At 42.7% G+C, this 144,179-nt stretch overlaps 2 protein-coding genes and 1 pseudogene across 2 annotated transcripts in view; 2 read left to right on the top strand and 1 right to left on the bottom strand.

Annotated features, from left to right (window-relative positions):
* Positions 54,280 to 106,766, top strand: CTTNBP2NL (CTTNBP2 N-terminal like). The gene is made up of 5 exons (XM_018045918.1): positions 54,280 to 54,356; positions 70,943 to 71,050; positions 97,378 to 97,608; positions 101,150 to 101,257; positions 102,470 to 106,766. Exons 2-5 carry the CDS (start codon positions 70,952 to 70,954, stop codon positions 103,949 to 103,951), a joined length of 1,920 nt encoding a protein of 639 aa, XP_017901407.1. The 5' UTR covers positions 54,280 to 54,356; positions 70,943 to 70,951; the 3' UTR covers positions 103,952 to 106,766.
* On the bottom strand, positions 79,411 to 84,736 carry LOC102176485 (annotated as a pseudogene).
* Positions 133,187 to 144,179, top strand: part of WNT2B (Wnt family member 2B) — a 15,109-nt gene continuing 4,116 nt past the window's right edge. Inside the window, exons 1-4 of the mRNA XM_013962539.2 lie at positions 133,187 to 133,765; positions 139,658 to 139,878; positions 140,917 to 141,194; positions 141,858 to 142,122. Coding sequence (XP_013817993.1) covers positions 133,575 to 133,765; positions 139,658 to 139,878; positions 140,917 to 141,194; positions 141,858 to 142,122 — 955 coding nt within the window. The 5' untranslated portion in view covers positions 133,187 to 133,574. The remainder of the gene's footprint in view (positions 133,766 to 139,657; positions 139,879 to 140,916; positions 141,195 to 141,857; positions 142,123 to 144,179) is intronic.

Genomic DNA, 144,179 nt, shown 5'->3' on the forward strand with positions numbered 1-144,179 from the left:
TGGGAAGTCTGTAATCCCGAGGAGAAAGATATGGTAAGAATGTTAGGAGCTGGGGCCCCAGACAGCAAGGGTGACCTCCATGTCAGTTGCTCAGTTGTGTCGCCATGGACTGTAGCCTGCCAGGCTCCTCCGTCCATGGAGTTTTCCAGGCAAGAGTACTGGAGTGGGTTTCCATTTCCTTCTCCCAGGGATCCTCTGACCCAGGGATCAAATGCAGGTCTCCTGCATTGCAGGCAGATTCTCTACCGCTTGAGCCACAAAGAAAGCCCATAAGCACAGATTAAAAATCAGGAAACCAAGATGGCAATCAGGTCTTATATAGACTGGCAAATAACACAGGGGAAAGAGAAGGTAGGGAAGGAAAAGGGGGAAGCGGGAACTTGAAAAACATAGACAACATGTACTGCACTCACTATGTGCCAGGCATGGTTTTAAACATGCCACGAATGTTAACTCACTTAAGCAATGATCCTATAAGATATGTGTTATTATTATTCCCATCTTACGAGTGAGGAAACCAAGCTATAGAGAGGCTGTTAGTTGGCTAAGTCTCTATAGGTAGAAGCTGTCAGTCAGGTTTGAACCCAGGAAAGCTGCTTCCAGTGCTCTGATCTTTACCACTCTATTCGTATGCCTGTCCAGGTGCATACACCACTTAATTTTAAGTGCATGCATATTCAGGCGTGTCCAACTCTTTGTTGGACCCCATGGACTGTAGCCCACCAGGCTTCTCTGTCCATGGAATTTTCCAGGCAAGAATTCTGAAGTGGGTTTCCATTTCCTAATCCAGGGGATCTTCCTGATCCAGGAATTGAACCCAATTCTTTTGTGGCTCCTGCATTGCAGGCAGATTTTTTCTGCTGTGCCACCCTTAATTTTAAAGGTAATGATTATTACCTCTATTTTCAGAGGAGGAAAACAGAAGCTCAGAGGAACAGAGAAGCTTCCTCCATATCAAACAGCAAGAAGAGAACTGAGGTAGGATATTAACACAGGTCTGTCAGCTCCTGCAATTACACATGATCTTGTGTTTAACAGGCACAAGTACTTAGGACCTGCCAGAGGATTAACAGCAGAAACAACTGATCCACTTCCTACAACCAGGCGACGGTCCAAAGGCTTCCTGGCCTGCTGTGGGCTGAATGGGTCAAATTTCAGGGGTGTGGGCCTCAGTGACCTTACAGGGACAATGTCCCCAAGGTTCCTTCCTCCAACCTGCCACTTCTCCCCCACAAATGCAGGCATGCCTGGGTTTGGTGTCACAGTGATAAATTCCAGTCTCTGATGGCAAAACTCCCAGGCCCCATTCCTGTCTGCCTATTAAGTGGCAAGACCTTTTCCTGACTCACCAGGGAAAACCTCAGAGGAAAAAGAAAAAAGACTGGGTTTCCAGAACATTAAACTTCCACTGCCACTGCCGCTTGCCAATCTCCCTGCTAATCACTTGGAGCGAAGAAAGCCAATGCTCACTAGCGGGAGCAGGAGGTGGGGGATGTTCACTGCATCACTGCCTGCCGACCGTCCTTGTCTCACCAGCAGGCAGGGACCTTGGAAGGTCAGTTCATCCCTCTTCCCAACCTGGCCCAGACTCGCTTCATGCAGAGAAAGAAATCTGGCCCAGCCAAAGGGACAGTTTTCCCTCCATATTAGGTAACAAAAATATCAACCAGGGCTTATCTGAGAGCCAACTAATATTTAGTAAATATTGTTCATGTGCCAGACACTGGTCTGATTAAACTGGGCTCCAACCCTCTGTCTCCAAAGTTTATCATCAGGGTCTTAAGGACCAGGAAAGGGAGTAATGCTTAGATTTGAGGGTATAAATACTGAAAACTTTTCCTGTCACCCCTACCTACTCCACCAGATCCCCCAGCACCTTACAAAACACACATTCCTCCTGCCTTCTTTGCTGGCTTTCTTTTTCTGGGAGAGATTTTCTTGTGCAGCAACAGACTGCTCCAAAACAAAGGTTCAGTGGAGTTTGGCCAGCAGTGGGTACAGTGAAAAGTTCACTGAGCTGGGTCACAGGGTGAACCTGGAACAGTCACTCAGCCTTGGTGATTTTTAGTAGTGTTATCTGTATAATGGGATTACTTAAATCACCTATTTCTTAAATTATTCATGCCTTCCAATTTCTTTAAAGAAGTCTAGCTCACCACACTGGCATATATGGTAAGAGCACATTTTAGAAAAAAATGCACAAAAAAAGGTATTCCTAGGGTGTGGGAAATGGGCCCTTTTGTGCACTGCTGGTAGGAGTACAAGCTGGTACATCTTTTTTAGTGTGGGTGGGAGGGTAGCAATAGTGTGAAAGAAAAAGCATTATACTCATCCTTTTCCTCAAAATCTTCACTACAGGAATTTTCTGCGCCTTGCTGGAGCAGCCGTGAAGAGATACCCCACGCCCAAGGTAAGAGAAACCCAAGTAAGATGGTAGGTGTTGCAAAAGGGCATCAGAGGGCAGACACACTGAAACCATACGCACAGAAAACTAGTCAATCTAATCACACTAGGACCTCAGCCTTGTCTAACTCAATGAAACCAAGCCATGCCTGCGGGGCAACCCAAGATGGGCGGGTCATGGTGGAGAGGTCTGACAGAATGTGGTCCACTGGAGAAGGAATGGCAAACCACTTCAGTATTCTTGCCTTGAGAACCACATGAACAGTATGAAAAGGCAAAATGATAGGATACTGAAAGAGGAACTCCCCAGGTCAGTAGGTGCCCAATATACTACTGGAGATCAGTGGGAAAATAACTCTAGAAAGAATGAAGGGATGGAGCCAAAGCAAAAACAATACCCAGCTGTGGATGTGACTGGTGATAGAAGCAAGGTCCGATGCTGTAAAGAGCAATATTGCATAGGAACCTGGAATGTCAGGTCCATGAATCAAGGCAAATTGGAAGTGGTAAAACAGGAGATGGCAAGAGTGAACGTCAACATTCTAGGAATTGGTGAACTAAAATGGACTGGAATGGGTGAATTTAACTCAGATGACCATTATATCTACTACTGCAGGCAGGAATCCCTCAGAAGAAATGGAGCAGCCATCATGGTCAACAAAAGAGTCTGAAATGCAGCACTTGGATGCAATCTCAAAAACGACAGAATGATCTCTGTTCATCTCCAAGGCAAACCATTCAATATCACAGGAATCCAAGTCTATGCCCCAACCAGTAACGCTGAAGAAGCTGAAGTTGAACGGTTCTATGAAGACCTACAAGACCTTTTAGAACTAACACTCAAAAAAGATGTCCTTTTCATTATAGGGGACTGGAATGCAAAAGTAGGACGTCAAGAAACACCTGGAGTAACAGACAAATTTGGCCTTGGAATACGGAATGAAGCAGGGCAAAGACTAATAGAGTTTTGCCAAGAAAATGCACTGGTCATAGCAAACACCCTCTTCTAACAACACAAGAGAAGACTCTACACATGGACATCACCACATGGTCAACACCAAAATCAGATTGATTGTATTTGCGGCAGCCAAAGATGGAGAAGCTCTATACAGTCAACAAAAACAAGACCAGGAGCTAACTGTGGCTCAGATCATGAACTCCTTATTACCAAATTCAGACTTAAATTGAAGAAAGCTGGGAAAACCGCTAGACCATTCAGGTATGACCTAAATCAAATCCCTTATGATTACATAGTAGAAGTGAGAAATAGATTTAAGGGCCTAGATCTGATAGATAGAGTGCCTGATGAACTATGGACTGAGGTTTGTGACATTGTACAGGAGACAGGGATCAAGACCATCCCCATGGAAAAGAAATGCAAAAAAGCAAAACGGCTGTCTGGGGAAGCCTTACAAATAGCTGAGAAAAGAAGAGAAGTGAAAAGCAAAGGAGAAAAGGAAAAATATAAGCATCTGAATGCAGAGTTCCAAAGAATAGCAAGGAGAGATAAGAAAGCCTTTCTCAGTGATCAATGCAAAGAAATAGAGGAAAAGAACAGAATGAGAAAGACTAGGGATCTCTACAAGAAAATTAGAGATACCAAGGGAACATTTCATGCAAAGATGGGCTCGATAAAGGACAGAAATGGTATGGACCTAACAGAAGCAGAAGATATTAAGAAGAGGTGGCAAGAATACACAGAAGAACTGTACAAAAAAGATCTTCACGACCTGGATAATCACAATGGTGTGATCACTCATCTAGAGTCAGACATCCTGGAATGTGAAGTCAAGTGGGCCTTAGAAAGCATCACTATGAACAAAGCTAGTGGAGGTGATGGAATTCCAGTTGAGCTATTTCAAATCCTGAAAGATGATGTTGTCAAAGTGCTGCACTCAATATGCCAGCAAATTGGGAAAACTCAGCAGTAGCCATAGGACTGGAAAAGGTCGGTTTTCATTCCAATCCCAAAGAAAGGCAATGCCAAAGAATGCTCAAACTACTGCACAGTTGCACTCATCTCACATGCTAGTAAAGTAATGCTCAAAATTCTCCAAGCCAGGCTTCAGCAATACATGAACCGTGAACTTCCTGATGTTCAAGCTGGTTTTAGAAAAGGCAGAGGAACCAGAGATCAAATTGCCAACATCTGCTGGATCATGGAAAAAGCAAGAGAGTTCCAGAAAAACATCTGTTTCTGCTTTATTGACTATGCCAAAGCCTTTGACTGTGTGGATCACAATAAACTGTGGAAAATTCTGAAAGAGATGGGAATACCAGACCACCTGACCTGCCTCTTGAGAAACCTGTATGCAGGTCAGGAAGCAACAGTTAGAACCGGACATGGAACAACAGATTGGTTCCAAAAAGGAAAAGGAGTACGTCAAGGCTGTATATTGTCACCCTGCTTATTTAACTTATATGCAGAGTACATCATGAGAAATGCTGGCCTGGAAGACACACAAGCTGGAATCAAGATTGCTGGGAGAAATATCAATAACCTCAGATATGCAGATGACACCACCCTTATGGCAGAAAGTGAAGAGGAACTAAAAAGCCTCTTGATGAAAGTGAAAGAGGAGAGTGAAAAAGTTGGCTTAAAGCTCAACATTCAGAAAACAAAGATCATGGCATCTGGTCCCATCACTTCATGGGAAATAGATGGGGAAACAGTGGAAATAGGGTCAGACTTTATTTTTGGGGGCTCCAAAATCACTGCAGATTGTGACTGCAGCCATGAAATTAAAAGACGCTGACTCCTTAGAAGAAAAGTTATGACCAACGTAGATAGCATATTCAAAAGCAGAGACATTACTTTGCCGACTAAGGTCCATCTAGTCAAGGCTATGGTTTTTCCAGTAGTCATGTATGGATGTGAGAGTTGGACTGTGAAGAAGGCTGAGTGCCAAAGAATTGATGCTTTTGAACTGTGGTGTTGGAGAAGACTCTTAGTTCCTTGGACTGCAAGGAGATCCAACCAGTCCATTCTGAAGCAGATCAGCCCTGGGATTTCTTTGGAGGGAATGATGCTAAAGCTGAAACTCCAGTACTTTGGCCACCTCATGTGAAGAGTTGACTCATTGGAAAAGACTTTGATGTTCGGAGGGATTGGGGGCAGGAGGAGAAGGGGACAACAGAGGATGAGATGGCTGGATGGCATCACTGACTCGATGGATGTGCATCTGAGTGAACTCCGGGAGTTTGATGGACAGGGAGGCCTGGCGTGCTGCGATTCATGGGGTCGCAAAGAGTCAGACATGACTGAGCAACTGAACTGAACTGAACTGAACTGAACCTTAAGGTGTGTGAAAAGATACACAACATAACAATGGTCATTACAACATCATTTTATCACTTCATACCTACAAAAAGTATGTACAATAGATGTTTACAGGGGGCCCTCCTACACAATTCATGAGAACGTAAATTGGTATAGCCACTATGGAAAACAATATGGAGGTTTCTTAAAAAACTAGAAGTAGAGTTACCACATGATCCAGCCATCCCATTCTTGGGCATATACTCAGAGAAAACTGTAATTCAGATAGAAACATGCACTTCTATGTTCATAGCAGCATTATTCACAATAGGCAAGACATGCAAGCAACCTAAATGTCCATCAGAAGATGAATAAAAAAGATGCGGTATATATGTGTATGTGTGCGCGTGTATGTATATGTGTGTGTGTGTGTGTGTGTGTGTGTGTATACACACACGCAATGGAATGGGCTTCCCAGCTGGCTCAGTGGGTAAAAAATCTGCCTGTGATGCAGGAGACACAGGAGATAGCAGTTTGATCCCTGGCTTGGGAAGATCCCCTGGAAGAGGGCACGGCAACGCACTCCAGTATTCTTGCCTGGGGAATCCCGTGGACAGAGGAGCCTGGTGGGCTACAGTCAATAGGGTTGCAAAGAGCTGGACACGACTGAGGCGACTGAGCATGCACAATGGAATATTGCTCAGCCCTAGAAAAGAATGAAATATGGATGGACCTAGAGATTATTATACTAAGTGAGGTAACTCAGAAAGAGAAAGGCAAATACCGTATGATATAACTTACACATGGAGTATAAAATATGACACAAATAAACCTACAGACACAGACTCACAGGCTACGGTTGCCAAGGGGCGAGATGTAGGAGAGGGATGGATATGGAGCTTGGGATTAGCAGACGGAAACTATTATATACGGGATGGATAAACAAGGTCCCACTGATAGCACAGGGAACTATATTCAATATCCTGTGATAAACCATAATGAAAAAGAATATAAAAAGGAATATATATAACTGAATCACTTTACTGTTCAACAGAAATTATACATTACAAATCAACTATACTTCAGTAAAAAAAAAAAAAGAATAGATATTTACATTTTAAAGAACTGCCGTAATAAAAAATATATAGTCAGTACCCATGCATGCATGCTTAGTGACTAAGTCATGTCCAACTCTTTGCAACCCCATGAACTATAGCCCGCCAGGCTCCTTGGTCCATGGGATATTCCAGGCAAGAATTCTGGAGTGGGTTGCCATTTCCTTTTCCAGGGGATCTTCCCAACCCAGGGATCGAACCCACAGCTCCTGCAGCATCTCCTGCATTGCGGGTGAATTCTTTACTGCTAAACCACCTGGGAAGCCAAGTACCAAACACCTATCTTAACATTCACCATACCTTTAAGCCTCATACATGCGGTGTCCCACCTCATTCATCTCTCTCCTCCCACTTCAGTAACCCACTACCCCAAATTTTGTGCTATTCCCTTTCTTTCCTTCTCTTTATAGTTTTGCCATACATCTACGTATCTCTTAAGAAAAGTTTCATTTTTCCTATTTTGATCTCTGTTCAAACATAGTCAATTTGTATACATTGGTCTGTGATCCTAGTTTTAACTTGATTTTTAACTCCACAAATTAGATGATGATGACAGTGATTATGATGTTTAGCATTGTTTTATACAATCAGTATTCATTTATACATCTTCCACTTTCTTTCTTCACCATTCATTCTTGCACTTCAAATCTTCTCCTGGGATCATTCTTCTTCCATGTGTCTATCTTTATAAGTTCTTTTAGCAAGTCTCTCTGGGTAATCAACTGTATCATTTTTTTCTTTCTAAAACATTTCTAATTGGCTTTTATTTTACTCTCATGTTTAAGGGAAAATTTAGTGGTGGTAGAATTTTAGCATAATATTTCCACTTAGCACTTTAGTCTTCTGGCTTCTGTTGTTGCTATTGATAAATAACCTGTGGGTGGAATTCCCATTGCTCTGTAGGTAATCTATCTTTTCTCTCTGACTTACTTTTAGGATGCTCTCTTTTTCTTTTAGTATTCTGATTTTCTACAAAATGTGAGTTTCTTTTTCTTTATCCTGTTTTGGAGTCACTGGACTTGCTAAGCTGAGAAATAATGTCTTTTATCAGGACTGGAAATTGTTCCGTCATTATCTTTCTTAATACTTCTCTCTCCTTTCCTCTGCCATCCTTCAATGTTCCAATTCTATCTATGTTGTATCTCCCCACTCAGTTCTTTATATCTCTTTATTCTTCCATCTCTTTGTCTTCCTACTATATTCTAGGTCATTCTTCAGAGAAACTTCCAGGTCACTAATTCTTTCTTCTTAATTCAATTGAGTCTAGTTTATTATCACATACATTGAGTGGTTCATTTGTATGATTATACTTTTTTATTTTCCAAGATTGAAGGAACACCTACTTTAATATATTTAATGAAAAGATAAGTGTAATTATACTTACTGGCAAGGGAAAATGTCAGCCTAAGGACTGAGTATAAAAATTAAGTTATATAATAGTGTTCTCTTTGGATCATAGGTTGTTGGGTGATCCTTGCTTTGTCTTTCTATACTGTTTCAATTTTTTGCAATGGGAATTTATTATATTAACAAAACAATTGTCTCAATGTTACTCACACTATTATGCAGATATGCGAAACATTTGTGGCTTCTTTATTTCTCTGTAACATGCTTAATTGTGCTTCTAGAAACTCCATCCTAGTGGGAATTAGAGGACTAGGAGTCTGATGAACCAGACCCAGTATATGGGTCTCCCCAGATTTGCCTGGCCCTATTTGCCTCTCCCCTCTACCATGCATTCAGTAGATAGCTCTAACCACCACTGTCTCATATCCTAAAACTGCCTGCTGTCTCAGCCTTCTCCAAAGTGAGGGCTTTAGCAGATACTCTTTCATACCTGCCATGGCAGAAACCACAGCAGCTCTGGTGCCGAGGTCTGACTCAACAAGATCCATGAAGATTCTGATTCTTCTCATCTCTTCCAGACTCAGATAAATGGTGTGTTTTGACTTAGTGCTTAGTAACAAATTACTCAGAAGCTTGGGGCTTAAAGCAGCTTATTATCATACATTTTTCTGTAGGTCAAGAATCTTCAAGTGGCTTAGCTAAGTGGTTCTGGCCAAGGGTCTGTCATGAGACAGTAGTCAAGATGATGACAGGAACTGCAGTTATTGAAGGCTTGACTGGACTTCAATGAAGTTGGAAACTGGAGGTCCGCTTCCAAGATGGCTTACTCTCACAGATACTGGCAGGAGGCTTTGGATCCTCACCATGTAGGTCTTTTCATACACTGCTTGATTATCCTCACAACATGGAAGCTGGATCCTCCAAGAACAAGTAACAGCAAGGAGGAAGACACAATGACCTACTCTCTGAAACCACACACTGTCATCTTCCCTTTATTCTCTTTGTTAGCAGAAAGTCACTAAGACTAGCGCACACTGGGAGAGGAATTGGGTGTATCACTTGAGGAGAGTATGAAAGCATTTGCGAACACATTTTTAAACTACAACAAAGGACCACAGCACAGACCCATGATCTCCTACCTCCTCAGAATCTTCCCAGGAGGACTAGTTAACACAACATCATAGTCCAGTGAGACAAATGTTGACCACTAAATACAGGAAAGAGTTAAAAACAGTAAACAAACAAACCAACCATCCACTGACTCTTTTGAGATGCGGTGGTTCCTCGCAGCTCCTCTGAAAGAAGTCCCATGTGTCTCCACAACAAAATTAGTTTTCTTGTGAAGCTCAGTAATGCCTTCTCTCCTTCCCAGCCTCATTTTCCTTTTCTCCTTTATCTTTGCTACCCTAGGACAGCACTATTGAGTAACGCTTGAACATATAAGCTTTGTCTCAAGTTCTATGTTCTAGAAACTTCAGTCAAGTCAAGATCTCAACATAAGCATTTCTTTGAATGGTTCAGTCTCTGCAGAGTAAATGTTCAGACTTCCAGATCTCCTCCTGCAATGCTCCACCACCACCCTGACTCTTCCTTAATGACGACTAAGTAGACGGTGACATGTACATAATTTGTAGTAATGGGAAAGGTGAACTAACCTTCGCTCAACACTGACCTCTGCCACTGGGTTGTTTATCTAATCTGGTTTCTATACTTCTCTGACTGACTTGTCAGGATGACACACTAGCACCCACAGCCAAAAACCACGATTCCGGTCCTTTTTCTCCAATTACAAAGTTCTCTGCACTGTGAACTCCTTGTTCCAATCCCAGACCTCTACTCAACTACAAACTCTCAGCATCCCAACAAATAAGAATGATTTCCATCACACCAATAGCCTGAATTATCTCTACCCCACTGTTTGTAAGAAAATTCCACCATCATATTATTGGGGGAAAGGCAGTAGTGAATTTAGAAATTTTTTTCTTTCCATAAAAAACCTTACTTTCAAGACTATTCTGTCCTGATGGACTCAAAAACAGGAAGTTGCCTTTGGACGTAAAGCTAAAAATGACCTCTTTGTTTTGGATGATTCCTGCCTTTCCTGAAGAACTAAAACTCATCGCTTTCATGGGTGGAGAACTCCAGGAAAACAAATTTACAATATACGGATATTCACTCAAAACACACGTTAAACGTATTATCTATCCCTTTTAAGCAATTAAAGTATTTTTTCAAAAAGTACTGTCATCGACTCATTATTGAGCCTGTCTCTAGCTTGCCTATTAAGGATACCCCTCTTTATTGCTTCTCAAACAAATTGAATCTAATCAAACTTATAAGCCTTTGCATAGCAAAGGAAACCATAAACAGAACAAAAACCTACAGGCTGGGAGAAAATATTTGCAAATGCAACTGACAAGGGCTGAATTTCCAAAATATACAAACAGCTCATACAACTCAATAACAAAAAAATAAACAACCCAATCAAAAAATGGACCGAAGACCTAAATAGACATTTCTCCAAAGAAGACATACAGATAACGGACAGGCACATGAAAAGATGCTCAACATCACTAATTATTAAACGTAAATCAAAACTACAATGAGGGGTCTTCCTTGGTGGCTCAGTGATAAAGAATCTGCCCGCCAACGCAGGAGACACAGTTCAGTCCCTGGTCCAGGAAGATCCCACTTGCCGCAGAGCAACCAAGCCCATGCATCACAACTATTGAACCTGTGCTCTAGAGCCTGGGAACCGCAGCTACTGCAGCCCACACTGAGAAGCCACTGCAATGGGAAGCCCATGCACCGCAACTCGAGAAAGCCCCCAGCAACGAAGACCCAGCATGGCCAAAATAAATGAAATTATGAAAGAAAAAACTATGAAATATCACCTCATACAGTCAGTATGGCCATCGTTTTCTACAAATAATAAATGCTGGAGAGAAAAGGGAACCTTCCTACACTGTTGGTGGAAATGTAAATTGGTGCAGCTGCTCTGGAAAATAGTATGGAGGTCCCTCAAAAAAAATAAAAAAATAAATATAGAGCTATATATGATCCTGCAACTCCAATTCTGCGCCTATATCCAGAGAAAACCATAGCTTTCAAAGACATATTCACCTCAGTGTTCACAGCAGCACTATTTACAATAGCCATGCCATGGAAGCAACTTAAAAGTCTACTGATGGATGAACGGGTAAAGCAAATACGGTACACATACACAAAAGAATCCTACTCAGGCAAGACCAGGGCGGAATAACGCCATCTGAAGCAACATGGATGGACCTAGAGACTGTCATACTAAGCGAAGTCAGACAGAGAAAGATAAATAGCATATGCTCTCACTTACATGCGGAATCTAAAAAATTATACAGATGAACCGATTTACAGAACAGAAACAGATTCACAAACATAGAAAACAATATTATGGTTACCAAAGGGGAAGGGGGCAGGGATAAATTAGGAGTTTGGAATTAGCAGATACAAACTACTATATGTGAAATAGATAAATAATAAAGATCTACTTATAGTACACAGAACTGTATTCAAAATCCTGTAATAAATTATAATGGAAAAGAATTTTTTTAAAAAGACACTCCTCTTCTTCCTCTACCTCCCAGTCCAAACACTCAATCTTCTCCCCTTATAAAGGGCAGCTCAGTTTGGACTCATTTCCCTGGTTTTGAACTCAGCAGTCCTTCCAGGATGTGAGCTCCTATACTTACTCCTTTGACCCAGAATAAGAAAGAGCTCTCGCAAATGCCATTGTCTTACCTCACAGTCAGGAAAGAGAGATCAAACACAAGGATTTTTAAGACATGAAAAGAAAAGATGGATGTGAAGTCACTTTGTCAACTGTAAAGCACTGTAAAAATATCAAAATATCTCATGAAGGAAGACTTCTTAAATAGCTGCGAAGAGTACTTCTTCTAATGTTGCCTCTAGATAGTCTTTTGAATGATGACACTTGTCCCAGGGGCCAGGAAGGATAAAGTCAGTATTAGGAGTGAGGCTTCTTTAAATCACTGATTAGAAAGGATGGCGCAGGAGGGGGCACCTGTGGAGAGTCATTTCCAGATGCATCTCATCTGGCTGGACACACTGGCTTCAGGCGTCCGCTGGTGCAGCAGTATTGGAGAGGCCTAGGGAAGGCATCCAGGGAGGTCCAAGTCTCAATACTGAGATGGTGGCAGAACCCCAAAACCTTCAGGCAGACCACTTCTGCAGTCGTGGGCAGAGATCCACCCAGGCCACTGTCCAACTCCACTCGGCTGGGCAGAAGAGGAACTGATTTATGTCTCCAGCAGGTATGCCAGAGAAAATTCAAATTGATCAAAAATTAAATATTCATAGGACATTATTCATTAAGATTCATCTCACCGAATGGATGAAATGAGGCAAGGGAAGAAATTAGCTTGCTTGAGAGTGTCAAAGTGATTATGTGATTAAATTGCAATTTATAATTTCTCCTTCAAAAAAAGCCTTACTTCTTGATTCGTATTTTTTCCTCCTTACTGTGCCCCGCTGTTTTCTAGGCCTGAGCCAAGGGCACTCAGGGTTAATCGGTGATGGGAAGGCTCCAAACACAGTGCCTGGTCTCCATCCTTCACTCCTTCCCACTGCTGACTTCAGGAGAGGGCCTTCACCCAACATTGCTCTTAATGCTGAGAACAGGGTCTCCGGAACAAGAGGCCCTCTGACAGCCCCCACAGAGAAAACCAGACAAATCCCTACAGGACCACTTGGTTGGATTGTTTCCAGGCTTAGGCCACTGTCTTCTTTTCCTCTATGAGGGAAAAAATAACTCTCTCTCTCTATATATATATATGCAATACAATTTTTCTGTAGATTGTCAGTGTCCCTACAGGACATACCTAGATGACCACCTCCATATTCTCCCAGAAGGAGGTGTCTTTCTTGTACTCTTGGCTCCCCCTCCTGAACTTGATGTGGAGTTACACAGAGCCTCCTTGAGGCAAAGTCAGGGTCAGGTGACGGCTTGGCAAAGCTCACCCACTGAGACTCCATCACTGAAGGCTAACAAGCCTGTTCCTCAGCGCCTACCAACAAAGGTCCTCAGGGAAGTAACCAGAATTCAAGAACCCAGCAGTCCAGGGACAAGAGAATAGGGATACCCACCTGGTGGGCTGCTGTCTATGGGGTCGCACAGAGTCGGATACGACTGAAGTGACTTAGCAGCAGCAGCAGGAAACCCACCCCCTTCAGCTAGGGGATCCTCTCTGCCACAATCCCCCATCTGGCGAGCCTGAACCCAGTGAAGAACCAGGGATGCTCCCCAAACCTTGTCACATGGAGACCAGGCAGCTTTAGTTCCCCAGCTAAAGTCTCCAGAGCCCTGAGGATGCTGAGCATGCAGCCACCTTAGGAGGTGCAGGTGGGCCCGAGAATCAGCAAGATCCAGATGGAGCCCCACTTCTATCTGCTCCTTTCATTGTGCTTCTGGGTGTGATTTCACTCCAGGAAAGGGTTTCGCTGCTAAAAATAATTTTAAATCACTGAATTAGATGACCTCTCCTAAGCCCCTTCCAGACCAGAAGCTTCTGATTCTCCGACTTTAGTGGTATAGAAACAAGATGTACTCTGAGCTAGACAAAGTCTCCATTTTCTCCCCTTACCTCTCGCTTTGAGAAAAGCTGCAATCTGTCTGTCTGTCTTCCTTTCTAGAAGCCGGAGTCTAGCCAAGATGCTCTGTATGGGTATAGAGGCAGACGGCTAACTGGGTTTATCTCACTGTCTCTGTCTTCTCCCATTTTGGCCTCTCACTGTCTCTATCGTTCTGTGTCTCGCTACTGCTACTGCCCAGAGAAGATTTAGAGGCTGGCTCCAGCAGCTGAGAAGGGTGGTATTAATTCCAAGCTTGTTTCCAAACACCACAGAGGCCTGCCCAGGTTAATTAGTTGTGCCGGCTTTTCTTCAAGTGAGCGAGCCGGCCGAGTTTTTTATAGCTCTGTCACTGTGGTTATTTGTTCATCTTCTGTTTTATTTGGAAATGCGTTCATCTGACAATAAATAACATCCGCCATGACTAAGGACGATAAACACAGTGAGCAACTCCTCCAGGGGCTTGAGGGGTCACAGTCAGAAGACGGCAAGGCCCAGTCCCCCTGCCTGGAGGTGTTTCCAGGCCTTTGGAGAGGCAGGGAGGGTACGGGTAAGGCCAATGAGAGGAGGCTAGAGGAAGAGGCGGAACCAAGAGATGCGGACATGGCTACAGGTGAAAAAGAAATACCACCAGGGAGCAGAGCCCTCAGCAAGCGAGCAGGGGCCTGAAAGTCTCAGGTAAAAGACACTGAGCATGGGCATGCCTCATGGCAGAGTGAAGGAAGACGATTGGGTTCCAGGCCCCAGTTCCAGCACCTATGACCTGTGTGAACTCAGGCAAGTGTCTAGTCTCCGTGCTTCAGTTTCCTCACCCTTAAAATGAGAAGGATAATAATAACTTTCTACTCAGAGTGGTTACCTAGGAGACAATGGAAGTAAATGCGCTCCACAGACAAAAGGGATTCTCTTTTTTAGATGAAAAGAATTGCTCAGGTAGACAGTCTTGGAGTGTGTGTTCAGGACCCTAGGCCTCCCTGGGACAAAATTAATCTGAAAATGTTAGAGAAGGGGTTTGATGAGGCAGTTTCAGCCTTCTGTCCAAAGGATCTGTGCTGATGACTTCAAGATGACCACAGAGTTTGGCCCATTTACAAGTTGACTGAAATCTTACATGGCTAGTTCAGCTCTTGCACAAGCCCCAACTGGGCAAATTCTGTTAATCCAAACAAAATTACCATGGGAAATACTTCACACTGATCTACAAGTACTTACGTAGGACTTTAGCGGTGATACTGGGGGAAGGGGACAGAAGGACCACAGTATGAAACAAATTAGGCAGAACAGAATATTGGTAGAGGGTATTAGCTCGGGATTTAAATCACCTGTTTATATCACTTTAAGCCTATAAACCTTAGAGAAGCTATTTAACATTTTTACCTCCTTTTAGTTTTCTCATCTATAAAATGGGCATAATAATAGCGTCTAGCTCCTTGGATTGTGGTGTGAAGACTGAATGAGATGAAGTAGGTGGCATGCTTAGGATAGTAGATGGCATATGGCAAGGGTTCAATAAACACTAGCTATCCTTATAACACATAAAATTAGGCAAGACACAGATAACTGATCTATTCACTCACACATATATGTGCTTATTTTTATCAACTGAGAACCTGGGTGCAAATAAAAAATTTCAACCTGATGAGGTTTAATCAAGGAATGCTTCCAAGAAGAGTAACCTCAACCCAGTAAGGAGAAGAGACAGGATATTCTTGTGTACTGCAGGGCAGATCCTCATGTATTTTCCCATTAATGCTTGAATCATAGCCAAAGTTATGAGAGCCAAATCACCCACAGAGAGCCAGCAGCAGGCTGCCAGCAGATGGCGCCAGCCACCTCCACACGGAGCTGATGGAGGCACAGTGTGCATGCTAAGTCCCTTCAGCCCACCCCATGGACTGTGTCGCCCGCCAGACTTCTCTATCAGTGGAATTCTCCAGGCAAGAATACTGAAGTGGGTTGCCATTTTCGTCTCCAGATGGAGGCACCAGAAACCCTCAAATCAACCAGCACCCAGCTCACCTCCAGTCAGGATAGAAAAGGACCAAGAGACAAGGAGAGAGGGCCTGTGGGGACAGGTTAGGCCTTCCTCTCCCCTGCAGAGAAGAGATGGCTTCCCTGCCCCAGTGCAAAGGGAAAGAGGACGCACAGACCCCACCGTGCCTCACAGGCTCAGAGCATTGCCAAAGAGACGTTTGAGTCCAGGAGCCAAGCACTGCAGTCTCATGCTCTGTTTTTTTTCCTCCCCTCCACTGTAAGAAAAAGAGCAGAGCTCTTGACATTCACACCCTGAGGTCTAGGATCATACTTGAGTGTAAAGACTGGTACCTGTAGATTATGAAAGCAAGAGGCCCACTGCAGTAGCCTACCCAGCAGACTTGGTACAGCATGAATGGGAAGAAGACGGCGGGCAGCCCTCCCATCCTAGGTCCAGGTGGCCTTGAAGACAATAGCCACCCCAGCAGGCCCTGTAACTGCACACGGAAATGCACAAAAGTCAGTTCTAGGGCAGAAACCAGAGGTTTACCCAGGTTGGGCTGAATCACGAGTTGGAGATCTAAGCCAGAGGATGGAGTCACAGGGGGCCTATATTACTAGTGAGACCAAAGGAAGGGGCAGCTGAGGAGGCAGGGCTGGGAGGAGAGGATGGTCCTCAGAGATGGAGGAGACGAGGGCTGGGGTGGGATCTTCAGCATCCAGCAGAACCGGAAAGAACCCAGAGGGAGTAAAGGAAGCATGACACCTCCCCTGACCCCATGTGCTGTGCGCTCAGTCGTGTCTGACTCTTTCAGACCCCCTAGACTGTAGCCCACCAGGCTCCTCAGTCCATGGAATTTTTCAGGCAAGAATACTGGAGTGAGTTGCCATTTCCTGCTCCAGGGGATCTTCCTGACCCAAGAACTGAACCCGCATCTCTGGCGTCGCCTGCATTGGCAGGCGGATTCTTTACCATTTTGCCACCTGGGAATCTCAACCTGTCCCCATAAGTCATATCAAAAGGCTTCTTCCTCCCCATCCCTCCTCCCAGCCTCAAACAGAGTCGCTGAGGCCTTGAAAAGGGTGAGAATGGGTGCCGTCAACCCAGTCCCCACTTCCCCTCCTCTGACCAAACAATCAGGGCCCACCCAGCTCTAACTGACGCTGAAGGGGAGGAGAAAGAAGAATCAAGTTTTGAATCAAGCTTGCCATGAAACTTTTAAATATTTAAAAGACTGAATCTTAATTACCAGAATGAGACTGTTAGTAACCGAAAGTGGCTGGAAAGTTATGGAACCAGACCAAGACATCATTAAGGGAGTTGCTCCCCAGCAGGAAAGAGAGATCTGGCAGGGTATAGCCAGGGGCAGTTACTGGAAGAAATAAGATTGCTTTGTGTTTATACTCCAACAAGTTGAAATTCCCCAGTAAATCAGGCCCAATTACCTGCACAGAAGAAGTAAACGGACACTGGAGACCTGGGTCCCTGTGCCAGGACACCCTGAGGACGGATACTGACTTCCACAGAACACATCCTGCTCTTTCCCATGCAGGTGCTGTCCCACCTCCCAGGGCAGAGACCTTAAGTGAAGGAGGGGAAATTTGTCCTCAGGCTTTTGATGAGGCTCTTAGAGGAACATGATGGTTTCTTCTTAGAGGAATCACCAATGGAATGTGCTCGCAGGCAGCTGAAAAAGATGGTGCAATTTGCTTATTTCTGGTGCATTCCAGGAAGCATTACCTCTGCCTCACATTAGCATCCTCCAGTGGTCCCTGCCTGGGACAGCCAACAGCCGCAGAGGTCTTTGACTTTCCAGGCTGAGAAAGACAGAAGAGGAACAAGTCAAAGGACACAACCAGCCCTGGGACACAGAGGCAACACCTCCAGAAGGTCAGAAGACTGCCAGAGGGGGCTTGATTCCCTAGTGGAAAATGAGAGGAAACAAAGTTTATAAAGAGAGTGGGAACTGATTCATGGAACAGGATGTTCCCTTGGCTAATTTCCATCTAGGGGAAAGGGAGGAACATTACAGAATGCCTGGGCTGTATCAGGCACCATGTTCATCCTTGTCTTGTTTGATCCCCCCATATTCACAGCCATGTAAGGAAGGCCTTCTCTCCATTTTGCAGCTGGAGGCAGAGTGGTTGCCTACGGTTACATGTTGCTGGGATTTGAATGTCAGGTCTGTCTGTATAGCATACATGGAGATTTACTGCTTTTATCACCCCTTCAGTAAAGGGTATGCTGTCCTGATGCCAAGAGTGTTGGTTCTAGTGGCCCCAGTGGTTAAGCCATAGTCATGCTTTTCTCAAGTACGGCCACCAGCCAATGGATGAGCAAGATGGTGGTACACAAGCCTAGCCCTTTCTACCAATGTGGAACTCCTCTAACAAGCAATTTTGCTCCAGGGTGCCCCGCTGGGCTGACAGAAGCATTATCAGTTTTGCTTCACAGACTGAGACCTCCTCCTGGCCAAACCTGCTTTCTGTCTTTTCCTTTAAGAGGTCCTATTCCCCTTTGGTACTCTTAACTCCATTTTAGCATCTGGTTCCTAGAGAACCCAGCTGGAACTCCCAACAGTCTTGACTATTAAGCTCCTGCTCATTCTAACACCTTATCCTCACTTTCACTCACCCTTGAGGTAACATTGCTGCAGCCCAGAAAATAACTTCCTATTGGTAGCTTTGTTTCACCCATTTCAGAGGAAAGCTACTAAGGTTTAAGGATTAGAGGAGTTCCCAAACAGTTACCCTTGACTATTAGGTATTCAATCAAATCGGTGACTAAGATTCGACCATACTTTGAACTCATAAGTCCAAGTAAACAGTTGCCCTCACTTTCTTCATTTCTCCCATATCAATTCCTACCCTTTATTTGCCACAAAATGTGATTGAGATACAATTTTATTATATGTTGTGCTTAATGAGAATGCTTTATGATTCCTATCTTTCATTTAAAAGACAGGTAAGCACAAACAAAAAGAAAAAATGTACTTCATCAAATTTTATATATATATATACCAAAACAGACAAAGACATTACCCATTATATTTAATTGTGAGAAACTTGAACTCTTCCCACTAAAATCAGAAAGTAAGGAGACCCTCTCACCATTGCTTTTCAACACTGCGTAGGGAAGTACTGCTTAATGCAGTAAGACAAGAAAAGAAAAGGTATACATTTGGGGAAGGAAGAAATAAAACTGTTCTTGTTCACAGATAGCATGATCATCTATGTAGAAAAATCTGAAAGATCTGACAAAAAAAAAAACCCTTCTGGAACTAATTAGTAATTACAGCAAGGTTGCAGGATACAAAGTTCATATGTAACAGTCAGCCACCTTTCTATATACCAGGAATGAACAAGTAGAATTTGACATTAAAAACATGATGTATTTACATTAGCACCACCCAAAAATGAGATTCTTAGGTATACGAGCATTACCAAAAGGGTGTGTATGGGGTCTCACTGCTTGACACTCAAAAGTCAAAACACAGGCCAGGTTGGTGGAAAGCAAAGTTTGCTTTATTTCAGATGCTGGCAACTGGGGTGGGAGGGTAGTGGACATCTGTCCAAAGGCCAAGCAGGGGGTGAGAGCGTTTATAGACAGAGTTGGGGGCGGAGGACAGTTACATCCAGAAAAAGCACAGTCATCTCTAACAGTCATCTTCAAATTTGTCATCACCAGTCTGAGTAGCAGCACCTCGATTGTTTTAGGTGCAGTTAACCTTCAGTTGCAGGGCCTGTTTGTTCCCATTTCTTTGCGTCCAGTTCTCGGGATTGTGGCAGCTCATGTCCTGGGTACAGTTTGGTCATCGTGTAGTTAATTTCTCCACCTGGTGTTTTGGTATCTGGCAGACAGCTCACAGGATATGGCTCAGAATATTATCTTTAGCCCTTGAGAAAGAGCTACAGATTCCTGGCTGTGCTTAAGGACTACATTATTATTATTTAGTCTCCTTTGACTGTTTGCCCATTTCTCACTTCTCTGATTAAACTTATTCTTTGACTAAAGTTTTCCACAGACAAAAGGCAAGCAGAGGACATGGGGGGCGGACAGCAGGGTGCTGCTCCATTTCACAGGCGCATACAAGATCTGTAAAGGGAAACTACAAAACTCAGGTGAAAAATATCGAAGAAAATTTGAATAAATGGAGAGTTCCATTTACTTAATAAATCCCATTCTCGTGAGTAGGAAGACAATACTGTCAGGATATTAGTTCTTTCCAATTTGATCTACTGATTCAATGGAATCCCAATCATAATGCTAGCAATTATTTTGTGGTGTTGACAAACTAATCACAAAAGTTATATGGTCAGGCAAAAGGACTAATATTACCTGACTTCAAGACTTCTCAAAGCTACACTAACCAAGACAATGTGGCCCTAACCAAAAAAAAAAAAAGACAAATCCATGGAGCACAATGAAAAGCCCAGAAATACACCCACAAAAACACAGTCAACTAATCTGTCAGAAAGCAGAGGCAATACAATGGAGCAAATGAAGTCTTTTCAACAAATGATGCTGAGACAACATGTATTCATGGGCAAAAATAATAAGAATCTAGACATAGACTTTACCCCCTTCACAAAAATTAACAGAAATGGATCACAGGAATGTCCCTGGCACTCCAGTGGTTAAGACTCTGCACTTCAAATGCAGGGAGTGTGGGTTCAATCCTTGGTTGGGGAACTAGGATCCCACACACAGAGCTGTGTGGCCAAAAAGAATAGGATAATAGACCTAAATGTACAGCAAAAAACTAAAAACCTCCTAGAAGATAACATAGGAGAAAACCTATATGACCTTGGATATAGCAATGACTTTTTAGATACAGCATAAAAGGCACGATCCATGAAAGAAATAATATATACGCTGAATTTAGTTCAAAATGAAAATACCTGTCCTTTGAAAGACAATGTCAAAAAAATGAGAAGATAAGTCACAGCCTAGGAGAAAATGTCTAGAAAAAAACATATGAAGAACTGCTATCCAAACGTACAAAGAACTCTTAAAACTCAACAGGAAAACAAATAACTTGATTACAAAATGGTCCAAAGACCTGAACACACACCCTACAAAGAAGACATACAGCTGGAAGATAAGCCTATATAAAGATGCTCATGATATATCATCAGGAAAATGCAAATTAAACCAACAAAAAGGTAACAGCACACACCCAGAATGGCCAAAAACCGAACTACTGACACCACCAGATGCTGTCAAGGATGCAGGACAAGAGCAACTCTCTTTCATCGTTGGTGGGAATGCAGAATGGCCCTGCCACTTTGGAAGCCAGTTTGGTGGTCCTTACAAAGCTAAACATACTACTACCATACAATTTATCAATTGGGCTCCTTGGTATTTACTCAAAGGAGTTGAAAACTTATGTCCATACAAAAGAAAGCTTCATACAGATGCTTATAGTATCTTTATCCATAATTGCCAACACTTAGAAGTAACCAAAATGTCTTTCAGTAGGTGAACAGATAAATAAACTGTAGTACAGCCAGACAACGAAATCTTTTTCAATGCTAAAAAGAAATGAGTTATCAAACCATGAAAAAACACATGGAGAAACTTTAAATTCATATTACTAAGTGAAATAAGCCAACATGAAAAAGCTACATTCTATACAATTCCAACTATATGACATCATAGACAAGGCAGAGCTAAGTAGAGGACACCACCCTTACGGCAGAAAGTGAAGAGGAACTAAAGAGCCTCTTGATGAAAGTGAAAGAGGAGAGTGAAAAAGTTGGCTTAAAACTCAGCATTCAGAAAACGAATATCATGGCATCTGGTCCCATCACTTCATGGCAATTAGATGGGGAAACAGTGGAAACAGTGACAAACTTTTATTTTGGGGGACTCCAAAATCACTGCAGATGGTGACTACAGCCATGAAATTAAAAGACACTTACTCCTTGGAAGGCAAGCTATGACCAACCTAGATAGCATATTCAAAAGCAGAGACATTACTTTGCCAACCAAGGTCCGTCTAGTCAAGGCTATGGTTTTTCCAGTGGTCATGTATGGATGTGAGAGTTGGACTGTGAAGAAAGCTGAGGCCAAAGAACTGATGCTTTTGAACTGGGGTGTTGGAGAAGACTCTTGAGGGTCCCTTGGACTGCAAGGAGACCAACCAGTCCATCCTAAAGGAAATCAGTCCTGAATATTCATTGGAAGGACTGATGCTAAAGCTGAAACTCCAATACTTTGGCCACCTGATATGAAGAACTGACTCATTGGAAAAGACCCTGATTCTGAGAAAGATTGAGGGCAGGAGGAGAAGGGGACGACAAAGGATGAGATAGTTGGATGGCATCATCAACTCAAAGGACACGAGTTTGAGTAAACTCCGGGAGTTGGTGATGGACAGGGAGGCTCGGCATGCTGCAGTCCATGGAGTTGCAAAGAGTCGGACATGACTGAGCAACTGAACTGAACTGATGGAGACAGTAGAAAGATCAGTGGTTACCAGGGGTGAGAGGTGAGGACGGATGAATAAACGATTTTTAGGGCAGCAAAAGTACTCCATATGATATTGTCATTATATGTTTGTATAGAACAGTGAACCCTAATGTAAACTATGGACTCTGGTGATCATGACGTAACAGTATAGGTTCCTCAATTATAATAAATGTACCACTCTGGTGAGGGATGTTGATAATCGGGGCATAGTGCATTTTTGGAGGGGCAGGGAATATATGAGAACTCTGTATCTTCTTCTCAGTTTTTCTGTGAACCTGAAACTGTTCTGAATAAAAATGAAGTCTTTTTTTAAAATTTAAAACTTCTGTGCTTCAGGGACACTATCACTATGAAAGTGAAAATACAACCCACAAAATGGGAGAGATATTTGCAAGCACATATTGGATAAGATACTAGTATCCAAAATACATAAAGAACTCTAACAGCTCAACAATAAAAAGATAAACAATACAATTAAAATTGGCATAAGATCTGAATAGATATTTCCCCAACAAAATTATATGGTCAATAAATATATGAAAATGTTCAACATCATTTGTCAGTAAGAAAATGTAAACCAAACCTCCAATGGCATACTACTTCACTAGAATGGTTATAATTTAAAAAGAGAGAGAGAAAGAAATAAAGGAAGAAAGGAAGGAGGGAGTGAGGAAGAAAAGAAGGAAAGAACAGTAACAAGCGCTGAAGAGGATGTTGAGAAATTAGAACTCTTATGCATTGCTGCTAAGAGTGCAAAATAGTAGAGCCACTTTGGAAAATGTTTGTCAGTTTCTTAGAGATTTAAACATAAAATTACCAGATGACTGAACAATTAACCTCCTCAGTATATATCCAAGAGAATGGAAAACATATTTATATAAAACCTTGGGACTTCCCCCAGTGGTCCAGTGATTAAGACTTTGAGCTTCCACTGCAGAGGGTACAGGTTCCATCCCTGGTTGGGGAACTAAGATCCCATATGTTGCATAGCAAGGCAAAAAAAAAAAAAAAACAACTCATACACAAATGTTCATAGCAGCATTATAGCCAAAAAGAACCCAAATGCACATCAATTGAAAAATGAATAAACTAACTGTAGTATATCCATACAATGGAATACTATTTAGCTGTGAAAATGACTGAGGTATTGATATGAGCTACAACATGGATGAACCTTGAAAATGTGCTATGTGAAAAAGTCATAAACAGACTTATATTGTATATCAATTTATATATTCAGAATAAGCAACTTTTATAGAGACGGAAAGTAAATTAGTGTTTGCCAGGGGCTAGGGGGCTGGGGGTTGAGAAATGGTGACTGACTGCTTAACAAGTACAGGGTTTCTTTTGGGGTGATGAAAATGTTCTGGAATTAGGTAGTGGCAATGGCCTACTCCAGTGTTCTTGCCTGGAGAATCCCAGGGACGGGGGAGTCTGGTGGGCTGCCATCTATGGGGTCGCACAGTGTTGGACACGACTGAAGTGACTTAGCAGTAGCAGAGCAGCAATGGTTGCATAACTCTATATATACACTAAAAACCACTGAAATGTGTACTTTTAAAGAGTAAGCTTTACAATATGTGAATTATAACTCCAGAAGAACCCTAAAACTGTTTGAGATTAAAAACTGTAAAACCAAAACACAAAAAGAAAACAGAAAAAAACTTTTGCGAACCTGTAAAAGGTTTTTAAAAATGGCACTAAAAGCACAATCCATTTTTTTATTGATAAATTAGACTTTATCAAATTAAAATTTTCGATCTATGAAAGGTATTGTTAAGAAGATAAAATAACAAGCCATATACTTGGAGAAACTCTTTGTAGAACATGTATCTAATAAAGGACTCTGTCCAGAATATGTAACAAACTTTAAAAACTCAACAGTAAGGAAACAAACAACAGATTTTTAAAATAGACTGAATATTTGAACAGAACTTCAACAAAAACAAAAAAAAATAGGCAGATGGAAAACAAGTACATGAAAAGATGCTCAATATAATTAACCATTAGGGAAATGCAAATTTAAAAATCATAAAGGTACCACCATGTATCTATTAGAATGGCTAAAATGTAAAAGATGGCCATACAAGTGTTGGCAAGGATGCATAACAGCTGAAATTTTCATGGTTTAACCATTTTAGAAGTCTGTCTGGCAGGGTTTTGTTTTTTTAATTAAATATATTCCTACCATACTTCAAGATAGTTCCCCAAGAGAAAAGACAGAATAAGTCCATAAAAGACTTGTTTAAAAATGTTCATAGTGACTTTATTTGTAATAGCCCCAAATTGGAAACAACTCATATGCTTATCATTGGTAGAATGGAGAAATAAATGGTGTCTGTTCATACAATGGAGTATTACTTGGCAGTGAAAAAGCATGAGCTATTGGTACACAAAACAGTATGGATGAATCTCAAAATACTGAGTCCACCAAAAAGTTCATTTGGGTTTTTCTATAACATCTTAGCCAGCCCAATACTTATATTCAGTGAAAGAAGTCAGACAAAAAGGGATACATACTGTATGACTGTATTTACATAAAATTTTAGAAATTGATCTATAATATCAAACTGACCTATAATAACAGAAAGCAGATTAGTGGCTGCCAGAAGCAAGAAGAGAAGGAGGCAAGAGAGGGTGGAAAAGAGAGAACACAAAGGGCACACACAAGGAGATTTTCAGTGATTGGTGTGTCCACTATCTTGACTGTGGTGATGGTTTCATGGGCACATTAAAGCTCATAAAGGTGTGGGAGAGATAAACTAGGAGGTTGGCATTAACATGAATTAACATATATACACTCCCATATATGAAATAGATAACCAATAAGGACCTACTGTATAGCACAAGGAACTATACTCAAAATTTTATGTTAACAATAACATATAAGGGGAAAGAATCTGGAAAAATAGATATATGTGTATGTATAACAGAATTACTTTGTCATACATCTGAAACTAACACCACATTGTAAATCAACTATACTTCAAGAAAATAACTATTAGTCTTTTTAAAACCTTGCAAATTGTAAACTTTATGTGCAGTTTATCATAAGTTGATTATAACTCAGTAAAGCTAGAGAAAGAAAGAGCATTCATGAGTGAATATATAGCTTATTGTACAATATCCTACAAGTGGGAAAAGTCCCATTTAGATTCTGCCCCCAAGACTTTAAGTGCCTTAGGATGGAATGACCCCTGAAGGCCCAGAAAGCTGACCCTTTCCCAGACCCTTTATACAAAATCTTCCCTTAGAACACCCTTACCTCACCGTGAACATCAACACATTTTTCAAGCCCAGCTAAAATCTCATCTACTCCTTGAAACTTTCCTTGTCTTCTCCAGTCTGCACTCTCCTAGCACCTGAGAATCCAGTAATATATCCCTTTAGTCTAGCATGTAAGACTCGTGGTTTCAACTTTTCCCCCCAAATCTTAAATGTCCACCACTTGCACTGATTGGTCATTTTACTGAGACACAAATTTAACTTCAGCCAGTTGTGATGTCCCTACAGAGGAGGAGATAATGGCTGAGCCAAACCCCCACCCACCTCCAGGCCTTCATAGCCCAACCCAGCTTGGCTGGCCACTGCTTTTTATAAAAGCTTTTTCACCCTTTATGTAGAATGGACTGCCTGGGAAAAAAAAAAAAAAAAGCTATCAGCTTGTGATGGAAATGATGAGTGAGTGAAGCAGTCCAAGAAAGGCATGGTTCTTAGCCAGAAAATGGCTTTATAAATTACTTTAATCTTTTATTAAGAATCTGCAAGCATCACTTAAATATCTTAGTTGTACTTTACAGCATTTTATGGGAAGAAGTTACACACTACAGTGGCATTAACAGGATTGGAAATTTGAAAAGGCTTTGGGCCTTGTCCCTCAATAATGTCAAAAGCTCCCAGTAGCTCTGCTGAGTACTCATCACTCTGCATTATAATTATGAGTTTAGCTACCTCCCCTCTAGTCTGAGAAGTACAGTAGTCTGGAATTTAGACCTGGATTGTCTGGGCTCAAACCTCAGTTCACCTCATAGCTGAGTGACCTTGAACAGGTTACTTAAACTCTGTGTGCCTCGATTTCTCCATCTTTAAATGGCAAGTAAAATAGTACCTGCCTAATAGAGTTGATTTAAATGATTCAGCATGACAATATATAAAAAACACTTAAGTCAGTATCTGACCCATCAAAAAGTGCTCAATAAGTGTTAATAATTAATTTGAGGGATTCCTCTGGAGCAGTTCATTAGGGACTTTTTAAAATTTGTCTAGTTCTCCAGTGTGCACTCAACAAGAGTTAAAAGAATGAGTGGATGACTCAGCAAGTGGGTGAGTTATGGTTCTGCCCCTTTGTTCCTGAAGCCAAAATTCTGTCTGGTATAATGGAGGTGTTTGGTTGGCTTATGCAGTCTCCAGCTTGTGATGGATGTATCCAGTATCCAGCACTGATTTGGTCAGTATCCCTGTCATGTTCTCCACTGTTACCAATTTGTAACCACGAGGATCATGGTGTTATGACTGGGGAGGGGCAGGAGGAACAGAAGGGATGGTAGAGGATCCTAGCTGGCCTGTGTTCCCCATTTGACCATCATGGGAGGAAGATGAGACCTGGAATCAAACGGTCTTCGATGAGAACAGTGATACCTTGGGATTCACCTAGCACCCTTGCCCCTCTAGAGTTTATTCTCAACCCAGCACCCTGAGTGACCCTATTAAAACCTAAATTAAATCATGTCACACACCTGCGCAAAACCCTCCAATGGCTCTCGATCTGATTTGGAACAAAACCCAAAACTCCCATAATGGCCTACAAGGCCATACATACTCCAACCTGCACTCTCTCTCCCATCTCATCTTCCACCTTGCTCCTCTCTGCACACTCCACTCCAGGCTTCTTGCTGGATACTGGCTTTCTGGCAGTCCTTCAGATACATCCAAAAGACCGCTGTTTGTGGTCTTTGCGTTCTCTGTTCCCTCTGCCTGGTATGCTTTTCCTCAGAAATTCATGGTCCACTCTCACTTCATATAGGCCTCGGCTGCACCTCTTAAGGGAGGCCTTCTCTCTCCACCTATCTAAAACTCACGTGGGACTTCCCTGGTGGTGCAGCGGTTAGGATTCCACGCTACCACTGCAGAGGGTACAGGTTCGAGCCCTGGTCAGCGATGTAGGATCCTCATGCTGCATGGCACAAACACAAATAAATAAAACTCACGAAATCAGAGACTTCATCTGTTTGCAGCATTGCTCCATCCCCAACACCTTGCCCAGTGCCTACCACACAGTACTCAATAAATACTATCAGGCGAAGAAAACCCTAGGAATCCAGGTCTCTTTCTGCTTCAGTTTCCCTCCCAGAGCTTGATCCTCCCCATACAGAAGTCTCTCTGCAGGCGTGGACCATGCCCAAAGATGGTTCCTGGACCTCCTGCAGAATAAGGTGCATTAAAGTGTACTACGGGTAGAAAAGGGAGCTGTTGGTTGGTGAAGAGACTTAGTGGTCCCTGACTGGACAGGGTGATTTGCCTTTGCTAGCATTTTCAAGAGAAGGTAGAGAGCATAAGGTGTTAAAGAGACAGAAGTACTGATTACTGTGACCCATTAGCAACCAAAGAAATGGAGGGGGACAGAGACAGAAAAGAGAAAGAGAAGGAAAAACCTGAATCACTCGTGCTGTTCTTCCTGGGGTGGGACTCAAGAATATACATTTTAATAATTCCCCTGGGTGATTCATAAGTAGCCAGCTTAAGAGAGGTCCTTAGAAGGCATTTGGAGATTTAGTGAAGAACAAGGTCATACATTTATAGTGGGAAAGCCATGGGCTCTCACAGCCAAGCAGACCTGGGTTCAAGTCCTACCATCATGCTTATCATCTCTGTAACCTTCTGCTAGCATTTAACCTCTCAGATCCTAAAGTTACATGTCTAGTTAGAGTTGATAATTACATCTATTCTAACTGCACTGTTGTGATGATTAAATCACAACACATGTAATATGCTCGGAACATAGTAGATTCTTAGTAGTTTATAATAATCTTTTTTACGGCCTCTATTTTCTGAGTGCTTACAACCTCCCTACAATGTTGTGTTGACATTCTTACCCCTCTACTCCGTGGCCTCACAGAGGTGAAAACATATAGTCAAAAGGGCCAGTTCTTCGGCATATAGTAAAATCTTCAGCCCATACCTTCCCCAGAATTCCTCTTCCCTTCTCTAGAATAGATCGAGGAGCATATTTTCACTCTTAACTACCCACTCCATGCATGCTAAGTCACATCAGTCGTGTCCGACTCTTTGTGACCCTGTGGACTGTAGCCCATCAGGCTTCTCTGTCCATGGGATTCTCCAGGCAAGAATACTGGAGTGGGTCGCCATGCTCTCCTCCAGGGGATCTTCCCGACCCAGGGACTGAACCCTCATCTCTTTTGTCTCCTGCATTGGCAGGCGGATTGTTTACCACTAGCACCACCTGTTAACTAACCATTAATAATACATTTTTGTATTTTAAGTCTCTACCAAGACTGCCACATATATTTTAGGACAAAAGCTCGGGAAGGAGGTGGAACAGACCCCATGATCACTCACTTGTAGATTTCTGGCAAGTGGCCTGCGTGCATGGCTAGAATGTGGGTGTGCTGAGACTTAGGACTCCCTAATGCTGTGTACTCTCCATTAGGTTACATTCACCATCATCAAGACCTTTTGCTTTTGAGGGTAAAGAGGAAAAAAAGAGACAGGACGTTTGTATCTCCTGTTGCTTCCTGCCCCTAACCTCTGGAGTACTGGCTGGAGAGTGAGAGGGCAGCCAAAGGCTCTCCCAAGCTTGGCTGCACAGACTGCAAGGACAACCTGGAAAAGCCTCTCCCAGTCCAAGCCTCTCCAGCTCAAGGCTGGCAGCCTTCTGCAGCTCCACACCCCCACCTGCTGGACGCTGCCTTGCACAGATCCTGACCATCCACAGGATACTGTTCTCTGGGAATTCTGTATGCCAGCCCCTCCCCCCAGGTCTGCCTTGAGGGCCACAAAACAGGCTGGAATAAGGGGAAGTACCCTTATTTCTGTCCCACCTAGTATTACTCGCTCAGTCGTATCCAACTCTTTGCGACTCCATGAACTGTAGCCTGTCAGACCCCTCTCTTCACGGAATTCTCCAGGCATGAGTACTGGAGTGGGTTTGCCATTCCCTTCTCCAGGGTATCTTCCCAACCCAGGAATCGAACCCTGGTCTCCCACATTGTAGGCGGATTCTTTACCAGCTGAGCCACAAGGGAAGCTTCACTTTCCCAGTCTTACTGTAAATCTTCATCTAGGATACTGAGTGAACTCTTTCTACTCTCTAACCTTCAGTTTCTCCCAAGTTATAACCAGGAGAGGATTCACCCTGACTTTCCCGCCCTCCCAGGGTGAAATGGAATAGAGTAAGATACCCACTCTGCCAGATGGAAAGAACTGAGACTTTGGAGAGGAAACTGCTATAAATCTGAGAACTCTGAGGATAAAAGCAGCAGCATTCTCAGTAAACAAATGAAGGAACTAAGTCCCAGAAAATCAAAGTGAGCAGCTGCAGGGAACAGACTTTATTCATTCACTCATTTATTTGATTACTCACTCAGATATATTAGTTGAGCCCCTACAGTGTGCCTGGTACTGTGAAACAGGGATAAAAACCCACTCACTGCACTTTAAGTCTCTTTGCTGAGCCACTCATCACCTTCTTCCTTTCCTCCTCCCTGTCACTGTTTTCCTTCTGAATATTTTCCCCTGTGTTCTTGGTAACCCTCATTCTACTGAAAACAAATTCTACATCCATAACACCCTCCAAGAACTTTCACTATATCCTCCCCCTCATTATAACTAAAACCTGGCCTTTCCCCAAGGACATTAGTTCCCTTGCAACCCTCTTGCGTGGAGGCAGCTCCCCCACCCCCGCATGAGTTCCATTTTCCAGCCAAGAAGGGTGCACTTGGGGTCAGCAGTCTCCCAGCTGCCATCGCCTCGCCGGCAGTTTCACACTGACTCCTCTACCCTCATTTAAAGCCTTCATCAGACTGAATGGCTCATTGCCCCCTACTTCTTCCCTTGCTGTCACTGACCCTGGCCCATGCCAGCTGAGGACTCTCTCTACTTACCCCTACACATCAGCTCCCACCAAGGTCCTGAAACAAATCGCTCACACCCATGCATTCGACACGCTAACCTCCCCCTAACTTTATCCTAATCACTTCAGACAACTTTCTGTGCTGCTTTCGGCCATGCTTTTCAAGGCCACAATTGGACCATTACTAGCAGGCTCCAACTCTCAAAATTTACACTTCAGTGTCCCATTTGGACCACAATCCCTCCAACTTTATTCTGTTCCTCCCACTTCGCAACTCCCTGACCTCACTGAGTTCTAGCACTTTAACCCCTTTTTTGCATCACAGTTTAACTTCCCTCCTCCCTCAAGCCCAGGGCTCAGTACTTGGAAAACCAAGCTGAGTGATTTCTCACCAGCCTCTTAAGCCCCCTTACTCCCTTTTCCTTCTACTCCCAAAGCCTGACCCTGAGTCAGTCCCACAGCTGCCTGTTCTGCCCTTAGGCCTGGACTTCTGGGTCCTGGTGAGGAAAATTGTCTACTCTGGCACACACTGGTCTTCTGGAAGGTTCTTCAAGGACCATTACAGATCTGTCTCACTCTCCCCAAGGCCTCAGCAGATAGTCTGTCCTCCTATTTCACTGAAAAATTAGAGCCAAAAACTTCCTCAGATTCTCACCCTCCTCTCATAAATGAATTCAGATGACCTGCCATATAGCCTTCCTCAGGGTCTCCAGGTCAGAGGTTGCTCCTCTCCCTGTTCAGAGTCAGCCTTCCTACCTGGGCCTGAATTCTCTTCTGTCCCCTGCCCCCACCACGCCTCTGAAATTTCTATTCCCTTCTTTTATCAGCATTTCGGTCAGAGTCACTCAGGAGACAGAATGTTGTTGTTGTTCTTCAGTCACTCAGTCATGTCTGACTGTTTGCAACCCCATGGACTGCCCACACCAGGCTTCCCTGTCCTTCACTACCTCCCAGAGTTTGCACAAACTCACATCCATCAAGTTGGTGATGCCATCCAACCATCTCCTCCTCTGCTGTCCCCTTCTCCTCCTGCCTTCAATCTTTTCCAGCATCAGGGTCTTTTCCAATGAGTTGGCTCTTCACATCAGGTGGCCAATGTATTGGAGCTTCAGCTTTAGCATCAATCCTTCCAATGAATATTCAGGGTTGATTTCCTTTAGGATTGACTGGTTTGATCTCCTTGCTATCCAAAGGACTCTAAAGAGTCTTCTCCAACACCACAGTTCGAAAGCATCAATTCTTCAGCGCTCAGCCTTCTTCACGGTCCAACTCTCACATCCATACATGACAACAAGAGACAGAATACAAACCCTAATTTAAACAGGGAGATTTTAACTTAAAGAATTACTAGCTATAACAAGGGCTTACCTTCTACAGAGAAAGAACGAGCTCAATAAGATACATAAATACCCAGTATGGGGAACAGCCTCTACCTCTAGGACTGAGACAGAAAATCTGAAGAGGCCCTGCCCTCTCAGCTGATGTCTAACCTATGCTGGAAAGGGTGAGGCCTTGGCCCACTGGATGGCAGAGATGTTGTGCCAACAGAACTCACCAAGAAGCCACCCTCTGGGGTACCTGAGAAAGCCATCAACATAGAAGGTCTATGCTGTGGAGCTTGCAAGGCCACCCACCACACACTGCCCAGGAAGCCATCCACAGTGCCAAAGGACATCCCTAGGAAGGTGTTGCCCTGCAAAGCTTGCTAGGAAAATACCTGTAAGGATGGTGTACTAGAAAGCCACACTAGTAGACTGAGGAAGCTGCCCACAGGGAGGAGCCATGTGCTACTGGCTACCCTGCGTACGTGGCTGGAGACCACTCTCATAGCTGGTCACCCTATGCTGCTGTGCTCTGCCGCAAGAGCCTGCAAAGAGGACATAGGAACCAGGTAGAGAAGCCCTTTCTTCCAGCTATGCCCTCCGTGCCCTCTACTGACATATCTTAACCTTACGCCAGCCGACAAAGGAGAAAGGCTTATATTAATGATAAGGTCCAGCTCCATTTCCACAGAGCAGGCAATGAAGAGTGTATCTGGAGCAGAGAAGCAATAGTTGGTAAGTGACATATTAATAACTGGTCTCTTCCACTTCCCTTTCTTTACCAGCTTCTTTCACTCAGCCTATGAATATGTGCAAGTATTACCAACTAAACATACACACGCGCATCTCCAGTCACTATGCTCCCCACTAGTTATGACAATCTCTCTCACTTCCTTCTAAGCAAAGCTTCTAGAAAACACAGCCCGCACTCATTGTTTTCTCTCTTTTGTATTCCTTTCACTCCTTTTTCCACTACATGCATGCATACTGAATTGCTTCAGTAGTGTCCGACTCTTTGCAACCCTGTGGAACATAGCCCACCAGGCTCTGTCCATGGGATTCTCCAGGCAAGAATACTGACCTGGCTCCAGCTACCACTATCCACAGAAATTTCTACAGCCAAACTCATTGATGAAACTGAGAGGATATTTTTTTTCTTATCCTTTTTAATTTAACATCTAAGCACTTTACATTGGTTACAATTCTCTCTCTCCTTGCATTCTGTGACATTCTTTAGGGTAGATTATGTTATTGGCTCAAAATTTTCCCCGCTTCCAACTTTGCCATGGTTCACTGTGGGTGGAGCATACGTCCCTGCTCTGCTTTACTGTGGGCTTGGCTGTGGACTTGCACTGGCGAATGACAGGTGAATTGAACTGACAATTGGTCTGTTCCAAAGAAAGACTCTTCTATTTGCCCTCTTGCACTCCAGCCCTCAGCCATACAAAGAAAATGCCCAAGGGAGCCTCTTCTCCATCAGCTTGAGCCCAGAATGAGAAACGCATGGAGCAAACATGAACACAATCCACAGCCTGAATCTGAGCTGCAACTCACAAAGCCATAAACTTGAAATAAATGTATGCTGTTGTAAGTCGTTGAGATTGTAAAATCTGGCAACATAGCAAATGCTAGTTAATCTCTATCTAGATAAATTAAGATAAAAAGAAGCACAAATTACTAATATCAGGAATAATAGAGGAAACCACTGAAAATTTTATAGATACTAAAATGATATGAAATATCTTACAACTTTATTTGTCAATTATAACCTCAGTAAATCTGAAAACGGGGGATATGAAGTATGCAAACTATTTGAGAGACAAATTACTGAAGGTGACACAAAAGAAATAGAAAAATCTAAATAATCCTTTATCTATTAAATAAATTGAATTTTCAGTTTAAAAACTTTCCACAAAGGAAGCACCAGGTCAAACAGCTTCACAGAAGGAAGAAATTATACCAGTCATACTCATTGTAATAGAATTCCTGGGGTAGCAATAGGAGGTTGGCATAGGGGAAGAGAGAGAATACACAGTCTGCAAAGGAGGAAGGAAAATTTTCTCTATTCACAGATGATATGATTGTGTATATAGAAATTCTTCAAGAATCTACACTTCAAAATGTGAAAACTAATAAGTGAATTGAGCAAGATTACATGACACAAGGTCAAATATAAAAAATCAATAGTTTTTCTCTAGACTATAAAAAATTGAAAGAAATTTTTTTAATTTTAATGCCATTTAAATTAGCATCAAGGCTTCTAATTCTGATCAAGATGGAGTAACAAAGACAGCATTTATTCTCCTACCTGAAATAACTAAAACAGTAGACAAAATATATGAAACAACAGTTTTCAGACACTAGGGATCAGACAGCACAGGCAGTGGTCCTTAAGAGAGAGAGAAAAACAAAATGAGCCCTGTGATGGCCTCAGTGACAGGAGTGGGTTTCCAAGTTTTAGCGCTAGAAGGGGAAACCCAGACGTAGCCCAAAAGTCTCCCTCAGTTCAGGAGATTACACTAAGGATCCAAGACGATCGATCGATGCAGCTGGAATTCACAAGGAGAGCATCAGCGATGAGGGAGCTGCACTGAGAGAGACTCCCAGAGATCTGCAAAGGGCCTCCCTCAAGTCTTTGGCCTGGTGCTGGTCAGTATGCTCATACCAGAAAACTACTCAAAGCTGAAGGAAAAGAAAACACCTGAAGGGAGTGAGGGTAGGGACAATCCTCAGGCTTCATCTCCCAAAAAGAACGGAAAACTCCCTAATTTACAGGTCATCAGGTAGCATATTCACAAGAGTATTGCTTCAGTTGTGGGCAGTATTAGCTGTGGATTAAAAGCAGTTCTGGTCATGCCTAACAAAGCAAGCCTAAAAAGGACCAAATAATTTCCAAAAAACTACATCACAGAATAAAGCTCGATTATAGTTGTAGGAATACAAAAACATCCAGTACCCAACAAGGTAAAATACACAATGTCTGGAATCCAATAAAAAATTATAAGATACAAATAAGCAGGAAAATTCAATCCATAATAAAGAGAAAAATTCATCAGTGAAAACTGACATAGATGATAGAATTAGTAGACAAAGACATTACAGTTGGTAAAACTATATTCCATATGTTAAGGAAGGTAAAGGAAAGATTAAGCATATTAAGTGGAAACATGAAATATATAAAAGACTCAAATAGAACTTCTAAAGATAAAAATGAAAATGATTGATATGAATAACAGCATATTTGACACTGAAAAATTAAAGATTAGTGAACTTTAAGAGAGAGCAACAGAAAATTGTACAAAATAATCACAAAAAGAAAATAGATTTTAAAAAACCACCAGAGTATTAGTGAGACAACTTCAAATAACCTATTATATATGCAGTTTCCTTTCCCAAAGGAAAAAAGACAAGAAAAGTCAGAAAAAAAATTGAAGAAATAATAAACAAAATTTTTCAAAAATTTATGAAAATCAGTCCACAGACTCAAAAATCTCAGTGAACCTCAAGCACAAGAAACATGAATCTAAGGCACTCCATAAAATTTCATCAAAGCATAAAGTGTGAAGGGATAAATTTAACAAAATATATGTAAAATTCATATATGGAAAACTAGAAAACATTATTGAGAGAAATTAAATACCTAAAGAAATGGACTGAAAGGTACAATATCACTGTCAACTCTCCCCAAAATGATAGATTCAATATAATTCCAATAAAAATCCCAGGAGGCTCTATTTTGTAGAAATTAATAAGTGATTTTAAATTTTATATGAAGGTTCAAAGGATCTAAAATAGCCAAAACTATTCCTTAAAAAGAAGTTGGAAGACTTAAATAACTTGGCTTGAAGATTTATTATAAGTATAAAAATCAAAGTAATATGATATTGGCATTAAAATAGACAAATACACAAATGAAACAGACCAGAAGTAGACCCAAAGGATGGCCAAGAAGCACAAGGTATTCAATCATTAGTTATCCGAAAAGCGCAAATTAAAACCGCAGGTAGGTACTACTACACACTTAATAGAGTTGCTAAAAATTTAATATAGTAACAATACCAATTGTGGTAAGAGTAGGGAGCTTCTAGAAATCTCATATATTATTGATTAGAGAGTAAATGATATAACCACTTGGGAAAGAAGTAGGTAATTTCTCTTAAACATACACTAAACATTTGACAGTGAAATATATATATATATATATGCAAGTGAAAATATATATACATATATAAAATATATATACATTTTGTATATATATAGATATATATACATGCTGCTGCTGCTGCTGCTAAGTCGCTTCAGTCATGTCCGACTCTGTGCGACCCCATCGACGGCAGCCCACTAGGCTCCTCTGTCTCTGGGATTCTCCAGGCAAGAACACTGGAGTGGGCTGCCATTTCCTTCTCCAATATATATACATATTTACACACAAAAGCTTGTACACAAATGTTCATAGCACTTCATTCATAATAGTCTCAAACTAGAAATAACTCAAATTTCCACCAACAGGTTAGTGGAAAAACAAATGATGGTATATTCATACAGTGAAATTTTACTTTAGAAATAAACAGGAACAAGTTACTGCCGCAACACTGATGAAACAGGATACAAAAAAGTAGGTACTGGGACTTTCCTGGTGGTCCAGAGGCTAAGACTCCAGGCTTCCAAGGCAGGGGACTGGGGTTCAATCCCTGGTCAAGGAATGGATCCCATAGACTACAACTAAAGATCACCCACGCCATGGCAAATGAAAATTAAAGATCCCTTATGCCACAACTAAGACTCAGCATAGCTAAATAAATACAGAATTTTTAAATTAAAAAAAAAATTTTAAGTGGATACTGTGTGACTGCATTGAATGAAATTCTAAAAGAGGCAAAACTAATCTATGATAATAGAAATCAGACCAGTGGTCGCTTAGAACAGGGAGTGCAGGGGAATAACTGGGGAGGGACACAAGGGAATCTTAATATGATGGAAATATTCTATATGCTGACTGGGGTAGAGGTCCCATGAGTGTTTACATTTGTCAAAATTTCAGCAGAACTCCCTGTTCTTTGCTGACGTGGTAGCATCTGATGGTGGCGTATATCTGGGAACTGTACACTTTAAATGAGTGCATGGGCCATATGTAAATTACACCTCAGTAGGTAGTTTCTTTTTAAAAGGAAATAGAAAAACAAAATCTAACTAAATTCATCTCTCTCCTGATCCTCTGCTTACATTTCTGCATAGTCCTACTGAATCTCCTTTGTGAACTCTTCATTTGGTTTGCCTCTGAAACGCAGATTACCTCATGGTTCCATCCTCCAATCCATGCACTTGTCTCTTATATAACCCTAGTTAGTTCCCTCACTGCTAATGGTCTGCTGCTGCTGCTAAGTCGCTTCAGTCATGTCCGACTTTGTGTGACCCCATAGATGGCAGCCCACCAGGCTCCCCCGTCCCTGGGATTCTCCAGGCAAGAACACTGGAGTGGGTTGCCATTTCCTCCTCCAATGCATGAAAGTGAAAAGTGCAAGTGAAGTCGCTCAGTCGTGTCCGCTAATGGTATAACTACCACTTATTTTATGATCATTCTCAAGTCTATATTTCTTGCACAGACTTTTCCCCAGAACCCCAGATGGGTATATCCAAATACTTAATTTAAAAATCTATATCTTGAGCTCAACATGTCCAAAACTAAGATTGTTACACATAACCTCAAGACTGCCTTTTCTACTATATTCTTTTTAAATTTATTTCACTGACATATAGTTGATTTACAGTGTTGTGTTCTACTGCATGCTAATTTATTTCAGTTGTGTCCAGCTCTTTGCGAAACTACGGACTATAGCCCGCGAGGCTCCTCTGTCCACGGGGATTCTCCAGGCAAGAATACTGGAGTGGGTTGCCACGCCCTCCTCCAGGGGAATCTTCTCGACCCAGGGATTGAACCCAGGTCTCTTATGTCTCCTGCATCGGCAGGCGGGTTCTTGACCACTAGCGCCACCTGGGCAGTTCTACCATATTCTTCAAATACGGTGATACGCTGCTGGACACACAGTAAGCACTGCATATGTTAATGAATGAAAGATGGATTACTAACAGCCAAAAACTCCTTCGGATCTCCCTCTTCTATATTAATTAAGCACACAATCAACATGTTTTGCCTAATCCTGCCTTTCCCTCCCACTGGGAAGCTAGAAAGATATAACCTTCTTCTTGGCTGACTGCGAGACACTAAGCAAATTCTCATGCTCTCGGGGCCTCGTAGGCATTAAATATTAAAGGTATGCATTTGGAATCAGATAGAAGCAGATTCAAATCCCTGCCTACTGCTAATATATCTTTAGCATGTTCTTTTTATTCTTTGAATTTCACTTTCCTTATCCATGAAGGAGAAAGACTAATACCTATTCTGAGGTTGCTCTGAGTATTAAATGAAATGGAAGGTTACCTCTGCCTGGAACATAGGAAGTGTCACTAAATGTTAGTGCCTTCTCTTCCCACTCCCCACCACCACCTCCACTCTCACCTAGAGGGAGAGGGAGGGAGACGAGGTGGCACACATTTCTGAATGGCACCTCCTCAGACTGACAGGCTGTATTTCAAGATAAGGAAAGATATTCTCCCCTCCCCGCTTCCTCGAGCACCACAGTCACCAAGAGAACTGTGTGCCATTGGTATTCCAGGCAAATGCACTCATCTGCAGAGGTGCTCTTATCTCATGATGCATCTGTCAGGGAAACTAGAAAAAGGAACACTGTGTTTAGAAAATATATTTTTCCCCTCCCCAGGTAAGCAGGAGAAATAATGGAATTCAAATTGGAAGGACCATGAGATAAAACTCCTGCCCACCAGGTATTTATCCCAGTTCATAAAAACAACTACTTCAAGGTAATAAAAAAAAAAAACCTCCCTGTTGGGGAAGCAAATGGAACCACATGCTTCTGAAACAGTTTGAGAGAAAACGGCAAACTCAGGGAACAAACAGCAAATGCATGTCAAGCAGGGCCAGCACAGAGTGCCTCACTCACAGACAAGGCTCTGGGAAAGGCTGGAGCCCCTCAAATCACACCAGCCATCAGGAGAGCACATGGACCTTCTGTCAAGTCCACAGGCCTCAGTGGGATATGGGGAGGTTCTCTTTCACTCCTGCACCCCTACCCTAAGAATTTCACTTCATTTCCGTTTCTTTAATGCTGCCCTACAAACTCTGTCCCCTAGGACACTGTTCCCCTCCTTCCTTTCCCTGTTGTCCCTGAAAATAAACACACAGGCTTTTATGGTGGAAAGAGTTTGCTAATCACTAGAAGACAATGGACAGAGAGAAACAAAACCAATAAAAATGAAGACATTGTTTACTTACCTAATGAGCCCTTGTCTGCAAGGTGACTAAACGTCCCTGTTTGCACAGGACAGTCCTGTTTACTCTTGTCCTAATGTTACGATTAATAGCATCTTTTTTCACTCTCAAAATTAATTATCCATGTGTGTTCATATAGTAGAATAAGCTATTCTATTGATATGGTATTTACTCACTTTGTATCAAGCATATAAACATTAACTTATTTAACCCTGAAAGCAATTCTATGAGCTAAGAAACATTTTTAAAATAATGAAGCCAAGACATAGTGAGGTTGAGTAACTTGCCAAAGGTCGCACAGAGAGTCAGTGTCTGAGCCAGGATTTGAACTGAGGCAGTCTGGCTTCAATGTCCTTTTTCTGTTGTTGTTGTTCTAGAGATGGTTGGCTTCTCTTACTTATTTTTTAAAACAAAACATTTTATTCTGTATTGCGGTATAGCCAATTAACAATGCTGTGGTAGATCCAGTGAACAGTGAAGAGACTCAGCTACACATACATACACATCCTTTCTCCCCCAAGCCCCCTCCCACCCACCCTGTCTCTCACATTTCCGATCACTGCCTTAGTTCAAGCTGCCTTCACCTCTGCCATGGATCCTGGAAGCAGCCTTCTGTCTGGGTTTCCTGACAGAATGTCCTTGTTCTTAACCGCAATAGTAGGCAAGCTATGACAAAGCTTTAAGAAATCACTTGCTCTTTCATTTGATAAATATTATTCATGCCTACTATGTGCAGACACTATGTGACAAACTACAAATACCCATGAACCAGGAAGAGTCCCTGCTTTCAAGGAACTTTTAGAAATGGGAGACACAGATTCAAGTAAAAGGATGAGAGTGCAGAGTGTATTGAGAACAATTAGAATGGGGTAGAGGAGAAGGCAGTGGCACCCCACTCCAGTACTCTTGCCTGGAAAATCCCATGGACGGAGGAGCCTGGTAGGCTGCAATCCATGGGGTCACGAAGAGTCGGACACAACTGAGCCACTTCACTTTCACTTTTCACTCTCATGGCTTGGAGAAGGAAATGGCAACCCACTCCAGTGTTCTTGCCTGGAGAATCCCAGGGACAGGGGAGCCTGGTGGGCTGCTGTCTATGGGGTCACACAGAGTAGGATATAACTGAAGTGACTTAGCAGCGGCAGCAGCAGAATGGGGTAGGGGGTGCGTGGTACACGGCATCTAAATCTGGCCTTAAAAGATCACAGAAAGCTTCCTGGAGGAAGTGACATCTGAGAAAAGTCCTAAAGAAAGAGTAGTTAGCTGGACTGGAAGAACCAAGAAAAGGCAGTGCAGGCAGAACAACACAGCAAAAAGTCCTGAGGCCAAAGAGATCGTGATGAAGTAAGGGAATTCAAGTAGTTGAGCAGAGGTCTAATGCTGCCTGGGGCCAGGGCACCAGCAAAAGTTGGAGCTGAAGACGCAAGTAAGCAGAGGCTGGGCCAAGAAGGGATGCCATCTCACATTTACACTTTATCATGAAGGTAATGGGAAACTCATGACTTTCTAGGAACTCAAGCAGTGGTGGTTTACTCACTCAGTCATGTCCGACTCTTACGACCCCATCGACTGTAGCCCACCAGGTTCCTCTGTCCATGGGATTTCCCAGGCGAGAATACTAGAGGCACTTAAGCAGAGAAGTGACCTGTTCAAATTTTCACTTTAGAAACAAATCACTATGGTTGCCATGTAGAAACGAATTGAAGGGGGAAGAGCCAGAGTAGACACAGGAAACCCAGACAGAAGGCTGCTTCCAGGATCCATAGCAGAGGTGAAGGCAGCTGAACTAAGGTAGTGATAGGAAATGTGGAGAGACAGGGCGGATTAGGGAAGCAGAACAGCAACACTTTATGGTTAGTGGGATGAGGTGACTGGGAGGAAGCAAGGGTGAATGCCCTGGAGGTGACCTATCCTGTCCAAGTCTGGAGCTTGAGTCATGCGTTTGTTTGAGACGCATCCAAGTAGAGGTGGTGACTGAACCATCAGATTAGGTGGCTCACCCAGGGCAGTGTATAAAGTGGGAGGAGAAAGAGATGGCCATAAGAAGCATGGGAAAGAGAGGCAAGAAACCAATGAAGAAAGGATGATGCCATCACAGACACAAGGGAAGGAGAACAGTGTCTGCAGGGAGCAGCTAGGGCCCAGACACAAGCACATGGTTTGTCAACAAGATGGTCATTGGAAATCTTAGGGGAGCAGCTGCACACTGAGGCAGGAGTGAGACTATAATGATTGACGGCAGAATGGAAGGGGAGGATGGGTCTCAAAAAGCCTGGCATTAAAGGAAAGCAGAGAGTGGGGGGAGGTGGGAGTGGGGTCAGGTCCCAGATCAGACACCCAACTCCCTGCTTTCTTGCTGAGTCCTCTCCCTCTTTAATCCTGACCACCAGTTCTGCTGATAAATACTAGGGGAGAGGACTTCCCTGGTGGTCCAGTGGTTAAGAATCCGCCTGCCAATGCAGGGGACCCAGGTTCAGTCCCTGGCCTGGGAAGATTCCGCGTGCAGTGGGGCAATCAAGCCCACGCACTCCAACTACTGAAGCCCACACGCTCTAGAGCCCTTGCTCTGCAACAAGAGAAGCCGCTACAATGAGAAGCTCGCACACCGTAACTAGAGAGTATCCCTCACTCACTGCAACTAGAGAAAGCTCCTGTGCAGCAACGAAGACCCAGGGCAGCCAAAAATAAATTAATTTTTTAAATTTTTTAAATATTATAGGAAAACAGATGGCTGTAATAGAAATAGTTAAGAAATCTCACTAAGTCCATATTACCATTCCCCTGTTTTATGGTACTAAAATCACCTAAAGAAGCCCCTCATGGGCTTCATTCCTGATGGCATTTTCTGCTCGGCTGGCAGCCATCAGGGCAGAACTAGCATTCATCTTCATTAGCATCCATGTAGGAGACCATCTGTCTCAAGTGGATTATTCATATTCCTGCTGCTGCTGCTGCTAAGTCACTTCAGTCGTGTCCGACTCTGTGTGACCCCATAGACGGCAGCCCGCCAGGCTCCCCCGTCCCTGGGATTCTCCAGGCAAGGACACTGGAGTGGGTTGCCATTTCCTTCTCCAATGCATGAAAGCGAAAGTGAAATCACTCAGTTGTGTCCGACCCTCAGCGACCCCATGGACTTCAGCCTTCCAGGCTCCTGAGACCACCCAAATGGGTCAGTGAACCCCTTTTGGATATTTCCTCAACTTCAAGATCATTTATTTGATTAACTCCCAGGCCCAGGCACTGTTTCCAGGAATTGAGGACTAAAAAGTGAGTAAATCATTTTACTCACTGGGTAATCATCCTAAGTGGACTTTTCAAGAGGTTCATCTGAAGTTTCTGGGCTTTCCAGGTACCTCCAAGGGTATGAACCTAGGTTTCCCCTAAGAGGATTTGCAGTGGGTTGAAATAGGTCATAAAAGCCTTTATTTCCCACCAAGGAACTCAGGATTATTACCACAGTTGGACACTAGGAGAAACTGATTTATAGAGCACTTTTTATAAACAGTGCACTTTCATTCATTCATTCAATCAATAAACATTCATAGAACACACCTACTGTGTACCAGGTACTGTGTCGAGATATCGGAGATAAGAATCATGAGCAAAATAGAAGTGAGCTCTGTCCTCATGGAGCATACAAAAGGCTTGTAAAAAGCCACACTAATCAAAATAACTGTCAGTTCAGTTCAGTTCAGTTCAGTCGCTCAGTTGTGTCTGACTCTTTGAGACCCCATGAATCGCAGCACGCCAGGCCTCCCTGTCCATCACCAACTCCCAGAGTTCACTCAGACTCACGTCCATCGAGTCAGTGATGCCATCCAGCCACCTCATCCTCGGTCGTCCCCTTCTTCTCCTGCCCCCAATCCCTCCCAGCATCAAAGTCTTTTCCAATGAGTCAACTCTTCGCATGAGGTGGCCAAAGTATTGGAGTTTCAGCTTTAGCATCATTCCTTCCAAAGAAATCCCAGGGCTGGTCTCCTTCAGAATGGACTGGTTGGATCTCCTTGCAGTCCAACGGACTCTCAAGAGTCTTCTCCAACACCACAGTTCAAAAGCATCAATTCTTCGGCGCTCAGCCTTCTTCACAGCCCAACTCTCACATCCATACATGACCACAGGAAAAACCATAGCCTTGACTAGACGGACCTTAGTCGGCAAAGTAATGTCTCTGCTTTTGAATATGCTATCTAGGTTGGTCATAACTTTTCTTCCAAGGAGTAAGCGTCTTTTAATTTCATGGCTGCCGTCACCATCTGCAGTGACTTTGGAGCCCCCCCAAAAAAAGTCTGACACTGTTTCCACTGTTTCCCCCATCTATTTCCCATGAAGTGATGGGACTGGATGCCATGATCTTCGTTTTCTGAATGTTGAGCTTTAAGCCAGCTTTTTCACTCTCCTCTTTCACGTTCATCAAGAGGCTTTTTAGCTCCTCTTCACTTTCTGCCATAAGGGTGGTGTCATCTGCATATCTGAGGTTATTGATATTTCTCCCGGCAATCTTGATTCCAGCTTGTGTTTCTTCCTGTCCAGCGTTTCCCATGATGTACTCTGCATATAAGTTAAATAAGCAGGGTGACAATAGACAGCCTTGACCTACTCCTTTTCCTATTTGGAACCAGTCTGTTGTTCCATGTCCAGTTCTAACTGTGGCTTCCTGACCTGCATACAGATTTCTCAAGAGGCAGGTCAGGTGGTCTGGTATTTCCATCTCTTTCAGAATTTTCCACAGTTTATTGTGATCCACACAGTCAAAGGCTTTGGCATAGTCAATAAAGCAGAAATAGATGTTTTTCTGGAACTCTTGCTTTTTCCATGATCCAGCAGATGTTGGCAATTTGATCTCTAGTTCCTCTGCCTTTTCTAAAACAGCTTGAACATCAGGAACTTCACGGTTCATGTATTGCTGAAGCCTAGCTTGGAGAATTTTGAGCATTACTTTACTAGCATGTGAGATGAGTGCCATTGTGCGGTAGTTTGAACATTCTTTGGCATTGTCTTTCTTTGGGATTGGAATGAAAACTGACCTTTTCCAGTCCTGTGGCCACTGCTGAGTTTTCCAAATTTGCTGGCACATTGAGTGCAGCACTTTCACAGCATCATCTTTTAGGATTTGAAACAGCTCAACTGGAATTCCATCACCTCCACTAGCTTTGTTCGTAGTGATGCTTTCTAAGGCCCACTTGACTTCGCATTCCAAGATGTCTGGTTCTAGATGAGTGATCACACCATCGTGATTATCCGGGTCGTGAAGATCCTTTTTGTACAGTTCTTCTGTGTGTTCTTGCCATCTCTTCTTAATATCTTCTGCTTCTGTTAGGTCCATACCATTTCTGTCCTTTATTGAGCCCATCTTTGCCTGAAATGTTCCCTTGATATCTCTAATTTTCTTGAAGTGTAAGTGTATAATTATAAATCATAACACATGCTAGGAAGGCAAAACATTAGAACTTACTCACTCTGTTGGGCTAAGGAAACTTTCCTGATAAGGTGGCATTGAGAGAAGGTCTGAGGATGTATAGGCTTTAGGTAGAGGGTTGAAAGAACAGCCCAAGAACACACAGTAACATTAGTGAATACTCTGAGGAACAGAAAAGCAGCCATCATTGGAGAAAAAAATGAACTCTGACACTTGCTAAAATGGTAGAGACTTCTCTCAGGACTACTCGGAAAGTGTCAAGACTATGGCAATAGGGAAGAGAGACCAGTTTCAACTCCAAAATCAAATGGAGGAAGGGATTTATAGCCCCAAAGCAGAGTGAGCGATTCAGTGGATGGAAAATCACTAAGAGGAGACATCAAGGATGGGGGATTCTCACTAAACTGACTTGACCGGATTCCTGCTGAAGGCAGGTCAAGGACTAAAGATCAAAGGTGAAGGATAAAGTATTTCATCAGATATGAAGGATATGGACTCACTTAGTAGGATTCTTGCTAAAACTGGGCTGTGCAGGCCCAGCAAGGCCAGAGGGTGAGAGTTAGTGACCCATGTCAAGACCTAAACTAAAGCCTGACTAAAGTTTGATCAAGGAGAGTCTTTGTCCCCAGTTGTCCAGGGCAGAGACAGCAATGAGGAGAGGAGCACTAGATGATTCTGGAGAGAGAAGCAGGAGCCAAGTAATGAAGGTTTGGTGAACAGATCTGTCCTAAGACCACTGAATAGCTTTCATTGAGAGGAAGGGTTGTGACGTGATCAGATTGTGTTTTCTTAAGATCTGCACAGCATGCTGTGTGGAGAATGGACAGGAAGGGGCAAGAATGAAGGCTAGAAGACCATTCAGAAGGCTGCCACTGCCCTGAATAAATGAGGTAATGGACAGACCAAGATGGTGATGGAGGTAGGAACAGAAGTTATGAAGTTAAAGTATTCAGGAGGAAAAATTGACAGGTCTTTAAAAAAAAAAATTGACAGCTCTTGGTGATAGATAAGTGGCAAGGAAAAAAATCATCAATAAAACTCCCGTTATCTGGCTTCTTCTTTACTACAACCCTGTGAAACACAATATTATTTCTCAATTTATAATAAGGGATTTGAAACTCAAAGTAGTCAATGACATGCCCAGGTCACACAGCTAGTACGTCTGGCTCTCGAGTTACTTTCCACAGTGCTACCCAGGAGTCAAGCAGCTGTTCCTTATGGAAGGTTCTACTCTCTTTTGTGCCTTTGAAAGCTACACCTAGTTAGTACCTCGAGCACCATACTTCACTCACAACATTCCCTGTTTGCCTAAGCAGTAGGAAAATAAATGAAATTTTATCACAGAAGCTGCTGCAGTTTGAATCAGTTGACCTCCGAGGACAGTACAAATAGATTCCTCTGTTAGAGAAACTATCTTCATGGGCTTATCTGACTATGAAAATTGAGGGTCCCCTGGATAGAACTGAGATGAGAAAGGCTTGCAGTAAGTAATTAAATCACTCTGCACAACAAAGAAGAATTTTACAGCAGGTGGCTTGGCCATAACTGTAACCTTAGCACCTGGCATACCGTAGTCAGTGTATACTTTTGTTGAAACTCCGGGGTTAGGGCCCAGCAATCTGTGATTTATCAAGACCCTCAGGTATTTCTGATATACCTTCAAATCCGAGAACCTCAAATCTTTAAAAACCTTTTTAACACTGCCCATACCATACAAGGCCCCCAAATCCTCAGTGAACAGCCGCTGCACACAACAATCTGTTGTTAGTGATGCTTTGGACAACAAAGGACAGCCATTCCGAAGACTTCTGAGGACAAAGGAGATGCTCTTTCCTATTGAATATGACTAGATATGAAGCTGGAACTCCTATGTTTATTGCCAGTTGAGGAAAAAAGCACATCTGAAAACAGAACCAACTCTACAAAAGTAAAACTGAAAACTCCCGAGAGAGCAGCCTGGTTCTGGTAACGCTTTTGAGGAGCCAGATCAAGCCTCACGTGAAGGCAGTCTAATTCTGGATGTTTTTATCACATGAGCCAATAAAAACTACCTTTGCTAGTTTGGATGGAATTTCTGTCCTTTACATCTGGAGGAGTCCTGATTATGATGTAATACAGTGGGGTGAGTTATTTTATTTGGAAAGTGTAGCAACAGAAAGAAGGAGAACTTGAGTCAACTAGTTACACAAATCTACCTCCCCTCAAGACTGTGAGTACCCGGAGGTCTGGAATTGTGTGTTATTTCTTGTGGTAATGATAATAGGTACTCAAGGATAGTTTTAGAAATAAAGGGGGGACAAGAGAAAGGTAGGGTGGCAAAAAGAAAAGGAGATGAGAAATATACAGACTCCTCCCAATGGTGCAGGTGCCCTGGGTCTCCTGGTCACTTTTTCATGGCAGACTAGACCCTGCTAGGGACCAGCAGACATCATGTAGCAAGAAATAGGGGTATAGAAGCCTCTAGCATCAGGTTCCTCCAAAGGGCTCCTCTAGGAAATTGCCTAGAAATGATGGTGCAGCCATTACCAGGTCATTACTTTTCCTACACATATTTCTCCCTTTTCTAAGCAACAAGAACCTATTCAGCCAACTCTGTGGTGCCTCAGCTGAAATAACAGACGAAAGGGAATGTGTAATTGGCTTTCATCAGATTGAAACCAGAGAGAAGCCCAACTGAGCCGAAGCTCTGTTTATAGCGTAGCACAGAAATTATTTACTGCTTAATGTCAGGCCATGTGTGAGGAAGAAGGGGGAACAAGAGGGAAAGGAAAGACCAGCCTTCCAGCCAGCTTCAGTCCCTCTGGCAAGGCTACTCAGCCCAGCGCTTTGTCTGAGGAGCCAGAAGACACAGAAGGAGGTCTGGCCCCAAACGATTAGGGAAAAGTCACCTGGGGCGGAGAAGAAACAGCAAGGGAGACAGAAAAGGGAGCGGTTGAAAGAGAGGGGAAAAAGTTAACCGTTAATGAATTAAGTCAACTTACCAATAAAAAACAGTAGCCAGCTGATAGCTCCTGCCCCCGGCCCGCCATGAGTCTGCATGAACACTTGGAAATAGCAACCAAAACATGAATCCCATCATACATAACATCAACTCATCATCAGGTATGTGCTTCTCAATTATAATTTAATAATTTCAAAGATTAGAATGAAAATGAAAACTTGAGATTCATCCAAAGGGATATACAGTATTCTTCCAGGGACCTATGACTAACCTGTACTTTGGGGATGAAGGGAGAAGTTTAAATTGACTCAAATCTTTGGAAACTTTGCTGGGTGATTTGGGAACTCCATGATTTTTCTCATCTATTTCCAGGAATTTTCTATCTGAGCTAAACTGTACCCCATTTACCTTCCCTTTTTACCCCTCAGTGAGCTAGCTGTGTGTACCCCATCCAGGCCCATCAGCTTTAGGGGAACATGTGAATTCCACAGAGGATGAGGGAGACGGGACTCAGGGTCCTCTGGGTACTCTTCCCAAGGCCCCTAACAGCAATCTGTTGCGTGGTTCCCAGGGACTGCCCTGTCATGTGTCTCTCCACGCAAACCGTCCTAGGATCCAATGGCCTATGGCCTTGGATTTTTCATTGCCGTCCTATGTCAGGAGCGTATCTGTGGATCTGGAGATCCAAAAAACCCACATGGCCCTAGTTTCCTGGTCCTGGGGAAGGGCTGCGAGGCAGTGCCAGTAATGGCAAGAACAGTGAATCACAGGGTGCTGGGCCCAGTCCACCTCCACCACCCACAGCTGCATGAGGCAATGGTGGGATGGAAACAGCTGGCATTGAAGACTGGAGGACCTACTCTTTGATCTCAGGCAAGCTCCTCAGTGACCCCTTTCTTAAACTACCTAAATCTCAGTGATCTCATCAATAAGTTATTATGATTTTTTTTTTTTAAGATTTGCTGAGAGGATGAAAAGAAATAATGTGCCTGGTGTGAAGTAGGCACTAAATAACTGGTCGATGTCATTATCATCATATTGTTATGTGACCTTTGGCAAGACGCTTAACCTCCATGAACTTGCTTTCTTTCTCTTTTCTAAGATTAATTCATTTTTGGCTGTGCGGGTCTTAGCCGCAGCACGTGGGCTCTTTAGTTGTGGCGCTCAGACTCCATAGTTGTCGCATGAGCTTAGTTGCCCCACGTCATGTGTGTGGGCTCTTGGTTCCCTGACCAGGGATCAAACCTGTGTCCCGGAAGGTGGATTCTTAACCGCTGGACCGCCAAGGAAGTCCCTGAACTTGCTTTCATGTGAAACATGGGAATGATAATTATCTCCTAAGATGATCACAAAGGAATAGATGGATTATATATGTAAAGATTACAAGGATGATACACGTAATATATGTAAAGCACCGGTACAGTGCCTGGTACATAGGAGACCCACAATGTTAGATTTCTTTTTCTTTCCCAGCCTCCCTCTGTGAAGTCCAAGGTAAGAGTTTCCTGGCTCTCTCATGGTCAAGCTGGCCCCAACACTTACCTAAAAATCAGAAGAATCTGTCCCTAAAGGGGGTTTTTCCCAACCTGCTGCCCTCTCAGCTCACGCCCTTAAAAGGAAAAACCGTCCAGTGAGAGGCGCTCCGAGGAGTGCGCTGGGGCAGCCAAGAGGGAAGCCGACGACCGCAGGACTCGTCGCTCAGCACTAGGGGGCGCAATAAGATCGAGAACACAGTGAGGGCCACACCCAGAAACTTCTCAGCTTCCCCTGTGCTCTAGTCGGTCGAGTGATCCTAAGTGAAAGAACCTTAAGGACTACTCAGAAAGGCCTTTGTGGGAACAAGTAATGGGAGAAAACGTAGGGAGTCATGGAGACAGCACACCAGCCTTCCCACTTATGCCTGGTCCCAGCAGAAAGAGCTCTCTCAGGCTTCTATATTGCGACCTCAGGATCCCCTCCTGGAGAAGCCAGATGGGGGCTCGTAAGGAACCAGCAGGTAGGAAGAGCCAAGCCAGGTCACTTTTCCCAATCACTCCAACGTTCACATCTAGCTCACCCAGCATCTTAGTAAGTCTCAGTGGGTCACAGCTAGAAGGAGTCTTACAGAGCCCCAGATGGTCAACCAACCCTTAGATGTTCAGCTGCAGGGCTCAGGCCCAGAAAGGAGAAAGAGCTTGAGCAAGATCTCCAAATAGTTTATCATCCCTCATAGAATTTACCAAATGCTTTCATGCCCATCATCTCACTTGGATAGTCACAACCACTTGAAGGAACTGATTCCATTTAAGAAATGAGGAAACTGAGGCTCAGGTAAGTGCCAATAGCTCGCCTCTTCCCTGCTGTTTTCATTTGCCACCTACTGTTCTCTTCTCTCTTGCCTTCCCCAGAAGATTGCTATTCATCTCCAAGTATTCCAAAAATCAAATTTAAAAATATTCGTTGCATTCCCTGTCTTCCTAACCCATCTCGTATGATGGAGACATGATAGAGCATAGTAATTATGAGGGTGGACTTAGGAGTCAGATCTGAGTAAATATTCCATGTTCATCTCTTATGAATTCCATGACCATGGACCTCTTTGCGCCTCAATTTCCTTATCTGTAAAACAGGAATATTCACATCTCATTCCTGGAATTCTTTTAAGGGTTAAATGAGATGTACTCCGAAGCATTTTCATAGTGCCTGCCATATAGTAAAGGCTTGAGAAATGCTTCTAGCATATATAATTATCATACAATTATAGAACTGAAATGGTCTTTAGGAATTAGGTTGCTAATTTCATGCTATTACCAGTGAAGCTAAATGCAGTTAAGTTGGGGGCGTTACTTTGTGAAGTAGTTTTGCACACAGGTTTGAATGTTTCCCATCCCTGCCCCCCTCCAAATCCTCAGAATGTGAACTTTCTTTGAAATGAGATATTTGCAGATGTCATGAGCTAAGATGAGGTCATACTAGATTAGGATGAGTTCTAAATCCAGTATGACTGTTATCCTTAGAAGAAGAGGAGAAGACAGATAGAGGCATTAAGTCACAGAGGGGGAAATGCCATGTGAAGACAGAAGCAGAGAATAACACAATTCAGCTACAAGCCAAGGATTGCCAGGAACCCTCATAAGCTAGGAGAGCAGGGTGACCCTCCATAAGCCCACTCCTACCAACACCCCTCACCAAGGAACCAACCTTGTCAAAACCTTAATTTCAGACTCCTAGCCTCCTCACTGAGAGAGAATACATCTCTGTTATTTTAAATCACCCCATTTAAGGTCAGTTGTCACAGCAGCCCTAAGAAACTACAGTTTGTGACAGGGAGAACTCCAGCAGAACTCACACATTTTTCTTTTACATTTCCAGTCTAGCCCTCTTTTACTCTATCATTGCCTCCCCCAAACCAGCAATAAACATTCATGGTACACCTACCTAGGAAGTTTACTCATTTGGAGAAAAATTAACACACACTATACTCTTTAGTGCTTCTTACTAAATTGTTACCTGACATACAGTAGGCATTTAATAAATACTACTGGCATGTTGATACAATAATAGATATAAAAATAGTATGTTGTGTTAAACAACTTTAGGTAATTATTACAAACCCACTTTCTACCTCTGTACACCTGTGTGCCAGACTCTAATTTATTTAGACATTGTATACATTTGAAGAATCATTGAACTTCAAATTCACAGGCACTGGCCATGCACTAGCTCCAGGGGTGATGAATTAAAAGGATAATAATCTGAATACCCTCAGGACTCAATCCTACGAGGCAGGGATGACCTCATTCTTGCTGGGTCCTCCCACACTCACTGAGGAAAGTCAGCAAGAGCTCAGAAAATCTGGGGAGCCGCCAGTTGCTCTGAAGGAAGTAGGTGCCAGGTCAGCCTGGGAGTAGAATGGGTAATGGTGGGTTAACAAAGGGAAGGAGGGGAGGAGGGGTGAGCTGATTCACTGGGACAACTCTTACAGTGACTCAGAAGCCAGCAGAAAATAGCCTGTTCTCCTGCATCTGCCTCACTGTCGGGCAATGAGGCACTTCCTCATTGCACACCCAGAAGGCAGGGCAAAAGGGCGGAGGAGGAAATGGAATTTTTCAAATTCGTGGGCCTAGTCCAGCACTTAAACTCTGTTTTTTAACCATTCCAGACATTTTGTTTCAAGTGAAGTCAGTATTTGTTGAACACCTACTATGTCCCTGGCCCTTCATCTTGCCTTTCAGAACACAGGGAATGATGTCTTTCTGAAGTTCTGAATTTCCTATTTGTTACTTCAGAAGCATCTGAGCTGCTGTGAAGCCCTTCAGTACAGTCCTCTTGTCCTTCAAACATACATACAGAGGACATTCTCAAGCCAGCAGTCAATAGAGGGAGACATGGAGCCCATTTCTGTTTCTAATGCTAGTTGGAGGTCATCCAGACTCACTCTCTGAACCGGCCCTCCTCCTGAAAGCCAAGTGTATAGAGAGCAGAATATAGCACAGAGTTGGAATCCACATCCTTGTTGGAAGGTCTTTGTTTTCAATTTACCAGTTCTATGGCTTTACTTGATTTCTCTGAATTTCTCTCTTCTCTGTAAAATAGGCACCAATGGTCTATCTTACAGCTAAGGAAAGATATTACATTTGTGTGCGTGTGTGTGCGTGCCTGCACAGTTGTGTTCGACTCTTTGCGACCCCATGGACTGTAGCCCACCAGGCTTCTCTGTCCATGAAATTCTCCAGGCAAGAATACTGGCATGGGTAGCTGTTCCTTTTTGCAGGGGATCTTCCCGACCCAGGGATCAAATTCGTGTCTCCTGTGTGAAGATTAAATATCATTATATGAAAATAACTTGCAGGAATGGCAACCTAGACAGCATATTAAAAAGCAGAGACATTACTTTGCCAACAAAGGTCCATCTAGTCAAAGCTATGGTCTTTTCCAGTAGTCATGTATGAATGTGAGAGTTGGACTATAAAGAAAGCTGAGCACCAAAGAATTGATGCTTTTGAACTGTGGTGTTGAAGACTCTTGAGAGTCCCTTGGACTGCAAGAAGATCCAACCAGTCTATCCTAAAGGAGATCAGTCCTGAATATTCATTGGAAGGACTGATGCTGAAGCTGAAACTCCAATACTTTGTCTACCTGATGTGAACTACTGACTCATTTGAAAAGACCCTGATGCTGGGAAAGAGTGAAGGCAGGAGAAGGGGACGACAGAGGATGAGATGGTTGGATGGCATCACCAATTCGATGGACATCTGTTTGAGAAGCTCCAGGAGTTGGTGATGGACAGGGATTCCTGGCATGGGGTCGGACACAACTGAGCGACTGAACTGAATGGCATTAATAGGGCTTCCCAGGTGGCTCAGTGGTAAAGAATCCACCTGCCAATGCAAGAGACAAGGGTTTGATCTTTGGGTCGGGAAGATCCCCTGGAGGAGGAAATGGCAACACAATCCAGCATTCTTGCCAGGAAAATCCCATGGACAAAGGAGCCTGGTGGGCTACAATCCATGCAGTTACAAAAGCGTCAGACCTGACTGAGCACTTATGCAACAAAACGGCATTAATACTGGTTTGCTTCCTTCGAACTTCCCTATGTTTGCAGACTGACTACATCCCTCCACCTGACTGCAAACTGCGTGTGGACAGAGCTGGATCTGTCTTGAGACAGTCTGCCTAGGTGAGTAGGAGGCCTCGGTACTGCTTTGCTTAATAATAATTGTTAATATTAGAAATAATACATTGAAATTAATTCATATTACTTATGCATTATAAATAATTGTAAGCATGTATTATATTTAAAGCAATGTGATTATTATTCTTTTAACCAGTTGAACTGGAATCCGTGAACGGGAAAAAGAAATCCAGAAACTTTGACCTCAGGAAGGGATGCACCCTCTCGCTTCTCTGGGTTATTTGGTGCTGGAGGGCTTAGTGCGGGGCTTCCCAGGTGGCTCAGCGGTAAAGAATCCACCTGCAATGCAGGAGATGCGGGTTGGATCTCTGGATCAGAAAGATGCCCTGGAGAAGGAAATGGCAACCCACTCCAGTATTCTTGCCTGGAAAAGTCCATGGACAGAAAAGCCTGGCGGACCCATTGAGTCACAGAAGAGTCGGACGTGACTTAGCGACTAAACAAGGGCTTGCTGCCACCAGATCTGCACTCCTGTGTTCACGAGGGACAGACATTCCTTGCATCCTCTACTGTCCTTTGTCCCAGCAGGGCTGCGGCAGCCTACAGTACAATGGGGCCAAAGACACAAAAATTCTCATTTGGAAAACAGCGTAGAAAACATTGACACACAAATTTTATTCATTCGATTTCTACCTGGAAAGGAAGTCGGGTTGGAAAGCTACCCGGCGTCTCCGCTCCAGGGGTTCCAGGGGCTCCAGAAGCTACTATTCTCTTCCAAATATAATGTGAAAAGAGGGGTCTCTGGGTTTTTCGTCTTTGCTCCCTTCTCTAGCACACGCTTTGTCCCCCTCTCCCCCCTCCCCCGCCAAAAAAAAAAAAAAGTGTGTCGGGGGGTAGAACAGGCAAGCCACGTTACCAGGTTTTCAACAACAGGTTTTCTAAACACCAGAGCGCACTTCATTTATTAACATTTTGGATGAAACGTTAATGTGCCCAGTCAGGACACCCGAAACCCATTCCTGAGCTTCCCCTACAACGAGGGTACACACGAAGCACTCGCCACCATCTGGTCCCGAAAGCCCATAGAAGGTGGAAAGTTGCAAAATCCGGGCCCGGAGGGGCGCAAGCCCACCCCGAGCCGGGGCAGGAGGACTACGCTTCCTCCCGGAAGTGACGTGAGCTCAATCCCAGCTTGGCTCTCCCCAAACAAAAGGGATCTTGGGGCCCCGGGAGGAGCCTAAATGACATTGGAGAAGCCCCTCCTCCAGCCGGCGCGGATTGGTTTCGGGGCTGGAGAGGCGAGGAGGCCATTGGCTCTGCCGAATGCCAGTGCCCCCGCCTGGCTGTTGAGGGGCGGGGCTTCGAGGGGCTGTGGATGGAGAGGGTGGCGGAGGCGGCAGGGAGAGGAACCTTGAGCGCCGGGAAAAGGTAGGAGCCGTTGGCGCCGGGGCTTGGCGGCGGCTGGGAGGCCAGGTTCTCGTAAGAAAAACAGGGGTAGAACCGCCGGTGTCCTCCCGCCACCGTCCCAACTGCCACTCGCGCCCATCCCCTGAGGGGGCGGGGCCGTCTCCTCTACCTCCCGGTATTCCCTGAGGAGGCGGCTCCTCATCCTTCGAGGGTGCTTGCAGCTACTTATTGTCCCCCATCAATCCCAGCTTCCCAGAAGGGGCTGGTTTTCCTGACACCCCTCATTTAAAAGGTCCCTCACCTAGCCCCTCAACCTTGGGAGAAGGCGTACAGGTTCCCATTCTTTAGACTGCCGCCCCCGCCCCCATTTTGTACCCCTAGGAGGCCAGACATCTCTTCCAACACCTGTCCTTGCTCGCAAGGGAGGGACCAGAGGTAATTTTATCCATAAGATAAAAATCAGTGTTTTCAAAAAGAAGAGAGATGGGACGATGCAAAAATCAAAAGACCCGACCTAGACAGCCAGCTCCACGGACGAATCGGCCTTCCCCAACTTGGGTTCCTCCCATCCCCCATTCTGTATTCCTGAGCCTTCCCCCTGAATCCTCTATTCTCCTATTGAGCTGGGGCGGGGGCGGGGGGCGGTATCGAGAGTTCCTCTGCTTGGGGACTTTTTGACTCTGGAGGAGGAGAAATAGTAACCCTTCCCGACCCCGCTTTGTACCTTTACTCTATTACTTGAAAGAGAACCTAACCTCTGAGGATTGTTTTTTTTTAGGTTTGAGTTGCGTTTCGTTTTTGCTTTCTATCCTATTTCTTCCTGAAAATTTGATGAAAAATCGCCTTTTAGTATTAAACAGTGAATTGAGCGTGTTGTATATCTACAGAGTTGTCGTTGTGGGTAGGAATGCAGTGTATATTGTTGGACTGTCCGTAACAGCATGCTTTCAAGTGAAGCAGTACAGATAACTAAATAAAGAGCTTTAGATTAGGAATGAGTGACTTCCAGTCTAGGTGGGCTGGTCTGTTGCTCAGGGAGACTGCAGTTAACCTTGAAGGTGTAGTTCTTTTGAAACAAAAGGGAGGAAGTGTTTGAAGAAAATTCAGGTTCAGTGGTCTAGGTTTATGATTAATCTGGTCAGGTAGCCTTTGGTTACTCTCTAGCCCCTATTTTATGGTGGGTTTTTTCCTCTAGGAGAAACTGATGTGTAATATATATATATGATGTTGACTGGCTTTACAAGACCAGTATTATCTACCAAAATTCAGGGGATAAAAATTAAAAGCACATTTTAAATTTCAGAGATAAGGATTAATAAAAGCAAGGTAAACTCTAGCTATTCAGACACATGTGACTACCAAAGAGAGTCTCTATAGGGTGCTCATAAAGACCTTCATTTCAGCAGGTGCAAAATATTGATAATTTTGGCCTAATGTAAATGCCATTGACTCCCCATTAACCATCTGTTGCTAGCGCTTTTATACATTAAAATCCGCCATATTTTTTAGCGTTGTTTCTTTTGCTTTCAATCCAAAGTCTGTCTTACTACTGTTTTCTGAAGTCAAAGATAGTAACAATGGGATTGGAGGAGTTGGAATCATGAGGGGCAATCATAAGGGCTGTCTGTTACTTTCCTGATAAGCGTCTCTGAAGGTAGACGTCATGAAGGTAATTAATTTTGAATAGTTAGGTTGGACGTTTTCGGAGCCAGTCTCCCTCTGCATAGACCCACTCAATGACTGTTTCCAGATCTCCAATAAAAAGGCCCAGAGAAGAAACTGCGGAGGGTCTCTCCAGCACACACCAAGCATACTGCAGTGGGCTGGTAAGGGCCCCCCAGCAATAGCAGCAGAGAAAAACTAAAAGCAGAGCAGTAAATCCCCAAAAGATATATCTTCCTTTATGAACAGAGAAAAGAAAATAAACCAATGTAAAGAGACTAAGGAAAACAAAGTTGTGGTGATTGCCAGGGCCTTTATGAGCAGAAAGGAAAAAGCAAATAATGCTCTTTGATTCCTTGGCATAACAAGCAAGATTTATTCGATACACATTTGAATCGCAGAAATCTTTAACTTTTTCGACACCTGTTTAGTAGTGTTAGATGAAGAAAAGCATCGTATGCAGAGATTTTTCTAATGTATGTGTAGTCTATCTCATTATAAAGTCTTCAGGAGGTGTTAGTATGTTTTGTTTCACCTTTATACCTTTCACAGTGCCTAGTATATAGTTTGACTTAATGAGTGTTGAACTTCATTTGAAGCTGACACCTTCCGGTAGACTAGAAAGATGTACTGATAAGATATGGCATATCTTGTTGGTATAAACAGTCCATTTCTTTCTGCCTTGTTTTCCCGATCTGATGTCTTCTGGCGCTCCAGTATCTTCAATGACTCTAAAATACTGAATTTTGTAGTAGAAGATGTCTGCTGGTTAGATATATAATTTTGAAGTAATGAATTTTGAAGTTTGAAATTTGAACCAGACTTATTAATGTAATCAGTGCTAGTCTTTTAGCATTTTATTTTTCTAAAAATCTGACCTGAGAGGAATGAAGTGAATTTAGGAGAACACACTAGGAACTGTTTTTTCTTTAAAAATGGTTTCTGAGAGTTTGGTTTTGACAAATTTCTGATCTACCTTGGGATTTTTTTAAAAATGAATTTCTAATTGACTTTATACTTTTCTAAACTAGGACCAAGTACATGATCAAGGATACACACTGTATTGGGTCGCTGAATGGAATCATGCAGACTGACTGTGGTGGGCATAATGCACTCAGCCTACAGTGGATTTGTGTCTTGGTAGAATCAGGTTTCCAGTACTACTAGTTAATCTGCAGAACAAGATTAGAATTTTTGACTTTTCTGAGTGGAGCAGAATGGTGTTTCTTGGATGTTTTTAGTGAAATAGTGTTTCACTTTTTATGTGAATTAAATGTAATATTAAATATTCTTCTACACCTTTAGCATTTAAACACCAGTGAAGAATTCATGTCTGATTTTAGTTATTGGTTGGTTTAATTTTAAATATTTCAACATAGAGCTAAGATGCATAAGTAGGGGAAAACAAATCTTTTACATGTCATGATCTCAGATACCTGATACAAGGATTTTTAGGCCACTGAATTGGTGTTTAGTGGCATGATACAAGAAGCAGAGATATTTTTAGAGGAAGTTTGTCCAGTCTGGTGGTTGACCCCAGGAATAGCTCATCAGCCTGTTACCAAAGGCCATTTTTTTCTTATTTCCTGAATGTTTGCTGCTAATAGCTAAAAATTGAATCTTCCTAGTTTTAGTTCAAAGCATTTCAGTGAGAAGATAGGTTATTTATGGCGAGGCGATAAAGTGTGCTAATTTACAGCACAGACTTTAAAGGCAAACCTGAGTTCAAATCCCAACTCTGTTGCTCTTTTGCTGTATGACCCAGGAGAAGGGCAGAATTTTCTACCTTCACCATATCTCAGTTTCCTCAGCTGTGACTTAAAAATGACTTTTAGAGGCTTTTTTTAAAAAAGGATTACAGGAACGTGGCATGTAGGAAGCACTCAATAATTGGTAGGTATTATTGACATTATTATAGCACTGCACGTGAGTTAATTAATATTGAATATTCTTTTACTCCTTTATCATTTAAACAAAGGTGAAGAATTAGTATCTGATTTTAGCTATGGGTTGGTTTGGTTTTAAATGTTTGACTACATAGCTACGTTTCCTAAGTAGAAGGAAACAGCTTGTGTATGTCGTGATCTCAGACATCTGACAGAAGAATTTTTAGGACAGTGTGTGTGTCTTACAGTGTGTGTTTCATAATTTTGTCATGTGCATTATCTTCCTTAAACTTGTTGGCCCTGGAAAAAGAAAGGCAAGGGATTCAACTATCTGATGTTTTCTCTCTGAGTTGTCAGTTATTCCACTCCAAACTGTCTCAAGTGCCTTCACTCTCAGTGTCATATAAACAGTTTCATGGATAGTGTGATCATGGTACAGGGTTGTACCTTCTGTGAGATTTAAGGGATTTTCCATGGCAATTTTGATTAATAGTGATTTTTTTTCCCTTTTGAAGACAGCTCTTCTACTGCCTCCAATGTAAGGAGCAGTTCATAGGAACAATCAAAATGGATGAGAAGAAACCATGGATGGGGAGTTAAGAGTAGAGGGCAGGGGAGTCGAGGACAGGGGTTGTGGGTTGAGGGAAGCAGGACTACAAACAGGCTTTGATGTAAAGAATGTAGTAATATGGCTTCTCCCTGCCAACTATTTCCAAGCTCTGTATTTCAGGTCCAAAGCCAGAGCTTTCACTCTTAACTGTGTGCTCTGCTGCTAAATGAATCCTTTCTAAATCTTTTGGAGCCACAAAGAATGTAATCCTTAATTGTTACTGAGTTCAAATAGAAACTAGGAAGGAAAACAAAAAGAGCACAGGATGATGGGGTTTACAGACAAAAAAAGACTTCTGACCCTGAGCCTTGGGAGCGTCTGCATGGATCCCTTGTACAAAGCCGCTGGGCAAGGCGAGGCTGAAGTGTGCTCTGGGTCTGTCAGGGAGGAAGGGGTGCAGAGGGAGAAGCAAGCAGGGATGAGTTGTTTCAATGGGAGATAAGAGCTATAAATTATAATGGGGAGGAGAGTCAACTGATGGGTAAGTTAGAGAGGAAAGAAGCACTAAGTTTGGGGGTTTGGGGGAGGAAGAGGTCCCCGTTCCTTGGTTTCTGCTGAGTAGGCCTTTCTGCTACAGCAGTGGAACTAGAGTGGGAACAGAACCAGGCTGTCTCCTAGCTGGTCCAATATTTGACCGCACAGACAAGGTCTGGTCCAGCCCTGTGTCAGCTTCTTATTGCCTCTTGTTCCCAAATTGAAGGCAGAGAGGAGATTTTCTGAAAAGGCTCCATCCCTAAAGACTTCCTTGCTTCTAAACCTGTAGCCTTCACCACACTCGCTGACTTTGAACATGTTCCTCTTGGTAGGGGGGGGGGGGCTAATTACTTCTCATTCAGTGTCTGTCTCACATCACAGTCATCATTTCCCCGAAAAAACCAGTTCCTTTTCTAACATCCCTGTTTCTGTTAAAGGCATCATCATTCTAGTAACCCAGCCTTAAAACCTCAGCTGATCTGGGATTATTTCTCCTCTTATCTCCTTAAATAGAACCAATACTAAGTTACTGTACATTCTTAACAAAGTCTCTTACATCCGTTTTTTTTTTTTTTCCACTCTTAACTGCCACCATCCTCGTTCACACATTTTAATCTTATACCTGCACTGTTATTCTGCCAAGTGCTTTTTCTGCTTGCAGTTTCTCTTCAGTCAAATCAGCTCTGTACTTCAAGCTTTAGCCTTCTTAAAACTATACTTTTATTGTGAGATTCACCTTGTTAAAAATGTTTAGTGGCTTCTTATTTCCTAAAAGATAAAGTCCAGTTTTATGATACATTTCTATGCAGCCAGCCTGTTTTGAATACCCCTTTGAACCAGAGACTGCTGGGTACTAAGTTTATCAAGTAGAATAAGACAGAGTATTCATCTGGAAGAGCAGTCTTATGAGACAAAAGACAGCTATGTAAATAGATGAATTGATATAATAGAATGGGATAACTGCTGCTGGGTTATAAATATAGATACATATCCATTATGCATTTAATATTAAAAATAGCTGTAATGTTTTTAGAAGACCCATTTATCAGTATTACAAGTTAAAATTATGACTGTTAAAAGGTATAGAAATGCAGTGGAAGCAAAGTCATGCTTTTCATTTATATCCTAAAGTCACAAAAAAACTAGCCTAGACAGAAGATTGTCCTTTTTCTTTCCCAAGTAGTGTGCAAATACCATTGGCCTAAAAAAGTGTTGTGTGTTCCTAAGCCATTTTCCCCAGGAACTGGCCAGGTGATCACCTTCTCAGAACAGATCAGCCTGCCAGGTTAGAAGGAGTAAACTTGTTTTGATTTCTAAATTAGACACATGAATGGTAGAAAATGACTGCTCATTGGAAAAAGGAAAATTTCATTATCCTTGCAGATGCAACCAAATATATGCTCTCCAGAGATAACAAGTGAGAGAGCTGACCACTCACTAACCCTGTTAAACCCTTCCATATCCTGTTAGAGTATGTATAGTCATCCCCATTTTATAGAAGAAGGGAGAGCTCAAAGGTTAAGTGGATCAAGGAAGTACGAAGTTGTAGAGCCAGGATATAAACCTGGGTCTGTAGTACTCAGAAGTCCAAGCCCTTTCCACTGCAACATCCTCTTAGAAGAGTTACTTAGATACATCCTCTCAGAAGAGTTACCGTCCGCAAAGAACCTGGGAGCAAGGTCTCTTGATCATTTTCAACTGATATCAAATTGTTAAACTTTTTTTAAAAAAATCAGTGATCTGGTTTAAAAGACAAAATTTTAAAGGCAAAACAACATCATCAGTTATAATTTTCTGTTACAGTCCTATGAGAAATTTTTATACAGTTCAGAAAGAGTCAGATCATGGGCATAGCTAACACACAGATATCTGGACCGTATTAGGGTTTGTCCTGCATGCCACATGCTCTCTTTCTCCCTCGCCTGAAATCTTGATGGAGTCAACAACTTCATCCAACACTAATATTTGAAACGTTCTTGTATCCCAGCCTGCCTGTAGAATTGAGGCCCATGAATCATTTTACTGGAAATAAAATCAATCTACATATTGTTCCCTCATTGTAGTATTTTGCAAATCATGGTGACATTATTTCAAAGAAACAAAAATTTAGGGGGATGATGGACAGCTAGATGATATAGACAGATATACATATTTCAATGAAATTATAACACGATTTCACTGAAATATGTATATCTGTCTATATCATCTATCTGTCCCCTAAATTTTTACTTCTCTGAAATAATGCTAATAATTTCATTGAAATAAAGCCACTAACAAATATACCTGAAATGGTAAATACTCCTGGTAATTTCCTGATACTATCAATAGACATATTTTTAATTTTAATGAAAAAAATTATTAATGTAAAAGCTGTTATTCATTTTCATTAACGTATGTTCCAGTAGCTTAACTAATGTAGCTCTTCTGGTTTGGTCTTGTCCCAGGTAAGAATACTTGAAAAGGTATAAACAAGATTTCTAGGTAGACAGATCTGTTTTTAATAGCATTGTGCCAGACATCCCCATTTTCGGGGAGAGATGTTTGAATGTTTGTTTACAGGCATGAGGCCACTTCCTCCTTTTCTTCTGTATATGTATGAATGTTGTTGGCGACATGTAGGAGAGACAGTGGTGGAAGCAGATGTGCACACCTCGTGAGGGAGACGGACTTGCACACGCACACACACACAGAGATACGCTGGAGACGCGTGAGTCTTCAAACAGTGCTGACCAAAACAGAAACTGACATCCATCTTGCTGTCCCAGAAAGTCGATTAGACGGTATCTTAACAGTTTTACTATTTAGCTGTAATCTTCAGTAATTCACTTAACAACTCTGGTCTCAATTTTCATCTGTAAAATGAGAGTCCTAAGTTAGATTATTTCTGAGGTCCCTTCCAGTTCTGTGACTTAACATTGTAGCTGGTAAAATGAGAAAATCAGATGTAAGTTGGTACCAAGTAGCAGTAGTTACTAAGGAAGCCTCTGGAGTTAAATTACTTAGGTTCAAATTCTATTTCTGTCACATACTACATGTAAGACTTTGAACAAGTTATTTAGTCTTTGTACCTCAGTTTTCCCATCTTTAAAATGGAGGTGATGGTTATGATGAACTGGCTGGTTCATGGTTATAACACCTATCACCTAAGGTTGTAAGGACTGAGTTAATACATGTCAAGTACTTAGAACACTGCCTGGAACAGATTAATGTTTAGCTCAGTGTGTGTGTGTGTGTGTGTTTTATTACTACTATGGTTTGAATTCTAAAAAACTCTGAGGAAAAAATAAATAAAACTCTGAGAAGTGGTGATTAATATTGGTAAGCTTAATTATATTATTATTAATTTCTTCCCTAAGTATAAATCTAAAAAATCTGGCAACCTAGAATCAGCTTTGAGTAGAATTCTGAAAGCATTTTAAGTATTGACCTTAACAAGTTATTAGCATTATTACAGAGCTGGCTTCTTGAGGCCTTCTTCAAAGTACACATTGAGAGTATTGGATAAACAAGCATCTCAATCCCTTAGCACTGTTGTATATTATATTTATATTTCAGGATCCTGAAATTTGTACTCTGAAACTGTTACAAAACCATTCCTTTTTACATAATCCTATCATCAGACTGATAAGACACAGCAAGGCATTCTCTATTCAGGCACTCTCACAGTAAGGGGAAGATTTTGATCTAGTTGCAGTAATAACGTTTAAAAATACCAGTAGTAAATGATTACAATGTTGTGTTAGTTTGCTAGAGCTGCCATAACAAGTACCACAGACTGGGTTGCTGAAACAACAGAAATTTATCTTCTCACAATCCTGGAGGCTGGAAATCAGAAATCAGTGTGTCAGCAGCATTGGTTCCTTCTGAGGCCTCTCTGTCTTTGGCTTATTAAACGGGAGGCATCTTCTCCCTGTCTTCACAGGGTCTCTTCCTGGCCTGTCTTTTTATCCAAATCTCTCTTCTTACAAGGGCTCCAGCCATATTAGATAAGGGCCTACCCTAATGTCCTCGTATATTTTTTGGCTGCACCACCGTGACATGTGGGATCTTAGTTTCCTGACCAGAGATTGAACCGGTGCGCTCTGCAGTGGAAGCACAGTCTTAACCACTGCACCACCAGGGAAGTCCCGTGACCTCATTTTTAACTTAATCACTCTTTAAAGACCCTGTTTTCAAATATATCACATTCTGAGGGATTAGGGATTAGGACTTCAACATATAAATTTGGGTTAGAGGACACATTTAACCTATAACACATAAGTACAAAGAATACAAATAGTTCAGTAATATCTTTTACCTTCAACTGAAAGAAGATTGACTTGACAGTTATAGTAAAGCTTTTATTGCACAGTATTGTAGAATTTAATAAGATTTGTTTTTCTACCTTGATTTTAGAATCTTTGTAAATAATAATAGCAAAAACAACTCTCTTTAGTAAATGTACAAAAGATCTATTTACTTTTTACTTTGGGTAAAGGCCTCTTCCCTTTACCCAACCTCCACTCATTTTGGTTCTAGCTGTGCCTTTTCTGATAATATTTTGACATGTTTTTCTTTACTAGCCTAATCCTAAAATGCCAAAAGTACAATTTGGGATGCTGTCACTCTCTCACCCCCAAATGCATGAATAACCTTTATGAAAAGCCAGAAGTGCCAGAGGGTGGGGGAACTTAAATCTTGAAATAGTCAAGGTAATGTGTCAACACCTTCCACCCTCAGATAGAAGGTTGCTTTGGATACATTTTCTTCTTGAACAGCAGTGCACTTTTATTTATTTTAGACTTGGTATTTATAAAGGTGACTTTTTAAAAATTTCATATATGCTGGGTTTTTAAGGAAGTACGTTATCTAGTAGAAAGCTGTCAAAACACCCACTTTGTATGTCAGTGTTGATTTTTTGAATTTTTAGAATTCACTGGCCTTCCAAATTTTGGTTTTGCTTATATGTACTGAAAAGAGTCTTTACATAATTGGAGCAAGTTTGCATTACATCTTTGCTATTTTTCTATTACTTATATTGAAAACTTACTGAATGGCCTGAATGTCAGTCAGTTGCAGCCTAAGTGTAAATTTCTTAATTTATAAATTTGAATATATAATAATGAAATGATTTTTATCCAGTTTTGGAAGAATGATCTCCTGGGTACCATAACTGAGTGTGTGTGTGTGTGTGCGCGCGCGCTCGATCTCCTGGGCACCGTAACTGTGTGTATGTGTGCACGCGTGCGTGCATGCGTGTGCACGTGCGCTATCCAAGTGGATTTGAAAGAAAAGATTTATGTAGGGTTTTTTTTTTTTTTTGAGGTTCTTCTATATCCGGAAATATCTAAGACTCATCTTAAAAACATTTTCTCTTACATGTCCCATTTCACCCACCACTTAGAAATAAAGCCTTCAGTTCCACATAGGGACATACACACACCCAGATACTAGGTAGACAAACATCTTACTTGTACTCCACCCTGCCCTGCCTTACCGCTTACTTAGCTATAGAAGCTGTTCGGGGTGTTTCTTTTTCTGCCACCCAGTCTCTCTGGTAAAAAGGCAACAATGCCTGCTATCATCTAGAATAAGTTCAGAGCAAGAAGGAAAAGGCACAGCCACAGCCAGAACCAAAATGACTGGAGGTTGGGTAAAGGGAAAAGGCCTTAACCCAAAGTAAAATGTAAAATGAACAGAGTTCAAAGTAAAATGAACAGAGCCCAAGCCACAGCAGCATACGTCCGTGACAGAATCAGCACTGGTGCTGAGGAGGTACAGTGGAGGTGGGGGGCCAGTGTCCTTGATACCCGTAATTCTGTTCTTGTGGGTGTTGGCACATGAAAGTTTGTACAGAAGACCTTCATGCGCTCCTGGCTCTTAGCCCTGACTTGGTGAGAAGTAGCATATAAATATACCACATAGTAAGCCGGGCAAATTCAGTTTGAACTCACTTATTAATAGCTTAAAAATAAGCTTCATATTTAGTCTATAAATAGGCTTATTTTTCCAGGGTATTGTAGTATGTATAACTTTATCTTTTTACTGTATATATTTTTTTCATTGAGAAAAACTATAAAGCTTAATATAGCTATAGCTAGCTATACCACAGTGTATGATAATATATACAGACAACTTGTCCACAAGTGGTTTCTATTTCAAATTTATAGAAATTCCTTAGGCAGAAGTATCTGCATCTAAACTCTAAGGAAACTTGGGTCTTGGAAAGATTCTGCTGGAAGGAATGAGCTGAGCATCTGGTTGAAATGATCTTGTTTTTCTCTGTTACTTAACGGACAGTGACAATGACAAGTAACAACTCATTTAGAAAATAAGTGGAGAATGAGTCTGTAGACTACGATGTGACTTGCCAAAAATCTGGCAGTCATATTTCTGGTAATGAATATAGAGTTAGAAGCAGCCTTTCTCTGAAAATCTCAGACCAAATTATTTATATATTAGGCAGAAATTGGAGTCAAATGGACTTGGAAGCTTAAAATGCAAGATGGAAATTGTGTTCTATCAAATAAAATTTAGAGCCTATCTTTTTTAAAAGTTTGCTGTGTCTAATACACTATTAGAAAAGCATAAACCAAAAATTACATATAATTCAACATTTAATATTTGAACATAAGTGAGAAAAAGTAGAAGCTGGGATTAGTAATAAGCCCTTCAAAGTTGAGGTGGTGACAGATTGATTTGTTTGTTTATTGATTGGCAGATCAAGGGATCAGAATTTTCCTTACCAGAATTTGGCAGTTTGAAAAGTTAATTTGTAATCATGTTATTTTTTAAATCTAGTGCATTGTGAATAAGTCATAGTGATTCAAGCAAATAGGTTTTTGTCAGTTCAGGTAGAGAAAGTCAGTTTCTTCTAGTGACATTCATAAGATGAAATGGCAGTGGACATCTTAAAAAAGACTTTGAAAGGCCTCACCTTCCCTAATTATAATTGCAAAAGGGAAGGCAGATTCCTGGTATTTTTTCCAATGTACCCAGCTTCATCTTGAAGTGGCTGTTTTCTTCTTTCTTGTCTGTATCAACCTACAGCTGTCAGGCCTCTGCAGCTATGAGGACAGTTGACATTCTGAGGATTTACTAATTGTTTATAGAGTGTGGTCACGTAGACAATAAATCTCTTATTATTTTGCACATTGAACATTTTTCCACCATGCTGATGACATTTTAAATATATTTGTCAGTTTTCCCAAATTTTAACTGAAGAAAACCTTAAGAATTTATACTTGAGGACTAAAGTGTGACCATAAGCTATCAGGTCAGTATTACCCCACCCCATCCCCCTCCTGTACCACCCCCAGGAATATCACTAGCATGCTAAAACTCAACGCAGTTTTACTATCATGCATTTATATTTGAAACAAAAAGTTACTGCAGTATGTTGTGTATTGAAATTAGATTCAAATGTAAAGGACAGCAAAAAACCTGGAAAATTTTAATATTTACAAAGAATGGTTGTGGCAATATGCAAAAACAGATCTCTTGGGGTTGAATTACTCAGCTGGGGCCCTTCTTTCTCTCTTGTGTCATGTTTGTATTACATTCACTTTCTGTAGCTGCCGCTGCTCAGTCGCTTCAGTCGTGTCCGACTCTGTGCAACCCCATAGACGGCAGCCCATCAGGCCCCCCTGTCCCTGGGATTCTCCAAGCAAAAACACTGGAGTGGGTTGCCATTTCCTTCTCCATCACTTCCTGTAGACACCAAGCTAAATAATTGGTGAAAGTGAAGTCGCTCAGTCGTGTCCAACTCTTTGCAACCCCATGGACTGCAGCCCACCAGGCTCCTCTGTCCATGGGATTCTCCAGGCAAGAATACTGGAGTCGGTTGCCATTTCCTTCTCCAGGGGATCTTCCCGACCCAGGGATCGAACCCAGGTCTACCACACTGCAGGCAGACGCTTTAACCTCTGAGCCACCAGGATTGGTACATATTAGCAAAATGTTCCAGATATTAAAATTTGTGTGCAGAAGTTATTCCAAATGTAGATGTAACATGAATATTGTTCTTTATGCCATTGACAAAGAACAGAATTTTTTCTTGCTTAGACTAGCCTGCTTTATATCAGGTTGGCCAAAAGTTTAATCAGGTTTTTCCATAATATCTTAGAGAAAATCCTAAACGAACTTTTTGGCCAACCCAGTAATTAAAGGGACTAGAGATTGTTTCAGTTTCACTCTTTTTTGAGGCTGTATATTTATCACAACATCAAAAACTTTGATTTAGGTATAGTCTGTTTCAGTTCCTTTTGTATATTTACCTATAATTTTTACTTGACTTCTCTAACAAATAATTCTTAATTTTTACTCATGAAAGCTTCGAATGGAACCATGAAGGACTTTAGAGATTATCTAGTGTATTTGAGTTCATCTGTGAGGAAACTCAGTGCCAGAGCAGCTAGATAATTTTTTATTTTTCCTCAAAGCCATATAGCTGGTTAGTAGCAGGGCTGAGACTGAAATTCTACATTCTTCACTCATCACACTGCTTCCTTAAACCACAGTTTTAGATTTCTTTTTTTTTTTTTTTTAAAGCACAGTTTTAGATTTCTTAATGAGAATATTTAAGGAATAAAAAAATATTGAAGGAAATACATTTTGGCTCCATTCCTAGTTGATTTACTCAACTAGTGCAGTTAGTATTTATAGACTCCCTTTACCAAGTGCTCGTTATTCCTCTTAACATCAGGGGAGAGGTGAAAAAGATATAAAATGATTCCTTGCTTTATAATATCCTTGAGAGAGGTTAAAGCATGAAACCATCAGGAAATGGGGGAAGGATTTCATCTAAAAACAAAAGTGACTCAAATGGTAGTTTAAATTCCTCACAACTCTTCACTCCAGCATGCTATCTATCATCCTTCTTTACAAAAGGGTAGCCAGAGTCTCTTATTTCTAAAGTAATTGATCTTGACTGTCCCCAGTTTTGGTAATGCCTTTCTCAGAATTCTTTTGGAAAATGAGAGAGGATCAGTTCAGTTTAGTCGCTCAATCGTGTCCGACTCTTTGCGACCTCATGAATCGCAGCACACCAGGCCTCCCTGTCTATCACCAACTCCCGGAGTTCACTCAAACTCACGTCCATTGAGTCTGTGATGCCATCCAGCCATCTCATCCTCTGTTGTCCCCTTTTCCTCCTGCCCCCAATCCCTCCCAGCATCAGAGTCTTTTCCAATGAGTCAACTCTTTGCATGAGGTGGCCAGAGTACTGGAGTTTCAGCTTCAGCATCATTCCCTCCAAAGAAATCCCAGGGCTGATCTCCTTCAGAATGGACTGGTTGGATCTCCTTGCAGTCCAAGGGACTCTCAAGAGTCTTCTCCAACACCACAGTCCAAAAGCATCAATTCTTCGGCGCTCAGCTTTCTTCACAGTCCAACTCTCACATCCATACGTGACCACTGGAAAAACCATAGCCTTAACTAGACAGACCTTTGTTGACAAAGTAATGTCTCTGCTTTTGAATATGCTACTAGATTGGTCATAACTTTTCTTCCAAGAAGTAAGCGTCTTTTAATTTCACGGCTGCAGTCACCATCTGTAGTGATTTTGGAGTCCCAAAAAATAAAGTCTGACACTGTTTCTACTGTTTCCCCATCTATTTCCCATGAAGTGATGGGACCAGATGCCATGATCTTCATTTTCTGAATGTTGAGCTTTAAGCCAACTTTTCACTCTCCTCTTTCAGGATAGTAGTTCCTAATAATTAAAGCATTGATCACCTTGTATCAAGAGCTTGGCAAGATGTTTTGTATTTATTAACTCAATCTTTACAGCAATCCTATGAATTAGATATCATTTCACTTTAACAGATAGGAAAACTGGGACTCAGAACACTTGTCCAGTCACACAACGAAGATGTCAACCTAGCATCTATCTGACTGCAAAGTAATGTATTTTTTCCAACATACTATCTTTAAGTGTAGCTTTATTAGGTTTGTGGGTTTGGGGGGTTTTGTTTGTTTTGTTTGTTTTTTAGTTTTTATTTTTAAAGTAACTGTTGTGAGGTATCTCTCTAATAGTTACATGAGAATTACTTACTAGTCGCTAACCCTCACCAATTAGAAATGTAGCAGTTAGAGCTGAAGTTACATTGAACATATTTTACCATGTGGCAAAAGATTCCTACAGCATGTTCTGGAAGGATATCTAACAACACAGTGAAGTATATATTTTCTACATGCTCTCATTCGCTTAAAGGCAGTAGTTCTAAAAGGAATCAATGACTCTTTTGTGTGCTCATAGAAATTGGGAGTTACTAGAGGGTGTGTGAACTAGTCATGTTGTGATTCACTTTGGAAAAAAAAAAAAACTACACGAGTGTGGCAATTTAAAAGTAGAGCATGGGAGAGGGAAAACAGTTTTTGTTCTACTTTATAAATTATAAAATGTATCTTACCGTACACAATAGTCAGAAGAGCCTTCAAAGATTGTATCATAGTCTAACTTTTATCTATGTGTGGTTTGTGAGAAATTAATCTTATGGAAAGGGTTAAATTTGTGCCATGCAATTTGCCATTTAACGTATTTTAAAAGATGCAAGACTTCTTAGAAATATGAACTTGTTAAGTCAAATAAATTCAGTTTATAATAGCCTGGCCAATTAAGATGTTTAAACAATATATTTTAAGCACTCATTTAAAAGTACATTTGTACATGGTTGCACTTAAGTCTTATTTTACTATGAAATATAAATATTGTGATAGATGCTCTCTGTGAAAGTAGGCAATTTAAAAGAAAAATTTCTCCTGTCATCCCACCATACATTATCTTTGCTTAAATTGATTTCAGCCAATTTCAGAGGGATCCCAGAGTGTTTTATATACAGTTTTAGAGTTTGGTTATCTGAAAGTAGAATATCTTTTTATGGTATAACAGTTTTTCAGTGAAATAGTATTCATTATTACAAAATTTTACCTGAACTTCTAGTGAATAAAACTAGTGACTAATTGTTTCAGAGAATTCTGGCAAGTTGTAGTCCATGGAGTCGCAAAAGAGCTAGACACAACTTAGCAACTGAACGATAACAATTCTTTCTGAGACCTTCTAGGATGTTTGAATATATGCCAGGAGGGAAAAATAATGAAAACCTGATCTTTGTAAATGGTGATAAAGTCAATAATTTAAATGAATTTTATTTTCATTTACTGCTCAGTTTATGATTAACATCAGAAAATTCTTATTTTTACATTTAATTACAACCATTTCCTTTCTTTTTTAAATTTTATTTTTAATTGGAGGATAATTGCTTTACAGTATTGTGTTGGTTTCTGCATACATCAGCATGGATCAGCCATAGGTATACATAAGTCTCCTCCCTCTTGAACCTCCCTCCCACCTCCTACCCAGTTGCACCCATCAAGGTTGTCACTGTGTTGAGCTCCCTGCGTCAAATCCCCACCAGCTGTCTGCTGTACACACGGCAGTGCCCCACCCTCTTCATCCGCCGCTGTGTCCGCAAGTCTCTTCTCTGTGTCTGTCTCCATCACTGCCCTGCGAATAAGCTCATCAGTACCGTCTTTCTAGATTCCATGTATGTGCCTTAATTTGTGATACTTGTTTTTCTCTTTCTGATTTAGTTCTCTCTGTATAAATGGGCTCTAGGTTCATCTACCTCATTAGAACTGACTCACGTGTGTTTCTTTTTATAGCTGAGTAATATTTCATTGTATATATGTTCCACAGCTTCTTTACCCACTCATCTGTCAGTAGACATCGAGGCTGCTTCCATGTCCTAGCTATTATAAATAGTGCTGCAATGAACATTGGGTACATGTGTCATTTTCAGTTACAGTTTTCTCAGGGTATATGCCCAGTAGTGGGATTTCTGAGTCATATGGTAGTTTTATTCCTAGTTAACCATTTCCTTTCTTAAAAGTATTTTCTACTGTAATTCTTGCTCTTATCTCACTTTATTTTTTCTTAAATAGTATCGGATTACCTCTGTCTTCTGGAGATTATCTGATTATTGTCCTTGTTTCAGGCTTTCAGGATGAATCTGGAAAAACTCAGCAAGCCAGAACTCCTAACACTATTCAGTATTCTTGAAGGAGAGCTTGAAGCAAGGGACCTCGTTATAGAAGCTTTAAAGGTATGTTTTTTAAAAAAGAGAGAGAGAGTGGCCATCATATGTTTGAAAGCCATTTCTTTGCTTAACTAGGATATTTCTATAGTCCTAGTTGAAGTTTAGAGGCCTTGGTATATACACATTGATACTTGCTATAGCAGCCACCCATATGATATGATTTGGGGACTCTGATAAAGCCTTTCTGCTTCCAAATAATTCCTTTAGTCTCCCTACCTGATGTCTGGACTTGAACTTTATTCTTTACCTTAGTGCCTTTAGCTGTTTCTGAATGCCAACCCCTCGAGAACCTGATGAAACCTACTTTCTTAAAAATCTGTATACAACCATATTCCATAATTCAGGATATAATATCTGATAGATCAAGGACTCCATTAAGTCTATGAATAGATTTCCCTAGACCCCAGATTAAAAATTCTTACTTTTGTTTCAGTATTTGATATCTATTAAAATACCCGGGAATGGGGAGGAGATGATTATAGGAAATCTACTTTCTATTCAATTTTGCTGCGAACCCAAAATTAATCTAAAAAATAAAGTCTAATTTAAAAAACAATATAAGGGCATAACTTCTTTAAAGTGTCATGAATCTTCTACACCTTGGGAAGGATGTTTTCTAATCTGTCCTGAAATCAGATTTGGAGAGGAAAAGAAAAGACCTTAAGGGTATCTGTTTGAGTAATAGGAAAATGATACACCCGAAAGGAGAGAAGTGGCCAAAGATGAGACTTGGGCATGCTGAAAAAAGCATAGTCTCTGCTGAAAGCTATTGCTTTTTTCTTTTTCTTTCTTTTTTTTTTTTTTATGTAGCTTTGTAATGTGTGATGAGTGATTTCCAGTGGTTTAATTTCTCCAAAGTACATGAGGCAGTTGCCTTCTGATTGGGGGGTGGAGTCTGGCTTATTTTCCTTTCCCCGCTTACTTCAGTCTTAGTTTACATGGCATCCCTGAAGATCACATGTTTATGGCTTTGACACATGCCTAGTCAAATATAAAGTTCATTGCTAGAGTCTGCCTGTTCTGCCACTAAGCATGACTGTGTGACCTTGGTCTAAGTCATTCAGTCTGTCTGAAACAAAGCTTCCTTGTCTGTAATAAGAATAAATGATTAATAACTAGTATTTCTGTGTAACACTGTAATTTGCATGGCATTATAAGTACTCCAATGATGTAGGATTCATTTCTTCTTTTCCCTTTATTTGTATTCTCTCAGCACATATCATATACCCCATATCCAAGAAACAGTCAGTGGTTGCTAATCATCTGAATGGATGTTTCCAGTGTGCCCTCAACAGGCTAACTTTTCAGTGACTCCCCCGCCAACATATATTACAAATAAATGTTTACTCTGGCTGGTGACTCATTTCTGCCACATCCACAGGTCTTCCCCTTTTGTCACTCTTGGGGATTTCTCGTCCTTTCCCTGTACGTCCCTGAAAACTGTTTCTCATAACCCCATCCTAAACTGATTACACCCAGGACACCTTCCCGTTTATTATCACATATTTATCTGATCAATGAAGAGAAAAGAAAAAGAAGGTTGAAGAAAGTTTGAGCTCATTCCCTATCCTTACTCCTAAAGTGAGTTGTTTTTCCTGCTTCCTTCTCTTGTTCTCATCTGAGACTTCTGGCTCTCCTCTCCATAGGAATCACCAGCTTAGACCTGGAAGGGTTCCACTGCCTAGGCTGAACCAGAAAGTGCTTTGCTCATGCCCTCTTAGAACTCAGAAAGCGTTTTCCAAGAGCAGCATTATTATAAATAGCAATCAGAATTTGGAAACTACAATAGTTTGGCAACGTTTAAAAAAGGCTCACCTGAGGATCGGTGCCTGTCTGCGCTGGGATTCCAGGAAGAAGTTTCCCATACATATCGCAACGGACTTACACAAAAACTTGTGGGCCTCAGCCCTCTCCTAATTGGGATAGGGGTTGAGGAATGGCTTCCTCTAATAGAAAAATTGGAAGATGACCTCTTTGCTTTCTAGCCTTAAAAGCCTGTGGAGCTTTATGATTGTTTTGCTAATCCTTATATCCTCAGCACCTGGCATATAGATTCTCAATGGATATTCGTTGAACAGAGGAAATGTATGCCATTGTTTTAAAAGATTGCTGTAATATTTCAAAATGAATGTTGTAAATTATTAAATTTACAGCCTGCCCTATGTAACATACTGCCTTCTGGTTTTAATGTTAACAGATGCTAAGGTGCTTACTGCATATGTTTTCCTAAAATAAAATTATTTTTTTCTGTGTGAATCCAATTTTAGTTACTGTAGGCAGCTTCTGACAAGTTGAAAGCGCAGCTTGAGAAGCAAGAGCTGTAGTTAAGAGAGCATTTTGAAATAAGATACCATTCAGAATCAGGCACAAGTGTTGTATTTAGTCTGTGCATACAGCCTGTAGGTGGTAAAGTTCTCTTCTAAGATTTAAACTATATGAGGTTTAGGTGAAATGAATAGCTTCACCAGAAGTGATATATCTTTAAACAGTCTATTGTTAGACAAAGTAGCAGCAGGGGGTCAAAATTGTTTCAGCCCTTTGAGAAAAGCAACTGCCATATCAGATTCTGAAAATGAAATCTTGTTTTTATTTGTGGAGTGATTTTTTGTTTGGGCTTTTGCTGTTGTTGTTGTTGGTTCTGTAATATGTCAAGATTTTACTGCATTCTTTCTGTATAGCTCTTGCTTAGCAACAAACACTGTTGCTGTTCTTGAACTAATATGACAGCTTGCTAATTTTCTTCAATTTAGTATTCTGTCTTAATTCATGCTTAGCTGGTTGAAAAGGTTTTGGTCTTTGTTCTTAAATAGCTATGATTGGTTTTTCCTTTATGTTTTAAAGTTTTTTGTTTTGCCTTTTTTTTTTTCTCTTTACCTTTAAGAGAGATTTTTCCTGGATATAAAATCTATTCTTTAACCTTGCATGTCAGAACAAAACCATATGGTTCACTGTTGCTGTTAAATAAATAGTAAGTCCCATTGGCAAGGGTTAGATTTATATAGGGATGTATTATAAAAGTTCCTGTAGTTTGTAAGTAAATCCTACCTATAAAGTTATAATTGTAAAAGAGCTTCATTCATTTTCCAGAATTTCTGCAGTTTCAGATTGTAAATACACCCTTGTAGAGCCTTCATAGTTCTTTTTCTCCCCAAAATATAAAAGCCTCCTCACTCTTCTGTTGCAGCCAAGACATGTTTGGCATAGAACCAAGGAATTCAATAGATATAATGTAATATTCAGCTCTTCAGTATTTGAAGAATAATTGTTAGAGGCCATTTATACCATATTTGATCCTAAATGAACTTTATATAAAATGATTTTCTGTTTTAGAAGGCATTACGTCAGAGAAAAGCCTTCTTAATGAAAGTCTCTCCCTTTGATTTGACCACTTCATTTACATGAATGAGAACACTATGGGAATCCCTTCCACAGTGAAAGCAGATGACATAGCTCATTAACTGTCCAGGAGAGGTTGGATTGGAACCACACAGTTCAGCAGCAGAAGCTCAGTTCATTAATTCTAAGAAAATCGAGAAAAAGCCTCCCAACAGGGTCTGATTACTCTAGAAAAAGAAGAGGGAACACTCATTTTTAAAATTTGGAAAACAGATTTGACTGTCAATAAAAGTTAAATAGTTTGAACCTTCCATGTTGTGTATATTATATCTACGTGTCTCAGATCTGATGCAAAGACACCCTTAGCTATGTTTAAGTAGAATCTACCCTGATTAGTATCATTTTATTTTAAAGCATTCTTTAAATTGCTTTCGCAATAATAAATGGTGAAGTATTACAACTTTCACATAGAATAAGCTTAAAGAGTCTTGAATTCCTTTCCACTGATGCCTCAGTCATAAAACAGGTATAACTCTTCTAACGTCTAGGATATAGCTGTTGGTTTTGGCCAGAAGCCATTGCAGAATTCCCTAGGCAAGAAAATTTACAGACAAAAATGTTGTAGGCAGGACAAGGTTAGAAATATATTTAAGAGTTTGAGGCTGTAATATTTAACTATTGGGAGTTTTTTAAACTGCCAGAGTTAGAAATAAAAAAAATTGATGTTACATATATGTCTGTGTTAACAATAAATTACTTACTTTTTCCAAAAATATTCTTAAAATAATAATAAGGATCTTATGGCAGTGCCAAAAATATAGAACAGACACAAGCTATCATGGAAGGTGCTGTGGCCTAGGAAAATCACAAGTACACGTTCAGTGTAAGTGGAGTGTGCCATCTGCTTTTGGTCATGGCCTTGTGCTTTTTTTGGAAGCAGATTATTATGAAGGCTGGTCTGAGATGAGGAAAGTAAAATTGAATTTGGCAAAAAACAGACATTGTCCTGTACTAGTAAGCTTGTCAAGTGTGTTTGCATTGAAAACAAAATCAGATATATGCTCACATGGTAACGGATCTGTGAATATATTTAAATGTACTCAAAGTTGAAGCATTCTTTGTCACTCATAAGCCTGGACATAACAGTTCTTTGACCAAAAATGATCCCATTTTGATAAATGATTTTTAGGAAGAGATTTTAGAATTGGAGTAGGTAATTTAAATCTTTGCTGAAAGATCACATGAACATAAGCTTATAACTGAGAGACGTCCAGTTGCTGCCCATATAAGAACTGGGGTATTAAGAATCAAGCAGAACTTTATTTAGGGAATTGAATTATGAGGTTTTTAGATGTACATTCATAACCTTTACTATGAAATGTGTTTTAGAAGAGAATCAGTTGCCATCTGGGGCCATGGCGACTGGCCCCCCAAAAAACACGTTTTTTATGTGTTTTATATAGTTGGAATTTATATAGCTAATACTTCTTATTCCTACTCTCTGAATAATGTGCATATATGAAATCCTAGCTTTCAAAAAAGAGGCATAAAGGTGTAATTATTAGGCATTCTACTAAATTATCAACTAGAACCTTCAGTTAAGTGTAGCTGTTAAGAGCATGAGCTTTCATATTAGACAGACATAAGTTTGAGTTCTGCCATTTAACTGTATGATCTTAGACCATTTACTTACCCTGTTAACCTGGATCAGTAAAATGGCACAGTTATCTCAAGAATTAAGACAGCAAATGGTAATCAAGGTGCTCAGTGCTCATTTACTGTTAGTTATTATTATTAGAACATAAGTTTTAAAGTTCATCTATTTAGAAACAAAGATACATTCCATAGAGCAAGATATACTGATAGCATCCTGTCCTTCATAAGACAGCATAAGAAAGATGAACATTTTAAATTAAAATCTTTGTTATCAGAAGGGCTTGTACTGTAGCTTGTTTTTCTTATGGGAATTGATGGTTTTGAGCTGATCCACCCCCACCCTCACAACCTAACACGTGTATTTTGAGACAGTTGGCAAGGGTTAAGGGTGTACTGTGGGGCATGGAACAGATGTTACATTGCATTCCCTTCTCTCTGCCTTTATAATGAAAACAGGAAATACAGAGACAGTGTGGGAACATTTTTCAAATTGATTTTTTTCCATTGATTTCTTTGCTTATTTCTCTACTGATTGATCTGACATATTTGTTATATTTTGGCTTTTTATTTGCTTTATTGAGATAAAATTGACATGCATATATTTAATGTATATAAATTGATGTTTTCATATATGTATCCCCCATGAAACCTTTACTACCATCAAGATAGTGTACATATCCATCATCTCTCAAATTTTCCTCATGCCCCTTTGCAATCCCTTAACCTTCCCAACTCCTCCCCATACCCCCACCTCAAAAGCACCAATCCTCTAGAGGTTAGTTTACATTTTCTGGAATTTTATGGTGGAATAATCATACAGGATGTAATCTTTTATTTGGCCTGGTTCTTTGACTCAGTATAATTATCTTGAGATCTATGTTGATGTTGTATTGACAGTTCATTCCTTTCATTACCAAGTAGTGTCCATTGTGGGCTTGTGGGCTTCCCCAGTAGCTCAGCTGGTAAAGAATCCGCCTGCAATGCAGGAGACCCCAGTTCGATTCCTGGGTCAGGAAGATCCGTTGGAGAACGGATAGGCTACTCACTCCAGTATTCTTGGGCTTCCCTGGTGACTTAGACAGTAAAGAATCCACCTGCAGTGCAGGAGACCTAGGTTTGATCCCTGAGTTGAGAAGATCCGCTGGAGGAGGGCATGACAACCCACTCCAGTATTCTTGCCTGGAGAATCCCCATGGACAGAGGAGCCTGGCGAGCTACAGTCCATGGGGTCACAACTGAGCAACTAAGTACAGCACAGCATAGTGTCCATTGTGTGTATGTACCACAGTTTGTTGTGTCAGTTCATGATAGTGAACATTTATGTTGTTTGCAGTTTTGGACTATTGCAAATAAAGTTCCTATGAACATTCATACACAAGGCTTTGTATGGACATGCACTTAATATTTCTTTTGGATGAATACCTAGGAATAGAATGGTTATGTTACATGGTAGATGTATGTTTAACTTTTTAAGAAACGGTCAAATTGTCTAAAGTAGTTTTACCATTTTCATTCCCACCAGCATGTATAAGAGTTCCATTTGCTCCACATCCTCACCAGCACTTGATATGGCCAGTCCTTTTAGTTTTAGTCTTTCTGATAGGTATATAATATGACATTGCAGTTTTAATTTGAATTTCCCTGCTGACTAATGACGTTGAGCATCTTTTCATGCTTATTTGCTGTCTATGTTGTTCTTCTTCCATAAAATATTTGTTCAAATCTTTTGCCCATTTTTAAATTGAGTTGATTTTTTTCATTACTGCATTTTGAACATTCCTTCTATATCTAGATTCAAGTACTTTAATAGATATATGCCTTGCAAATATTTTCTCCCTGTCTGTGGCTTATCATTTCATACTCTTAACTGTATCTTTTGAAGAGCAGAAGTTTTTCATTTTGATGAAGTCCATTTTATCAATGTTTCTTTCATAGATTTTGCTTTTAGTATCACATAACTAATATTTAGTGTCAAATAAGAAATCTTTGCCTAAACTGATGTCAGAAACTTTTTCTCTTGTGTTTCTATAATTTTATAGTTTAAGTTTTACACTTGGATCTATGATACAGCTTCATTTTGTTATATGGTAAAATATATGGATCAAATAATAAATTTTTTTGCTGATGGATAGACAATTGTTCTAGCCTCATTTGTTAAAAAGACTATCCTTCCTTTGTAGATGGCTTTGGCCTCTTTGTCACAATCCATTTTCCATATTTTTTTTGCTTATTTCTGGATTTTCTGTTATATTCCATTGCTCCACTTGTCTGCCGTGATGCCTGTACCATATTTTCTTGATTACTGTGGCCTTTTATGTAAGTCTTAAAATTAGGTAATGTTAATTCTCCAGCTTCTGTTCTTTTTGACCATTGTTTTGCTTATGCATGGGTCTTGGCATTTCCATATGAATTTTAGAATCAGCTAATTGCTAATCCATGAACATGATATTTCTCTCCATTTACTCAGCAGTGCTTTATAGTCCTCATTGTATAGGTCTTTAATATCTTTTGTCAGATTTATCACTATTTCATTGTTTTATGATTATTATAACTGTTTTTTAATGTTAATTTCTGATTATATAGACATGAAATTGATTTTGTATATTGATCCTTTATCCTGCAACCTTAATAATCTCACATATTAGTTCTAATAGCTTTTTTATAAATTTCATTGAATTTTCTATAATCATGTTTGCAAATAAAGACAATTTTATTTATTTTGTATGGACATGCACTTAATATTTTTTTCTAATCTGATTTCCATCTATTTATTGCCTTATTGTATTGGTTAGAACCTCCAGTACAAAGTTAAATAGAAGTAGTATGGATATCTTTGTTTTGTCTCTGAACTTAGGGAGGAAACAGTCTTTCATCATTAAATATGCTAGCTGTAGGTTTTCATAGATGTTCTTTATCAAGTTGAGGAAATGTCCTTCTGTTTCTAGTTTGCTGAGACTTAGAATAGATTTTGTCATGTGCTTTCTCTGTATCTGTTTTTTGGGTTTTTGGTTGGTTGGTTTTTAGGTTAAAAGCTCCAACATGTATTATTTCATAGATATTACTATTAGACCTTCATCCCATTTATTAAGCCATTTCAGATGACTTCAAGTTCATAAATTTACAATGAGGTTATAGAGCCCAGGCCTCCCTCAGCTGGTCAGTAATCCACCTGCAATGCAGGAGAGCCCAGTTCAATTCCTGGGTTGGGAAGGTCTGCTGGAGAAGGGATAGGCTACCCACTCTAGTATTCTTGGGTTTCCCTTGTGGCTCAGTTGGTGAAGAACCCACCTGCAATGTGGGAGACCTGGGTTCAATCCCTGGGTTGGGAAGATCCCCTGGAGAAGGAAAAGGCTACCCACTCCAGTATTCTGGCCTGGAGAATTCCATGGACTATATAGTCCATGGGGTCGCAAGAGGCAGACACGACTGGGCGACTTTCGCTATAGAGCGCAACCAGGATGGGACAGAATGTATTCCAAGTTTGGAGGGGGCTGCGTAGTTCCTCAGTGGTGTCTCCTGTGGAGCACCTGTCCTCCACTGTTTGCTCCTGCACATCTGAATGTGACCTTTCTCTGGCTGTGGCCATTTCATCTCCTGATTCTAGTGCTCTGCCACTTTGTTGTCTAGAAGATTGATGCAAGCTTCCTGGCCCCATCTCTTCTTAGGCCTCAAATACATACTGTGAGGTTCAGGAGAGCTGGCCAATTTGAAGGCTAAGAACACTTGCTTGAAGGAGGAACTGCCGTGCCAGCATATACTGTCCTTAATCATACTGCAGAAACTGCTTTCATTCTGAGGATGGTGAGTCCTAAAAGATGATGGCCAAGAAGCAGATGTTCTAAGGGACTTATTCTGAAAGTTTATCCCCAAGAGAGAGCCATGTGGCCACCTGCTTTTTATCATATTTCTAATAGCTGCTCCATTTCCTCAAGCGCTGTTGTAAAATCATTTACTTGACTTATATAAGGTCTGTTGTTCTTTGAACTGGGCCCTCTCGTCTTTTTTCATCTTCAGCCTTACCTTTAAGACCTGCAACTCCTCCCATCTGTTTTCTGGCTGTTTCGTTAAAAAGCTTCAGCTCATCTTGCAAAGTTTCTAACAGCAATGTAGAGTCCATGTGATCCGTAGTGGAGTCTAGGTATGTATGATACCAAGGTCTCACTGCCTGGGTTGAGGCCCTTGCCCTCCAAAACTGCCCAACAGTTGTTCTAAAACTTCTCCATTAGCTCCACCTTCTGGGTCAGGTCCTTCAGTTCTCCCTGAGTTTCAGACAACTTCTGGTGCAACTGCTGGTTGATGGCCTTTAAGAGCTGGTTCTTATCCTTGAGCTCTTCCTCTGATTTCAGTTTACTGTGTGATTTGTGGCTCTTGCTGATGTTCCTCCTGGTGGCAGTGTCTGTAGCTTTCACCTGCCCATTCTCGTGTCTTGGTCTGATGATTTTTCTAACATCATTCTCTGAACCTCCTGATCAAGTTCTGGAAGCATCAGCTTCTTTGGACTTAACACGCAATAGGCTCTTAGAAGTGTCTTGAGTTTGTGCCTATCTGGGCAGGCCACTACTTAACACAGAGGAGGGCTGCAAGGTGTATGCCATCTTAACCATGCTGGCATTGTAACAAGGTGGCATGGCTGGGGCCCAGGCACCTGCTGCTTCCACCCACAGGCCTCATCCGAGAACTACTTCCCTGGTGGCTCAGACAGTAAAGCGTCTGCCTACAGTGCGGGAGGCCTGGGTTTGATCCCTGGGTCAGGAAGATCCTCTGGACAAGGAAATGGCATCCCACTCCAGTACTCCTGCCTGGAAAATCCCATGGATGGAGGAACGTAGTAGGCTACCGTCCATGGGGTCGCAAAGAGTCGGACACAACTGAGCAACTTCATTTCACTTTTTTTTTTTCATGTCCTTGCTATGTTTCTGAAATATTGTCTGAAAAAGAATTTCATCCCCTTTCTTACTGAGTTTCTCTTAAATCAAGTAGATTGATGTGGAGTAGCTTTTTTAGCTTTATCCTATGGCTCTTCTGGGCTTCCCTGATAGTTCAGTTGGTCAAGAATCCACCTGCAATGCAGAAGACCCTGGTTCAATTCCTGGGTCAGGAAGATCCCCTGGAGAAGGGATAGGCTACCCACTCTAGTATTCTTGGGCTTCCCTTGTGGCTCATCTGGTAAAGAATCCACCTGCAATGTGGGAAACCTGGGTTTGATCCCTGGGTTGGGAAGATCCCCTGGAGAAGGGAAAGGCTACCGACTCCAGTTTTCTGGCCTGGAGAATTCCATGGGGTTACAAAGAGTCAGACATGACTGAACAACTTTCACTCACATGGCATCTTAGAAACTAGAATTCTCTAACTTCAAATTTTATGCAGTAGAGTTTAGTAATCAAATTATTTTCCCCAATGGCAAAAGTTAATTTTAATTTAAAAATCAAATCATAAACATTTGCAAAAGAGAAACAAACCAAAAAAAAAAACCAAAACCCTCTGCTACTTTAATGAACTGCTGTCCTTTAAAGCAACTTTTATCCTTTGACTTTAATGGTTTTAATAGTTTACTGGTTTCTTATGATACTTTTATCAAACAGGAAAAAACAATATGTACATTTTTTTACCTTCTGACAATATTATTACCTCTTTCCTAGGAGTAACAAAAGCAGTTAAATCATTTAAATTGCATTTTAGTATGTCATATCACAGGAAATAGACATCAAAATGATACAAATGAACTTATTTACAAAATAGAAATAGACTCATAGACATAGAAAACAAATTTATGCTTATCAAAGAGGAAGGAGGAAATGATAAATTGGGGAATTGGGGATTATCAGATATACAATATTGTGTATGAAATAGATAAACATAAAGAATAAACAAGGACCTATTGTATAGCACTGGGAACTGTGTTCAGTATCTCATAATAACCTATCATGGAAAAGAATCTGAAAAAGCATATCTATATATATTTATCATTGTCTAATATCAACTATTTGCTATTTTCTAAGAAAAAAGTAAAAAAAAGATATAGCTTTTTAATCACGTCATCATTTATATTATACATTGTGGCATTTAGGATGTTTAAGCATAACGGTACCAGAAAAATAAGCACATTTACCATTTAACTGACATCTTCCAGTGGGCTGTTTTTCTTACATCTTTGAGGAAAGAAAGGCAGAATTCAGTTTGTAAAATGCTACCTATTTAGAGAAGACACAGTTGTCTAGTAGTTGGGGAAAGCTTCAGAAAAGATTACAGCAGTGGGGAATTTCACTGCATTTTTCAGCTTGAAACTAAAACAAATAAAAAAGGGAAACAGCTTATTCCTGTTATTTTTACTTCCTTATTGTGTCTTCCTTGCATGTGTTAGCCTTGTGATTTGTGATTAATCAGAGGTTATTTCTGGTTGTCCCCATAGGAGAAGAGAAAGAAAGATGAAGAGGTTGCTTCTAAAGTTAAAGCTTGTGGCCCATCATTTAGTATTTCAGTTCAGCCAGTTGTAGGAACAATTTGAAAGATAGACGGAAACTATCTTGTGTATTTGCTGAAAATCCTTATGGAAGAAAAGTATGTATAGAATCAAGCTGAGAATTTTATTATATAGGAAATTATTTCCTTAGAAAAGCACAGCAGTAAATCTATTCCACGAAACCATTCTTGTGTGTGCACAAGGATGTTCACTGCAGTATTGTTTAATATAGTATTGAAAAATATAATCAGCCTAAAATATCCATCAGTAAAAATATAGGTAAAAATATGGGTGCATAACTGATACATCCTTATTAAGGAATATAATCACATGTTTTTTAATGAGAAAGCAAAAGCTATGTATTTACTGTCTTCAAAAGCTCTTTAAGACACACTAAGTGAAAACAAGTTGCAGAACAGTTTCACAGAAAATAATATCTATGAAATTACACACACACACACACCCTACACACACACACACACACACACACATGTACATGCTGGCAAAATGTCTGGAAGGATGTCTATCATACTAAAAACCTTCAGAAAAGAAAGAGAAATTGGGTTATGTTTAGAAAGGACTTCAGCTTTATCTGTGGAGTTAAAATTTTATGAGAAAATAGTCATTTGCTAATGGTGAAATTAAAATAAAATTGTATTTCTAAGAAATACAGTGTGAGCAGTGGGATGGCAAGGAGTTAAGAACATTTACTTTTTAAACTTCAGGTAATTGATATTTCTCACAGAAATCTGTATTAACTCAAAAATAGAGTTAAGAGAGTAGAGAAGTATAGCATACCTGGGGCAAGCATGAGCTTACTACCTCTATATCCCTGATTTTCTCCCCCCAAAGCAGGCTAAATTTCTGACTGATTTTCAAATTCTGCCTTTGTGTAGGATACCTAAAAGTTATTCTTCAGAGGTCATGGAAGTTTCTTTCAGAGTTCATGGATTCAAATTACGTAAAGCTAACAACATATGTGTATGAAGCCAAGAAATTTTAATATCATAGCAAAAGACCTACTACCCTTCAAAGTATTTTTCCTGTCTTCAGTTCCATTATGTGTAGTTCATAATATTTCATCGTTTAATAACAACAAAAAGTATATTCTGCCTCAAAAAGTCAGCTTCGCCCAGTGAGTGCTAAGATATGCATAAGTTAAAAAAGAAAGTTTTAATCTAATTCAATACCTAATGTGTTGTCTGTTCAACAAAAGACTGAATTCTTTGGTAGACCTGATTACGAGATTATTATTTGATTCAGAAGTCTCTTGTTGATTTGAAACTTCATAAACAGAACTTCTCATATAAGTGTACCTAATAAATTTTTGTACAGTTAATGCATACTTTTTTCTGTTTTTCTTTGCACTTTATCTTGCTGCACTGCATGCCACATATCTATTGACAGATCCTAGAAAGTTCTTCAGAAATATTTGTCATCTGAGAAAATAAGTTAAAGCCCTTTAAGTTTAACTTGAATGTATTCAAGCCTCAAAAAATAGGTTGCCACTTATTCTTATTTTTGAGAAAAGAGATTTACCTAGTTTGCTATCTGAATATAGTTTGCCAACTAAAAATTGCCACTTGCCATCTGGTTCTAAAAGAATGAAGTCACTAGACACTGCAGTCACTGACCTTCGATACACCCTGAAAGGAGTTCAGGGCAGAGATCAGGATTGAGGCACTCTGTGCCCTGGGAGAAACTGGCAAAACAGGACTTCAGGTAGATATTGTCAAGAGAAGGTTTTATGAGCCAATTTCTTGCATCTTCTCATATGTAGAAAACTACTGAGATCATTAATGGAGACTTCTGCTCCTTATGACTAGCAGCACCCTCTGCCAAAATGTGTGCCTGGTTGTATGCTTTCCCATCACCAGAATCATATATACAGGACCTTCCCTCTTACCTCTTTGGAGCATTTCCTCAGGGCTATCTGAGAGGCTCTCTCCCAGTCTGCACCCAAATAAAACTTAACTCACAGCTTTCACATTGTGCATTTTGTTCAGCTGACAAATCTCATAATTTCACTACTGCTGATAATTTCCACTCAGTGACATTATTTACATCTCACCCCTGTACAAAGAAAGAACAATTTGTTCTTCAGACAGGAAATTATTGCTTTGTGTTTGTTTCCATATTTTTAGTCAAGGATACCAAATAATTAGGATATGCACCTTTGTTCACTGTGTATCTGTATTCAACTAAAAAATTGTAAAAGTGTACTGACGTTTTACCTCCATATCCTTTCCTATCAAATTGAGATCTGCATCCCTAAGTGGTTAGTAATGGGAATTTTGAGAGGATCAAGGAAAAGATTCAGTACTTTTTTAAGGGTACAGCATTGCTTGTCTTTCTTCATCTGTCTGGGTATATTTACAAAAAATAATGTTTCCTACACTTTTCAACTAAGGACCCCTGTGGGCATCTGTCTAAATTACACATGTCCTTTATCTTTTGGGATATATTTCTTTATCCCCCATTTCTCCAGTGTTTTTGTTTTTGGCTTTCACAAAATATTCATTATCCCTCCTTTAGTTGCTTTCCAAATTGATAGCTCTGAGTTCTTTTCTCTTTTAAAATCTTCCCTTCAGTCTCCTGTCCTTCCTGTCCTGACAGTATCTTTCATCCTAGAAATCATTAAAGGAAAAGAGAACTAAAACAAAGTCTTTCTAGATTTAGAATAGAAACAGTTTTCCTGTTCCTTATGGATTAAAATGGAGAAAGGGTCTAGGTTATCCCATTCTTGTCTTCAGTAACATTTAAAGTTTCCTAATGGTATCAACACTCTTTAAAATAAAAACAAAAAGGAAGGGCTTATGGATCTCCAAACAAAGATTTCCTGTTCTGATCCCAGGCATATGCTAATCCCTTTCCATGCACTTTTATCATGAAGATAAAAGTAGTCTTGGGTCAGAATCACTTGGAATTAATAGTAGCAGTGATCAACTTCCACGTGCTTGGTTTCACCATATATTCAGTGCCTTACTGTAGTGATGAACATTACCAATTCACATTTTAAATTATTATTAAACACCCCACAATGCACCAAGAGCCCACTTTTTACTTTTCATTCCTGACTTCTTTACCGCTTTCCTCATCCTTTTCTGTAAAAAACAGTCCTTTTCTGACTGGAGTCCTAAGCCAGCTGGTTGAAACTGAGTAGTAACTAGCTACCTCCCTCCGCATAAGGCTTCAGTGACAATAGAAATTGCCATCTTCCTGTCCTCTGACTTGTGATACAGAGCTTGTTAGAATGTATAATTAGCACTGTCCTTGCTTCTGTCTGCCTGCCCTGACATCTTGTTCTCACTGAGGTGTGGTTCGCAAACCATACTGGTCCCCTTTTTTCGTTCCTCCCTGTCTCTGCACTCCCTTTGACCAAACTCTTACTATTTACTTGATACACTTAATTGTGAACACTATTACTTCTCAGCCAAGCAAGAACCCCTCTCCCAAGGCCTTACATTTGAGCAGCTTGTTTCCTGTCATATTTCCCTGTAGTATTAGTCTGTGTCTGTAATTGAAGAATCTTGCTTCAAATCAGGTTGATAGTTAAGACCTCTGCCACAGTTATACATCTTCAAATCCTTCCGCCTCAGAATCCCCCAACTAGAGAAAGAAGACACCCTTACACATCTTATTTATGAGCTTTTTTTTTTTAGTATTTTACTGCTGAAGTTAATTTCTACATTGTCTGTTAATCCATAGTGAGTAAAAGAGCCAGAGCACGTCTCTAATAAAGATGCTTTCAAAGCTCATAGTTGCTTAAGGTGTCACAGTTACAGCGTGCAGCCTGGGTCTCCATATGAAATACTTTAGAGACAGTTTTTGGATAGTGTGACCCTCCCCCCAACTTCATGGTGTTTCCTGTGATTCATTAAGTTGCTGATAGTCCCATTTATCTGCCAGAACCCACCCACTTCCAGGGTTGGCCTTTTCCTTCCTACTCCTTATGAGTGTAAGGTCTGAGTCTTAGAAAGTTCTGATCAAACAAATTGCACTTGGTGTTCCTTTAAACATTAATGGTATTGTTTAGAAAGCATTCAATAAGCAGAAACAGCTTGTTTATTTCTGCTGTCAGGCCTTCAACTTGTCTGCAAATTTTAAGCTCTTGAAAGCAGGGGCTTAGTCAAATCTACACCCCCCCTAACATCACCCACATCACTTAGCATAAAAGTACCCAGCAGACATTAAACATTCAATGTAAGGATTCAAAGCATGTGTCTGTGAACCAGCCATACGTCCAGAAAATTTTCTGATTTCTCCAATGCCATTTTTTTACCTTTTTTTAAATATAAATTTATTTATTTTAATTGGAGGCTAAACTACTTTACAATATTGTATTGGTTTTCCCATACAGCAACATGAATCTGCCATGGGTATACACGTGTTCCCCATCCTAACCCCCCTCCCACCTCCCTCCCCATACCATCCCTCTGGGTCGTCCCAGTGCACCAGCCCTGAGCACCCTGTATCATGCATCAAACCTGGACTGGCGATTCATTTCACATATGATAATATACATGTTTCAATGCCACTCTCCCATATCATCCCACCCTCGCCTTCTCCCACAGAGTCCAAAAGACTGTTCTATACATCTGTGTCTCTTTTGCTGTCTCGCATACAGGGTTATCGTTACCATCTTTCTAAATTCCATACATATGTGTTAGCATACTGTATGGGTGTTTTTCTTTCTGGCTTACTTCACGCTGTATAATAGGCTCCAGTTTCATCCACCTCATTAGAACTGATTCAAATGTATTCTTTTTAATGGCTGAGTAATATTCCATTGTGTATATGTACCACAGTTTTCTTATCCATTCGTCTGGTGATGGACATCTAGGTTGCTTCCATGTCCTGGCTATTATAATCAGTGCTGCAATGAACATTGGATACATGTGTCTCTTTCAGTTCTGATTTCCTCTGTGTGTATGCCCAGCAGTGGGATTGCTGGGTCATAAGGCAGTTCTATTTCCAGTTTTTTAAGGAATCTCCACACTGTTCTCCATAGTGGCTGTACTAGTTTGCATTCCCACCAACAGTGTAAGAGGGTTCCCTTTTCTCCACACCCGCTCCAGCATTTATTGCTTGTAGACTTTTGGATAACAGCCATTCTGACTGGTGTGAAATGGCACCTCATTGTGGTTTTGATTTGCATTTCTCTGATAATGAGTGATGTTGAGCATCTTTTCATGTGTTTATTAGCCATCTGTATGTCTTCTCTGGCAAAATGTCTGTTTAGTTCTTTGGCCCATTTTTTGATTGGGTCATTATTTTTCTGGAATTGACCTGCAGGAGTTGCTTGTATATTTTTGAGATTGATCCTTTGTTAGTTGCTTCATTTGCTATTATTTTCTCCCATTCTGAAGGCTGTCTTTTCACCTTGCTTATAGTTTCCCTGCTATTTTTGATTGTCTAACCCTAGTAACACAGGCTTTTTTTTTTTTTCACATTTTGTATATTTGATATTAGGCAAAACTTCTCCAGCTTTGTAAGCTTTTATAACATTCATCAATTTAAAACAATAATGCTGATTCCTTATCATTTCTTTCAGAATTTACATATTTATTATAGCTTAAACTGCTTAAAATTATAGATTTAGGAGTTACACTTCTTACGTTCTTCTTTCTATTCTAGTGTTTTTCAGACTTTTTTGACAGGGACATCGAGTCAAAAATAGACTTTGCATCATGACCCAAGGGATATACCAACACACACACTTGCCCTCCCACACACACCTCTATATTCTCATGCCAAAAGAAAAGTTTCTTGAAATAGTGCTCATAATGTTCAGTGCTCTGTGATGTTTTCAGTTCTGTTCCAGTTCATTTTTAAGCTGCTGATCATGCCCTACTAAATTGAGTTCATTCCTTTGACGGACTGGGGAATATCTGTTTATGTGTATTACTCTTTCAGTTAACACACACAGTACTTACTGTATACCATTTACTGTTCTTCTCCACTACTTACCTGGCTTTGTAGCCTTGGGAGAGTCTCATATTAATGGTCAGTTTCTTCTACCAATTAGAGATACAATGCTGTCTACTGTAGAGGAAGGCTGTTAGGATGAGACGAGCTGTGTAAAGCTCTGAGCACGCTGCTCAGCAGGTAATAAGCTCTCCAGTGTGAGCACCTCCCTTGTTTCTGCTGTTGTTATTGCTATTAAAATTACTTTGGTTTGAACTTCCCATGTTTCTGAAACACTATATATTATATATAACTTAATTTTACCTTTAATTCTCATTATATATATTTTTAAACTAGAGGTATATTTTAGATCTAGTGAAATGCATCGATGTTAAGTGTTGAATTCAGTAAGTTTTGACAGATTCCACTCCATTTGACGTATACTCCTATCAAGACATAAACATTCTAATCACACCAAAAAGTTATCATATGCCCCTCCCTGGTCATTTGTCCTCCTTGTATCCAGGTGTAACCACTGTTCTGATTTTCTTCACTGTAGATTAGTTTTGCCCATTAGAACAGTCACACAGAATGTGTTCTTTCTGACACTTTTTTTTGTTTGATATGATTTCAGGTTCGTTAGTATCATTGTATGTATCAGTAATTTGTTCCTTTTCATTTCTGAATAGCCTTTCTTTTGGGGGGTTGTGGGGGTCTTTGTTGCTGCACATGGGTTGTGGGGGAGTGGGGGCTGTTCTTCATTGCAGAGCACGGGCTCGGAGCACGTGGGCTTCAGGAGTTCCAGCACACAGGCTCAGTAGTTGTGGTGCATGGGCTTAGTTGCTCTGTAGCATGTGGGATCTGCCCAGATCAGGGATCAAACCCATGTCCCCTGCATCGCCAGGCAGATTTTTATCCTCTGTGCCACAAGGGAGGTCCCTGAATAGTTTTCCATTGTGTGAATACATCACATTTTATTTTTATCTATTCTACTAGTGATTGATATTTGTTTACAGTTTAGGGCTATTATGAATAAAGCTACTCTGGATAACTGTGTAGAAGTCTTTGTGAATATATGTTTTCATTTCTTTTAGACAAATACTTAGAAGTGAAATTGGAGGTAGGCATTTTCTAACTTTATGAGAAACTTCCAGGTTAATTTCCAAAATAATTATACCATTTATACTCCCACCAGCAATGTGCGAGTATTCTAGTTACTCCATACCTTTCCAGCATTTAATGTTGTCGGTCTTTAATTTTAGCCTTTCTAATGGCTGTATGCTGCTGCCGCTGCTAAGTCGCTTCAGTCGTCTCCGACTCTGTGCGACCCCATAGACAGCAGCCCACCAGGCTCCTCCATCCCTGAGATTCTCCAGGCAAGAATACTGGAGTGGGTTGCCATTTCCTTCTCCAGTGCAGGAAAGTGAAAGTGAAGTCGCGAAGTGGTGTCCGACTCCTAGCGACCCCATGGACTGCAGCCCACCAGGCTCCTCCGTCCATGGGATTCTCCAGGCAAGAGAGAGTGGGTGCCATGGCTGTGGAGTAGTATCTTATTGTTTTAACTTACATCTCCCTGATCACTGATGAGTTGAGCATGTTTTCATGTGCTTTGTGCCCATTCATATTTTATTTTTAGGTCTGTAATCCATTCCTGCTTTGTATGGTATGAGGGAGGTGTTGACTCTCATTATATTTTAAGAGATATATGGTTCCCTAAATAAAAGAGATTAAGCTCTAATACAGCATTGAAGATTATATTTTCAAATCCTTAATTTATATTTAGACCATTAATTTGTTCAGGTCTTATAGAATTCCTTACACATTTTCTTCCCCACTTGAAAAAGTTGTTTCTGTAGACCCAGTCCAGAATGTATATGTAACTTGTTTCAATCACATACATAGTCTATAATAATAAAACAGAACAAAGACAAAAAACTCAACACACTTATTTCAATTTCGTTAGTTTCTCAGGACTCTCTGGAATTTGAATGTTGGAGCAGCTACATTATTCTGTTTACCCATATTCTATCAGTAAGTAGTCTACTAGCTAGAAGTATTATACTTGTAGTTATTTGTACTAAACTTACCATTTTTAGTCTTCAAAAGAATTTATTACACTGGAGTCAGATAATAATATGATCCTCTGAACTTATATAAATAATTGCTTTTATAAATATCTGTGGATGCAAACTGACTCCAGGAGAATTTCTTTTTTTTTTTTTTTACCAGCATGATGAACGTTTTATTAAAAAGACAAGGGGAATCTTTGACGCTCGTTCTACTTCAAAGTCAGTTTGCTAAATATATAGATCAGTGTTACCTTAAGTGATTATACTCAGTAAATTCTAGATTTTCAGTTCAGTCGCTCAGTCGTGTCTGACTCTTTGCGACCCCATGAACCGCAGCACGCCAGGCCTCCCTGTCCATCACCAACTCCCGGAGTTTACCCAAACTCATGTCCATTGAGTTGGTGATGCCATCCAACCATCACATCCTCTGTCTTCCCCTTCTCCTCCTGCCCTCAATCTTACCCAGCATCAGGGTCTTTTCCAGTGAGTCAGCTCTTCACATCAGGTGGCCAAATTATTGGAGTTTCAGCTTCAACATCAGTCCTTCAAATGAACACCCAGGACTGATCTCCTTTAGGATAGATTGGATCTCCTTGCAGTCCAAGGGACTCTCAAGAGTCTTCTCCAACACCACAGTTCAAAAGCATCAATTCTTCGGTGCTCAGCCTTCTTCACAGTCCAACTCTCACATCCATACATGACTACTGGAAAAACCATAGCCTTGACTAGATGGACCTTTGTTGGCAAAGTAATGTCTCTGCTTTTGAATATGCTGTCTAGGTCAGTCATAACTTTTTTTTCAAGGAGTAAGTGTCTTTTAATTTCATGGTTGCAGTGATTTTGGAGTCCCAAAAAATAAAGTCAGCCACTGTTTTCCCATCTATTTGCCATGAAGTGGTGGGACCAGATCCCATGATCTTAGTTTTCTGAATGTTGACCTTTAAGCCAACCTTTCACTCTCCTCTTTCACTTTTATCAAGAGGCTCTTTAGTTCTTCCTCACTTTCTGCCATAAGGGTGGTATCATCTGCATATCTGAGGTTATTGATATTTCTCCTGGCAATCTTGATTCCAGCTTGTGCTTCTTCCAGCCCAGCATTTCTCATGATGTACTCTGCATATAAGTTAAATAAGCAGGGTGACAATAGACAGCCTTGACATACTCCTTTTCCTATTTGGAACTAGTCTAGATTTTACTAACAGCAAAAAAAAAAAAATATATTGACCTCACTAAAATGATGAGTACAGAAAGGCTAAGACATCAGGAAAGAGGCTGGAAAATAAACATCTATTATATGTCTTAGGCCTAAGGCAAAATACAGAGAATGTAGGAAGAGAGATGTATGATAAGTGCTTTTTCCTTCAAATAACTTAAAATCTAACAAGGATGAAATAAAAGACAGGAAAGTGAAAAATGTTTATAACAATGCAAGAGATAAATACCGATTGACCACATTATATAATATGTCAAATACTAGTTCAAGATTGATTGCTAACTAAATAGAATGTTATTGATTATCCAGGTTCCTGATATATTTTTAGTGATGTGTTGTTACTTCTGAGTTATCTGGGATTGGTAAATTTTGTTTTGCTTTTAATGAAGATTTCCTAGCCTGATCCAGTTTTAAAGAATCATAAATCTATGGAGTTGAGTTTAAGTCATTAACTCTAAAATAAAGGAAAAAGTATTCTAAACTTAGCTATTGAAAAAATTAATTCATATTTATTATACTTTGTGTCAAGTACAAGAGGAAGCATTTTTATGTTAGTCATTTAATTTTTATAACTATAGGTATATTTGTTACCCTCATTCTACAGAAGAAGAATCTGAGGCACAGAGAAGTTAAGGTCGTTGCTAAAGGTAACAAAGAAAGTAATAGTGACAGGATACAGTCTCAGCTCTGTTAGACTCTAGAGCCCAAAAGTATTAAAGAAAATAAACACATAGAAACCCAGATTTGAGAAGACAGCATTTATAGTTAAGTGGAAGGAGTATTCGGTTTTCAGTAATATTAGAAATTTTTTTAAGTGATGAAAATTTTCTCCTTGTTCCAGTGATAAATTTTGTGCCATATTCCAAAAATTAAAGCATAATTCCAGTGAGGCTAAATCCTTTTTTATCAGTATTGTCCAACAGTAAAATCCAGTTTTCCTTCAGAAAGTAGAAAGGAGCTTCCAGAACAAAGGGTATACTTATAATATCATTATCGTCTTTATCCAGAATGGTTGCTTTATTTCCAGTTGCCCAGACAGCTATTTATAGTTTATTAGGGACTCCAGAGTATAAATGATTTAAGATTAATAGAATCAAACTGTGTGTGAAAAGAATTCTTTTTCACATGCTTTTGGTAACATTAACAGAAATCATTGGTAATCATTAACAGGAATCCTCTTGTTTGTCTTTCTGATCCTTAGCACAGATAGTTAAAGGCATAATGTTTATATTGCTGATTACTTTTATAAGTATCACTTCAGAATTGGTGGTAAATGGCAAAGATGCATATCCTAATACAGTTATGATATCAACCTGAGTCTTGAAAATAAAACCTTCTACTTGAATATAAGCCCTCAATTAAATAAATGGGCCATAATTCTTCCACCTTTACGTTTGGGACCACTTCTTATGTTGGTGATTATTATCCAAAGAATAAAGAAATTGATTTCTTATTTTAAGATCGAAATATATATAATTTATACTATTATTTATGTATATATATACATATTATACATACATAATAATTATTTAGCATAATAAATTATTTATTATAGAGAGAAGGTAACTCCTTCATATTTCTTTTTGTAGTTTATCATAAAGCTGAAATTTTTGAAGCGCAAGCATGGCATATCCAAGGATATTATGTGGTTTTAAGTTTTCAGTAGTGGCGTGTTTCATTCAGCCTGTAACAGTAAAAATAAATGAGTAGTAGATGACTAGTATGTTTTGTCTGCTGTAGTATTATCCTCTATTATTGAATCTGTCTAATCAGCCAATTACTTTATTGTTATCTGGAATTAAAGATCATTGTGTTTTCTGACAATGTAGGAATTTATGTTCAGTTAAAATACATATTGTCACTAAAGTGAAAATAATGAAATTGCAAGGAACTGACTGGTTTTAGCAGCACTCCTGATCTCTTCCCCCTAAAAGTGAAATCTAGATCATTTTAAAGTTCTTATAAAATAGCTGAGATATCATTAAAATATTAAGCTCAGCCTTGACAGATTTTAGAACAGGTATTTAAGTCTAAATTTTGACTTGAAATGTGAAAGGTAGTGGTAGCATGTGTAGTCATTCACCTTGACAGCCAGCTTCGAAGATGGCCCTCAATGAATGATCCCGCTCCTGATAGTCACACCATTAGGTAGTCCCCACTGGCCATATTTACCAGGGTTGGTCTGTGTGGTTGCTAGAACACATCAGAAATGATGGTGAGTCATACGACAGTGGGACTTCCCTCTTGATGTGCCTGTGTCTATCTGTCTCACTGTCTCACATCACTTGCTCTGTGGGAAGGCAGCACATGCTCGGGGACAAGGCCTAACCCAGCAACCAAACTTGGAAGTGGATCCTCCAGCCCTGCTTATACCTTCAGATGCCTGCAGTCCTGGCCAGCAGCTTGACTGCAATCTCATGAGACCCTGAGCCAGAACTACCCAGCCCAGCCCTCAACTCCTCCAAGATTCCTGACCCTCAGAAACTGTATGAGATTAAAAACGGTTCACTAAACATTTAAATTGGGGGTAATTTGTTAAATAGGAATAAATAACCATGTGAAGTGAAGTGAAGTCGCTCAGTCATGTCTGACTCTGCAACTCTATGGACTGTACCCTGCCAGGCTTCTCCATCCATGGGATTTTCCAGGATGAATACTGGAGTGGGTTGCCATTTCCTTTTCCAGGGATCGATCCCAGGTCTCCCGCAATGCAGGATGGTAAAGAGTCTTCTTTACCATCTGAGCCACCAAGGAAGCCCAAATAACCATACATACTTCCACTAAAGCTCTTCTTTCATTTATCAAATCATAACATCTATTTTTGTTTATTTTTGTTGTTATTATTTAGGTTAAGTGTGTAACCCATCCAATTCACTTGACTGATGCATTAAGTTGGTTGGAAAATACTATATTCCATCTCATTTTCCAATTCACTGTTTGGTGTAATAAATACAGAATTCACTTTTCCCATATTCGGGCCCTTATTAAAATATACTTAAGAGAATTGTTTCATGATAAGGAACCTTTTTTCAATTATTTCACAGATTCTTTTCACTTATATTGAAGCTACCAATTTTATATAACTTGTAATTACTGTACAAGTGATTATGGAATTACAGTGAAGAACTTCAAGAGAAAACAGACAGCTTGATAGCTATTCTCAGGGAAGTCTGAGACCTCACCACAGAAGCTCCGCTTCCATTACTTGTAACCCTGTGATGCTTATTAATTCTACAGGATAATAACGGTGTGGGTTTTAAAAAGTCATATTTTTAAGGGTGAGTTAACTATGTACTCAAACCTGAGAGGAGCTTCTCAGCAGATCTGATATCAGTCTTGAATTGTACTCCCAGCTCTGCTCTCCCATACCACTTTCTCCATGGTGTTCTGAAAAGGAAAAGGTCGTAAAAATATTCAGGTTCGCTTTTTCCTTTTTGCCCTACTAAACCAATCTCAGTACCAATAATCGTTTCTTTTCGATAGCTAATCTTACAGAAATAGTAATCATGAGTAAAAGATGTGACAGAAGACTGGGATTTCAACTCCTTAAAGAGTTTTTTTTTTCCTCTCTTACTTCCTTTGTCTGTTTTGCTAAATAAGGATTTGCCATAGGACGTTAATAGCCACAGATAGAAACTTTCATGGAATCCTGGATTATCAATCTCATGTTGTTGTTTTTTTTCAATCTCATGTTTTTATATCTGAATTTAAAGAAACAGACGTTCTTCATGAAAACATTGATGAGTCACATTTGTTTGACATTAATGCTCTTATATACGTAATCAAAATTGGCTTTTTTGTCTTCTCTTGCCATGATTTTTTAAAAATAATAGGACTTCCCTGGCAGTCCAGTGGTTAAGACTCCCAACTCCCAATGCAGGGGGCATGGGTTCAGTCCCTGGTCAGGGAACTAAGATCCAGCATGCTGCGAGGTGCAACCAAAATAATGATGGTGATGATGATAAATAGTTTTGGAATTGGTCTTGTCTTTCTCCATCCTAAATGGACTTGATTTTGAAATTTTACTGAGAATTTTCTTTTTAATTTGGACCTCAAAATAGGATTCTGTCTTTTAATTTACATGCTCACATGTGTACACATACATACTTGTAATAAGGTTAGGGGGTTAGTTAACAGTAACTTACAGCAACAAATGAGTTTCAAATTTCTAGTATACAGATATTATCCAAATGCTCCAATAATGTCATTGCTTAAGATGGTTGTAGTCAAGCCAGAAGTAAAACCCAGGGCTTCTAACTCTGCTTTGAGCATTTGCCAACCGGTACCAATACAAATTTGTAACTCAAGGCTAATTCCTGAGTCTTAAACTTTAACAGTCTCTATTGAAGAAGAAGGCATCACATGTTCAGCACTGAAACCTGTTTCTGTGTCAAAGAAACCCATGTTCGCTTTATTTTCTTGAGGGTTTTGTTCTGTTTTTTAAGCATGGTCATTGGATTGTGTATTTTTCTTTTCAAATGGGTTCCCACTTGTGGGTAGTGGTAGTAAAAATATATATGTAGCTCCTGATAAAATAATTTTTTTAATTGAGAAATGACAATAGTTTTTGTAACTAGATGTCATTTGAAAGCTTAAATTATACAGTACTTTGCTGTGACTTTTGAGGAAGTTTCCTCAACCTTCTATGAACAATTCTTTTTTTTTTTTTTTTTTTGTAAAATGTCTTAGGAAACATTTAAATGTCTGTTTACATGATTGTTAATGTCCTTTATTCACGTGCACATAATATATGATGCTCAAATGAAATAGTACTTCAAATTTTTCCTAGCAGGGACAAGAGGGTAGCTTAAGAATCTCCTTCGACTGCCTTCCTGATCATTTGACCTGACTTGGTGCCCAGGCCCAAAGCCCTAGGCCAGGCTCCGAGCACCAGTCCACATTCCCCGCGCAAGTTCCCCAAGCCCTGAAGGAGACAGGATGGAGATGAAAGACAGCAGCCGGACGGAGGCTGGAAGAGGGGGTGGAGGGATTCTGTCTGCAGCCCTAGTGCCGAGAGCCTCCACCCTCTTGACCCATCAGCAGTCAAGTGAAGTTCTATGTGGAGAAATCACAACCAGTCCTCGATTATAATGTAGAATTATTTTTAGCATCCTTTACTTACCTATGGTCACCCTGTTAGGTCTCTAAATCTGTAAACTCATAAAGATACTATGTTTACCATATTTTAGAAATGCAAATGCCATAACTCGGCAAGGAAAGATAAGATATACCCGTTGGTAATATAAGCATTCATAAGCTGAGGCAGTAAGCATGGCAGTTCAGGTCACAGACTTTAGAGCCAGGCTGCCCAGAGGGGTTTAAATCCCAATTCTGACAACTTGCTAGCGGAGCAACCTGAAGCAAGTCACTTGACCTCTGCATAGTAATTTACTCATCTGCAAAATGGAAATGATAGCACCACTTTAAAAGTCAAAGTAAAACTTGAGTAAGGTAATCTGAATCTGAACACTTGGATCAGCATCTAACATGTAATTAGCACTGTGTAAGTATTTGTTCTCGTTAGTATGCTGTGCCCCTATTCTGATGCTGTATCTATACTTAGATGGCCCGTCTGATTCGTAGTCCACAGGTTACTTCATACCAACATCACCACCTTTGATGTCTAACTGCTAGCAAATCCCCTCTTCAATAATATTTGAAAGCAAAATGCTTATTTTTCCTTCTTTCCCAGGCCCAACACAGAGATACTTTCATTGAAGAACGCTATGGAAAATACAACATCAGTGATCCTTTAATGGCGCTCCAGAGAGACTTTGAAACCCTAAAAGAGAAGAATGATGGCGAGAAGCAGCCAGTGTGCACAAACCCGCTCTCAGTCCTTAAGATGGTGATGAAACAGTGCAAGAACATGCAGGAGCGCATGCTGTCGCAGCTGGCTGCTGCTGAGAGCCGGCACCGCAAGGTGGGTGACGCTGACACGAGCCTGCAGGCTCCAGGGACAGCTTTCTAAATAGTGCCTGATACTTTTCTGTCAGCTGCCAGGTCTCATGGTAGTTCAACTGGGAGGTCTCACAGGTGTCCAAAAAAAAAAAAAAATCAGCTTACCTAGGAGCCAGGAGATAGAAAATGCAGGTTATTCCAAAGGTTAAATTTAGGGAGTATGTCAGACACATTATTTTAGATGACATTCCTTCTTGATACGACTCTCCAAAACACTTGGTTTGTTTTTTCAACTCTTGATCACCCAAACTTTGGCAACAAACTGGGGCTTGACCAAGCCTTGTAGCTGAACAGAGTGTTCTCTATTTGCTTACTTAAGTGATAAATAGAAAGATTAATAGGTATTTGGGTATTTGGGGAATGCTGTATCAGAGAGAGAGAATTTACCTGACTGTAAACATACAAGCCAATAGATTATTTTTATTAAATTTCTGGTTTTGAGTTTCATTGCATTTTACCTCTCATGAAACCATAAACAGTCCCTACGGTTGTTTACCTTAAAGCTGTTCTCTATTAGGAATGTGTGTGTGTGTATGTGTGTCTGTCTGTCTGTCTGTCTCCAGGTCTTACAGCATCTAAGATAGGACCTGTGCTTTCCTCTACCTCATCTCATTGGAATTCTTCTAGTGCTTGTGATTTCATTCCCCGACTTGTCATTTATAGCTCACATTTGGCCTGGAAAAGATGCTTGGCTAGAATATGCATTTTTAAGAACTGTTGGTTTAGATTTATATCAACAAGGTGGGGGGACATCAGTGCATTTAGTAGGAAGTGTTTTATTCAGAAAAAATTGGGTTAGCAGCTGCAGTTTGATAGATCTTCGTTTACTTTATGGTTACCTGCTTTAGAGAGCCATCTGCTTAAAGTGCATCTGACAAAGTGCTTAAGGTCTTAGGTCTTGCCCACAATTTTTCTTTCCCTTCACAGAGTCCAAACAAAAAGCCAGAATGGGAGTTCTTAACCACAAATAGGTCTCAGATGTTCCATGACCCCCCAGAAAATACAGTGAATGCCAAAATTTATGCATTTTATAGAAAATGAATTATTTTTTCCTATCCTTACTAGAATTCTCAGAGTTCTCCAAGACCCAGAAAAGTTTAACCTCTGGTTTAGACTGAAGTAATCTGAAGACATTTATGCTCCAATTTAAAAGATGTCACTGAGTTAGGGTTAGTTGCCTAAATTTGGGGGCTTTTACATATTATTAGAAAATCTACACAACATCTTTATTTAATAGGCAAGCCTGTTTTCCACTTCATACCTAAAGTAATTGAGTGGTACTGAAGGGCTGGCTGGCTATCAAGCCTGTTGAAATAGTGTTGGGATAATTTATGGTCCTAGGTGATTGGGGAGAAAAAGAGTTAAAAATTTCAAGATTTCCTAATACTATATTTCAGTGTAAGATAGCATTAAATGTTTTAAATCACTGCCTATCTATTCTTAAGTGTTTTATCAAAGTAGAACATTGACTTCATTAGACATCACATAGTACCTAGAGGCTTATAATTAGCATGCATATAGTCCCAGTTTTCCTGAGAGAATTCCAGTTTAAGCCTGGTGCCTTGGCAGAGTTGTTAACAGTACCCACTTTGGCTCTTAGACATATTAGTGATTTAAACAGTGAATTACATGGTTACTCTGCTTAGATCAGCCCTGGGATTTCTTTGGAAGGAATGATGCTAAAGCTGAAACTCCGGTACTTTGGCCACCTCATGCGAAGAGGTGACTCACTGGAAAATACCCTGTTGCTGGGAGGGATTGGGGGCAGGAGAAGAAGGGGACGACCGAGGATGAGATGGCTGGATGGCATCACCGACTCAATGGACGCGAGTCTGAGTGAACTCCGGGAGTTGGTGATGGACAGGGAGGCCTGGCGTGCTGCGATTCATGGGGTCACAAAGAGTCGGACACGACTGAGCGGCTGAACTGAACTGAGTCTACCTCTTCCCATTCCCTCTCTTCCTCAATATTAGAGACAACCACTTTTCTTTTAATGTGTTATTTTGTTAGCTAACTTCCATATATTTTTTCCATATTTCTAACTAATACATTGCTCTCTCACTTTATCAGATAATTTTAGACACTTATATTTACTTCCTTTTATTATAGATGTGGATTTTTTAGCACCCCACTTCCCTTTCCTCTTCACCCTGCCATCTTCCCAAAATAAAAATAATCCTCTTTCCTCACCTTTATTCTCTGTCACATCTGTTATTACCAAATCTGGAGGCTGTCACATTCTGTCTCTTCAGAGTATAAACATCTGGTGTATTCCTGGGCAGTAGATGCCTGGCTGGGCATTCTGTGTACAGGAATCAGGTTGAAGGGACAGGTAACTCTTGAAAATACACACAACTGGACCTAGTTCCCTTGTCTTCCATCCCACACCTTACCTCTTCTCTGCAGTGTCTGCCACCTGCAGATACCCCTATGTCTTTTGGGTCCTACAGGGCAAAACAGCTTCCTCCCTCATACCAAGTAGCTACCATCCCTCCAGCCTCTTTCTTTCTTCAGAATATTAAAAATTTGTCTGCCAAAGTCTCTCTTTTTAGGGTTTTTTTTTCTTTTCATCCCATTTCTATAATTTTAGAAGCCTCTCTGGAGAGGAGAAGCCAAAATCTTTTTTTAACCAGAAGGAAATAAACCAGAATGTTTTCATTTTTGTATTTAAAGAGGAGTCCCAGAAAGTCTTCTTCCTCCATTCATAACAGTTGTTAGTGAAGACAAACGATGAGAAATGGCCATGGGGATGGCAGTGCTCTGGCTTGGGGAGGTCTGGGCCAACCCACCTCTGAATCATGAGCAGAAGCTACGAAGAAATCCATAATTATTGGAATAGTATGCAGTTGTAGGCAGGATTATGTGGGGAAGTGCCCCTTTAAACCTGTACTCTCCTTAAAGTTGGGCTTAATTGCTTGGCACCAGGGTAAGTGGAATGGGTAGACAGTTAATTAAAAGGCCTTCTGAAAAATCTCGACTTCAGATCTCAATAATTAAGCCTTCTCGTATGCAGGATGAAGTCTAGAGAATCTTTTTACTCCTTATCTAACTGTATATAAGACGTATATAATAATTAAGCAAGACACAGTTAGGATGTCACCTATTTGAAATGTTTAATTTCAGGCTTCATTCTCTGGTACCTTCAGTGATTTGAGCATCATGGGGAAAGCCTCAGCTTTCAGCTTTCCATGAATCTGCCTTACTTCACCTGTCCCCTAATCCCAACAAACTTATTAATTCTCTGAAACCTTTTCAGTCCCTATAGCTAATGAGTTCCTCTTTTCTGTTTACATGCCACTTTGTGTGAGGTAAAGTATATATTGTGTTTTTTCTAGAACATATCTTTCACCCTTCTAGACAGTGTGCTCTTTGATGGCCCTAAGATTTACTTACTTATTTATCTATGAAATATGATCTTGGATGTTTAGATAGGCACTTACTGTTACATCGTATTCTAAGTGTGAGTCCCTATATTTGGAAATGATTTTTTTAATTCTTTAAAGGTAATCCTAGACCTTGAAGAAGAAAGGCAGAGGCATGCACAGGACACAGCTGAAGGCGATGATGTCACCTACATGCTGGAGAAGGAGCGAGAGCGGCTGACTCAACAGGTAATTAAGGTGGAAGCGCTCGGAGCAGCATTTGCCTAGAGTAGCATTTCCTGAAGATTATTCTGCAGGGTATAAATTGGTGTTACTCAAAAAAAAAGGGCTTTGTGATCAGATAACTCTGGGGATTACTGTATTAAACAAAGTTAAAGAAGCTTCCCTGGTGACTCAGATGGTAAAGAACCTGCCTGCAGTGCAAGAGACCTGGGTTTGATCCCCGGTGTTCATGTTTGATCCAGTGTTCATGCCTGGAGAATCCCATGGACAAGCTACAATCCATGGAGCCACAAAGAGTCAGACATGACTGAGCGACTAACACACAAAGAGGTTTCTAACTTCATTGTTTAGACTTTGTAGTATGCCAAAGCATGCTGTGAGTCTTCAAGATTAATATAGGGTAATCTGTGTTTAGCAAATCTATATTTTCATAAAATCTGTTAATATAGATCACTCACTATGGACCATCATTCCATAGAACACACTTTGGGCAACACTAACTTTGAACTCTCAAAACTTTTTTTGACTTAGGACTCCTAGTAAAAAATACATTTTACATCACATACACATATATACATATGCTTGAAACAAAAATCTCATTAAATCATACATAACCCTTACTGCTTATAATACACATTAATATTTTCACTTCTGTTTCATTTGTTCACATCCTTAATGGCTCACTAAATGGTTTCCCCATCCATTCATGGGTCTCAAGAGTTTGAAAAACACTGACTAATAGGGTTCCTTGAACCCTTTCCCTCTCATTTTGTTCTTTAAGTAGGGTTGGGATGATGGTTAAAGCCAATGGCATTTGTGTAGAAGAATGATTCACATGCAGCTACTTATGTTTGTTTGTTTTTAAGACCAGAAAGAATTATTACTGAAGCTTTAAAGGTTTTGTTTTCATCAGCATTCATCACAAAATCCAGTTTATATGGCTTTCTGCTTTCTGTTTTGACTGGTTCTAATCCTCTGAACTTTCCACAGACCTAGAACACAATGACAATTCAGATTCCCACGAATAATCCTGAGACAGTAAGAACTAGAAGTGGCTCCTAAATCATCAAAGCAAGATTAAGTCGTCGTGTGTACATTTTTGCGTTGGGTGTTGTAATACTTAAGAAATAGTTGATGTAAGCACATGGCATGTAACAGTTGTCAGTGTCTCTTTGTCTCCTTACTCTAATCCAGATGTGTGGTGGCATTCTTTTGCAGCTGGAATTTGAAAAGTCCCAAGTGAAAAAGTTTGAAAAAGAGCAGAAGAAACTCTCCAGTCAGCTGGAAGAGGAGCGCTCCCGCCACAAGCAGCTGTCCTCCATGCTGGTCCGTGAGTGCAAGAAGGCCACCAGCAAGGCCGCGGAGGAAGGCCAGAAGGCAGGAGAGCTGAGCCTGAAACTGGAGAAGGAGAAGAGCCGAGTGAGCAAGCTGGAGGAAGAGCTGGCCGCCGAGAGGAAGCGGGGCTTGCAGACGGAGGCCCAGGTGGAGAAGCAGTTATCTGAGTTTGACATTGAAAGGGAACAACTAAGAGCAAAGCTGAACCGAGAAGAAAACCGGACCAGAACTCTGAAAGAAGAAATGGAGAGTTTGAAGAAGGTGGTGAAGAATCTAGAGGCTTTGCACCAGCAAAGTGGCCCCAGCGAGCAAGTGAAGAAACCAGTAACCGTGTCTAAAGGCACGGTAACTGAGCCACCCGTGCTAGTGTCTGTATTTTGCCAAACAGAGAGTTTTCAGGCAGAGAAAACACATGGGGGCAGCACAGCCAAGGTGACGGCCAGCGAGCTGCCTGGTCCCACCACTCCCACTTACTCTTACGCAAGAACCAATGGACATTTTGACCCAGAAATGCAGACTACCAAGGAGTTGATTGCAGGCAGCAATGCAGAAAACCAAGTGCCTCCACGAGAGAAGCCTGTGGAACTGGCCCAAGAAAAAGCAGTGGAGAACGGCGGGTGTCCTGTGGGAATGGAGACACCAGGCCCAGCGCCTAGTCATCTGCCTTCCAGCGGGAGCTCACCATCTCCCAGCAGCACTGCCTCTTCCTCTCTCACCTCCTCTCCTTGCTCGTCACCAGTACTAACTAAGCGCTTATTGGGGTCATCAGCTAGCAGTCCTGGCTACCAGTCATCCTACCAAGTAGGGATCAACCAGCGGTTCCATGCAGCTCGGCACAAATTTCAGTCCCAAGCAGATCAGGACCAACAAGCCAGCGGGCTGCAGAGCCCTCCATCCAGGGATCTGTCCCCCACCCTCATAGACAACTCTGCTGCCAAGCAGCTGGCCCGAAACACGGTCACTCAGGTGCTCTCCAGATTCACTAACCAACAAGGACCGATAAAGCCCGTGTCTCCTAACAGCTCTCCCTTTGGCACAGACTACCGAAATCTGGCCAGCACTGCCAATGCGAGAGGTGACACCAGCCATTCACCTACTCCAGGAAAAGTGTCCAGTCCTCTGAGCCCCCTGTCTCCAGGGATCAAGTCCCCCACCATACCCAGAGCTGAGAGAGGAAACCCTCCACCCATCCCACCCAAAAAGCCTGGCCTCACTCCCTCTCCATCCGCTACCACGCCCCTGACCAAAGCTCACTCCCAAGCGTCCTCTTTGACCACTGCAGAAGACCTTGGCAGCAGCTGCTCTTCTAATGCTGTTGTTGCCAATGGCAAGGATGTTGAGATACTTTTGCCCACCAACAGCTAGTGCCTAGGAGGGAGTCTCTGCGTTTGACATTCCATCAGATTTCGTCCAGGAGCTCAAGAGTCAAACCATTGAGTCAGATCATGTTATTTATTTTGATCTTAGCTGAAACCGTCTTATAATACATTTAGTGTATTTCACCTTTTTGTATTTTATAAGTAGAAACTAAGTAGTTTGGAATTTTATGATTCCCATCTTTGTGCTAAAGCTAGAAGGGCACCTCAAAGACACCTAAGCATCACAGTCACCATCATGTTATGATGGAGAAAGCTAACTGAGTACCAGGTGGTGATTTGCTGTCTGTCTGGAGACTCAAATCACTCAACACTCATTTTGAATTATGTGGAAGTGGTTCATGCAGATTTTTTTATTCCAGATGAACATGTTTTAAAAGTGCCTGAAATTAGACTGCCATATGACTGTGATTCTGCAGCAAAAGCACAGAATGGATCATTTAACTGCAAAAAAAAAAAAAAAAATGAGATCCTCTGTGAGTTCTGAATGTTAAAAACCAACACTGCTTTTAATCCTCTTTTACTGTTTTAATACAAGCTTTGTGTTCAGAAATAAGGCTGCATAAGTAGAATGGGAATGCTAAAGGTGAATGAAAACTCACCACAAAGTGAGCTTTATAGAGCCCTTGAAAAACCCTCCTGAACATTAAGCAGTTGGGGTGCTGATTTTCTTGTACTTTGGAAAAATTTCATCACTCCCAGTTTCCTGCATAAGTTCTTGAATAGAATGAAATCACATCTCCTTCAAAAATGTCTTCAGGCATCTACTGTTTTGTAAGGAACTTGTTGCTATTACTTGAATAGGAAATGGTTACTCATTCTGTGTAAAAGTTTTGCAACAGAATGAGATCTTTATTCTGTAATCCAAAAGCAATAACTTAAAGTTCACCGTCTGTAATATTATGTCAGAATTATACAGGTTTTAGCCAGTTGTTCTACACTTACTCTCCAAGCTGCCAGCACTTGGTGTCCCTATCTGTGGAGCCAAATTAACTTTTACCTAAATGAAAGTATACATATATCTGTATAAATACACACCCCTTTACGTGTTTAACATACACACACTTAAACACATAAATATTAGTGTGATTGTATCTTTGGAGTTTGCAATATAGTGTAAAGGATGAGTAGAAATGCATGTTAAGATTACCTACCAAAGCAACTAGATGTAGCTGGGACCCAATCAAAGAAAGAATCTCGTCCATGGGGAGGGGGAAATTTCACATGAAATCAGGTCCATCATGAAGACAAGGCCAAACCAACCCAGTGTCACAAAGCTCAACTGGTCATATAAATGAGAAAAGTCAGTCACTCACTCAAATGACGTATAACAGCTGGGAGCAGTGAGAGCCCTAGTAAAGTGAAGTAACCATGCCCCGCTGAAAAGGGCACGTCCTGTGCCGCTTCAGCTGCTTGTTGCTACGCAAGAATGCTAGACCAGGGTTACCAGCTCCTAAGATTTTTATGAAATCCAAATTTTCATGAGAAACATTCTCATTTTTAAATACCAAGAACTGATCAAAATATTTTAAAATACTGCTAAACATTTCTGCAGCTGGATTTAGCTCACAAGCTGCCAAGCTGCAGCCTTTTTAATTCTAGAAACTTCTGACATTTCCATCACAGTGAGTGTGTGTGGACAAAAGCCTCCAAACTTTCCAATTTGTTGGCTAGCACAACCAACAAACTCCCTAGAGTATAATGACTGTCCACCTCAGACATGGTGGTTACCTGATTTTGTGTCCACAAGGATGGAGAGATCTCACATACATTGTTCTAGTCAACACTTAGCCAGCAGCCAGGGCTTCCCTGGTGGCTCAGTTGGTAAAGAATCTGCCTGCAATGTTGGAGACCTGGGTTCAATCCCTGGGTTGGGAAGATCCCCTGGAGGAGGGCATGGCAACCTACTCCAGTATTCTTGCCTGGAGAATCCCCTTGGACAGAAGTGCCTGGTGGGCTACAGTCCATGGGGTCACAAAGAGTCGGACTCGACTGAGTGACTAAGAACACAGCACGACCTGTTATGATTTAAACCTATTTCCTCATAACCCAATATGAGTTGATGGGAGGAAAGCAGGTGATGGAAATCAAGATGAATCACTCTGGAGTACACTGGTGTCTGCACAGCTTGTGGTTTGACTAAAGCCAATGCATCAAGGAAAAATGAAAATACTGGTAATGCCCTAGCATGTCTACTAAATGATAAAGAGGTTATCTTAAACTTCCCAGAGCAGTCATGCATTAAAGCTTATTCCCGTGCATTGTCACACGAACTGGAACTTCTCTAAACAGGAGGGGGGCTAAAATCCCAGAGTATTGTTACCTCTCTTGCTTTAAATGGTAATCTTACAAGTTGCATTGTGCTCTTCTTTTGTTTTGGCATAGATATATATATAGAGAGAGATACTATAAGGAAGTTTATTTCTTAGAAAGTGCACTGAATAATGTATTACTTTTACAGTGTAATATGGGGGTGGGGAAGTGCAAAAGAAATGTGTATTTTTGCTAGTTGCCTATCTTCTGAGATAAACAAGCACAATACTGCAATGGATCAAATAATCCAATTAGGTATTATAGATTAGTATTTAAGTTTGCCGTAGACTGTGTGTGTGCTAAGTGAAAGTTCCATGATTCCCAGTTCTGGTCTTAACCCATGTTGCGAGAGCTGTTCCTGGCCAACAGATCATCATGATGTGCAGCACATAGCGCAAGCACCAGTTATTAACACCTGTAAAACCAAATGTACCGTGCAGAAGTCTTCATCCATTTTTATAGCAGACTACATTAAAACAACTTAAACCATACTGTCTGGGCAGAAGCAGTCTTGTTTGTACCAAGTGGAGAATGCTGCACAGCAGGGCCCATTTTGTTGGGGGAGGAGCAGATTGGGAAAAAGGGACCACTGGCTCCTGGCTTCAAAAAAAGCAAACGAAGATACACGACCTATCCAGGTTAGACCCCAAAAGGACATGGGACATTGGTTTTCCTTAGAATCTTGAAGCTGAGAGAAGCCTTCACAATAGTCCAGTCTATAATTTTTAAATCATTTGGGGGTTCTGGACCTTTTGAGGATCTTTAGAATAGATGGACGCTGTCCCCATAAAAATGTATATGCTTATGTGCAAAATTCAGTTGATGGCTTCATGGCGTCCAGAGACCCTGAAGCCATCCATAAATCCTGTCCTGTAAGATAACGCCTGATCTTGTCCAGCCCTTTCATTTCACAGATGACTCATGACTCTGGTCTTGGTCCAGTGCTATTGCTGCTACGCTGTTAGCAAATGCAAGTGTAGCCAGATAAGAGCACTTGAAAATCCTTTGATGTACAAAAGATGTTCACACAGTGTGGTTGTTTACATATCTACATTCCTAGCATTTAAGCCAATTACTGGTTATATCCATTTTTCAGCAAGTACTACCTGGGTCGAGAAGATCCCCTGGAGGAGGACATGGCAACCCCCTCCAGTGTTCTTGCCTGGAGAATCCCATGGACCAGGGAGCCTGGCAGGCTACAGTCTATAGGGTCGCAAAGAGTCAGACATAACTGAAGCGACTTGGTACACATATGTAACTTATAAAGAGTACTTCTAATGCTTGGCTCTTGAAACAGAATTTCAAATGTCTTTTGAAAAATGCATCACAGGTAGGAAATGAGCATCATTTGTTCCAAAAGAATAATTTTAGTTGCTATAAAACTAGTTGAGAAAACCTGAGAGCCTGTCCACCCATTTGCTCACATATCAATGGCCAGTTTACTGGTAAAAGCAAAGGAAGAGAAAGGACACTGGGGTACTGGTTCTCAAACTGGTGTTGTACTCACAGGAATCCTGCTAAAAATAAAGATTCCTGGGGACTGGGCCTGAGGGCCAGCTGATGCAGGTGATTTGAAGATCACATTTTGAGAAATAGTTCCTCATAACCCTCACTTGTTCTTTCACAAGAACTCACTTGCCTCTAACAGAAGGAAATGACTTAAAGCTCTGGAATCTGTCTTGCAAGAATGTCAGTGGTATTCGAAGTCAAGAGTGCCTACTTGGATTCCAAGGACCATGTTAATGATTTCACTCACATCTTCCCTTAGTAATTGGCGCAAGGGTGCTGCAAAGTGTTATCCCTGGTGTACACATGAGGTAGTGGTGAATACCAGAGGTTTGTACCGGGTACCTTAGTAGGTGACAGGGCTGGACTGAAAACCCAGTGCTTTGCTGCTTCCACTACCTGTTTCCCAAATGAGAATCTCCTGAGTCACTCATTACGCCAGTTCCAGGCCCCTCCCCATAGAGATTCCAATCAGTGGACCAAGGTGGAGCTCAAGATAAGTGTCTGGGCTGCTGCTTAGCATGAGGCAGGTTTATACCTCACAGGACACCATGCTGCTGCTTTACCACCCTAACCTAGAGGCATTTATCAGCTCAGGTAAGTGGAACAAAAAACACTAATTCCCCTCAAGCAACTGAGATCTCTTATATAATTAAGATAGAGACAGAAACCAACATAGCTATTAGAGAAAAACCTCAAGGTACTCACAATCCAGTTGGGGGACACACTATGTTATAAAAAGAGACTAGAGACAATAATGCAGGTGGGGTGGAAATACCATATAGGGTCACTAAAGGCGGTCCTAGCAAAAATAGCTGTTTGTGGGCGGAAACAGTTCACTAGAGAAGAAGCAAATGCCTTTTCTCCTCTCTCCAAAGCATTATTTACCTGGACTTCCACACCATCTCCCTGTGTTTCCAATATGTTTCAGTTGGCTTATCTTGGTCTTCAGATGAAAGCTAAGTCCTGTTTCAGAGAGACTGACAGAGCTCCCAGGCCACAGCAGTCTGCAAAAACATTATCAAGTAACCTGTAGAGAAGACCTAGGAATGTGTAAAAGCCACGCTGACAAAGGACCTTCTGCCAAAATACCACATTACCCATAAATGTCCCCTCCTACCCTGTAAGTCTCCATAAGCAAAAGGGGAACGACAAGGTTTGAATAGAATCCAGTGGGTCCTGGGATACCTGCAAGTGACTGCTTCCCTTGGAGGGATATGAAAGCAGTTTCTCCTTTTGTCCCAGTGGTGTGAACGTCTGTGCTGCTGTTAAGACTGGAGGGGCACTGGGAAGGTCGCGTGGCTCTGCCCACACCACTGTGAAATGGCTGGCTTGGAAAAATTACTGGGAAGTGTAGCAGCAAGACTGGCCTTCTCCCTGGGGAGTCACCTACTTAATCTGACAAGAGTCCTACTAATTAACTCAGCATGGTAAACACGCAGGTCCCCCTTCAGGAATGAAGGATTTATTTTCCTAGCTGCAGGAAATGCTGACAGGAAACAGCTCTTGGCTGTAAGCCCTTTGGAAAGCAATTTGACACCAAGGTCACATCTCCTTTCATGGGCAGTCCATATCCAAAGACTGATATGGAGCATAAAGACCTGGCCCCCTTGTCCCAAATCAAGAGAGCTCTGACGGGTCATCCGAGCTTCTAAACTCCCTGTAGAGCTGACTAAGCCCTGCGTTGAGACTGCTACAGCTCAACTGTCCCCACCTCTTCTTTTTCCTCCCTCCCCTCTTCCTTCCTGTGGATTCCAAGGGTTCTCTCTGATAAGCCTGTGTGTGTTCAGTTGCTCAGTTGTGTCAGACTCTGCGACCCCCAAGGACTGTACACTGCCAGGCTCCTCTGTCCATGGGGATTCTCGATTCTCCAGGCAAGAATACTGGAGTGGGTTGCCACGCCCTCCAGGGGCTCTTCCCAGCCCAGGGATCAAACCCAGGTCTCCCACAGCACAGGCAGATTCTCTGCCTTCTGAGCCACCAGGGAAGCTCTTGGTAAGCTTCCTGCACCTTAATCTCTCAGACTCTGTTCTTTCTGGTCGTGACTAAGTCCCCTAAATGTGGGCGGACACATTTTCTGAGTATTTTATTTGGTACCAAGCTGTCAATCATGTATATTACATGTGTTACTTCATTTAATCAACACAACTACTGAAAGAGGCAGGTTATTCCTGCTTGACCCATAAAGTAATGAAGGCCTACTGAGGCCCAGGACATTGCTCAAGGTCCTACAACCCAGCTGGGCTGAGAGTCAGGGGCACAGCTGGGATTCAAACCTTCACTCATTAGGCCTTCAAGTCCACTCTCCTTCCAGTGGCCATACTATAGTAGAAAGTATGTAGGACATTTGGGATTTCCAGTGACTAAGACTCTGCCCTCGCAGTGCAAGGGCCTGGGGTTCAGTCCTTAGGGAACTAGATCCTACATGCCACAAGGAAGATCGAAGATCCTGCAACTAAGACCCGATGCAACCAAATAAGTAAATAATTTTTTTTAAATATGTAATACATGTGGGAAGTTCAGAACATTAGTTTGTGGACAGTAATACATTTAAGTATGAACCCCTGGTTTGTTAGCTTTCTTCTGAGACTGAGCTAGGAGCAGGACACTGAAAGAGAAGAGGCTTTGGTGGGGAGAAGAGAGAGGGATGACACATGGCATCATCAAGTGTTAGAGTGAGAAGGAAGCTTAGAGCCCCTTGACTCTAGCTCCCTTGTGCTGCAGATGGGGAGAACAAGGCTAGGTCTAAAGGTCTAGCTCACTCTTTCTGCTCAGCCACCTGCGCCTTTCCTGAGCCGACCTGGGACCAGAATTCCTAGCCCAGCCCCGGCTGTTCCCTCAGGCGCTCTTTCCTCCTCTCGCCTGTTTCTCCACAATGTCTGACCTTTGATCCTGTCCACCAGGGCTCTGCCCTCCGCCTGCTGGCCTAGGGCCACCTGCCATTCTGGTTGCCACAAAAATCCCATCCTCATGCCTGTGAACCGGTTTGACAGCCAAGGTGAGGCTGGGAGTGGGGAGGATTGCAGAGCTTCTACTCCGAGGCTATGCCTCCATCTGTAGCATCAGCTCTGGGAAGCACTTACTCACAAGGCATGACTTCCTCCTCCGGAATGGACAAGAAGCCTCTGAAGCCATGAGCACCTACCTCTCCCGGCTTGTGAGTCTGACCTGCCACACCTGCCTGTGGAGGAGACTGCAACTGAATATTTGGGGAGAGACACCTCCTTCCCCTGCTCCTCCTGCCCACCTGAACTCAGACCCACAGCTCTCCCAGGAAGGGTCTTCTGTATTCTCCAAAGACTTCCCCATCTCCCTTATAGTGGCCACCCCCACCCCCAGCCCACCTAACCCAAATCAAAACCTCTCAAGACCATCTGGGCCTCAGGGCAGACCGGGTGTCTAGGGGTGGCAGACTGGTAGCCACAGCACACAGGCCCCTTCTTCATCCCTAGTGTGTTTTCCTCTCCCAAGTCTTGGTGAGTCAGCACCACAGGGCCACACACAAGGCTCCTATTCAGGGCTCATTTTCCTTCCGCTCTGACTTAGATCTTGGCATCTCTCTCTCTCCCCCTCTCATTCTCTATGTGAGCCTTATTCTCAGCATGGGAAAGCTCTGCTCCCTGCCCTGTGCCTCTTCGGTTTCTCCCAATACCGCCCCCTCCCCCACCCCCAACACACACACCCACATTCCTCATCCTTACCTTCTGGGAGTTGTCAGTCTACCTCAGTTCTACCTCAGTTCTACTGCCAGTTCTACCTCAACAAGAGGTAGAACAAAGTAGAAATGTTAAACTGTTAAATCCTCATTCACATATTTTTAACGGGTGTTTGTTGTTGCTGGCTCTATGCAGATCTGAGCTATACTGAGGAGACACACACACACACACACACAAATCCCCTGGACATTTGCTGTGCCTGCCTGACACTGACACAGCTTATGTTTATTAAGCACTGACTCTGTGTAAAGCCTTATGCTAAAGGCTGGCATTTACACTGATGAGGGACACCCCAGAGTACTGCCAGGCAGCAAGTTCCCCAAAAGGGTGGCAGGGCCTCAAGTGCCTAAGAAGTTCAGGATTTAAATAAACAGAAGACAGAGGGATACAGGGTCGTACTGATCGGGGTGTACCTATAGGTATGCAGGACCTGGGGATGGGAAGTTAGGAGCAGCAGGAAAAGTTCAGAACAAGGATTGGCCATCCTCTGTGTAACCTTGAGCAAGAACTAACCTTGCTAGCCTTCATTTCAGCATCACGGTAAAGAAGCTATGAGAAACTTCCTTTGAGGTTTTCTGACATTAAGCGCGAAAGTACGTAAGACACGGTGAGTGCAGGCAGATTATTTGCAGCCGCTGGGGTATGGATTTCCCTGGTGGCTCAGACAGTAAAGCATCTGCCTACAATGCGGGAGGCCCAGGTTGGATCCCTTGAAGATCCTCTGGGGAAGGAAATGGCAACCCACTCCAGTACTCTTGCCTGGAAAATCCCATAGACGGAGGAGCCTGGCAGGCTACAGTCCATGGGGTCACAAAGAGTCGGACACGACTGCGCGACTTCGCTTTTGGGGAATGGAGCAACCGGCGAAAGGGTCTAGAAGGGAAGCTGAGAGGTTGCCACGGGCAGCCTCGCTCTTCATCGGAAAGCTGAATCGCTAGCGCCCCCTGGTGTTTCAGTCGCTAAGATTTTCTCTGCACCCAAGTCTGGCTGCACACCCACTTCCCTAGGAAAGGACCGGTCAGCAGTCTGGAAGGGACCCGCTTCAGACGGACTGGCGTGGGCAGGGTTGTGTCCCTTCCCCACGTGCGCACCCTACCGCCTCCTGCAGCTCAATCACCAGTCCCCGCCTTAAGGCGTGGAAGCCCAAATTCCTAGAAGGGTAGTCAACAACAGAAATTGCCTCGTGGGGTTGCTGTGTGCCTTGACTGAGAAACTCTTAAGACTCCAAACCAGTTAAGGCATAAGTAAGCACTCAAAAGGGCTTCCCTGGTGGCTCAGTAGTAAAGAACCTGCTTGCCAATGCAGGCGACGCGACTTTGATCCCTAGGTAAGGAAGGTCCCTTAGAGAAGGCAATGGCAACCCACTCCAGTATTCTTGCCTGGAAAATCCCATGGACAGAGGAGCTTGGCAGGTTTACAGTCCATGGGGTCGCAAAAGAGGTGGACATAACTTAGCGACCAAACAACACACAAAGCACGCAGAAAGGATAGTTCCTAGTATTACGTAGCGCCTAATAGTACATATACACGCTTTAGTTGCTCAGTCATGTGCGACTCTATGCGACCCCACGGACTGAAGCCCACCAGGTTCTTCTGTCCACAGGATTCTCCAGGCAAAAATACTGGAGTGGTTTGCCAGTCCCTTCTCCAGGGGATCTTGCCCACCCAGGGATGGAATCTGGGTCTCCTGAATTGTGGGCAGACTCTTTACAATCTGAGTGACCACGGTGGCTCCTAATAGTAGGTGATCTCCTACTCCTAATTACCTCCTAATAATACTAATAATGCCTCCTAATAGTAGGTGCTCCATAAACTCTGTTAAGTGAGGATGACTATCAATACATATTTGTATATTCATTCATCCCTTTAATTATGCTTCAAAAATATCTTGCTCCTTTATACAGTTTATGGGGGGGGGGTGTCTAGAGAATAAACCTTATTAAGCCAAACAAGTGAGCAAGAGCCAGCACTCTGTGGGAAGAAAAGAAAGAGATTTCACTTGTTCAAACACCCACACACTAGCTCCTACTAAGTAGAACTCACTGACTTAGGCACTGGGGTAGAGAAATAATTAGGTTTACAAGGCCTTAGGGGTTTAAAATGATGGTGGGAGAGACAGTACAAAACATGGTATCATGCGGACTGTGAGGGACTGTGATAAAAAACAGGAAGCCGCTCTCAAGTCTTTCCACAGGCACCACATTCTATGGACTGTGTATCTCCCAGGGCCTCTCACCTTCTGAGATGGCACCCGCTCTTCTACAGAGTGTGGCTCTCAGCAAAGCTATTTCTTACCTCTCACCTTCCCTCTTGCCGAATTTCTTCTGTATGAGAAATGAAGAATCTGAACTTCAGGAAGTCCTGGCACTGGTTTCACTTGCTCCTAGAGTGCTGACCCTGCCCTGGCTGGCACTTCAGACCTGCGTTCATGTCAAATACTGTGCTCAAGCCTTCAGCTCCGTGGCCCATGTGCAGAGACGCCTCCCCCGACGCATACACCGTGATTCAAGATGGTGCCAGTAGGCCACATGCAGAGATGTGCACCCAGGCGCTGCGAGATCTCCAGTGGGTTCTGGGAGAGCACAGCTGCACCAGACTTGTCGGAACTCTCTCCCCTCTCTGCTGACAAGATCCTTATAAAATAGGCCTGCTGCTGCTAAGTCGCTTCAGTCGTGTCCGACTCTGTGCGACCCCCATAGACGACAGCCCACCAGGCTCCCCCGTCCCTGGGATTCTTGAGGCAAGAACACTAGAGTGGGTTGCCATTTCCTTCTCCAATGAATGAAAGTGAAAAGTGAAAGTGAAGTCGCTCGGTGGTGTCCGACTCCTAGAGACCCCATGGACTGCAGCCCACCAGGCTCCTCCGTCCATGGGATTTTCCAGGCAAGAGTACTGCAGTGGCGTGCCATTGCCTTCTCCGTATAAAACAGCCCTACTGAGGGCCTTTCAGGAAGATATTGTACCCAGGAATATTAGCTCACAACTCTCCATTCTTCCTTCCAAGAATAAAGCTTGAAAAATAAATAAACTAAAAATAGGAATACACTGTGTTGACACAATTAATCTCCAGGGGAGTCAGGAAAGGCCTCATAGAGGAAATGACACTCATCCTGGTCTTGGAGGAGGGGTAGCTGCTCCCAGGAGATGAAGTCGGTGAAGAGTATTCCAGGTGATGAGAGCAACATATGCAATGCACCAAGTCGCCAGCCTGCAGGTGGGAACTCTGGGATGGAAGTGCGGATCTGGAAAAGTAAATGAGCTCAGCAAAAGGCAAGATCTGTTGAGGGAAAGAATTTCGACTCTGTTTGGGATTTCCCTGGTGGCTCAGATGGTAAAGCCTACAATGCAGCTGCCTACAATGTGGGAGACCTGGGTTCGATCCCTGGATCGGGAAGATCCTCTGGAAAAGGAAATGGCACCCCACTCCAGTACTCTTGCCTGAAAATCCCATGGATGGAGGAGCCTGGTAGGCTACAGTCCATGGGGTCGAAAAGATTCAGACACGACTGAGTGACTTCACTTCACTTTGGTCAGCCACGGGAAGCCTGAACTGAAGCAGCATCTTTAGCAGAGGCAGATTTACCATGAAGTTAAGCTTTAAGGGCTATCATTGGTACAGCCCCCTCCAGACCTAAAGAGCCCAAGCAATGTGTTCATTGGCCAAATGTTTTTATAAAATTTGCTAAAGTAAGATATTTTAAATGTAGTCAGTTAAGACTGCTGTCTCTTTTTACTCTGGTATCTATATCACACTTTCCTCTATATTGGGTAATCTTGGAGTGGTGACCAAAGCATTTTGAGAATTCAGCTAAAGGTAACTTGAATAATGGGTTATTTTTGAGTAAAATATATTTATGTGGTTTGCAGTCACTTTCATGTACAGTTGAGTTTTTGCTAGTTATCCCAGTGTAGACATGGCTTCCAGGAGTGGTCCTGTCACTGTGCTTCCTCACCTTGCAGGCATAATGACATGAAGGAGAAGCATCAAAGGTTACATTGCTATGGGTCTCGCACATTGCTGGCAGATTCTTTACCATCTGTGCCACCAGGAAAGCCCATATCTTATAGCACCTGACTCTAAAAGTAAAATCTGAAATGGAGGACAATATTTTAAATGTATGAAGTCAGAAGTTGGTCTCTAGAAAATTCCTCCAGTTATTGGATGTGTAAAATTATAGATGGGCAATTAATAGCTCATCAATGCTAGTCAAAACAAAATTTCCCTTTTGTCAGGAAAATATTCAACAATGCAGTATATACAACTAAAAATACATCATAATATGAAGATATAATTAGAGTATGGAAACAAAATATGTTTTTTAAATATTTAGAGAATTCTACCTCTGACCAAGATGGAATAATAGCAACTATTAATTATTTTCCCATCTAAAACAACTAAACACTGGGCAAAATATATCAATCAACAATTTTCAAGAGATTAGATATCAGGCAACAAAGAATAGAGATGGCAAACAAATGAAGTGAGTCCTCTGATTGACTAAACAGTGAAAAGGGGATCAAGGTATGCCTGGCAATCTCCCTAAGTAGAGGAAATGAAGCTGATAGCTGGGAGAGAAGATAAGACAGCTGCAATGAGCGGGATGTCCAGAGATCTTCAAAGGCTTTCTCTGGATCTTCAACTGAGTACTAATCAATATATGGATGTGAGGAAAGGACCAAAGGCCAGTGAGAGAACCACCCAAAGGATCAGAGGGAACAATACTCAAGAGCTCTCAAGAGACTATGAGTAGTTTTTGTTCTCACTAACCAGAATGACAAATCTCATAATTCATGGAACATGAGATAGAGTATTCAATTAGAAGGTTTTTGTCTCTATAGTGGGCCAAAATTAGCCCTAGACTAAATGCTGTTCTGCTCCTGCCTTAAAAGTTTACAAGACTCAAAAGGGTAAACTATTTCTAAATAACTATGTCCCAGAACAAAGCTCCAGAATTTGTATAAGAAAAAAAAAAAACAAAAAACCTGCACCCAAAAAGCTAAAATCACAATAAAAAAGCATCTAATCAAAAATTACCAGGCACACAAAGAAGCAGAAAAATTTGGACCATAACTAGGAGAAAATACAATCAATTGGAAATTAATCAAAAATGACATGATGGTAGCCCTGGTAGTCCTGTGATTTGGACTCTGAGCTTCCACTGCAAAGGGCACAGTTTCAATCCCTGGTCAGGGAACTAAAATCGCACATGCTGCAAGATGCAGCCGAAAAAATGTGGGCTTCCGTGGTGGCTCAGTGATAAAGAATCTGCCTGCCAATGCAGGAGATGCAGGAGACATGGGTTTGATCTCTGGGTCAGGAAGATCCTCTGGAGAAGGAAATGGCAACCTGATCCAGTATTCTTGCCTGAAAAATCTGATGGACCGAGAAACCCAGCAGGCTAGTCCATGGGGTTGCAAAGAGACAGACACGACTGAGTGAGCACACACACATTCTTACTTATCATATTAAAACAGTTGTTATTACTGTATTCCTCATGTTTAAGAAGACAGAGGAAAAACTGAGTTTGTTAATTTGAGACATGAAAGATAAAGAAAAGACCTAACTCAAACTTCTAGAAATGAAAACCACACTATCTAAGATGAAAAAGAAAAAAACATTGGATGGTAGTAATAGCAGATTACATACTATGGAAGAAATACTTGAAAAAAAAGCAATAAAAAATTAATAGTGAAACATAGAACATAAAAAGGGAGAAGGCAATGGCACCCCACTCCAGTACTCTTGCCTGGAAAATCCCATGGACGGAGGAGCCTGGAAGGCTGCAGTCCATGGGGTCGCTAAGACTAGGACACGACTGAGCAACTTCACTTTCACTTTTCACTTTCCTGAACTGGAGAAGGAAATGGCAACCCACTCCAGTGTTCTTGCCTGGAGAATCCCAGGGACGGGGGCGCCTGGTGGGCTGCTGTCTATGGGGTCATGCAGAGTTGGACACGACTGAAGCGACTTAGCAGCAGCAGCAGCAGCAGAACATAAAAAAAGATTTTTTAACAATGAACAGAACATTAGTGTGCTTTGGTACAAATTAAAGTTACATAATATAAATGTAATCAAAATCCCTGAAGGAAAATATTTTAACAAATAATAGCCAAATTTTTTCAAATATGATAAAAATGAGAACCCCAAGCACAGGAAACATGAAGGAAACTACACACAAGCCCACCATATCAAATTGCTTAAAACAAAAGAAAAAAATCTTCAAAACAAGCAAAAGGGAAAGACCATATTCTATGCAGATGAATAAGGATAATAATTACGACAGAATTCTCTTTGATAACAATACAATCCTGAAGACAGTGGAGTGATAGCTTTACAGTACTAAGGAAAAAACTGTCAACCTAGAATTCTATACCCGGTTAAAAAAAAAATACCTTTCAAAACAAAGGCAAAATAAGAGACTTTTCTCAAATACGCACAATCTGAAAGAACTCATCACCAGCAAATCTGCAATACAGAAATACAAATTCCTTTAGCTATACAAGGCAAAAGGAAAATGAAGAGCACTAGAAATAAAAACTATGTGGGTAAATTTGAAATATTATTTTTCTTATTCTTTAAATCTCTTTAAATTTTATAAAAATGCATTGTAGGGCTTATAAAATACCCAGAAGTAAAATGTATGCCAGCAACAGCACAAAGACTGAGAGAGGAGAAAGTAGGATTCTTATCTGATGTGTGAATCTGTACGATAACATGGAGGAAGTACGTGATAAGTTACAGCAATCTCTAAGAAGCAAAACAAGATGAACGAGATAAACATGGAATCATAGCAACTGGACAGGTACTGCGCTGACAAGATCAGTCACGGAGGTATGTGCACAGATGCTGCTCAGCGTATGGCACATCAGAACCAGGCAAGCCCCAGACTTCCGTTACCAATGGTCTCAGTCCCGAGGGGTCAGAAAATTTCCACCCCAGCGAGGATGTCATCCAGAACTTTGGGCCTTTGGAAAGAGAGAACAGGCTGAAGAGGAAGGATAAATCCAAACCAAGACTAAAGAACAACTGACAGCCTTGAAGAACACCATGAAGATGAGCTCACTCACCATATGAAGGAGACTGAGCACCTGCAGAGAGATGCTGAGCAGCACAAGCAAGGAACAGAGCAACTAAACATGATGAGATGATGGACCATACACAGTCCCCCACAAAACAACTGCGTACCACTGCCCATTTCTATGCAGACGTTCTGGTCTCATTAATATCTTTCTCTGTGCTGCCAACAGATTATAATGCCTTGTCATCAGTGAAAAAAAGGATAATATAAAAAGTAATCCAAAAAGAAAAAAGGGAGAGGAGAGAGAAGAAGAGATGACAGACAAATAGTAACATTGTTGATTGAAAACCAACCATGTCAATCACCACATGAAATGTAAATGATCTAAACAATCTAATTAAAGGAAGAGATTGCCTATAAAAAAGCAAGACCCAAATATGTGCTGCCTACAAGAAATCCGCTTTAAATATAAAGACACAAACAAGGTAAATTGTTACAGAAGTCTCCAACCAAATGGAGCAGAATCCATGTTTTATTTTTAGTGCACCTAGAACATGTATTATGATAGACCATTAAAATGTCTCAATGCGTTTAAAAAAATTTAAATCATACAAAGCATATTTTCTGACTATGATGGAATTAAATTAGAAGTTAATAACAGAGGGAGCTCCTTGGTGACCTAGTGGTTAGGATTCTGGGATTTCACTGCCATGCCTGGGTTCAGTCCCTGGTTGGGGAACTGAGATCCCACATGCCAGGCAGCATGGCAAAAATAATAATAATGATAAGATCTCTGGAGAATCCCAAAATATTTGGAAAATAACACAATTCTAAATAACCCATGGGTCAATAAGGAAATCAGAGAAAATTAGAAAATATTTGTAAATAAATGAAAATACAACATATCAATTCTTGCAGGATACAGATAAGGCAGTACATAGAGAGAAATTTATAACATTAAATGTCTACATTTAAAAAAAGGATTAAAGTCAGTTAAGTAGAAATACATGAGCAGAGGAAAAGGAACTACAGAAATCAATGAAATGGAAAGCAAAAACAATAAAGAAAAATCAATGAAACCAAAAGCTGGTTCTTTAAGATCAATAAAATTGACAAACCTCTAACCAGAGTAATTAGGAATAGAATAGAAAAGACACAAATGGCTAACATCAGAAAAGAGAGGTGCCATCATTACAGACTGCACAGATTTTAAAAGGAGAATAAGGAATATTATAAATCTTATATCAATAAATTTAATAACTTATATGAGATGACCAACTCCTTGAAAGACACGAATTAGACACAAATTACCTAAAGAAGAAATAGGTAACCAGAACAGCTCCACACCTATGAAAGAAACTGATTTCTTAGTTTAAAGCTTTTCTTCAAAAGGCCCAGATAGTTTCCTTTATGAATCCTACAAGCATTTAAAGAGACAAAATACTAATTGTACAGAAATTTCTCCACTTTCCAACTCATTCTATGAGACCAAGCAATAACATGACAAAGAAAGGTACAAACCCAACTTCCCTCATGAACAAACATTCAAAACAAATCTTAGTAAAATTTTATCAAATCAAATCTAATAGTGTATAAAAATATAATACATAATAACCAAACAACCATAATGAGGTTTATCTCAGGAATGTAAGATTGGTTTAACATTTGAAAACCAAGCAATGTAATTCACCATATTAACAGCTCAAAAAATAAAAACTATATGATCAATGTCAATATTCTCAGGTGATACAATTCTGGTGATAACTGATTCCACCAATGAAAGAATTTCCTGATCAACATCATTGAAGATTACTTAAAATTTTCAAAGGCTTATGAGCCCAAGTTTGTTACTGAATATGTTTATTGAATGTATCTTCAGGAAAAGTAAGTTTAATACAGTTTACTCTCAATGAAAAAAAAACAGATTTTTTAAATGTATCTATTGTATTGAATAATTATGAATAAATAAATCCAATGTCTGATGCAATTGGTTACTCTTTAAATGTAATCATGTCAAAGCATTTGGTTTTGAGGAAAATAAATGCAGATTTTTAGCGAAAAATAGATTCAGAAACAAAACCTCTAACAAAATCCAACATCCATTTCAGATAAAAACATAGCAAACTAGAAATAGAAGGGAACTTCCTTAATCTAATAGTGGACATCAAAGAAAAAACCTACAACTTACATCAAATTTAATCATAAAAGACTAAATAATTTTCCCTAAGATTAGGAATATGTCTAGACCTTTAGGCTCAGGTGGTAAAAAATCTGGCTGTGATGCGGGAGACCTGGGTTTGATCCCTGGGTAAGAAAGATCCCCTGGAGAAGAAATAGGCTACCCACTCCAGTATTCTTGCTTGGAGCCTGGTGGGCTGCAGTCCATGCGGTCACAAAGAGTCAGACACAACTGACTAACACTTTCACTTTCACTTTTTCAAGATTAGGAAAAGGGCAACAGGGCCTCCTTTTACCACTTTTCTATTCAACTATTATATTGGAGGCATTAGCCCGTGCAGTAAAGCAAGAAAAAGACATAAATGCATTCAGCTTAGAAAGGGAGGAGTAAAACTGTATCTATTTGTAGAAAACATAATTGTCTAAGTAGAAAATGTAACTGATTCTATTTTTCTTTAAAAAGTTAGAGGGACTTTCCTGGTGGTCCAGTAGTTAAGACTCTGGGCTTCCACTGAAGCAGGTATGAGTTCCATCCCTGGTCAGGGAACTAAGATCCCACATGCCATGCAATTCCACCCCCTAAAAAGCTACCTGGTGGCTCAGACAGTAAAGTGTCTGCCTGCAACGCGGGAGACCCAGGTTCGACCCCTGGTCTGGGAAGATCCCCTGGAGAAGGAAATGGCAGCCCACTCCAGCACTCTTGCGTGGAAAATTCTATGGACAGAGGAGCCTTGTAGGCTACAAGAGTCAGACACGGCTGAGCGACTTCACTCACTCACTCAAAAAGCTACCAGAACTAATAAGTGAATTTAGCAAGGTTACAAAATAGATCATTTGTCTTTATGCTAGCAATGGAGATAGTAATGAATAAATAGTACCATTTATAATAGCATCAACAATATGAAATACTTCAGGATAAAGCTGACCAAAAGATGTGCAAGACTCACACACTGAAAATGACAGAACATTGCTGGGAGAAACCGAAAAAGAAATCGAAGACTTGTGATTCCCTGTATTTGTTGCAGCATCACTTACAATAGCCAAATACTGTGTGATCTCACTTATATGCGGAATCTAAAATCAAAACTCATGAACAAGCACAAGAAAACTGAAACAGAGTCACTGGCACAGAGAACAAATGGGTGGTTGGCAGAGAGGAGAGGAATGGGGGACCGGAAGAGATAGGTGAGGGAGATTTAGAGGCACCAGCTTTCAGTTACAACATCAACAAGTGTGGCTATGAAACGTACAGTTGGGAATATAGTAAGTAATTATGCCATATCTTTATACGGTGACAGACGCTAACTAGACTTATCATGGTAACTATTTTCCAATGCATAGAAATGCTGAATCACTATGTTATGCACCAGGAACTTATACGGTATTGTAGGTCAACTGTACTTCAAAAACAAACAAACAAATCCATAGAAAGAGATCAGACTTGTGGCTACCAGAGGTGGATGGTGGAAGGAATTAGATCAGGTGGTAAAAAGGTACAAACTTCCAATAAATACTAGGGATGTAATATACAACATAAAAATTAATACTGTGATATGTTATATATGAAAGTTGTTTACAGAGTAAGTACTAAGAGGTCTCATCACTAGGAAAAAAATTTTTTCTCTATTTCTTTAATTTGGTGTCTGTATGAGATGATGGATTTCCATTAAACTTACTATGGTAATCATTTCAGGATGTACGTAAGTCAAATCATTATGCTGTACACCGTAAACTCAATGCTACATGCCAATTATATCTCAATAAAACTGGAATTTTTATATATGGTGTGAAGTCTGGATCAAATTTGGGGCTTCCCAGGCGGCACTAGTGGTAAAGAACCTGCCTGCCAATGCAGGACATGTAAGAGAGGCAGGTTCGATCCCTGGGTTGGGAAGATCCCCTGGAGGAGGGCATGGCAACCCACTCCAGTATTCTTGCCTGGAAAATCCCATGGACAGAGGAGCCTGGTGGGCTACAGTCCATGGGGTCACAAAGAGTCAGACATGACTGAGTGGCTAACACTTTCACTTATTTTTCATCCAAGTCTGGAGCCAACAGGCTGTTGGGTGGGGGCAGGTCCCAGCACTAATAAGCTAGAAGGAGGATTCCAAAACGGTGCTTGCCAGCTCCAGTGTCCTTGGAGTAGAATGAGCTCCCCCAAACGCCTGCCACAGTGTCTACGTCCCCAGAGTGAGCTCCAGTTCCCTCCTGCCTCTCCAAGAGGGAGGCTCAGCAGGAGGCTCTTCGAGACTAGCAAGTGTGTCTAACTCAGGCTTCTTTCAAATGACCACTTCCGCTCTTGGTCTCCGAGTGTGTGAGACATCATATGTGCTCTTTAACAGAGAGTTCTCTGTTACCCGCTGGCTCTCCCCAAAGCAAGCCCCACTGACGTTCAAAGCCAAATGATTTGCAGGGTTCATCTTCCCAGTGCAGGACCCCCAGGCTGAGGAGCCTGATACAGTGCTTGAACCCCTCATTCCTTAGAGAGAAACTCTGCAGTTGTGATTATCTTCCTACTTGTGGGTCACCAGCCTGGGGGTGTGGGTCTTGACTATACTGTGTCTCTGCCCCTTCTACCCATCTGGTTGTGGTTCCTTCTTTATACCTTTAGTTGCAGAAGATCTTTTTTTTGCCAGTCTTCAGGTCATTCTTATCGACAGCTGTTCTGCAAATAGTTTTAATTTTGGTGTGCCCAGAGGAGGAGGTGAGCTTAGGGTCTTCCTACTTTACCATCTGGTTTACACCCCTCAGAGCATTTTTTAACATTGCCTGCCCTGGGGAGAAACTAATTCACTTGAGCCTAAACTATTGGTGTTTCTTCAAAGCCTAACTGAACAGGGGAAAAGGAAATATGCATGCAGGAAAAATGGATAGAACTGCAAAGAGAAATAGATGGAGATGGATCCACCATTACAGAAGACTTCAAACACCTCTCTACCAGAAAATGGCTAAATCTAGCAGGCGGAAAATCAGTAAGAATATAACTGAACTCAGCCTGCAGTCAGACTCTTCTCCTCAGATGTCTGCCTTTATCACACTGCTCCATCATTAATAACCTTCATTAGTTTCCCACTGCCTGAATGGTGACACAGAAATTCCTGAGCATATCCAGTGAAGGTTTCTCCGATAGCTCAGGGAAGAGGGTCTAAGGACTGCTAGAGGGCAGAGGCTCTGGGAACAGAACAGCGTATGGGAGAGACATTGAAAGAAAACCACATAATAAAATCTGAGGCACAAAAGCATGCAAGATGACTCAAAAAGTGACGGTGGTATCTGGGTCATTTGGGAGACTGAAACCCAAAAGCTATTTGTCAAGTGGACTAACAAAGCTCATTATTTGGGTGAGAGGACGGCAGCCTTTGTGGTTTGTGTAACATTCGGTGGAAGGAAACATCTCTGCTGAAACTGAATGCCCCAAACCTAATTTCTGAAGTCAGGAATCTGCCCTCAAGGTGTATCCCTTGTCCAAATTGGGTATATTGGCCTGGCTATGGCAATGAGAGAAATTAATCTTTGCTAAATCAAAGTGGACATCAAACTTACTAAATCGCAGACTGTTATCGGCCACAGTGGAAACTCGGGCTGATATGCAGGGACAAGAGGGAGACTTCATCAGAAGGAAAGAGCTCTGATTCTGGAATCATCTACAGTCATCCAACAATCATTTATTATGCGTTTGGTATTTTAGGGTTTGTGACACTTAGCTGTCTGGGAAAAACGAGAGAGGCAGCTGTCCCATTTACTCAGTGATTTTGCACCACGGGATGGGAGCCGTGTTTTGCACATTAACTTCACAGAGCTACAATGACCAGAGGAATGATGTGATCATGCTGACATGGACTGCGAAGTATCGAAAGGGCAGATAATTGAGGGTGAGGGGAAGGCAAGGGTATAGTGACAAATGTGACCAGAGAACTCAACAGAGCTGTTTCAAAGCTGGGGATTCTGAATTGGGAATCTGGAGCCACAGGAATGGATGAAATCACTAAGGCGGCAGTTCTCAAAGACATTAATAATACTAAGATGTTACTTGACCTTTCTTGAGTGTACAGTGGAGTTTTCCAGATGCTATAAGACATGCAATATCACAACTGGTTGAATGTAGAAGCAAATATGAGAATCCTGCTATTAAGCCAGATCTTAAAGATAGTTGCAAAAATGTTACATAATACCATTCTTCTGTTTTCGTTTTGAAAATTATATTGGGTTGGCCCCAAAGTTCACTTGGGTTTTTCCATAACATCTTACGGAAAATCCCAAATGAAATTTTTGGCCAACCCAATAGTTATTTTTCATAAAAACATGACATTAATATTAGCAAGTATTGGGTTTACTATTAATTTTAAATTAATTAATATATAAATATTATAATCATTTAAAATAAACTCTATTTTTAGAAGTTTTATACTTGTAGGAAAATTACGAAGATAGTACAGAGTGCCCATTTCCTCACATCCCCCTATTAACGTCTCACATTACAAATGTGTGATGCATTTGTCAAAATTAATTAACTAATATTGACACATTATTATTTACTCAAATCCATACCTTATACCTTATTCAAATTTCCTCAGTTTTCCCCTAATGTCCTTTATCTTTTCCAGGATCCCAACCAGGATACAACAGTATACTTAGCTGTCATGACTTCTTAGGTACCTCTTGGCCATGACAGTTTCTCAGATGTTTCTTAGTTTTTGTTTGTTTACATTTTTTGGTCATGAGACATGCAGAATTTTAGTTCCCCTTCAACAGATGGAACTTCCCCGCCCCCTGCATCGGAAGCACAAAGTCTTAACCACTGGCCACCAGGGAAGTCCGGGAGACTTTCCCTGTTTCTGAATGACCTTGACCATTGAGGAGTACTTCCTGGTCAAGTATGTTGTAGAATGTCCCTCTGATGGAATTGGTCTGATGTGTTTCCTAGAAAGCGTGGGGACTTCCCTGGTGGTCCAGTGGCTAAGACTCTGCGCTCCCAATGCAGGGGGCCTGGGTTCCATCCCTAGGCAGAGAACTAGATCTCACACCACATGCTGCAACTAAAGATCCCACATGACAAATAAATAAACAAGAAAGTGTGGGTTAAGGGGAGGAAAACCACAGAGGTGGTGTCATTTTCATCACATGTATCCAGGATACAACTAACAACACAACTTATCACCGTTGACGCTGATCTTGATACCTGACTGAGGTTTGTCGGGTTTCTCCACTGTAAAGTTACTCCCTTCTCCACTCCCTGTCCCCTATACATACCCTCTTTTTTTGTTCCATATTCTGGAAGGAAGTCACAACCTGCAGCCCACACGTAGAAATGGGGAGTTGTACTTTACCTCCTTAAAGTGAAAAGAGTGAAGGTGTTAGTCACTCAGTCCTATTCCAGTCTTTGCCACCCCATGGACTGTAGCCCGTCAGGCTCCTCTCTCCATGGGAATTCTCTAGGCAAAAATACTGGAGTGTGTTGCTATTTCCTTCTCCAGGGGATCTTCCCAACCCAGGGATGGAACCTGTGTCTCCTGCATTGCAGGCAGATTCTTTACCATCTGAGCCACCAGGGACACCACCTCCCTTAAGGAAGCAAAGTAAATTATTTGGAATTCTGTATGGGAGATCTGTCTCTTCTCCCAATATATTTATTCAATCATTTATTTAGATCAGTATGGACTCATGCATATTTTATACTTTGGGTTACAATCTAAAACTATTCTGTTGCTCAAATTGTCCTGCTTTGGCCACTGGTGAAAGTCACTCAGTCGTGTCCATGGACCATATACAGTCCATGGAATTCTCCACACCATAATACTGGAGTGGGTAGCTGTTCCCTTCTCCAGGGGAATCTTCCTGGGAACCCAGGGATCAAAACCGTGTCTCTCTCATTGCAGGCAGACTCTTTACCAGCTGAGCCACAAGGGAAACCCTTGGCCACTGGGACCACTTGCAACTTGGCGCTTGCGTTCATTTTAATTTTTAATATGAATAGATAGAATTCATATAAATAAAAGCTCTTTGGGGTCCTGGATAATTTTGAAGTTATCAAGAAGTATCAAAAGTTTCAAAGAAACACTTTTCTAAGAGACCCTCACCTGACCCCAGCACCGGGGTGTGGGCATGGTTCTTCTTTAGGAAGAGGCTGCAGACGGGGCCAAGAGAAAGCAGGCCACGCTCCCCGCACCCATGGGGCACCCACTTCTCCGTGCCACCCATCCCCTCATAAGGTTTTCTTCCAGTTTTAAACGCACGAGTCTCCACGGAGGCGAAACTCATGCCACCACGCCTTTCCAGAAAACGCCACTGCGGGGCGCGCGGCTCACAGAATGAGTCACCCACCCGAGAGTCAGGAAGGGGCCTGCATCTTGGCTCCCGCTCAACGTTTTCCTCCGCGGAGCCCGCGCCCTGGTCTGGCCTGATGGCTCTCATCCCCGCGCCAGGCTGTGTTGGCGCGTCCTTCTGGGCCACATCGGGCGTGCAGGTGTGGCGCCCGCGGGAAAGAGCGCGCCTGCGGCACTGGCTGGGCGCGCAAGGAGGAGCTGGCCGGATCTCCAAACCTCAAAAGCGCACCCGCTAGGTTCTCCACCTATCCCTTCCCTGCTGAAAGAAGCCGGACAGCTCCCGGGGCCGCGGCCCTAGCCCTCCCCTCCCCGGCCTGGCTGGCTGCGCGGGGCTGGGCAGACCCTTTCTTGGGCAAGCGCACCAAGAGAGACAGAGATAAACGGCTGCAGCTGGAGACCAGACTAATTGATACAATAAGTTCTATAATTGCCTCGAGAATAAGGTAATGATTTGGCAGAGGGAATGCTTTGATCTTATCAGCCAAGAAAGACCTCTCCAAATGAAATTTCAGAGAGGGGGCTGGAGGCCTCTGACTTCAAGTGTGAAATCCAAGGACTACCTACTTGCCTCCCCTCCTCCCCCATACACCCTGCTCCCTGACCAGACGCCCAGACTTTTACAGAAGGGATGGAAAGACCCTTCTCAGAAAATGACTAGAGAAGAATATATATGTGTAGAAGGGGTGGGTTCTGGGCTGTTCAGGAAAAAGGGGATGGCTGGGATGATTTCTCCAGCCCTAAAGAGGCCGTAATGGGGGCAGGGAAGGAGAGGAACCGACTGAAAGCCCTGATTTGGTTCAAGGAGGGCGTAACAGAAGGAAGAGAACCTTGGTTCTGCCTTCTCCAAGAATCTGCGCGTATACAAGAACACACACACACACACACACACACACACACACGCACGCACGCACGCACACACACACACACACACACACACACACACACACACGGTTGCTCTTCGCCGTGGGTGTCCCTGCCTGGCAGAGGCCCCAGCACAAAGAGGATTAGAGAGATGAGCTAATCTGGTTTGTATCCCAGACATGGCCCCAGAAAGGGACCTTGTCTACCCTGATGTTCAAGAGGGTGAAGAAGTGAGGGATCCTCCTCTGGGGGGCCTGCTGGCTGACAGGATCTGAGGAGGCTGAAGTCCTAACTTCAGGGCGAAGTTTAGATAGCAGAGAAGCAGAACCCTCAGAAGACAGGATGGGCTGTGCTGCAAGAAACCAGAGACAAAGGCAGAAAGATAAAGACTGACAGAGGGGAACTAGATATCTGCCGTACGTGTTTCACCAGTGAGGAAACTGAGGCCAGGAGTGGCAAAGGGCCTTACAGAGTCATGCATATTGTTGGGGGGGGGGGCTGATTTCTTTCAGTGCTCTTGGTACTTACTGTGTTGGATGGACTGAAGAAGAAGGTGTGAAGCAGAGGGCAGGAGACACAAAGAGAAAGATACACACCGAGAAAAATAGGAACACAGACACAGAGCGAGAGAGAGTCAGAAAAGACACAGAAAGAGGGATGAGGCAAGTGAACGGAGCTTCAGAAGGAGATAGTTATACAGATTCTTAGAGAGAAAGATGGAGAGACAGAGATGGATAGGGAGACAGCTTCCGACAGAAGAGGGAAGACTGCTGATATAGACACACAGACAAATGAAGACAAACACCAAGAGGAACAGACACAGAATGACAGAAATATGAGCCGGAGAGAGACAGACCCAGAGAGATGGAGACTCGGAAGAGAGACTGGGAAGCAGAGGCACAGTGAACCAACGAAGGCAGAGTGGGAGGGAGGCAGACAGCAGGCTCTGCAAATTGTTCTACTGGAAGCAAACCTCACTTCCAGATTGTTCTGGGGCCCAGAACAGGTGGTGGGGAGAGAAAGAGAGCTCAGCGTAGCCTATCTGATACAGGGAGATGGGGGCGGGCGGCGCTGGGGGCAATGTGGGACCACCCTCCCTTGGGGTTAGGCTGGTCAGTGACCACCCAGGATCCCAGCAGCACACCCAGTGGCCTCACACAGAACCTGGGCCACCCGCCCAGGATGGCTGTCAGCCCGCCCACCGCCTGGCTCCAGTCTGATTACAGCCAAAGTGCTAAAAGGCTCCAGCCAACCACCCCCCCATGCCCCGCCCCATGGCTCCGCCTCCCCAGGCCTCCTCTTCCCCCATCTCCCTTGGCTCTCTTTTCTTTCTCCAGGCCCCCTAGGGGAGCTGTCTACTCCCCTATTTGATCAACAGCTGGGAAGAAGAGGGTCTCAAGCCCTGCCCCACCAAGCCCCCTTCCCTGGTTTGGGGCTGGATGCTCCTTCCTCCAAAGCCCTCTTGGCCTGGCCTCTTTGAGACACGTTCCATGCCTCGCCTGGGAGCTCATAAATACCAAGGAGAGGCCGGGTCAGGCTGTGTACAAAGCATAGATCCCCACCCCACACCCCTTAATAGCCCCTGGGTTCTTCCCAAGCTCCCCACTCTTCCCCAGACACCTGCCTGGGGTGGCTGGAGAGGAAGAAATGGCGGGGGGGGGGTTGGCGCTAGGGGCCTGGGTGAACCTGGCCCCATTTCAAATGAGATTTGCCTAGGTTTGCAAAGAAATCTCAGGAAAGGCGTCTCAGGGCCCCTTGTGCAAGCAGCAGGCTCAGGAATTCCTTGACTCCTATCCAAACCTCCCCCCAGCCCCTTCTCGGCCTTTCTCTCTGCTCGTTACCATCCACACCACCTCCCACCCACGGGGAAAGAGAGAAGGTCATCGCCAAAGGGGCCCAGGGAAGGGGGGCCTTTAAGGGGGGCAGGCCTGGGTGGAGAAAGAGCTGTTTACTCACACCCTAGCTCCCCTTAGCTCATCTCCTCTCCCATCCAAGGGCCAGTCAAAATTTAAAATCATTCAGCCACACACAGCTGAAAATCAGGTGGCTACTCACAGTTCTGAGTGGCCCCCTGGGGGAAGTGGAGCAGGGGGTAGGGTACAGGGGAGAGGGAGACCCTTTTCTATGGGGCACCCACTTTAGAGAGGGCAGGAGGCTCTGGTGCATCTTGAGGGAGGAGGAAAGTTTGGCTTTGCCAGCCTGGTGGAAGCAGTCCTCTTGGAGGCCCCAGGAAATCTAGAGGCCTGGGGCAAGGGGAGGTCAGCAGTGAAAGCCCAGCCTCCGAGGCCTCAGATGACTTTATTATTATATTTGTGTGAAGATACCCTGGGGGTAAGACCCTTTCACTCCTTCGGTGTCACTTAGGAGGCCCTGGCCAGGCTGCGCACACAGCACAGCAGGACCTCAGTGAGTGACCTGACTCCAGGCAGGACCCTGCAGAGCAGAACTTGACTCCCAAGCCGGTGACTCCTCCCCTGGCTCCCATTGTGGTGGAGTAGGGGTGGCGGTGTGAGGGAGGAGCAGGTCAGGCGCTAGCCTGAGCCTCTGGCCTTGACCCTCTGCCTGGAAGCCCCACAGCAGGCCCTTGCGTGAGGAGCTGAGCTCTCCAGTAGAGTCTAGGACTTTGAGACTGGAAGTTTATTTTGAGATTTGAACTCCAAAGTGGCAGATCCCAGAAAACCTCTTCTCTGACTCTGTATTTGTTCTCTAGTTAAGTGGCTGAGTGCAGCTCTTGCAGTCAGCTGGCTCCTGCAGCCTGGGGTTCCTCCTGGGGAACTAGGGGCTCAGAGGTGAGGGGGGAGAAGGAGAGAAGCCCCATCCTGGTTGTCCACTCTAGGGCAGAGGTAGCCTGTAAGCACTGGGGGAAAGTCTTGTCCCCTCACCCACTTCCCTCCCTCTTGGAGCTGCTGCTGTTTCTGGGGCCCCCCTCAGTTCAGCAATATGCTTTAATAGTTGAGCATCTATGTTGTGCCAAGACACGGTCCCACTTGACTATGAGGACAGCTGAAGCCAAAGAAGGGGCCTCGTAAGTGAGTTTGGGGCCCATGTGGGCGAGTCCACCCAAGGTTAGGGTTGATGTGGTCATCTCCAGTTCCCCACCCCACAACCTCAGGCCCATATGTAGAAATAAATACAGGGCCAGAGTCACACCCAGGCCTCCGCACACAGGGGAGTCTAGGAGAGGCTGCCAGAGCTTGCAGACTGCTGCCCAGCATCAGGGTGGGGCTGGGCTGGGAGGAAGTGAAAGAAGGGTGGAAGGAAAGGGGTCTCGACAGGAAAGAGCCTAAGCCTACTCCTCTTTCACCTGCCCCTCTCAAGGAAGCTCAGGATAGAGTTGGCTTCTTTTCGGGAAAACAGAAGGATGGACTGGAGCTTCCCAGACTGACAGAGAGAAGAGAGGGAATGGGTCAGTTGGCAGGGAAGAATGTGGCTAGCATGCAGACCTTGCCTGGTCTCTGTATTCACCGTCGCTCACTCCCATCCAATTCCTGTCCAGCCCCCATTTCCTAAGTTCCCCCAGGGGTGGGCACCTTCTCTGTTGCATGAGGCTTTGAATGTCCCCTTAATGGGGCCTACCCTGAACAACTCTTGTTTCCCCCTCTACTTACCACTTTCTAACATGCTATATGTATTACTTATGATGTTTACTGGTTATTGTCGATCTTCTTCCAATATGAGTGAAACCTCCATGCAGGCTGACATTGTTCGTTTTGCTTTGTTTCACTGATGTGCCTAGCACAGTCTGGCACATGGTAGGGAATAAATATTTGTTGAATTAATGAACTCACTCCGCCCCCTGCCGCAGAAAGTGAGGTGAAGGGGTGAGAGATGGCGAGAGGGGATAAAGGTCTCCCTGAGCCCTTCTCCCTCATGTCTGCCTCTGGGATGTCTGCAGCCTCTCTGCAGCCAGCTGCGCCCTGTCCGCTCACACTCCGAGTCTCTAACACCGACCCCCCTTCCCCCCCCCAACCAAGAACTGACAATGAGTTTGGGGTTGAAGGGGCTGGGCAGTTTCCAGCGCGTTGTTTACACCAGGGCTTTATAGTTTAGATAAATCACGGGGAGAGGCAGGAAAGACACCTGGGAATGAGGGGCTAGGCAGGAGAAACTGAGGCTGGAGAAGCGGTTGGGGCCAGACCCCAGGTGTACTCTGGAAGTTGGAAGATCCAGGATTTTTCAAAAAGAATTTTTAGGTCTCAGTAAGGGCACCCTGTCTCCAGAAGCTCTACCTGCCAACCTAAGAAGTGTGGAGGGAAGGAGGGGATCAGTTTCTACAGCTGCCAGCCCCCCAAGCCCTTCATAATTTACCACGCCTCCAGGCTGCTGGGGGGCTGGCGGCGGGGGGGCGCAAGAGGGGGGAAGGAAGGGAGCAGTGGGGAGGAGGAAGGGTGGAAAGGCGAAGGAGAGAAATGGCTCAGGGGCTCCCACTCTCTCAGCAGGACCCCCACCCTGGCCTCTGGTTCGGGAAAGCCGCCCAGCTGTTTCTGATTCTCTTGTACTCGCAGCCCCGCCCGAAGGGGTGGGGGACCGAAGCTTCGGGAGAGCTGGGAGCGACTGAGCTGTGCTGAACCCGGGCAGCAAAGGGCTGGGAGTTCGCGTCCGGCCCGCAGGTGTGCTTCTCGGCTTTGGTCATCGCCGGCCGGCAGGCGGGACCTGTGTCTAAACGGGGTGTGACGGTGTGGGTGTGTGTGGGGGACCTATGTCTAAACGCTGTGTGTGTGTGTGTGTGTATATACCAGGGGCAGCGGGTCGTCGACGAGAGACGCCCCTACCTGAAGTCGGCTGTGTGTGTGTGAGTGTGTGTGTGTGTGTGAGAGAGAGAGAGAGAGAGAAAACCAGGGGCAGCGGGTGGTCGATGAGAGAAGCCCTACCTGAGGTCGGCAGCCGGTGGCGCCCGCGTTGGCAGCGTTGGAAAGGGAATCAAGATTCTCCCGCAACTCCCCGCGGCAGAGCTTCTACCCATTTCACAGAAGCGCAAGAACCGAGGAAGAGAGAGCCCGAGGAAATGACCAAGTCCTCTGTGGCTCACTCCAGTGTCACTGTAGGTTAGATGACTGTAGGGGAAAGCGTCTGCAGCTCCCTTCCCCCGGCCCCCCTGGCCATCACCCACGGAGGCTGGCGTTGCCGAATGCAGGGCGCTAGGACCCGGTGGCGCGGCGTGGGCAGGGACTGGGTGCTCCGGGCGCAGAAGGGCGCCACTGCGCCCCGTCAGTCCCGGGCAGGTGGGGGCGCGGCGCGGTGCTAGGGGCGCCGAGGGGCGGAGGCGGCCGCCACACCTAGGGCGCCGCGGAGCGCCGGGAGCTGGCGCGGGCGGAGCCGCCCTGAGGGCCGCGCGTGTCTGGGGCTTCGGCCCCGCCCCGCGCCGTCCAATGAGAGCCCGCGGCCGGAGGGGCTGTCCGCACACTCTGTCCGCAGCCCCACTCCGCGCCGCCGACCCCCTGACACCGCAACCCTGCCTGGGCAGCTCGCCCCAGATCCCGAGTTCGGCGCGGTGTCGTCGGCTTCCAGACACGGCTCCCTGTGCCCCTCTCCGGGACCTGGCGCCCCGGCTCCTGGACTCTAGGTGCCCTTGGGTCCCCGGCCGGCGGCGAGCCTTATGGCCCCCCAGGGGGGTGAAGTAGGAGCAGCCTGAGTACCCTCAGCCGGTGCCCCGTCCACGCCCCTCCGGGCCGCGTGGCGGGAGTCTTCGGGGAGCTATGCTGAGGCCGGGTGGTGCGGAGGAATCCGCGCAGCTACCCCCTCGACGCGTTCGCTCCCCTGTCCGCGAGTCGGCTGCCAGACCCACGGCCCCCGACGGCTCTCGGGCTTCGGCCCGCCTAAGTCTTGCCTGCCTTCTGTTGCTGCTACTGCTGCTGACGCTGCCGGCCCGCGTAGACACGTCCTGGTGGTGAGTGTGGCTCTCGGGGTTGGGAGGGTGAGGTCCTGGGTTAAACAGGCCAGACGCGCCCAAAGGGAATATACAGCTCCCGGCCCCCGCTGCTCAGGAGACCAGGTTGTCGCTGTAACGGGAATTAGAGACGATCCGGGCTCAACTGTCACTGAAGTCGCCAAGAGGCGCAGGGGCATGGGGAGGGGGTAAGGTGGCGCCGCTCCTTCCCCGTCCGGTGATGAAGGCGCTAGGTACTCGGAGCAGGGACGCGGGGTAATCGAGGCTTCTCAGACCTCCTCTATTTCAGCTCAGTTCTCGTAGGGCAAAAGCTACCTTACGAGTTTCTCTCAGGATGGATTCAAGGAACCAGTCGCCCATCTGGGGCCGCGGTGGCCATCCAAGAGAACTCTCCGATCCCCTGAGGTTGTCCCCGCCTGCCCTCGGGAGGTGGAGAAAGAGGCAGCTGGCAAACTTGGACGAGCCTCTCGTTGGTCGACCCTCACCCCACTACGCAGTAAGGCGCGTGTGAGGCAGCGGTACCCAGCGCAAGGTTTAGAAATGGAATTAAGGCAAAAACTACCCCATTAACTCCCACAACTAAAACAAACAGATTACTTGGGTTTGCATACTTTAGACATTTTGTCTTCAGCCTGTTTTGCGGATCTCACTTCGAACCTTTATCTCCTTCTCTGCTTCCTTTTTCTTCCCTAGATGAGCCCATCTCCCATCTTTTCCCCTCTAAGAACTAGAGGCTTCTAGTCTCAAAGCATTAAGAGATCCTCTCCTCAGATTTCTTGCAGGCCTTAGACACCAGGCATTTCACATGAGGGCAAATGAGGCAGAAGGAATTACGAATCCACTGGGTATCTGTTCTTCTCTCCGCCCCCCCCTCCCCCCGGGTCTAGATGGCACCCATCTTTTTCTCCCAGAACTGAGCTGCCCTCTCTCCTCCCCTACCTCCTAGGGGCTGAGCAGGGGGAGAGTGGAACTGAGAAATGACTTAGTAGTCTTGTCTTTCCTCTTCACCCCCCAATTAAACTGGCCTCTTTGACTGGGCTGTTACCCCTCTCTACCCATGCAATGCCCGCCTTCCTCTCCTTACTCTGCCCCTCCCCCCAGACCTCCACCTCCTCCACAGAGTGTGGTCTCTTTCCCCCTTGTACCCTGTGGCTTCTCTCTGGATTTGGAATCTTGGCTGAAGAAGGGTGAGGGGTAGCTGGCTGAAGGGCCAGCGAGCTTGGGCCGCAGATTCCTATCATTTCAAGATGCGTCTTTCTCCATCCCCATCTTCCCCCCGCCCTGCCCCCCTCCCTGCTTTCCTGTTTCAGAAAAATCTCTTCTTGGGATCTTTTTTATCTCCGCAGTGTTGGGGAAGGCAAGGAGGGGGGTTCTGGATGGGGGAGCAGGGAGGCCCATATCTTACATCTGGCTTGAAACATTCTTTTAGAAAAGGAAAAGGAAGAAGGGGATGAGGAGAAAAGCCCTTCAAAGTTCTGTGTGAGATCAAAGCTACCCTTTACTTTCATGGGCTCAGTTTTGTCTGGAGACTTGTGCCTTCAGTGGCCTTGTAGACGGAGAATGAACTGATCACTGTGCATCTTTATCCATCCCAGATAACAGTTTGCTTTTAGGGACTCTTGATTGCTTCTTACCAATTTGGGAGGCAGCCTTGGTCCACTTGCTGTTTAGGTAAGGAAGTGTCACTCTGGTAATTTCAGCATCCTGGTTAAGCAGCTCCTAAAGGCCTAACTGGGGCTCTTCCGAGCCCCCATTTTGTCCCCTTGGCTACCCTCTTTTCCTTTCTCCCTCTATTACTCTCCCCCCATGTGGTTCATATTAAAGATTTTGGAAAAACTCCTGGGTGAAAGAGCTAGCTAGGGAGGGAGGGAAGCAGATGAGTGGGTGATACGGAGGGATTCAGCAGTCCCTGTGAACTGGAGGAAGGCAGCAACAGGGCCAGGATGGGCAGTGAGTGCGAGGCCATTTCAGTCTGCTTGCCTCATAGGGGTCATAGCTGCAGGCCCCAGATGCCTGCCTCAGTAGTCATCACTTCTGGGATAAAGTAGAAAGCTGCTTTCCAAAGGCAGGTTAGGCCCCCAAGGTGATTCTCTCTTTCTCTTAGGAAACGAACAAAAAAATCAGCTAGATTGATATTCTGTACAACCCTCTGAAGAGACAGATGCCTGTTGACTCTGTGTGTATCCATGGTCCACTCAGGAGCAGAATGTCATCACTATCACTAGTTAACAATCTGATCTTCCTCACAGCCCTTCCCCTTACTCTCCAACCACTCCCTTCCTCTTCTGATCTTTAAGTGGAGGAGGAAACAGATGGTCTCTTCTAACCAAGAAAAATAGAACAAGAAATGGGGGTCTCCTGGCATGTGCCTCCCTGTACTAGTCTGTATTCTGCAGGGGCTTGGATGTCGGGAATCACAAGAGCAGGACTGTATTCAGGACTGTGGTTCACAGAAAGAGGAACAAAGTGGTATCATGACATTAATATTATTGGGTGTGTTTTGGGGGGCCTTGCCACCAGGCTTCTGGGATCTCAGTTCCCCAACCTGCACCCTCCCCACCCTGGGGAATTCCTCAATATTACCATTAGTTATCAACAACTGCTATTTAATGAGCCCTTCCTAAGTTCCTGATACTATGGCCAAATGCTTATAAGCACAATCTTCTTCAATTCCTAAAATAATACAGCAAGACAGATAATATTATCCCCATTTCACACACGAAGAAACTGAAGGATAGGAGGGGCATAATAAGAAATTCAAGTTCACACCAATTTTGGAGCCTGATTGGTCTACGCCTGGTTAAGCATTGTGTGCTTCTCTTATGCTTGGAATTGAAAATAAGCTTGGACTTTGGAGTCCGATGTCCTTGGTTCACCCCAGTTCTCATTTGACTAGCCCTGATGGACAGCGCTGAGTATTGTTAATCTCCCAGACCTCAGTTTCTTCACCTGTAAAATGGAGCTCTCTCTCATAGGATTTTTGTGTAGAAAAATGTTTTATGAACTGTCAAGTATCATATAAATGATACTGTCTTAAGATATTCAGGGAGGATAATAGTTTTATCCTTGTGTTCAACGTCCAATATGGGCTGGGCTAAACCATGTACATACACTAAGGACTGTAAAAGAAAGGAAGTGAACAAAAAGAGGATCCCTGGCCTCATTCAAAAGATACAAACTTAAAACACCTGCAGTGTCAACAAGGAGTAAAGCTGTAGTTGAAATGATGCTTATGGCTAGCTAGGAGGAGTATGGAGTTGGGGAATAAATCAGAGCAGTCAGGTTTTGTTTTATTCAACAAATAGTTATTGAGTACCTGTTTTGTGCCAGACATTGTTCAAGGTAGTGGAGATACTGAACAAAATAAATACAGATCCCTGCCTTCAAAGAGCAGCATGTCCTAATCATCTGGGGATGTTGGTAAAATGTCAGTTCAGTAGGCCTGGAATGGGGCCTGAGGCACAGAATTCCTAACAGGTTCCCAGGAGATGCTGATGCTGCTGTTCTGGGGAGCACACTTTGAGTAGCAAGGAGCTAGAGTAGGGTATGAGTCACTTTGTCAGAGGAAGGGATAGGAACTGGTCAAAGGCAGGCAAAGAGCATTCTGGAGCAGGAAGCTGAGAAGAAAGTAAAAACTTCTGGAAAGGGAACAGAGCTAGAGAGTCAGGGGCATTTCTACTGGCCCATCAGCTGGGAGATGCCTTAAATATCTTTGTGCCCCTAACAGCTGAACTCAGTGCTTGGCACATGGTTGGCATCTTGTAGGCACATGCTGAATTTAGAGGAACATAGGGGTGGGTGGACCTCAAGCTGCTTTATTGGAGGCCCCCACACTGACTACAAGGTGTTGACCATTGGAAGTCCTGGTCTGCATATTCTCAAAGCAGCATATGCAGTGGGTTAAGAGTGGTAGTAGAGGAAATTATCTTCCCATAGGAGATACTGAGCAGATATTCCCACGCTCAGCGAGGATGTAACGAGGAAGAACCGATGTGGGCTGCAGCAGAATGGAGTTAAGTTAGACCACAGGAAGGACTTTTTACCAGAGTTTGGCCTGCCCTACTCCAGACTGTCTCATGAGGGCTGGATTACTGGTCTCCCATTCCCGTCCAACCCCCCTCTTCCCAAGCCCCAGTTAAAAAAACAAATACCCATTGCTTAGAGCAGTACTCAGGGCTGAACTGGGAAAGCAGAATGGTGGTGAGACAGGGACAGGCTCCAACTCCAACGGTCCTGATTCTCCAAACAAAGCACCGCGGCAGTGGGTGTAACTCCCGGCTGTGCGTCAGGCAGCCCTTTCCGGCCTGGCCCAGACCAGGGTGTTTATTTTGTTTGTTCCTGGAAGCTGTTGCCCTGATGGACAGTGCTGGGGACGCTGATTCCATGGGATTTGCTAGTGGTGGACCAGCCCTCTCACCCCTCCCCGGGACAGATGGGCCCCATCAGCCCTGCTGAGTTCCAGAAGAGGCAAGCATCAGCCCTCCTTGTGTTTGTTTGAGTTGGTGTCACCAGTGGTGATCCAGTCTGTGGGTGAGGGCTGGGTTTGCGAGTGCAGGGGGAGGGGGGAGTGTTGCAGAGGACACAGAGCCCAGGGCAGTCCAGCTTTTCCCTTTCCCCTCTGGCTGCCCTCCCTTCTCCTCACCCACTTCTAGGCCCATTCTGGGGCCTTTCCCAAACCACAGGCTCATTCACAGCTCAAATCGAATCTTTTCTGTCTGTAGCAGCAACAACCCTCTAGGGCCCCCACCTGTGCAGAAAAGGGGCATGAAGGCATCCCTTGATGTGTTAGGACAGGAGAATAAAGAATTCCCAGCAAATCAAGGGCGGTGCTGGAAACAGAGAAAGGGGGTGGGGAATGAGTATATGGGTCAGATCTCATTTGATTGGCCTTGTGGGGAGAAAAGGTGATGATGAACTCCTGCCTTCTCTCTGAAATGTTCTTCCTGAGGCTTATGATGGAGTCCAGGGCTAACTGTGTTTGAATGAAGAAAAAACACTTCCTAAGAAAATTAATAATGACTGTAGCAACCCACATATCTTTTAGTAGCTCTCCTAACCTAATTGATCTTCTTATAATTGTTCACCTAGGCAGACTGGGGACTGGAATATGGGGAGTGTCACTCTGTTACTTAATCTTGGCCTTTGGTTTCCCACTGCAAACAGCCCTCTGCCCATGCACATTCATCCAGGACATTATGCCCTATAAATTGGGAAGGATGATTTTGAAAGACTCATTAGTTAAGAAAGGTCATGGGACATAGAAATAAAGGGTATGGGGAAGAGAGTGGCATGGGGGTCTTCCTTCCCAGATCTCACCATTGGGAATGAGGACTTTTAGCTATATGGGTCTGACTGGAGCTGTAAACATCACTCAGAATTGCCCACTTATTTGTCTTCCCACTGACCCCTCCCCACCTCCATCCTTCTTCCCCCAAACCATGCTATATGAACCATTTTATGTAGGACATGCCTCTGACATGTGGGTGTAACAATGCTGTCTCAGACACTAATTCTGCTATTTTTCCATGAGGCTCTTAACATTGATTAGATAAACAGGCAATGGGGTTTGTGTGACATGCCCATAGCTTCTGTGTACGTGACACATGCCTGGCCTGTGTTTTGGGAGTATGTGTCCCTTTGGTTTTTGGCTGGGGAACTGGTGATGGTGGGAGACCACTCAATTACTCTCTCTGAAACAGAATGTTTCTTGAAGGCTTGTGGGGATTGGTTCTTCCCTGAGGCCTTGGGGAATATGGGTTGGAGGAGGGGGAAGGAACCTCTAAAGGTCTGAGTGCCAAGCCTTTCCCCTAGTTACTCCCCCCAACCCCGTCCCCTGCCCCTGGATTGCAGAATAAAGCCAGATGCTCTGACAGGGCCCTCTCCACCTTGCAGGTACATTGGGGCACTAGGGGCCCGTGTGATCTGTGACAATATCCCGGGGCTGGTGAGCCGGCAGCGGCAGCTGTGCCAGCGTTACCCAGACATCATGCGCTCCGTGGGCGAGGGTGCCCGAGAGTGGATCCGAGAGTGTCAGCACCAGTTCCGCCACCATCGCTGGAACTGCACCACCCTGGACCGGGACCACACTGTCTTTGGCCGTGTCATGCTCAGAAGTAGGGGGTTCTTCCAGTTCCTTCTCTTTCTGTGCTTGGTTGGGGTGGTGAGTGGGTAGTGGGTGGAGTGCCTCTTTCCTACATTCTGCCTCATAATTAAGAGTAAAAACTGTGGGCAGAGCCCAGGATACAGTTGGAAACAGACCCTCAGTACCTTTGATATGTAGTCAGTGGCCCTTCTAAATCCCAGGGTTCCAGGATGACGGGTCAGAGCAACAGCGTTCCCTGGTAACCTCCATCCTTCATCCTCCCTTTTCCTTCCCTCCCCAACCCCCCAGCCTTCAGACTTCCATCCATGAACTGTACGACTGAGGACTGGAAATGGCTGCTCTGTTCTTACCAACACCATCACTGCCCTCAGCGCAACACTCCCAACATTATAGTAATGGGAGGGAGAGATAAACAGAAAGGTGATATGTAAATATTTGGGAAGTCAGCAGCTTGGACTTGGCTCAGCAGAAGAGCTAAGCAGAGCTAAACAGTAAACTAGGAGAAAGGGAATGAGACGAGATTCTGGAGGTGTCAGAGGGACAAGAGTGATGATTCATCAATCCCCAAGAGGAGAGAAGGAAGAAAGCTGGCTGGAGAAAGTAGCCTGTCTCTTCAAATAGGATGACCCCTGGGCTGGGGGCTCCACTGCAGGGGAACTGTCCAGCAGAGTGGGCCTGAAAAGGCCTGGAATGTGGACTGAGGCTGACTTGGCTAAGCAGGGGTTGGCACTCAGTGGGAGGGAAAGATTCACTGTGAAAGTTTTCAATGGCTGGACCCAGGGAGTTTGGAAGGAAGCAGGAGTACAGGTCAGCCCAAGAGGTCAGATGTACAAAGAAGTAGATAGAGAGTTGTGAGGGCTGAGGGGAAGGGGGTAGACACTCTGGGGAATGTTCTCGGAAGGGAAGGGTACTCTGAATAAAGGAAGCATAGGGGTTTCCCTGGGAAAGAAAAGGAAAAGAGGTTTTAGAGTTGGAGGTTGTGTGGGATGAAGAAGGAGACAGACGTGGGGCTCTTTCCTGAAACATGCTTCTCCTTTTCTCTCTCTAGGTAGCCGGGAGGCAGCATTTGTATATGCCATCTCATCAGCAGGGGTGGTCCATGCTATCACTCGTGCCTGTAGCCAGGGTGAACTGAGTGTGTGCAGCTGTGACCCCTATACCCGTGGCCGACACCATGACCAACGTGGGGACTTTGACTGGGGTGGCTGCAGTGACAACATCCACTATGGTGTTCGCTTTGCCAAAGCCTTCGTGGATGCCAAGGAGAAGAGGCTTAAGGATGCCCGGGCTCTCATGAACTTACATAACAATCGCTGTGGTCGCACGGTCAGTACTCATGTGTGTGCATGTACATGCGTATTTGCTGGGGGTGGCCAGTACCTGTGATCGTGGAGTGAATGTGAAGGTAGAAGGGCTGAAGGCTTCTGGATTACTTCCAAAAGCCCCAACCCCTGGAAGAGGAGCAGTAAACGCAAGGGACCTTTGGGAATGCCAAGGTTCAACCTGGAGCATAAAGAGTGGAAAGGTGGAGAAAAGAAGGGAAATAACTTTTAAAGAAAGAAAAGAATCACCTCCTTAAGTCTGAGGAGGATTAGAGCTTATTCTAGTCAGTGCACTGGCCTTTGAGCGCCACCTATATGCCTAGCACTGTGCTAGAAAATGACATGCCACAAAAGCAGAAGGCATGGTACCTTGAACTCTGAGACATAAGAAAAACAGAGGATGTGCCATAGCTATGAACAGAATCCTGGGGCTTGAAAGTTCAAATGGGCTTTCATGAAAATAAAAGCACTGTTGGTCTAGGAAGGTTTCCTGGAAGAATCTGGTCAGGAAGAATGGGTGCGATCTGACTGGGGAGAGAACAGAAGAACCAGTGGCTCCACCAGCTGACCAGGGCCAGCAGACCTCAGGGCACTCATGCTTTTAGTCCTAGGGATGACCACAAAGTATCCTGACTGCTTTTCCCTTCGCTGCGTCCCCACCTTCCAGGCTGTGCGGCGGTTTCTGAAGCTGGAGTGTAAATGCCATGGCGTGAGTGGCTCCTGTACTCTGCGCACCTGCTGGCGAGCGCTCTCAGATTTCCGCCGCACAGGTGATTACCTGCGGCGGCGCTATGACGGGGCTGTGCAAGTAACAGCCACCCAGGATGGCGCAAACTTCACGGCAGCTCGCCAAGGCTATCGCCGTGCTACCCGGACTGACCTGGTCTACTTTGACAACTCCCCAGACTACTGTGTCTTGGACAAGGCTGCAGGTGAGTAAGGAAAGCAGGTAGGGACATGGAGCCCCAGGTCTCAGTGCAGGCACCTCTAGTTAATCATGGTCCATTCAGCATCAGGAGTTAGGGATGGAAGTTGGAGGAGTCAGTCAGATGTGAGAATAATCTTGTAATAAGATTATTGATTTATGCCTCAGTCTGCCAGGCCCAAAGCTGCCTAGAGAGGAGAGGAGAGGTCTCCCTGAGATCTGAGGTCATCTAGCACTCCTTTACATTCCCAGCATCTGGGATACAGTAGTTACTGCTTGGTGAATGTTCAAATGATTCACCCATTTCAGTACCAAGCTAATGTATGGGCTATGCAGAGGCATAAGATGCAGACCGAGTTTTGGCTGTTTACAGTCCTGCTAAATAAATGAGAGATAACAGGCAGATAATGCAACTGCAAAAGACAGCAAAAGAAAGTTTATTTGAAAATGTCACCTTTAAGTTGTTTCTTGAAGTGTGGAGATTATCTGGATAGCTAGAGAGGACAATAGGTAGATATTCTCTACACATGAGTAGAATGGTAGGTAGAAAAGCACGTGATCTGTTCCACAAGCAGAATGCAGGTTAACCTGACTGAGTAAGGTTTGGGGCAGGGGAGATGAAAGGTAGAAAGATAGGTGGGAAATAGACCATGAGTGACCCTGAGAGAGCTTATCCAATGTGCTGCCACTGAAAATTCTAAAATGGAATTGGGGAAGCAAGGAGAGAGGAGATCCCTAGCAGCGGCTGACCGTCAGCAGAAAGCACCAAATCATTTTTGAATCTGTCCCATGTATTTGTGGTGGAATTCTTGGGAATGCTGGAAGGTGATGTAGTATTCCCCTAGAAAAGTGGAAGTCACCATCATGGCTTGTATTTCAGCTTCAGATGGGTTAAACTAAGTATAACCTGCAGTGGAACAGAACTGCTCTTCCCCTGGTTATTCTTACGGCTCTCAGGCTCATCTCTGTAGTATCAGCAGTCAGGACTTCAGTAAGGGGAAGCCAAAACCTTAGCTGTCTTCCACACTATTTGTTTTCACCTATCACTGTCATTCCCCGACAGGCAACTGGCTAGGAGCAAAACTGGGCACAGAAACAGGGTGGAGCTCTACCCAAGTCACAGAGAAAAGTAGCCTGTGTACTTTGAAGGGTGCTAGAGGCTTCCCTGTTGACTCAGACTGTAAAGAATCTGCCTGCAATGTAGGAGACCCAGGTTTGATCTCTGGGTTGGGAACATCTACTGGAGAAGGGAGTGGCTATCCACTCCAGTATTCTTGCCTGGAGAATCCCTTGGACAGAGGAGCCTGGCAGGCTATAGTCCATGGGGTTGCAAAGCATCAGAAATGACTTGAGTGACTAACACTTTCACTTGCAGGAGAAAAAAGGTTGAGGAAGCACTTCTGATTCTCCTAGTGATTTCCTGTCAGTTCAGTTCAGTTCAGTTCCTCAGTCATGTCCAACTCTTTGTGACCTCATGGACTACAGCCTGCCAGGCTTCCTTGTCCATCACCAACTCCTGGAGCTTGCTCAAACTCATGTCCATCGAGTTGGTGATGCCATCCAACCATCTCATCCTCTGTCGTCCCCTTCTCCTCCTGCCTTCAGTCTTTCCCAGCATCAGGGTCTTTTCCAAGGAGTCAGTTCTTCGCATCAGGTGGCCAAAGTATTGGAGTTTCAGCTTCAACATCAGCCCTTCCAGTGAATACTCAGGACTGATCTCCTTTAGGACTGACTGGTTGGATCTCCTTGCAGTCCAAGGGACTCTCAAGAGTCTTCTCCAACACCACAGTTCAAAAGCATCAATTCTTTGGTGCTCAGCTTTCTTTATAGTCCAACTCTCACATCCATACATGACCACTGGAACAATCATAGCCTTGACTGCTGCTGCTGCTAAGTTGCTTCAGTCGTGTCCGACTCCATAGATGGCAGCCCACCAGGCTCCGCCGTCCCTGGGACTCTCCAGGCAAGAACACTGGAGTGGGTTGCCATTTCCTTCTCCAATGCAGGAAAGTGAAAAGTGAAAGTGAAGTTGCTCAGTTGTGTCCAACTCTTAGCGACCCGATG

This window comes from Capra hircus, chromosome 3, assembly GCF_001704415.2.
Source record: "Capra hircus breed San Clemente chromosome 3, ASM170441v1, whole genome shotgun sequence".
Lineage (NCBI taxonomy): Eukaryota > Metazoa > Chordata > Mammalia > Artiodactyla > Bovidae > Capra > Capra hircus.

What these genes read in the sequence shown, in the direction of transcription:
- CTTNBP2NL (XM_018045918.1), top strand. Translation starts at nt 70,952, where the DNA reads ATGAATCTGGAAAAACTCAGCAAGCCAGAACTCCTAACACTATTCAGT. An exon ending in CTGAGAGCCGGCACCGCAAG is followed by an intron (nt 97,609 to 101,149) that starts GTGGGTGACGCT and finishes AATTCTTTAAAG; the next exon opens with GTAATCCTAGACCTTGAAGA. An exon ending in GAGAGCGGCTGACTCAACAG is followed by an intron (nt 101,258 to 102,469) that starts GTAATTAAGGTG and finishes ATTCTTTTGCAG; the next exon opens with CTGGAATTTGAAAAGTCCCA.